General features: G+C 38.9%; 1 pseudogene across 1 annotated transcript; it reads right to left on the bottom strand.

Moving 5' to 3' along the window:
• Positions 1–54,995: 54,995 nt before the first annotated feature.
• Positions 54,996–59,017, bottom strand: LOC306660212 (zinc finger and BTB domain-containing protein 10-like; annotated as a pseudogene). The gene is made up of 2 exons: positions 58,910–59,017; positions 54,996–56,936 (listed from the first exon to the last, which is right to left on the bottom strand). The product of its transcript is annotated as a zinc finger and BTB domain-containing protein 10-like (transcript).
• Positions 59,018–144,179: the final 85,162 nt, after the last annotated feature.

Here is a 144,179-nt window from a genome sequence, read left to right as displayed (position 1 = left end):
TTGTGTTTTTTGATACACATTTCTTATTTGGATGGAATCTAATTATTTTTTATTTGTTTTTGGTGACCTATCTAAAAAATTATTATGAAATTCAATGTCATAAAGCACTCTCCCCTAGTTTTTTTGCAGCATGTTTTCTGCATTATTCTAGCTTTATTTTTTTTAATTTTGAGTTTATTTTTGCATGTGGGATAAAAGGTCCAACTTGATCTTTGCACATGAATATCGAGTTTTCCCAGCAACATTTTTTGTATCCTACCTAGTGTTGCTTTGACTGACAAATAAATAGTGGTTTTTTTGTTGTCGTTGTTCTGTATGTTCTGTATCAAAGAATTTAATACCTTACAGGAGGATTAGGTCACCCGGAGGGAGGACGATGTCAGAAACAGGAAGGGTCATCAATCCATCTTGTTTTCAGACATGTGCAAGCTTGTCACTCAGAAGCCGAGTATTGTGTAAAATTGATAGTGCACTCGTGGTGGGGCCTGGGGGTGCTTGCTTGTCATAGAGTGGATTTTGGAACCTAAGGCAGGAGAATCTTGAGTTTGAGGCAACGTTTGTAGGACTGTGTCTCCAAAGAATAACTAAAACAGGGCTTGGGGGAAGCTCTGTGGTAGAGCCAGAGGGAGAGCTGCTGGATCAACCCCACCCTTCTGCAAAATACCAAATACCCAAGCCAGTGGGAGGGAGAGGGAAGGGAAGGATGACAGAGGAGGGCCATTGCTGCCATTTTTCCTGTTGGTACGTCTTTCAGCTGAGTAGGTGTGTGGACACATCTCCCTCCTTTCTTCTTAGGTCTTGGCTTGGGTTTTTTTTTTGTTTGTTTGTTTTTGGCAGTGACATATTTCCTTATGTGTCAATTCTGTAGCTATTTTCCTTAAACAAAAGAAAATTTAGGTTTTAACTCTTCAGTGTTAATACTAATATAACTTCAATCTTATAATGTCTCTATTACTTACAGTTCTATCCCCATTTTAGGTGTTGATTTTATTTATTTATTCATTTATTATTTTGTTGTGCTAGGGATTGAACAAAGGCTCTTTTGTATGTGAGACAACCACTTTTCCAACTGAGCTATATCCCCAGCCCTATGTGCTAATATTTCATTATTACTGTGTTGTGCTGGGATTGAACCCAGGGGTACTTTGCTACTGAGTTACAAGCCCAGACATTGAGATTTTTCTACTTGAAGTGTGATTGAGTTGTAGAATGTTTTCCTAGCATGCCCGAGGCCCTGGTTTCAGTTCTCACTACCACCAAACTAGGCTTGACCATCTGAGTCAGTTTTACGTCTGCCTTCAAATTAAGGTGAGGTTAGAAAATGTTCACAGAAACATGGTTCAAAACCTTCAAGTATCTGTTATTTGACTACTGCAGTGAAGGGTAATTTCACTTTGTACTTCCTAGTACAGAACAAAAAGCCAAAGAAGTCATAATCAATACTTGTACCATCCCAATGCTTTCTGGCTATTTTACTTAATCTTATTCTTGCCCTAATCTTCCCCCAACCATTTAAACTGTTGGTTATGAAATGAATGTGAACTGGCTTATTTGTGCTTCCTCAATTTTTATTGTTTCTGAACATTTTTTACTGCTCTCTTCATATTTTTATTAATGTTTTTCTCTAGATGAACACAATACCTTTATTTCATTGTTACATGGTGCTGAGTGTTGAATCCAAGTGCCTCACAGGTGTGAGGTGAGAACTCTATCAGTAAGTCACAAGCCCAGCCCATATTTTTGAACTTTGGTTAGATTAAAATCCTTTTCTACCATGGAGATAATAATCTCACGGTATCCTCCTGTTGCTAAAGATTTGCTTTTAATCCATTGTAGGTTTTATTTTTATGAATAAGGTTGAGGTAGAGCTGCACTTTTTAAACCTCTTAGTCAACAAATAATCTTTTGTTTCTCTGGATGCTACTAGTCTTCCTCAATTCTTTTCTGTTTGTGTGTTTTCCAGCATCTTCTGTTGATCACAGTCCTAAGGGAGAAGGAGAAAGAAAACATGAAAGAGGAAAAGGAAAACCTCGGCACAAATTTACAAAACATGAGTTGGAGATACTTAATCAGTTATTTGAACAGAATCCCTACCCTGAGTTTTCAACCAGAGAGGAGTTGGCGAACCAAATGAATTGCCACCTCTGTGTCATAAATGTAAGTCAAAAGTCCAAACATTGCATGTATGTATCTTTCTGTAGATAATCCAGGAAACACAAAGAAGTTTTGGAAAAATTTCATGCCATTTCTTTACAGAGGAGAATGTTGATACTGGTCATGTATTCATTCCAGTGTTGGTGTGAATGTGTCATATAACCTTTATGGAGTAATGCACTATTGTGTGGAAAGTTTGCCAGTAGTAAACAATTAGCACACTCTTGTGCTTATGCTGTGTAGGAACTGTCACACTTTTGATGAGAGTGTTGCTGTGGAATTATAAGGAGCTTGTAAGATTGAATATTTTAAAAGGTGGAAGTGATAGTTTGCAGAGATATTGGATATTGAGGGAGAGGAGTTAAAGGTGGCTCTGAAATGTTGTCCTGATCAGTTTTATGCCCGAGACATTAGGAGTTTTCACTCCAGGTATGGTGTCATATGCCAATCAGACTTCTAGGAGAAGAATGGTGTAAAGTGCAGGAGAACGGATGTATTTGATTGTGTTCCACACGTGGCACTGCACAGCATTAGGGGGTACTTTGTAGCTATTTGGGACATGAAGCACTATTTTGTTTTTGGAACTTCTGATATGATTAATGTTGTAAATTATTGTTAAAGGTGCCTAAAATTTTACTCGTTTAGGATTGCCCGAATGCACACTGAAGAAGGTTTTCATATATCTCTGTTCTGTCATTATCCATAGGTCAATGAATATATTCATTGCTTGACCCTAGGAGGACAGTTTCTGAGTTGAAATAAGAAAGGAAATATCAGAATAGCATTGGAAAATAAAAGAATAGCATAGTGTGTATGCAATTAAGTTATAATGTTATAAAATTTGCATGAACTGGAAATATCAATGCAAATCAGTGGTGTTATGAAAATCAGTAGAGAATCTGAACAAGAAAATGACATGGAAAGCAATTTAAATTCAAATGATGTGCACATGCGTAGCGAAGTTGTGTGTGATCAGGAAGTAACCCTGGTTGGGAAGAAGGCACTGGGTGTTTTGAATGTGAGAAATGGAGCACCTCCTTTGGGTTTCATCTTTATGTAACCTACTTGCTAATTGGCTGTGTAAGTGCTGACATATTATGGGCTCTTGCAGCTCATGTTTTCTGTTTTCAATTATGTTCAAAGAGAAAATGAGAGCCTGCATTTAGAGGTGGCAGTTTTCTTAAGTATAGTTACAATTTTAACCATTGTAAGTGTGGATGAAAGATCATTCTAGCTATTAACGTAAAGCCATGTTGAACTTGGAGATGGGTTTCAGGAGTGATTAAATGTCAAAAGGCTTCAAGACCCTTTTGCCTGTACCCCACTCCAAGCCTAGCTATTGGGTTGTATAGTCTGAAAAGCATTTTATCATTGCCATACATCCTCCTGAATGCCTTGAGGCCTATGGCAGCCATTGCAGTTAACCTTAATTTATTGGGCAAAAAAACAAAGATTAGAGGTGTTCAATGGACTCATTAGGATCACATGCAAAATGCATGTCCATTGATGACAAACTCATGCTTGTTCTGTATGTGGCTTTTAAGTACAATAGATTGAAGAATATTCTTAGAATACATTGAGTCATGAATGTGTCCTGATGGGCCAGCTTGCGTGAAATCAAGAAGCTGTGGAACTGTGTTTAGAGCCAGCTGGGGGGTCTCTCCAGTCTTAATACAGAGATTGTAGAGAAGTTACTGGGAGACTTTGAAAACCCTGTGTTCATATGGACAGAGGGACTGCTGTAGACAGTGGGGACAGTTTGGAGTTTGGGATTATGCACCATTCATAACTTTCCTAATATGAATAGCCCAGGAAGGGTTTTCTTTTTGTGTCTAATCAATGTCAAGAGGAAAGTCAGAGAGCATGCTGAAACTCAGCTTAAGTATAAAATATTAGTTTGAAAATAATTTCTCTTTCTTTTTAGAACTGGTTCCAAAATAAGAGATCCAGACTACGACCTAGAGAGAAACAAAGAATGTTTGTCATCGGGAGGCAACAAGACTCCCTTGTCCACGCACATCCTGCTGTTGGCCACCATGATGCCCAAGCACAATCTCATAGCAGCACCACCGCACAGCACTCTTGGCCCCAGCAAGCTCCACTGGGAGGAGCTGGCTACTTTTCTAAGGAGACATGGGGACTTGCCAATAAAGAGGATCACTCTTGTGACTCTGCGGTTCCAGGCATTAGAATGGAACCAAGTTCTGCTTCAGAGTGGCAAATGGTCACAGGGAGTGCACCTTCTCCTAGCTTCACACCAGCAATGTATAGTCATCCTGCTTCATCGCTGCAGGGTTTTGAGAGGGCCACTTTCTCAACAGAAGAAAGCCAGCATGGCAGGCCCTTGCTTTTGCCCTATGTTGATAGAGTGCAGGGAAAGTTGCAGCCACAGGAGCTCCTCTATCAGAATTCACTCTATGAAGGACAGCAGGAGAATGACTGGGAATTTTATCTTCACCAGCTGCTGCAGCCCCAGTATTACCAAGAGATGCTATTTGAGGATCCATTTCTAGTGCCCCAAAAGCAGGGGGACATAGAGCAGCAGGTGCCCTCCCTCTTACAACAGCAGCATGCAGATTTTGAAGGCAATGGAGAGACCCCGAGCTCTCAGGAGCAGTGTACATCTCCTCCGCAAATGGTGGTCAGTTCTCTGCCTGAGTCTCCTGGGCAAGATGGACAGCAAAGTGCTCCAGAGCAGCCCAAGTTCCCAGTCCTAGATTTCTGGGAGGAGGTGTCTGCTGACGACCCTTACTGGCCCAGTATTATAACTGAAGGACAAGGCATTGCAATTTAGAAAACTGTAGTGATAGGTCATTCTACAGTCATCCTCACAGGCTCAGAGAAAAGTATTCTCTGGAATGTGTACGTAAAAATGCTCACTTCATGAAGCATCCTTGGAACTCTGCCCCCAAAAATAAACCCCCCCAAAAAAACAAAACAAAAAATACTACAAGAACACAACTTTCCAAACACTTCCTACAATCCCCACCCTGTGAACATAGACATAAACACACAGAGAGTTTAGAATTGTCAGTGTCCTCTGGTGGGCCAGCTCTAACCACCAGTGATATATCCCTGACTGTGCATCTTTTAGTGTCCTTGAGAAAGTGGTCTTATGCAGGAATACCAAACCCACCTGCACAAAGACAGCACTTGCCAAATACAAATTCAATGTTTGCTTCAGGTAGACACTTCCTGTACAGCCCTGCCTTAGCAATTTTTCCCCCTTGGAGGGAAGATCCTGTTAGATTCCTTTGTTTGGAGTGGACCATAAAATGCTGCTTTTGTCGTTCGACCAGGAGAGCATCTTCAGGCCACAGGATCACCTTCCAGGACATTCTAGACTCTGAAAATTGTCAGTATCTTTGGTGTCCACATGGATTTCATCCTTTGGCAACCCCAATGAAATATCAAACAAGCTAGGACATCATGAAGGAAACCATCTCCCCCAGGATTGCCTGACAAGAACTCACAAGATTCTGCCAGAATTCAGCCCTCTAAGAGAAGACTTCTGCAAGCGTGTCTGCTTAACAACTGTCTGTTATCTTTGGCTGGCATCACCCTTGTAATTGACCATTGTAGCCAAGACTTCCTATTTTGAAATATCTATTGTTATTGTTTTTACTTTTGGACTTAAAAGTCTTCCCCAGCCATAAACTCTGACTGTACTCACAGTGAATATGCCTGTGGTTTACTGGAGCAGGCATATGCCTATTGCATGTCACTCTATTTCCAATTAATTTTCTTGGGAGAATCTTTCTCTGACTATAATTTTGATTGACATCTCCATCCACCTAAAAGTTTCAGCGCTCCCTGAGTTTTCCCCCTGAAGGCAGTACTTCCAGTGGAGATCCAGCTCCAGCTACTGCGTCACATGAACCCTAGGAGGATTCCACACTGGGCTCAGAGCTTCCTTTTGGGTATTCAGAGTGTTTTGACAGTCATCTGGACATGTCAGTCAACAATATCTGAGGATGCCCAGGGGAGCATTCAGATACTGTTGATCAGAGATTTTGAGACAAACTTCAAAATGGGCAGTATCTGGGAACCTCCCACTTTGGAACCATTTTCATAATATGGAAGTTTAGGACCTTGCAGAGGATTTCCTGTCTCAGAGGTCTTGCCTGCATATCTCTGCAGGCTACATACTATGAACCACTAGGTGGCACCATTCACTTTTGCCAATGGAAGTGTGGAGCAACACTTCCTGAATTCCTACTTCTGGGTGTTTTGTGTGCAAGCAGGCCAAGACTATAGCACACTTTGTCAGATTTTTCCATTTAATGCATATGATATTTAATTAAAAAACATCGTAAACTGGTTGTGATTATTTAAGCAACAGCAGGACTTGTAGAGACAGCTTGCAGTTGTGGTTATTGAGCTTTGTCTAAACTCATGTAACCATTGGGAAGAGTCTGACCTGCTGTTTGTCATGTGTATCATGGTTACTTGATTGCAAAATGATGATATATTATACTTCTTTAATTGTAAATAAAGCACATTTTGTATGAATTTCCAAGGTGTGTAATATACCAATCTTCACTTAATAAATATCTTCCTTCCTAGACTAAGATTGAGAGCAGGTGGGGAAGTAGCAACTCTCCAAGAGGGGACATGTGTTCTTTGCACAATCACTTTGAACAGTCACTTGGAATGTTTATTGAAGTAGCAAAGGCCTAGCAATCCTGCTACTACATGTTTCCATTGTGTAAAGAAAAATGGAGTCTTGTTTAAGAGTTCTTCCAAGGTGAAATCAGGGCAAGGAGTATACAACTTGCATGGGAAACTTAGTGGTCTGGCAGTGCCCCTGTTCAAGAACAGATAAGCTCTCTGTCCAAGAACATTAAAAAACTTAGAGACATCTGGTTTCTCCTCTCAAAGCTTGGCTCATGGTCAGATCCAAGTCTGGAGACCAAACGTACTGATGTCACTGAGCCCATTGGCTCCAGACCTTAATTTTATATGTTTACTCCAGTGTATTTAAGAGAGATGAGAAGGACGCAAAGGTAACAAGACTGCTTTCTTTGGCTGAGTATGCTGCGAAATGCCCATGATGTTGAGTTGGTATGCTACATGGCATGGTTTTCCTTTTGTATATTCTTTATGTGTCTTAATAAATATTATTTTTTCCTTTATGGCTTGTGGTGGTATATTCAACATATCAACCCATATAAATTATAAGGTTGCACAGCAAGAGGAAATATGTTCCCGGGCACATGGATAAACTTAAGCTTTCTTACTGAATGCTGAATCCACAGATGAGAACCCTCACTAAATAATCAAGCTACCTGCTTTAGTCAGCTCTCCACCACTACAACTAATACCTGAAAGAAGGACTTTTTGATTTCTTTTTTCTTTTTCTTTTTTTTTTTTTTGGTGGTCTTGGGGTACATTCAATGGTCCTCTGCACTGAGCCTCCTTCCCTGCTCTTTTTATTTTCTGACACATTTTCACTATGTTGCCCAGGCTGGACTGAATGTGCAATCCTCATGCCTCAGCTTCCAACATTTCTAGGACTAGAGGTGTGTACCACCTTGCCAGGCTTGGTTCATCGTTTGGAGTTTTCAATCTCTGATCAATTGTCCCCATTTCTTATGTCCTTTGGGGAGACAACACATCATGGTAGAGTAAAACTGTCAACCATGTGGCCAGGAAGTCAGAGGGAAAAATAGTAGGAGCCCCAGTTCCATAATTCCCTTTGAGGGCCTGCCTCCAATGAAGTAAATTTCTCCCACTAGGCCCCACCATTTCGATGTCCCACCATGTCCAAGTGGCACCACAGTAGGTATTAAACCTTTACCATATGTAATTTGAAGGGACATTAAATATCTAAGTGATCAGCACAGTTTTCCATTGGGGGATCTCTCTGGGTCCAGATGGGGTTAAAATAATAGACTACTCCTATGTTATTTTGAGTGTTCTAGGATTCACTGTCCAGGGAAATGTCCGGTTTCCAAATTAGTTTTGTACTATGATGGCTATGAAAATAAAATGAGGGGAAAATGGTAATGATTATTCTTGAATTCACAAATATGCTATTATCCCACAAAAATACAAAACATGGACAGGACTTATATACACTAAATAGAGAAAGTTGCATTTAGACATAGAAGAAAAATATTGTTTTCTCCCATACTCTGAGAAATTCTTCACTTATATCTTCTCTCTCTGTAGATTTTGAATTTAAAAATGCTCTTTTCAGTGATTGTAAGAGTATATCCTAGACATATAGTGATTTGCAGAGATTTTTCCTAAAGAAACCCATGCAACTCATGGTATTGCTAGGTTAAAGTTCCTAACACTTTAATTAAAATTGTTGCACCTGTTTTCAAGAATTCTCTCATACTCGGGTTTTGCTGGCACTACCTTCAGGGGTTTGAGTCTTGTTAAGTTAGCCTTAGTATGAATCAGGTATGTCAACTCTCATTAATCTCCAAATTCTTGTGCAAAATTACATGTTTATGCTTATTAAATGTTTGGATTTTCCAGGGACTGCCTGAGTCCAACCTTTCCTTTAGTGATTCCATGTTTTTAAATGATTACAACTGATTCTCCTTGATTCATTTTTCATGTCAAATTTACTGTGATATATTTGATCCAAATATCCTAGTAATCCTCAAGCGTAGAGTATGTGTAGCGATGTATTATTTTCATGTTATAGGTTGGTAAGATGCATGTTCTGTTGCACAGATGGGTTTTCCAAGTCACTGTCATGGACACTTTCTGGGGTACTGCTGGGGGTGTGGTCCCTGGGGTGGAGTTGTTCCATCAGGGTGTCTCTGTGTCCAGATGAGGTTTTGTCAAAAGACCTCTGGATGCTTACAGGAGGCGGCTGTGGACACAGCCTTGGGTGTCAAAGCCAGAAGAGGTTGGTGGCCAGCACATGACCCATATCAGTGTCCAGGGGCTTGGGTCCTGTGCACATTCATCTGCACATACTGTGAATCTATTCATGACCTCAAGAGTAGTTCCCTGCCACCTCTTACACATGAAAACTGAGGACTTGTAGTGCCTCCATCCTGGTTGCAGTTCAGTTCCATCAAGTCCCTTCCTCATGAGTTTGGATACTAAGCACTGGCTGGTGATTTCCTAGTAAAATGGGGATGAAGTCTTAGCAGAAAGAAACTGGCCCCCTTCAGTTTCTGGGGCTTATATTCGGCTTCAAGTCAGAGAGGCACAATTGGGATGCACTTGTCCCCTCTCAGTGGGATTTGCCACACTGGAGAGCAAAGTCAGAGCATGTTTTTCTGGCAGCAGAGCTGAATTGAATCCCCAAAGGGGCAGTTGAAACTTCACACCTGCCCAGAGACAGTTGTTTTTGTCTGGTCCCAAACAATACGTGTGTACTCTGCCTGGTATTTCTGAGGGGTACATTCAGCCCCAAGATCCCCAGGGACAGGGAAGTGGCAGCATGAGGCTGACATGATACACAGAGATCTTGCCTTGGGGATTTCAACATTCCCTTGTCACTCCACAACCTCTTCGTGAAGGTTTCTGTGTACCTCATCTGGGCAGGAACCAGCCTAAGACCTGTTCTGTTCCAGAGGAATTTAGGTGAGTGTATGCAGAATTTTCAGGTGGATAAAGTATTTGGTGTCTTGAAATATGTGTCACTATTTGCTTCAGAAATTTCATAAGAAATTTCTCAGTTATACCCATCAATTTACAGTTGCTCCATGTAGATTTTATTTTATTTGGATTTTTTGTTTGTTTTGTTATTTTGTTGGTACCAGGAATTAAATCCACCGGTGCTTAGTCACTGAGCAACATCCCCAGCATTTTTTTGTTTTGTTTTGTTTTCTTGAGAAATGGTCTCTATATTTTGACAGCCTTGCTAAGTTGTTAAAGCTGACTTTGAACTTGTGATTCTCCTGCCTTACCTCTCAAGTCACTGGGTATAGAGACGTGTGCCAGCATGTCTGGCTTCATGTAGATTTTAGATCTTCTTTCACTTCGTGGTTGGTAGGTCATCAAAACAGTTCTTAAAATGCAGTCAAAGCAAAAGCCAGCTCTACCTTTCTGAGGAATATCATAACAACATGTCTCCTGAGTAAACCTGCCCATTTGCTTGTACACTGTGCAATTGTTGAAAAGTCAAACTGGGTTTGATAAAGTCTAGAAAGATACATGAAGAGAGAACACAGAGTTTCACAGTATAGTTTATATAACAGTTTATTTACTTCCTTAGACATATGTCAGATCTCTCTATCCATCTATCCATCATCTAGCTTCTTCATTCATTCATCTGTCAATGAACACTTGAATTGTGGATAGGGACCACACCTGACATCCTTGGAATGTCATTTTTTCATCATAAATAGAATCAGCTATAAAAGAACACATCTGCTCTTAAAAGAAGCTACTTGACACAAAAATGATGAGAAGAGTGTGTGACCCCTGTACAAATTCCACAGGGTCAACTGGGAATAAGACAGCAAAATGGCCTGGCCTTTGTAGTGATCCACAACACTTCCATGATTGGTACTGAGCACCATGGAATTATTGTTCACTCCCTGTGATTGTCTGTGCTTTTTCTATGAAAATTTTGTTGAAATTGCCGGGTTGTTCTCAAAGATCTGTGTGCAGAAGGGTTCCAGGTGTTGCACAGTGGCATTGATTTGGGTTTAGTGAAGCCTTCCTAATGAGCAGGGGTTGATCCACCTCTCTTAACACGTGCCAAGGAACATTCTAGTTCATATTGTTATCTTGTGTGTTTGAGTTACTGCCCTCCTCTTTCTCATTAAGAAAAATTCTAAGTAGTGATTTGATTTAAAAAAGTGATATTCATTTTTTTCTACAAGAATATCTAAATAGCTGGAAAGACATCTTACTTTAATCCAGGTAATAATCTTGACTTTTAATTTTCTGAAGAAGAAATGATGCTTTGGTCCTTTAAAAGAAAAACATCTTTGATAAGTTCAATTTAATCAATTTTATTTAAGGAACAACCAAATGTGATTTTCTAATCAGATAGTCATTAGAATCAAAATTGGTTATAAGAACTGTGTACCACAACATAATTTTGTGCATTTATAGAAAATAGAAATGAGGTATAGAGACAATTTAATTGTTTATAACTTAATTGGTTAAAAAGTTTTCCACTTGAACTGAAACTCAGTATTATCTTCCCACTGCTGTTACAGAATACCTGAGTTAAGCAAACTCAAAGGAGTTTCAGAGGTTTCAGTTCACGATCATTTGGTCTCATGACTTTGGCCTGTCATACGGCTAAACATTATGGTGGGGAGCATGTGGTGAAACTAAACTTCTGATATCATGGTGACCAGGAAGCAAAAGGAGGTCAAGATTTCAACATCCCCTTCAAGTACTTGTGCCCAAAGTCCTACTCTCATTCAATGGGCTCCTACCTCCTAAAGGTTCTACCACCTCCCAGTAGTACCACAGTCTGGCACCTGCAGACATGTGCCAATAGCACATGGACTTTAGGAACATTTGAGATCCATAGCACTCAATTACCTGATGCAACTCCATGTTCATTTGGTGGGTTGAATCTATGTAAGAACCCAGGCACAACCAGTGACTTTTCACACATTTTATTTAACAATCCCTAGATCAGGTTGTGTACATCATGTAAGCTCAGGGGCAAATGCCTTGCCATGATCCTTGATGTGGTGTGGCTCTTGTTCCTATCTCTTTATTTATGAGAGTAAAAGGAGCACAAGCCTACTGGAACATTTCATTTAGGAAATAATTTTGCTTCTAATTTTCACAGAAATGTTCCTTCAGTTCAAAAAAGTATTTCAAGTTGCAATTATAATAAGTACACTTCTGGAAATTCGAGTAATACTTTTAAAGACTTGATTCCTTGATAGAGTGTTAAGATACAATAGAAAATTGTAGATCTGTCATTTTTGTTTCAACAATGTCATGGTAATAAATTAATTCCAAACATTCCATTAATGTTCATCAATGCAATACAATAGTTATTTGTAAATTTAAAAGCAAAAAGTAAAAGAAACCCCAAATAGATGATAAATTTTTCTCATTTCTATACACAATATTATCTACTTTTTCAGTGGCTGATTAAGGAGGAGAAAACTTAAATTCACATATGTAAAGTCTACTGTTCTTGGAAAACATAACCTGGCCAGGCTGGTTCTCCGTAGATAGGCAAGAAACATTTAACCTTTATAAAAGAGATCATGGGTAGGATTATTAGTTTTTATCCCTGTCAGACAGCTTCCTGCCACTGTAACAAATACCTGAGAAAATCAATTTATAAAGAGAAAGGATTATTTTTTCTCATAGTTTTGGAGGTTTCACTCCATGATCAGTTAGCTCTATTTATTTGGGGCCTATAGAGAGGCAGCACTTCATGGTGACATCATGTGTAGAAGAAAAATCCCTCACCATTGAAAGCACAGTACCAATGACCCACAATTCACTTGGCTCCACCTCTGGAAGTTTTGTTCCCTCCCATTAGCACCACACTGGGGACCATGCCTAGAACAAATGGGCCTTTGGGGACTCTCAAGATCCAAACTATGAGAGTCACTTAGGTACAAAAAGCAATCTTCTACTTCTCTGGAAATGTATCAAAGACTTTCCATAATAGTTTGGGTTCACATTTCTATAACATTTTCAAGCTTCTTGAAGATTCACATAAATCTCTTTTTCTACTAGATGTCCAAGAACAAGATTACTAGTAAGGATACTAGTATTATATAGTAGGAAGAGGAACTGGGCCACTAAATGGAAGTTATCTTTTATGGCACAAAAGAGTAAGATACAGCACTCATCTAATACCAAGGCTTTGCTGGGGAGATGCTTTCAGCATTGAAATTTGTCAAGTGCTTTCCTCCCTGGATCAGCTGAAATAATCATGTGGTTTTTGTCCTTACTTCTATGAATGTTGTAGATTACATTGGTCTTTCACATGTTGAACCATCCTTGTATTCCAGGAATAAATGCCACTTGATCATGGAGTGTGATTCTTTAATTTGTTTTCACTTGTGTGTGTGTGTGTGTGTGTGTGTGTGTGTGTGTGTGTGTGAGTGTGTGATTTAGGATCAAATCCAGTGCCTCATGCAAATATGGCAGTGTGTTATATACTCAGCCCTATAATTTTTAAATGTATTTTTGAACTTAGCTTGTTAGAATTTTTGTGAAGTTTTCTTCACAATATTTATCAGAATTTGATGGTCTCTTCTTTGTAGCATCCTTGTCAGGCTCTGAACTGGGGGTAACTCTGACCTTATACAATGAGTATGGAAGTATTTCTTCCTGTCATATATTTTTGAAGATACAAGAAGAATTAATATTATTTTTAAAAAAGTCTGGTCTTATGCTTCAGTGAAGTGCTTTGATCCAGGGATCTTCTTTCTTTGGTGGTTACTGGGTATTCACTAAATCTCTTTACAAGTTAAGGGCCTGGTTAGATTTTTACTTCTTCATGAGTTAAGTCTTTGTATGCTGTGTTTCTCAGAGTGTATTAATTTCTGTGTTAACCATTTGGTTGGCATATAATTGCTCATAGTAATTCCTTTAATCTTTCTCATTTCTGTGGCATCAGTTGAAATGTATCCTCCTTCATTTCTGGCTTTAATTATTTGAGTTCTTCTTTTCTCTTAATCTAGCAAAGGGATTTTTAATTTTGTTTTTCTCTTTAAAAATTCAAATATTTCTTTTGTTGAGTTTTTTCATATTCTATTTCAAATTTCTACTTTATTTCTGCACTAATCTGTATGACTTTCTTCCTTTTCTTAATTTATGTTTAGGTTAGTCATGTTTTTCTAGTGCCCTGAAGTGTAAAATTAGTTTGCTGTGTTGCTCATTTCAGTCCTTTTTTCTTTTTAAATGTCCGCTAAAAGCCTCTGAGTTTGTACTGCTTTATCCCATGTGTTTTATTACATCTGATATGAAGTTTTTGGTTTTGTTTTTAGTGATTATGTTGATCGAACCCAGGGTATTGGGCTTGCTGTCAAGCTTTCTTCTGCTGAGCTACACCCCTAACTCAATCCATTTTATCTTGAGAAAAGGTATCACTAATTTGCCCAGGCTTGCCTTGAACTTGTGATCCTTCTGCCTCAGCTTCCCTAATTGTAATGGTTATAGGGCATGAACCCACCATGCCAGATCTAATTATCTTACTGGAAAAAAAAATGTAAGTTTTCTCTCCATCCTCAAACATAAATTCTCAGTGCAGTGTACCAAAATAAATTGTGCCCCTGGAGTACCCCTGGGGTTCTGATGAGATGGCGAGAGAGGAGATTTTTCATGTTGAAAATGTAGCAAACTTCTTTCTCCACACTTACTCAGGATTATGTTGGTGTGGCAATTTAAATAAATTTTTAAAAACATAAATCAAGCATTGTATGTCTAGAGAATGAGGAAGAGTTTGTTGTTAGTTTTATTTTACTTTGGTTTTTTTTTTATCAGCGTACAGAAATGAATGAGAAATTGAGTGAAGATAGATGAGGCTGGAAAAGCAGGAAGGGTCCCTGTCATGAATGTCTTGGTATCAAACTGTCTCAATTCTTCATCTGTGCTGGCAAAGCCAGTCCCAACTGAGAAATTAAGTTACAAAATATTATGGTAAGAAACCAATGCCTGGGGCAAGGGTCAATTCCACACCACTCTCAGTATTTCTCCAGGAAATCTGATTGACAACAGGTCCCTGACTTTTAAATTGTAGATACCTTTCCCTGGAAGTCTGCCTACTCCATCTTGAAGTGTAAACACACTTGTGGAGGCTCAGGGCCCAAGGCTAGAGATTGATCCAAGGCCTTGTTAGAGAAGCCAGTTCTTCCCCTTATCACACTGTGCTTCTCTAAACATGCTGCCAGCTAGAAACCCCGTGCACAATAGGGTAGACTAGGAAATTTATATGATAAAAGATGGCCTCTAAATATTGTGAGAAACTCTGAGTGGGGCCTCAGAATTTGGAGTTTTGTATTTCCCTTGGGACTTATGGCAGACAATAAAAAAATTGAAGGAGACAGAGCCACCTAATACTTTTGGGACCTCCTTCACCTGGGGGACCTGCACATCTGCAGCACCTGAAACCACCAGTTAAGTAACAGGAGCTGCATTTCACAGATGTGAATATTAAATACCAGAGATTGCCAAGGCAATCTTAGAAAGTAAGTTTTATTCAAAAAATACAAACATAGACTTTCCCTGGATGGTGGAGAGTAAATAGCTGATGTCCTGGTATCCAAAGCAATGAGAGGTTCCTTCCCTTTAACACATTTTAGGTTTTCTCTATTCTCCTGCTCTCTTCCCCCTCTTATTTCTCCCCATGCTGCTTACATGTCAAGGCCCAGGAGGTGCTGGTGGAATAGCTGAAAGGTGAGAAGCAGAGGGCAGGAAGGGGGCAGCCCAGGAGCATTAATTAAGAGCTCCCTGCCTGCTTAGGAAGTTCTTCATTAAAGCACCTTTAGGGAGGGGCAGTGGAGGCAGGTAATCTTGATAAGGGTGAAGGAAGGGCTCTAGAGGCAGGAACATTTCAATCCCCCAAAGGTGGTCTCCAACTTCACAGACTGAAACTGGTCTCCATTTTCTGAATTGAACCCAATCACCTATCTACACTAACTGCCGATCTTTCCACAGCTACTGCCACTGGACACTTGCAAAATCATTGGTGTAAGGAAAAATGCAGCTCAGCTCGGGACCCATGGTGGCTCCAGCTCTTAAATCTGACAGAGCTGGCGCTCCGACGCCCGGTCTGAGTTGCAGTCCAAAAATAGCACACAGAAATGCACAACGGACCCAGGACCTCAGGCAAGAGACTTTATTATGTAGAAGACTAGCGCTTTTCTCTGAGGTTGGAAAGAAGGGAAAGTGAAAGATGGCGAGGACACCTCTCCCACATATTGGAATCTCCCAGGCTGGAAGCAACCAATAGCGGAGGAGAATACTTGCAAGCTGATTGATGAACCAATAGCTAGCTAGGATGTTCAGACAGACAAGCTAAGATGTAACATGGGAAGCAGGAAATGGCTGTAGTGTAGGCCAGAAATTCGTGCAGTGGAAGGGGCGGGCAGAGCAGCTTTCAGACTGGCAAGTTAGGTTGTGGTGCAACAGAAGGGGCAGAAGATCAGCTTTGTATTACAATTGGAATAAAGGTAAACTCCCTGAACCTGAGACCTCAGGCAGGCCTGTCTTAGGACAGAAGAGAGGCTGGATAACCTTCCGTGGCCACTTGCAAGGGGGCCAGCAGTATCAGTGTCTCTCATAAGAAAGTCTGAGTGACTCCTAACCTGCAGTTCTGTGCTGACTACCTATAGCCTAAGGGTGATTCAGGTTCTATGATGGTGTAATAGTGGTCAACTTGCCCTTTTAAATATAGCCCTGAGGCCAAATTTTTAAAAGCGATAAGTTTTTTTTTTTTTTTTTCCCTTCTTCCTCTCCCCCTCTCTATCCCCGGGGGCAAAGAGCAAGATTACTCTGAGCCATCTGTGTTCTACAGGAAGGAGATTTCTGCTGAGGATCTGGGCGGTGACTGTCTCCCAAGTTAACAGGTTGTAAGGAGCAAAATTAAATGTGTGACATTTTGTGTGCTGAGTAATAAGCTGGAGGCATGTGGAACTGACCACGAGTAAGATAACTAACTTCCCCTGACCAAGACTGGCTGGCAGGGTCTGATAAAAAGGATTTAAAAGCACTCATGTTGAGCCTAGGCCAGTCTCCGTTTTACACCAATGATGCCAGTTCTGCACCAAGCCTGGAGGAGGCTCACTGACTTGCTTGATGTTTGCTTGAACATCCATCTTCCTGACCGTGACCGAGATGTTCCTGTGTAGGTGACCTCGGTGCTGCCTCATCTTTCACTGTTATGGGCACAACTTAAGAACAGACCAATCACCACTGAGAAGTCCAAATTTGAGAGTCTTTATTGAGCTGGCCAGCTGACTGTCTCACACAATGTCCAAAAAATGGCTATTGAGACAACAGCCCTGACCATGGGGTTGTAAGTGTTCTTATACCAAAAATCACATTAATCATAAGTCTGTTGCTATGATTCAAAATTACACTTTAACATCATGAGATCATGGACAGAGGGGAAGTTGGTCAGAATGACCCTTACCTAGGTACAAAATAAAGAATGGTCGCTAACATCTGCACAATCACTGTTCACATGGTACAATTTTTAGGAGCAATAGGGATCAAAAGAGAGCAATGTTGCTTTACATAGGAATTATCATTCTGTATTGTTAAACATGTCACACTAAGTAACTGATGATGGGCACACAGGTAGGGTGTTCCCATGGGAGAAGCTTATTTCCTGCATAACATGGAGTCTCAGAGCAAAATGGAGTCATTTCCCTTAGAATCTGGCCTATATCATTCTCATGGAGCCAGATCTGTCAGCCCGTCACACCACAACAGTGGAGCTGCCTGTGTGCATCCCACCTAAGACGTCTTTGCCTAGCCTGCCTGCCGTGACCTCACCCCTCCTTCGCCTTCCAAATATCCTCACCAATCAGGACTCTGGTCAGAGGGAGTTCCCCAGAGAGATCTTCCTGACTGATTCTGGGAGTCTCTGCACTTTGACTCAAGATACGTCACAAAGGAGTGGACCTTAGGAATGGGTCTCAGTAAGGAGTGAGTCTTGATTATTTGGGGCTTATAATAATTTAATGATTAAGTTGTGTGTGATATTGGTGTGACTAAAAGTTAGAATAACTACAAATAGTTGTGTGATCATCATCAAATAAAAACCAATTGATTTTGGAATAAATTTACTCTCATTGACTCCTCCTTGCCATTTGTGATATTTAGTGATTAAGTAATGTGTAATATTGGTGTGACTAGAGTTAAAATAACTATAATAATTGTGTGATTAGCATCAAATAAAAGCCAATTGATTTTGGACCAAGTTTATTCTCATTGACTCCTCCTTGCCACTCATGACAAAAGTGAATGTTAACACACCTTCAGGGCACCCTGGGACCCCTGTCAGGGCACACCTGAAATGGAGCCTCTGAAGAGCTCTTTTAAAATCTCCCTGTTGTCCTGAAAAATCACAGAAAATCAGACTTTGGGAGAGGAGTCCCCTGTGTTTCTCCTTGGCTACCAAAGCAAATGAACCTTCTTTTCCTTTTTTTCAAAACTGTGTCCTCATTATTGACTTGGCATCAGGGACAAGGATGGAGATTTCAGCAACAATTTTGCACCCCAGATGGGACCTGAGAGTAGCCCCAACTCATTTTCTTGGGCAGGCCTGGAACTCCAAGCAACTGCACTTCCATGCTGAGGATGTAAAGTGAACTTGACAGCTGAGTACTGGAAAGTTAGGACATGGGAGAGTGTGCCTCAGGTTGAACCAGAAGAGCTCTTCCTATAAGAAAAGAGAGGGACCAAGGGAATCCCTGCAGCTACTGACACCCCTTTGCTTTGAAGAACTCCATCCTTCCTTCCTTCCCTGCACTGTAAGGAGTGCTCCATCTTGGTCTACTTTGAGAGAAAGTAAACTGAATGCAGTAAATTCAAGACAACATGGCCACTTGGTGGGCTCCCCTGGTGTACCCACTGACACCCTTCATTCTATACATCTGGATCCCCTTTGTGGGAATACCTGATCCCTATTTGTGGGGACATCTGTGACCCTACTGGTGTAGAAGTCATGGTTAAGTGGGAGTTGGGAATTTGGGGAAAGTTTCCCCACCTCGTCTGTATGTTTTAAATGTTACCATCTGTTTGCAGTGGTTTGGGGTTTCTCTCTGTGTCTCTGTCTTTTGTTTGCATTTGTTTCTGGCCCCTTAAGACATGGGCAACAACTGGATTGATTCTATAGGTTGTTTCTTGGGAAAAATCTTGACTGAAGGGTCACCTATAGGTACAAACCTACATAACAAAAGACAATGTTTTACTGTAACAATCTAATCTTTGAATGGTTTTCTGAATTATTGTGATGTCCTGCAGTTGGGAGTTGATTTGTCAGAGAACCTTAAAAAAGTGAAAGATTCTCTATGTACAGGAATGTATGCATTACCTAATGAGTCTTTACACACAAGAACTAAGTTGGATGCAAAAATGTGCTGCCTCACATATGTGAGTATAGCAGGACAGCAAAGGAGGAGTTATTATTTTTTGTTTTGTTTTGTTTCTTTCCTCCTTTCAACCTGGTACTGACATCCTGAGTACTACTTCTCAGCCTAGCCCCAGGCACCTGCTAATCATCCTGCTGAGGGCCAGGGACATCAATCTTGAGATAATGCAGAAAAAAGTAAAGACCAGGAAAGCTGCCTGGTCTGTAGAGAAATGGCCAAACAGGATCTGGCCTCTACCTTGTTTTGCTCCCCAGCCACTCTTTGCCCATGGGAATCAAATTGGACTTTGAGAACAGGGCTAGGTTTACCACTTCTGTAGAAAAATAAAATCTATGCAAGCATTAGGCCTCATATATATATATATATATATATATATATATTTTTTTTTTTTTTTTTTTTGGTTACTTATCTCATGCATTGAAAGAATGAAATCCACAGATGTTGGCAGAGGACAAAAATAAAAGAAATTTAATTAGTTAAAAAGAAGAGGTACATAAGGTGGAACTCCCTGTGATGTATTTCCATTTGAGTTTCCTAGTTCAGGGACTTAGGCTTCTGGATAAAAGTACTGATCAGATTCCATGCTGAACAGACATTAAAAGCATTAAGACTAATTGTTGGAATCTATGCTATACAGATGTTGGGAAGCTATGAAGACTATTGAATTGGATCATAACTTTCTATTGAACTGTGTACCTTTAGTCCTTAAACATGAATATTTTTGTAAGCTCCATTTGGATACAGTTCCACTTCCATTTTCCCATCACTCTGGGACATAGAAGTTACTGGAATGCTTAACCTCACAGGGTTGCCTTTACATTTGGAATAAAACATATCAGGCTTCCATTACACTCACTGTCTGATGATTAACTAGCCTATCTTAATTTGGATGGAAGATGACAGCTGCCAACTGAAAGGAATAATACAATGGGTTCCAGTATTATTGAATTATATCCTGGGGACAATGGAGTCTCCCATTTTTTTTAAGACCTGCCCCATTTGGCCAGGAGATACTTCTGGGTACAACCCTGTCTGTTGCCCACATAACTAAAATACAAAGGCCTCCCTGAGTCCCCATAAATTCAAGCACCTGTGATTTCTGAAGAGAGGCCTCTAACAATCTCTGTGTGGTGGTCAATGTGAACTTCATTAGTCAGAGTGCCCTAGGTACGTAATTATATACAGAGAGAGTCTGTGGGTACAATTGACAGTGGGGAAGTCACTTAAAGTTGATGGTATAATGATGATGATAAGAAAGACTGGTCAAACAACAATAACCTGAATGTTTCAAGAACACTATCTCTGGAGTACAAACTGGAAGAAAAGAAAAAGATTTAAGAAACTTTTTTTTTTTAACATATGCCAGACTGTCTCAACCCTCTCCTGGGATAAAATTTGTTGTGTAAATTAAATGTAGAGATAACATACACAGCCCAAAATTAATACCTTCATTTGCATGTGCCTTCCAGGAAAAGAAAACAGAACTTGCTCTGCTAGAGAACTACTAGAAGTGAGTAAGGCTATCCGGGCAAAGGGACCCTGAGAAATGTGATCAACGTTATCTTAACCAGGATTATATTAGGAGGAAAAGACTCACCCCAGAGTCGGGGGGATTACCCCTTAAGAATGAGGCATTCATTCACTTCTGGACAGTTGTTTAAATTGTACAATGAGTCAGCTTTACCACATATCCTACTCTGCCTCTTCTACTTGTTAAAAAATCTCCCACTAATGAGCATCAAGTTGTCCAAGACTTGAGAGCTATAATATTAAAATGTGATGTCCATTATTTTATGATTATTCTTTGTCAGAGAAAAAGATGACTTAAGATCTTGACAGGTTTGATTTTCATGAATAATCTAAATATGTGTAACTAGAGATATGTATACATGTAAAATTAAATATGTTTGTCTAAGCCTCATCTACACATGTAACCGAGCTACATGTGTAGAAATTTATTTAAAAGGGTTAAGAGAAGAAATTCCTTTAGCTAAACAGGCAAAAACTTCTTCAATATTAGGAGTATATGCTTTTGCATGGGCCATGGCCAGAACCTGAGATTGTAATTTTAACACATCCAAAGAGGCATTATGAAAAGGATCAAGTTTCTGATCAATATGTACTCCAGTTTGTGAGGCTTCAGTAAAATTTTTGAAATTGTTGAAGGAAATGAGTTTCTGGTGCCTGCTGGTGCCTCACCACCACTGCAGTAGATGCACAGGTGGTTATCCCAGTGAAGATAACAATGTCAGCTATTAGTCCTCAGATAAAATGTTTAGCACTTTTTCAGGGACCCAGGTGGCTACTGGTCTTCTGGGAAACATAAAAATTTGCCCTGAACTCTGTCATAATCTGATTGGCACATTGTTGTAACATACAGCTTTTACATTTGACATAACATATGTCTTGTGAGGCATTATATTGTACTTGAATAAGTCCATATGATAAAACATACAGGTTTAATATACCTTCTGTGAGATACGACTCCTTAAGAAAGGAAATATTAAGATGGGTAATGTTGTAAACTTATTATATTGAAAATCACTGCTTGAGATTTGAAAAGACTCCTGAGCCAGACTTATTTTCCACATTTCAGGTGGTGCTAGAGCTGTTTAACCTTGTCTCATTACTCCTGATTGATTTACATAGAAACAACATTCTATCCCAATTGGTTATAGGATGACAGATATCAGGGAGTTCAATTGAGTTTGTAAAATCAGTACCAATCAGTGACTTGTTGGATAGCTGCAACATCCTGTGCTATTTTTATAGTGAATAGAAGTTCATAAGCCTGCTGATCCTTTGTTAATCCTAGTGGGTGTTTTTAGCCCTATGAGTAAGGGAGTAATTTTGATGAGTGCTTCTACATCTGGTTGTGTGCTGTTATCGGAATGACTCCATTGGAGGCATTCTATGTGCACTGAGGTGAGAGGCAGAGTCTTATCTCATCTGTCTTCACATATCTTAGATAAAGTGTTCTAATTCTGAAGTTGATCTTTCCATCTTTCTTAAATACAACCTTAGAAAGTTTACATATATTGTTTCCTTTATCAGCACACAAAACTTTCTTACCCAGAAACATCTTTTTCCTTCTACTGAATATATTTTCATATCTAGAATCTTCTATTTTCCATTTTCCATCTACTGACCCCTCTTTGTGTTCACATTTTTAAACAACCCTTATGAAATTTATGAAGTTAAATAAATTACTCCATTTTAACAAGATGAAATACTTTATGTTGTTTACAGTACTCTAATTGAAACAGTTGAAACTTTTGGATCCCTTGTACATAAAATCACATCTGTTTGTTGACCAATTTATGAAGACACAAGCAATATTCAAGTGTATCATGCAATGGAGTTCAAGAAGTTAAGAGTACTTTGTTATATTTGTTAGCATTTTAACTTTGTAAATTAATCAGATGTTTCTAACAAACACATTTATGAAGGTTGATCCCATACATGACAAATCTTATTTACTTATGAACTGTAAGAATTGTGGTATCAGACAAGTGTATTGGAGAGGACTCACCTCTTTCTTGTTGAAGAAAAATTCCAGAAATAATGGATTTATACCTTTACATGATCATCTGTGTATCCACTATAAACTGAACCTTTTAAACCATGTGAATTAAAGGTGCTTGGATCCATTTTTTTAAATTTTAATTCATGAGCTTGCAAAACATGAAATTTAAGAAGAAATAAGTGTTATAGAAAAAAATGACAGACCATTAATTATTTTGTGTAAAGAAGTATGAGAGAGAGAAAGGGAGAGAGAGAAAATCTTAAAACCATTTTTCATCTGTTGCAGCCCAGGAGAAGTATAAAATGGACACCTTTTTCCTTCAGCCTTAGGTTGGTCGCTTGCTGGCCCTCTGGATTTTGCAGGTCACATTCCAATGCAGAATTCAGCAAAGTTAGGCCAAGAAAATTGCTGCCTGGGGATTGTTAATACTTTTTTCCCCTGGTTGGTAATCAGGTCAGGTTAGGATGTCAAAGAAAATTATGAGACCTTAATTTCTGTTGCTTTGGAGAATGAAGCTACTATGCTGAGCTCCTTAATAAGGCATGCCATTGGCTGTTGGACTGATTAGACTTATTTTTTCACTCTCATTGACAAGCAGGTTAAATTTTTTGCTCCATAGGTAAGTGAGTGTTGGGGCTATAAATGAGGAAGAGAGTTATGAATCTATAAAAATTAACTGCAAAGTGGGACATGGTTTGCTTAATGGGGGCTTTGAGCTAAAGACAATAAAGGCTTCGAGGTATGGGCCTTCATTCTATTCTCCATCTTGAAATAAATGACTTTTTAAAAATTTTTGGAGAATTTCTTGATCAAAGTTCCTATATTTGGGCCATTGTTGCAGATTATCTAATTTGTATTGTGGCCAAATTTGAGTGCTGAGCTTTATGAGGCTTTTGATTTTGAGGTCAGTTTGGGAGTAAGGGTCTCAAAATTACTTATGAGACAACTAAAAAGGGAGTCCCATGGAACTCTCTGATTGATTATCATATTGGGAAGGGGTGAGCAAGGTTTCAGAATGATATCCAAGTGACCCCTGGATTCTTTTCAACACCAAACTGGACAGTGCCACCAGAAATGGGGGAATGTCTTCACCCCAATTTCAATGTGGAAGGATCTCTTGGTCTCCATGAGACCAAAGATGGGATCTCAGGGGAGGGTGCCTATCTGCTAGAGACCAGATGGACAGTTGGACAGACAACCTCTCTGGAGAATTTAAAGACCAGTGTTTGTTGCTGGAACAAAATGCAAAAGGGTCTCTGATCCAGAGGCCTGTGGGGTATTAGGAAGGAGGGAGTGGGGACAAGGTACCAAGGATTAGGGGAGGAAGTCAGAAAAAGAATGCCTCCAGTACCAATAAAGAACTTGCACTGTCCATGTAGCATAGGCCATGAAAACCTAGCCCAGGCTTGGGGTCAGTTAGAGGTCACATACCAACAACTGTTTTGCCAAAGTGGACTGGGAGGGTGTGGAGGATCTCTTTCTGTAGGCGGGGGAGGGAGGTGTAGGGAGACGTCAGTCTGGGGATCCAGCCCTTGCTGCATGAGTCATGGCCAGGTGTTCCCCCAACCTCAGAGATCCTTTGGGGTGTTGGACACATCAAAGATCACTTCCCAGATCTCAGAAGTCATTTAACTTAATTGCAGGGGAAGGAGAAGGGGATTAGGGAGAGTATCAATTTTTGCCTTACACCCATTTCCAGGTCAGGGAACAAAAATGTAAGTGAAAAAGGACAGAAAGCAGACCTCAATGGATTCAGAGAAGCCTTTATTCCTTTGCAGATTTGGTCATCATTGAGACCCACATTCCAAATGAAAAAATGGTTGTCAGTTACACAGGGAGTTTTCTTTTATAGAGTACAATGAGGATGAGGTAATCATTGGAAAACATGTACATAGTTTTGACCATCAGGGCTAGTTGTACAGATTAAAAGCAGACCCCAAGGGATGAGTACTGAAATTTTGCCCATTGTCATTTAGGACTAATTTGCCATGGGGGAAGGTCAGGGTTTAGGGCTCAGCATTCCCTGTCTGTCCCTTTCCTTTAGGCTCTGTTGTTATCAGGAAAGAATATACTGGGAGAGGTTTAATGTTTGGTCAATTTCCCCTCCCTCCTCCTGAGCCACACTGTCCCTCCATTTTTGGAGTTGACTTATAGGAATATTGCTTTCCATAAACCTTCAGAAATAATGTATTAAATTGGAAATTTGCATCATTTAATGTTCTGCAACTGGACCTATTATCAATAAGATGTATATAAAATTTTATATTACTTTTTATAGTAGAGTAGAAATTTTAAAATATATTTAAAAGATAATGAGAGGCTGACGTATTAAAAAGTGGAGATTATAGAACATGTAAATATTTTGCCACTCTCACACACAAAAAATAGGGCTAAAAGCTCTCTTGGCTTTTTCTTTGATTCATGTTTCAGATGTAATCTTGTATTGTTATTTGTAACACCTGCCTCCCACCTTACTCTGTTTGAATGACACCAAACTAGAGTAGACATAAGTTCAATTAAAGTTGTGTTCAAAAGAGTGATTTTTGTTAATTTCACTTTGTGTTTTCCTTATAAACTTTCACTGTTATCTGTTAGTGCCTTACAGAAATGTAACTTCTAATATAAAAACATGACTTCATAATGAGTTAATAATGAGTGATAATTGGCCATCATCTCCAGAGGACAGAAAGGATGTAAGACCATTTTCCAGTACTAATTCAGACCCCAATTAAATAGAAGGAGTAAATGACTGAGGAATTATTGATATTGAACTTTAACCTGTTACTCCCTCATTAAGACTGCTGAAACTGGCTTCCTGGGTGTTTAAGTCAAAAACATGGAGACCAAAGTCAAGAAAGTAAAATGTCCAAGGAAAAAGCAGCCAATATTTTGCCCTTGTCCTCAAAGTTCAGTGTGTACCTGCAGAAGGACAGGAGGGACCCCTCTAAGGGCTCTGAAACCTATGGTGAGTCAGCTGATCTGCCAGTCAGGGAGATGGAGTGGACTGTAGGGAACAGGAAGCCCACTGTTCAGTGAACATTCTGCAAAAAGGAGGGTCATTAGAGAGTGAAATGCCTGATGCTTCCAAGAGAAGCCATATGTGGATATCAAGACCCTGATCTGACCCATTCTGGCACATGATACCACTGACAGAGGAAATCTAAAGAAGCCAGTAGGCTTTGCACATGTCCCCAATATTGAACTCTGAAGAGTCTCAGCTGTCCCTTAAGAGTAGATATGACCAGCTAGGGATACAACTCTGTTGGTAGAGTGCTTGCCTCACAAGCACTATGGCCCTAGGTTCAAATCCCAGCACTGCAAAATAAAAAATACATAAACTTAGCATTTGGGCTGGGGAGATAGTTCAGTTGGTAGAGTACTTGCTTGTAAGTCAAGGCCCTGGGTTCAATGCCCAGCATCAAAAAAAAAAAAAAAAAAAAAAAAAAAAAAAAAGAAAAAAGAAAGAAAAAAGAAAAAAATAGAGACAAACAAGGTCAGTTTTGACTAGCTTCATCTCAAACACCTGGCATGAGAGTATTGCCTGAGTGCTGTCCTACGTGGCAACTAAGCGGGAAAATTGTTTCTCAAATTATGACTTATGATGTACACTTGTGTCAGCCATTGAAAATAAGTAAATCTGGAGGCTATAAGGAATAGTTCTTGTGGGAGTGCCTAATATTTAACTATCACAAAGAACTGTAGACACATGAATTTGTCCTGTTTAGAAACTGCTTGAAATACTATTTTGTATTAATATTTCACACACAAAAAAGTAATGCTAAACTGTTATTTTCCAAACAAATTGAATTTAAAAGTGACAGTGGGGAAATGTAACAGTGGTCCACTTCCCTTTTGAATATAACTCTGAGGCTTATTTTGGGGGGGGAATTTTTTCTTTTTCTCTTTTCCCTCTCCCACTACCTAACCTGGGGGCAAGATTACCCAGAGCTATCTGTGCTCTACAGGAAGGAGATGCCTGCTGAGGATCTGGGAGATAACTATCTCCCAAGTTAACAAGTGAATGTTAACCCAGCTTCATGGGGCTCTGGGACCCCCTCTTAGGGCACACCTGGAAGCAGCCTTTGAAGAACTTCTTTAAAATCACCCTATTTCTCCTGAAAATCACAGTCTTTCAGACAGGAGTTCCCTATGTTTCTCCTTTGCTACCAAAGCAATGGACCTCCTTTTTCCTTTTTCTCAAAACCATGTCCATGTTATTGAATTGGCATCAGGCACAAGGACCAAGCTTTTGGCAAAAATGGGACCTCTGAGCAGGCCTTCAAAGGATATGATAAAGTACCCTTGTCCTATTTAAAACTAAGAAGGCTTCAGTGTTCTGAATCAAACTTCAGCCCCCCCCCCCCCCCAGGGCCATCTCCCAGACTTCTGACTCCTGGAATGGTGCCAGCAATGAGGGAGAAGAGTTTGAAATAGCTAGAGTGGCTGCAATTTCTCTATCTGCCCTGTATCCTTCACTATCCAAGCTAAGGAAAACTTCACATGTGCAAGTTTGTGTGTTTTAAAAGTTCTTGCCTGTCAGTCCTGGTTTTTGGTGATCATTTCGTTATTTGTTTTTCCCATCTGTTTTTGGTCCTTTAGGATATGGGCCACATCACTTTGATCTTGCCAGTAATCTCTTAAAAAATCTTGTCTCAAGGGGCCACCTACAGACATGCACTTGTTTAAGAGAGTTTTCCCTGTAGTACTAGCTGGCCTTCAATGGTTTTCTGCATAATTTTCAATCTTAATGATGGAGTTGGTCTGTCAGGGGGTAACATAAAAATTAGATCCTCTATGTACATATAGTTATGTAGTTATATGATAAGAAGTCTGAAGAATCAGTTAGCATGTGAAAGGTGCCAAGAGGCACTGCCTCTGATATGCAAGGATAGCAGAGCATCAAAAGAAAAGGGTACAAGAACTAAACATATTCAATCCAGTGCTGACAGTCCCAGCACTCTTTCTCAGCCTGGCCTCAGGCAGCTGTAGATCACTTCACTGGAGCCTCCTCCCTTGAATGTCAACTTGCCTAGCAGAAAAAAAGGGTCCCAAAGAAGAATCTTGGCACAATTGACAGTGGGGAACTCACTTAAATTTGTTGTCAGTATGTAAAGATTAAAAAAAAATTGGTATATATACTAGATTGTCTGATCCCTTTCCTGGGATACATAAGGATATTTGCAGAACATAAATTCAAGAAACAGTCTAAAACTAGAAAAGATAAAGGAAAGTTTTAGTTATGGAAATCTACTTTTAGGGATGAAAATTAGAAGACAAAGAAATTTTCTTGATGAGAGGGTGTTTTGCCTCATAAAGTACTATACTTCATCTAAAGTCCAAGATGAAAGAGTAGAAAATTAAGGTTGTAAACTTCTAAGTCAAGGATGTGGAGAATGAATCTCAAAAAGTTATTGTTTGATTAAGTTGAATATGTTTATTACAATGAGTTGAAATTTTGTAAGGTCAAATATTAATATACTGATACAAAATTTATTTCTCTCTGTGTTAAAGTGAAAAGTTCTTTTATAACATTGGTCTTTTCTTACCCATTCAGACATTTTCTTTTATCTGTTGAGTTTTCTTGTTTTTGGGAACTGATTTTAAAGGGATTAAGGTGTGTACAAGTCTGATTAAAAAAAGCAACTCTCATTTTACATTTTTATACTATACTAAGCCTTCTTTCTTTTATTTTTTTCTTTTTTTATTATAAAGAAATGGGATGGATACATGTTGTTTCTGTATGTACATGGAGTAACAGCATACCATTTGCATAACCATACATTTACATAGGGTAATGAAGTTTGATTTATTCGGATATTTTTTCCTCCCCCCACCCCTCCCACCCCATTTTCCCTCTATACAGTCCCTCCTTCCTCCATTCTTGCCCCTACACTTCCCACTGTGTGTCATCATCCACTCATCAGCGAGATCATTCGTCCTTTGGTTTTTTGAGATTGGCTTATCTCACTTAGCATGATATTCTCCAATTTAATCCATTTGCCTGCAAATGCCATAATTTTATGATTCTTTATAGCTCAGTAATATTCCAATTTCTTTATCCATTCATCAATTGAAGGACATCTAGGTTGGTTCCACAGTCTGGCTATTTGGGGAACATTTTTAAAGGCAAAAATATAAAGAATGACAATAGATACTTCAAAATAGTAAGTCTTACCAAAAATGGTCAATAACAAGAGAGGTGCCAGACAAAGAAAACAGATAGTTGCTGTGCAGACATCATTGCAGAAGTCTTTTCATAGAAGGCTGAATTCTAGCTGAGTCTTGTGACTTCTTGTCAGGCAATCCTGAGAGAGAGGACTTCCTTTATAATGTCCTCACTTCATTTTGTGTTAGGATTTCCACACAACCAAATCCATTTTGACACGATGATACTGACAACTTTCACAGTCCAGGCTTCCTGGCAGGCAATGCTGTGTCCTGAAGTTGCTGTCCTGGTCCAAGGAAAAGAGTAGCAGCCTGAGGACCCCTCCATACGAAGGCACGTTAGGGTACCTTCTCTCAAAAGGGAAGATAATGTCTGAGGCAGGACCATGGAAGAAGTGTCTATCTGAAGCACACATTGGTTTGAATGTGGCAACTGCAGTTATTTGGGAGTTATCTTGCTGTCTTACTGCTTGGAGATTTGGTACTGCCCGCATCAGTCCAACTTTCTCCAGGGCACTAGAAGATGCATAGTCAGGGATCTACCACTCATAGACCTCTTCAGACGCCGCTCCCTAAGTTCCTGGATTGGGAACCTTGGCTGCTCTGGAGCACCTTGCTGTCCACTTTGTCCAAGAGGCTTTTGCAGAGAACTGACCACCATTTGTGGAGGAGATGTACACTGCCTCTGACAGCTCAGGGCCTCTCCATTGCCTTCACAACCTGCATCCTGCTGTTTTAAGAGGGAGAGCACCTACTGCTCTAAGTTCCCCTGCTGCTCTAAGTCCCCCTGCTTCTGGGGCACTAGAAATGGGTCCCAAAATAGCTTCTCTTGGTGATTCTGGGGCTGTGGCAGCTGGTGAAGATAATATCCCCAGTTGTTCTGTGCTGTCCTTCATCCAGCAATACTTACAAAGGGAGATCCTGCTCCTCCTGCTGGTTCATCTTTCCCTGCAAGTTATCAACATAGGGCAAAAGCAAGGACCTGCTATACTGGCTTTCCTGTCTCCAATTGGCCCTCTGAAAATAATGTAAAAATGAAGCAGGATGAAAATAGATGGTTGGACTGAAGCTAGGAGAAGGTCCATCCTTTGTCACCTGGACACTCTAAATAACAGCTTGCTTCCATTTCAATTCCTGGGAACACAGTATACATGACCCATCCTCTTCACTGGCAAGTCCCCATGTCACCTTAGAAAAGTAGCCAACTTTTCACGGTGGAGCCTGCTGGGCGGCAGAGGGCTGTGCACTGGTGCTCTTCTGAGGTTGCATCTGGGCATCCTGGTGGCCTAAAAAGGAGTGAACTTTGACAGTAGTCTCCTGCTGTGTCTTGGGAGAAGACATTTTTTCTGTCTAGTTCATAGTCTGTCTCTTTTGTTTTGAAACCAGTTCTAAAAAGACAGGGAAAATATTTTTAATCATATACTTCAGTTAAGCTTGTTTTCAGCAATATCACTAAGTTGTCCCTTGATCTTGAGTAGACAAAAAAGAAAAAAGAAAAAAAAAAAAAGAACCCTTCCTGGGCTTTCCATATTACTGAGGTTATGAAGGATGCACTTTTCCAAACTCCCAACTGTATGCAGGGTGTGCAGCACACCTTCTGTCCCTATAAACCCAGGCTTTTCAAAGGCTCCCAGACCCTATCTTCAACCTCTCTATTTAGACTGAACAGACCCCAGCTGGCACTACACACATTCCCATAATATCTATATTTTTCTTAAGCTCCCCATCATGGTACATTCATGATTCAATGTAATGTAGGGATACTCTTAAATATATTGCATTTAGAATCCACACTCAAAAAAAGCAAGAGTTTGTCATAGTGGATGGTGCATTTTACACGTGATCCTAATGAGTGCACTGAACACCTCTAGTCTTGATTTATTTCTCCTTCATAAGTTAAGGCTAATTCAATGCCAGCCATAATCCTCAAGCTTTGAGATGTGTGTATGGAAATGATAGAATGCTTCCCAGACTATGTGAACTGAATTAGCTAGGGTTGTAGAGGTGTACAGGCAAGAATGTCTGGAAGTCTTTTGATATTTGATCACTTTTGGAACCCATCTCCAAGTACAGCATGGCTTTAGGTTAATAGCTGGAAGGATCTTTGAATCACCCTTTGGATGGTTAAAATTTTAACTATACATAAGAAAACTGGCATCTCTAAATATGCTTTCATTTTCTATTCAAACATAATTATATACAGAAAAATGAGGTGTGAGAGTTCATAATTTGTCATCACTTACAGAGCCAGTTAGCAGGTAGGTTACAAAAAGATGAATACCAAAGACAGGTGCTCCCTTTCTCACATCCAGACCTCCCAGTATCCTCCCTGACCTTGCTGGTTTTCTGATCACATGGGCCTTCTCTAACCACGTGTACATTGTTTAATATGGATTTTTTTCCATCGATATCTTCTTCAGATATTCAACATTTCTATATCATCATTGCAGGACCTTTGAAATATTTCCAGTTCTTGAAACTTTTATAATACAATAACTTCATTGCTTACATACTATTTGCTGTTATTTTTTCTAATGCTGTTCTGATATTGCCTTTCTTATTTCCTCTCAGAAAATGTCCTCCTAATGTGAAGCAACCGATGCATTCAATGACCCATGGGTAATGAGAGCACAGAAATATGTGGAAACCTTTTTAAGTGTGTATTAGGGCAATCCTAATGGAGTAAAATTTTAGGCAGCTTTTACAATAATTTACAACAGTGTTCATATCAGAAATTCCCACAACAAAATATTGGCTCATGCAACAAAAGGCTACAAAATACCTAATGCTCTGAGGTGCCACCTGTGAGACACAATTGAATCACATCCTTTGTCCTATAGACCATCCTCCTTTTAGAGATTTGATTAGCATATGAAAAGTAATGTATCTAAAGTAAAATTCCAAATATTTTAAAAACTGATCAGACCAAAATCTCAGAGCTATCCTTAATTCCTCTCACTGAATATGCAACATCTCAGTCAACTCTCATTTCCACCTTCAAAATATTCAATTTTCCTACTTCTGTATAATTCCACAACTAGCACCCTCATCAAAAGCATCACTGTTCCTATCCTGGATAATGCAAGAGCACCTTCATTGGCCCCTGCTTCTAAACTTGCCTCACAATTAGTATTTTCCATAGAGCTCATAGGATACATTCACACCCACATTGAAATACATACTTGACAATATCACCAGTGTCCTGTGTGAAGAAATGGCATGAAAATTTTTCAAATGTCCTTTGTATTTCCTGTATCATTGACCAAAAGCTATGTTCATGCAATTTTTGGACCTTTGATTTATGTATATGACACACATATGGCAATGTATTTGGTTGGTCAGCTTCTCCCTGATTATAAATCAGGATAGGGATTCTGTTCAAGTGATCCATTAAATATCTCCAATTCATCTTTCATAGATTTGTGCCTTGGTTTTCCTTTCCCTCTTTCCTCTGATTCTTCAACTTCCTTATGATGATCTTCAACTGAAAATTCTGAAAAATGTAGAAACAGAAAAGAACTGAGGAGGACCAGCAGCATTCAGAGAAAGAAAAGATTATTTGTTGACTAAGAATTTTAAAGGTGGAGCTCTGGGTAACACCTATGTCATAATAATAAATCCAATAATCAATTCAAGGCCTATGTTTAAAAATATGAGGATAACATGAGATTATGACCTCCAGGGTACGAAAGACTTAGTGTAACAAAATTTCAAAATTATAAGGAAAGAGACTACTGAAAAATTCTGAGCCATAATAGTAATTGAGGAAGTACAAATAAACCATTTCACATCAATCTCATATCCAGCAATTTCAATGGTTGTGGTAGAGAAGGAGAGGAATAAAATTAAATGAAACAGTGGGTAAGCATTCGGATGGTACAAGTACTGGTTATTAGGATCACTTTGGTGCTTTGCTCTATACTATGAAGTTCAAAGTGAGCTTACCCTTCAACACAGGAATTAAATAAAGGATACTTGAAGTTTTTGGAGCATGTTTGCAGGACCCTTTCCTAACCCCTCTCCAATGTGATGGCATTCTTAAAATTCTTAAAATTAAAATGTAATTTTGATTTTATTCTCTGTAAAATAAATAGGCACAAAATTGACACAAAAGGAAATGAGAAGGGAGTTAAAACATGTCACTACCATGAAGAAAACCCAATCAAAGTAGACAGAACAAAGGAAATAGAAACACACACAGAAGCACACTCTCAAGTGAAAGACCTACCAAAGGAAATTTGGCAACAGTGACCCTCCCCTCTCCTTCTCCCCTTCCCTCTCTCTCCCACTGGCTTGGTGTTTTGGTATTCTGCAGAAGTGTGTGTGTTGAACCAGCAGCTCTCCCACTGGCTCTACCACAGAGCTTCATCCCAGTCCTGTTTTATTTTTCATTTCGGACAGGGTCCTACAAAGTTGCCCCAAACTTGAGATCCTCCTGACTTAGGTTCCAGAATTCACTCAATGACACATAATGCACCACCATGCCCCACAACTAATATACTATTAATTGTATAAAACAATGGTATTCTGGATGACAAGCTCATAAAGGTATAAAAATAGTTTCCATTGATACACTCTTCCTGTTTCTGTCCTTTCATCCTCTTTCAGTGATCTAATCCACTTATCAGACATCAATTTTTCCATAGAAAACAAAAATTGTAATGTTCACAAAGGGTGCTGGAGAAACTCAATATCCACATGCAAAGGATCAAGTTGGATCCTTAATATATAGCCAAAAATTAACTCAAAGTGGAAAAAATAAAAATAGAAAAATGTATAAACCTGCTGCCAGAAAACATAGGGGGAAAGTTTTATGACATAAAATTTGGCAGTGACTTCTTATATAGGTCGCCAAAAACACAAACAAAAATAATTAGACTACATCTAAATAAAGAAGTGTGCATCAAAGTACAAAATGAAAATGAAAGGAGAATCAAAGAATAGGAGGATCCCAGGGAAAATCAAGTCTGATAAAGTCTTTTTTTTTTTTTTTTTTTTAACTCACAGAGAACTTTTGATCTTGGCTAGAATTTTTGAAATTCATTAGAAGTGAGAGGAGAATACAATGATATGTATTTAAGTCTGCAGCATGAATAAACTTGATTGCCATATTTGTTCATTTTAGACTCCTCTTCGAATGTGAGGCAAATATAGTCCATATTTATCAGATAAACATGTTGAACAGAAATGTTTCTCAAAGGGATTTGCCTAGATAAGCTGTCACAATATTGTTACCCCCTCCAATATTGAGAATATTAACATTGAAATAAAATAAGTATGTTTATAATGACTTTTAAAAACCCCAGTGTTCAAGAACAAGAAAAGTTTGTCCAAAATGGACTCCACTGACATCCTCCAGTGTCAAGGGGTATTTTCTGATGCAGTGCTCTGCTGAAAAGATAGAGACCACAGAGATCACACAGAGCTTCCTCAGATGAGTCACTTGGACAACAGAGATTATTTACACCCTACACTTGCATTACAGCTCACTATCTATAATGCATATCAACTCAGATCTTCCTACATCTGATTTCATGTAAAACCTTCACATGCTGGCTTACTAAGTGTCCATGTTAATGCCAATTTAGTTTCACAGTGTCAATGTCTGTGTGTCTGTTTCAGCACTTTGGGTCTCAGCAGTTACACCCATTCCACAGCTGAGGAGGTTCCTCTTCTCTAGGTGCACCCTGCTCCCTGTGTCTTTGCCTCCTCAGCACAACAGTTCTCGCCTAGTCACATGTGTGTGGAGTGTGAGTCTCCCCTTCCATGGTGCATCTCACTCTCAGTCACTGTTCTCAGAGCAGCATGACACCTGATGATCTTCATAGCAGACAAACAGAGGCACATGGAAGCCCTGTCCCTTGGCCTTCTCCAAAATGGGAGGGCCCTTAGCAGGAAGAGTTTTCTTCACATGAGAATGGAAAGAGGCAACTGTGATGAACTGGGAGCCACACATGTCAGTGTCCAATCTCCTGGAGACCATTCTCGGGGTTTGTTTTGGAACATGGATGGTGGGTGATGGAAGTCGAAGGAGGATTGCCTGGAATTCAGGACCAGTCTTTAGCTTAAAGGGTGCAACGATTGCAGGCATCATGACTGGTATTGTCCACATGGCCCAGAATGACACTTTTGCTCCTAGTCCATGTACACCTGGCAGAGGCAGGAGAGACTGGAGACACCCCAATCCAAGACCCTGAGAGCTCTCCTGGGAAGTCTGGTTGTGACTGAGTCTAGGTTTCTTTTGGGCATTTTGACAAGTCTCAGTGGGGACCTGACATGTCCCTTTCCAAGGGCCTATGCTCACTTCGGTGTTCTGGTCCTCTCTACATGCTACAATCTGCAGGCATGTGGTTTGGGCACATTAGGGCTCCTGTAGGGTGCTTGAGAGTTAAGCATCTGGACCCCATCATGCCTTTTGAAGGCACAACATGACTCCAAATCTTTCAAAACTTGAAAGGAGACTCCCTCTGGCTTTGGGACTGCTGTCTTTACATGGAGGGCAGGATTTTGGCCAGAGTGTCCTAATGATGGCTGGCAGGTGCCAGTGAAAACCACTAACTTTCCTTTCCTGGCCTCAGGAGACAAAAGTTCAGGTGTGTGGACAGGAGACACAGCAGTACAGATGGTCTCATGTGACTGATGTTGACAGGGGGCTGACTCAAGCGGTCAGGGTCTAGGACAGATCTCCCCTGCATTGTTTCAATTGTCATTGGCCTGCTTTGATGCTTGGATTGCAGTGGAAGGGGGATTACTTTTGTTCCCATGCTCAACTTTGCATCTGGTTCTTTTGCCTCTCAGGCTGGTTAAAGCCTTCTGTGATCTGGAGATTCTCAGGTGGCCCTTGTGCCTCGTCCTCCTTCTCCTGCTGTGGGCCCGAGGCTTGGGGGGTCAGTGCCCCATCCCAGCACTTCACAGGCCATTTCTGCTCCTTCAAGAATTTGCAAAGCCCCACATTCCTTGCACTTCACCTGAAGTCCAACTGTGCTCTGCTCTGTCATAAGGTTTTCAGGCAGGTGGCTCCTGGACAAACAGCTCAGGAGTAGAGGCAGCTTCCTCCAGCTCACCACATCCACCCCTGAGCTGCAGCTCCCCATTTGCCAACACATTTTGAAGCCAGAGCACCGATCTTGAATAATGATAAAGTCTTATATTAAGACATAAAGAACTACAACTCACACCCAAATGTATTTAAAGTGGGCAAAGGACAGATTTTTCTACAAAGAAGATAATCAACAGTCATTAAGCATGTAAAAAGTGGTCAATATCACAAATGATCAGGGAAACCCAAATCAAATCCACATGGAGATAACACCTCACTCATTAGATGGGCTACTATCCAAACATCAAATAACCAAAACTAAACAAAGGCAGATAAGCAGCAGAGCAATTGGATCCCCTCCTGCCCTATTGGCAGGAAGGCAAACTGCAGCAACTACAGAAAACAATATAGTGGTTTCTCCAAAAATAATGAAAAATAAGTATATTATCTAGGAATTTTACTTCTGTGAAGAACCTACAGTACTCAAATTCAGGGAGACAAAATGTACAATGATAGTCCTCAGGGGTTGAGGAGGGGACTATGGGGAGTTCTGGTACAATGGTTACAAATGATCAGTTCTACAAGATAAAAAGTGCTTTGTGGACAGTTGGTGGTAATGGTTACAGGACAAAGTAATATAGGTGATGTCACTGAACTGCACATTTAAAAATCGTGGTGAGGGTAACACCACCCTTTTATAACACATGAGGGTACGTGTGTTATTAAACAATATCAATTCAAGGAAATTGTCCCAAAGAAGAAAACTTAATCTGTACACTTTAGACAAACACAGTTCACATTTATAGCAACGCCACTTCAGGGATAACTAACCTCCTCCACAAAACAGACTTAATTCACTCTGAGAGTGGTGCCCCCATGACCTTAAAAGCTACACCTTATACACTGTCACATTAGGTGTTAATATTTTCACACAGGAAAATCAGGGGGTTCAATTTTGCCTCCATTCTAGTGGGAATGAGCACAGAGCTATTTTACTCTCAGTCATGCACCAAATTACAATGTTTGGTCAAGGATAAATTGCATACAAGAGGCTGATGCCACAGGTGATATCATTGAGTGACTAGTGACATCAGAGTTATCTAGGTTGATGTAAGTGCACTCTATGATGGCCACACAACAAGGATCACCTAATACATTTCTCAGAACCAGTTTCCATAATTAAACAATGTTTGATTGGAATCATTTATGGTGATTTCTGACATGTTTTTAATATGAAGATACAATTCTACCTAAAATAAGGCATAGTGAGTTCTGTCTTACAGAGGAAGGGACAAATTCCTTTATGAAAAAGTTGGAAATGGGCATAAAGTAAAAATTGACTCTTTCCATTTACCCTTCCCCTTCCCCTGCAGCTATGTTAAATGACCACTGAGACCTGGGGAGTGACCTTTGATGTTGCCAGCACCTCCAAAAATATCTGAGATCCAGTGAACCCCCAGCCACAGCTCATGCAGCAGTGGCTGAAACCCCAGACTGAGTGCTCCCCCCACCCCCTCCCCACCCTACAGAAGGAGACCCTCCACACCCTCCCAGTCAATTTTGGCTGAACGGCTACTGGTATGCGACCTGTAACCAACACTAAACCTGGGCCAGGTGTTCATGGCCTATGCTACATGGACAGTGCAAGGATCTATATGAAGTCCTTTACTGGTGCAGAAGGCATCCTTTATCTGACCCCTCCCCTAATCCTATGTACCTTCTCCCCACTCCCTCCTTCCCAATACCCCACAGACATCCAGATCAAAGACTCCTTTGCCATTTTTTTGCTGCATTCAACATTAGTTTTAAATTCTCCAGAGAGGTAAACTGTCCAACTCTCCATCTGGTCTTTAGCAAATAGGCACCCTGCCCTTATACCCTTGCCTTTATGCACATTGGACCCCAGAGGTTTTCCCACCAATGGCATTGGGGAGAAAATTTCATCTATCTTGTCTGTAGCAGATAGGTACCCTACTATGAGGCCCCACCTTTAGGTTCATGGGATCCAGGGATCCCTCCACCATTGAAATTGGGGTGAAGATGTTCCCCCATTTCTTGAAGCACTGTCCAATATGGAGTTGGAAAGAATCCAGGAGACACTTTGGTTTTATTATGACACTTCACTATTGTTTTTTCATAAATTTCATATTTTTCAAGCTCATGAATTAAAATTTTAATAAATGGTTTCAAGCAACTTTAATTCACATGGTTTAAAATGTTCAGTTTATATTGGTATGCAGATGACCATGTGAAGGTATAAATCCATTATTTCAAGGATTTTTCTTTAACAAGGAGGAGGTGGTCTCTCCATGGGGCAATCTAGATGGCAGATTAGAGGATGACTGCATCTCCAGTCACTCCAGAACCCAGAATTTAAGAAGGGGAGGCATTGAGAGACTCGGACTAAAATAGAGTCATGGGGTGAGTCTCCAACACCAGGTGAAGCTTGGCCTGGGTGAGCTTTCATGGACAGCTTCTTGGAGAAGACTGCTCAGCGAGAGCCTTTCCACACAGAGCCAGCTCCAAGCCCTGGAACCAGTAGTGAGCTAGGGGCAGCTTTCTTCAGAAGCACTGCATTATCAAGTTACTCCAAGTCTTCAGGCTACTGAAGGCTGAAAGGTGATACACTGGAAATCTACAGGGACACTATAAGCCAATAGAGGAAGATTCAATGAAATAATATCAGAAATTTGCCCAAATCTGAAGAATGAAATGAAAAACCAAGTACAATAGACTTATAGGACTGCAAATTATACAAAATTACAACAGACCCACACCAAGGCACATTATTATGAAAATACCTAACATACAAAATAAAGACAGAATTTTAAAGGCCGCGAGAGAAAAGAATCAGATTACATTCAGGGGAAAACCAATAAGAATATCAGCAGATTTTTTAATCCAGACACTAAAAGCTAGAAGGGCCTGGAACAACATTTACCAAGCCCTGAATGAAAACAGATGCCAACCAGGAATCTTATATCCAGCAAAACTTACTTTCAGATTTGACGATGAAATAAGATCCTTCCATGATAAACAAGAGCTAAAGGAATTTACAAAAAGAAAGCCAGCATTGCAGAACATTCTCAGCAAAATATTCCATGAGGAAGAGATGAAAAACAACGATGCAAATCAGCAATGGGAGGAACTAGCCTAAAGGAATAGCCAAATAAAGGAGAAACCAAATCATGTCAAAAAACAAAAATGAGTCAAATGTCTGGGAATACAAATCATATCACAATAATAACCCTGAATGTTAATGGCCTGCACTCATCAATCAAAAGACATAGCCTGGCAGATTGGATTGAAAAGAAGAACCCAACAATTTACTGCCTGCAAGAGACTCATCTCATAGAAAGAGATACCCATAGACTATAGGTGAAAGGATGGGAAAAAACATACCATGCACATGGACACAGCAAAAAAGCTGGAGTATCCATCCTCATTTCAGATAATGTGGACTTCAAGCCAAAACTAGTCAGAAGGGATAAAGAAGGACATTACATACTGCTTAAGGGAAGCATAAATCAGCAAGACATAAGAATCATAAATATCTATGCCCCGAACATTGGCTCATCTATGTATGTCAAACAAATTCTTCTCAATGCCAGAAATCAAATAGACGACAGCACAATAATACTAGGCAATTTTAACACAGCTCTCTCACCACTGGACAGATCTTCCAAACAAAAATTGAATAAAGAAACCATATATATCAATAACACAATCAACACTTTAGACTTAACCGACATATAGAGAATATGCCATCCAACAAAGAATGAATACACTTTCTTCTCATCATAACATGGATCCTTCACTAAAATAGACCATATTTTATGCCACAAAGCTACTGTTATCAAATACAAGAAGATAGAGATACTACCTTGTACTCTATCAGATCATAATGGATTGAAATTAGAAATAAATGACAGAATAAAAAACAGAAACTTCTCCAATACCTGGAGATTAAAAAACACACGATTATATGATGAATAGATAATAGTAGACATCAGGAGGGAAATGAAATATTTCTTAGAAGTAAACAAGAACAAAGACACATCATATCAAAATTTCTGGGACACTATGAGAGCAGCACTTAGAGAAAGATTTATTTCATGGGGCGCATTCAACAAAAGAAGTAGAAATCAACAAATAAACAACAACACTACACCTCAAAGGGCTAGAAAAAGAAGAGCAAAACAAAACCAAAAGTAGTAGAAGACAGGAAATAGTTAAAATCAGAGCCAAAATCAACGAAATTGAAACAAAAATGACAATTGGAGAAATTAACAAAATAGTTTGTTCTTTGAAAATATAAAAAAAATTGATAAACCCTTAGCCACACTAACAAAGAGAAAGAGGGAGAAAACTCAAATTACTAAAATTTGGAATGAACAAAAAAATATCACAACAGACAGGAGTGAAATACAAAATATAATTAGAAGCTATTTTAAAAATCTATACTCCAACAAAAAAGAAAACCTCAAAGACATCAATAAGTTTCTAGAGACATATGAATTGCCTAAACTGAACAAGGAGGATATACACAACTTAAATAAATCAATTTCAAGCAATGAAATAGAAGAGGTCATCAAAAGCCTACCAACAAAGAAAAGTCCAGGACCAGATGTGTTCTCATCAAGTTCTACAAAACCTTTAAAGAAGAGCTCATTCCAATACTCCTCAAAGTATTCCATGAAATAGAAAAGGAGGGAACCCTCCCAAACTCATTCTATGAAGCCAATATCACCCTGATACCTAAACCAGACAGAGACATCAAGGAAAAAAATTTCAGATCAATATCCTTAATGAACATCGATGCAAAAATTCTCAACAAAATTTTAGCAAATCACATACAAAAACATATTAAAAAGATAGTGCACCACGATTGAGTGGGTTTTATCCCAGGGATGCAAGGTTGGTTCAACATCCCTAAATCAATAAATGTCATTCACCATATCAACAGACTTAAAGTTAAGAATCACATGATTATTTCCATAGATGCAAAAACAGCATTTGGTAAAATACAGCATTCGTTCATGCTCAAAACAATAGATAATATTGGGGCAGTGGGAACATACCTTAACATTGTAAAGGCCATCTATGCTAAGCCCATGACCAATATCATTCTAAATGGTAAAAAACTGAAAGCATTCCCCCTCAAAACTGGAACAAGGCAGGCATGTCCTCCTTCACCACTTCTATTCAACATCATCCTAGAAACTCTAACCAGAGCAATTAGACAAACCAAAGAAATTAAAGGGGTACGAATAGGAAAAGAAGAATTCAAACTCTCCCTGCTCTCTGATGACATGATTATATATTTAGAGGAACCTGGAAGTTCCACCAGAAAACTTAGAACTCATAAGTGAGTTCAGTAAAGTAGCAGGTTACAAGATCAATGCTCAAAAATCCAAAGCATTTTTATTCATAAGTGATGAATCTTCAGAAAGAGAATTTAGAAAAACTACCCCATTCACAATAGCATCGAAAAAAATACAATACTTGGGAATCAATCTCACAAAAGAGGTGAAAGACCTCTACAATGAGAACTACTGAATACTAAAGAAAGAAATTAAAGAAAACCTTAGAAGATGGAAAGATCTCCCATGTTCCTGGATAGGCAGAATTAATATTGTCAAAATGGCCATACTACCTAAAGTGCTATACAAATTCAATGCAATTCCAATTAGCATCCCAATAATGTACCCTACAGAAATAGAGCAAGCAATTATGAAATTCATCTGGAAGAATAAAAAACCCAGAATAGCTAAAGCAATCCTCAGTAGAAAGAACGAAGCAGGGGTATCACAATACCAGATCTTCAACTCCATTACAAAGCAATAGTAAGAAAAACGGCATGGTATTGGTAAAAAAAAAGATGTACAAGAAATCAACAGATACATGAAAAAATGTTCAACGCATCTAGTAATAAGAGAAATGCAAATCAAAACTACCCTAAGATTCCATCTCACCCCAATTAGAATGGCGATTATCAAGAACACAAGCAACAATAGGTGTTGTCGAGGATGTGGGGAAAATGGTACACTCATACATTGCTCGTGGCATTGGAAATTAGTGAAGCCACTCTAGAAAGCAATGTGGAGATCCCTCAGAAAGCTTGGAATGGAACCACCATTTGACTCAGCTATTCCACTCCTTGGCCTATACCCAAATGACTTAAAATCAGCATACTACAGAGATACAGCCACATCAATATTCACAGCTGCTCAATTCTCCATAGGCAGATTTTGGAACCAACCTAGATGCCCTTCAGTTGATGAATGGATAAAGAAACTGTAGCATATATATATACAATGGAATATTATTCCACCATGAAGAATGATAAAATTATAGAATTTGCAGGCAAATGGATGAAATGGGAGAATATCATGCTAAGTGAGATAAGCCAATCTCAAAAAACTAAAGGACGAATGATTTCGCTGATAAGCAGATGAGGACATATAATGGGGGGTGGGAGAGGTTAGCGTTAGTTTTATTTCTAGGGTTAGGGATAAGGAGGGTGGTAAGAATGGAGGAAAAAAGGACTCTATAGAGGGAAAAGAGAGGTGGGATGGGTGTGGGGGAAGGGAAAAATAATAGAATGAATCAAACAACATTACCCTATGTAAATTTATGATTACAAAAATGGTATGCCTTTACTCCATGTACAAATAGAGAAATAACCTGTATCCCATTTGTTTACAATAAAAAAAAGCAAAAAAAAAAAACAAAAAAACAAGGAAGAGGTGAATACTGTCCAATACGCTTGTGGGATACCTTGATTTTTAAGTTAATAAGTAAATTAGATTTGCCAAATATGGGATCAATCTTCATAAATGTGTTTTTTAGAAACACCTAATTAATTTACAAACTTAAAATGCTAACAAATATAACACAGTACTCTTAACTTCTTCAATTCTATGGCATTATATATTTGAATGTTGTTTGTGTTTTCATAAATTGGTGAACACACAGATGTGATTCTGTGTACAAGGGGACCAAAAGTTTCATTTGTTTCAATTAGAGTATTGTAAATAATGTAAAGCATATCTTCTTACAAAAATGGGGTAATTTATTCAAATTCAGAAATTTCATAAGGGTTGGTTTCAAATGTCAACTAAAATAGGGGAGTACAGATGGAACAGGGAAAATAGAAGGTTCTAGGTATGGAAATGTATTTGGTAGAAGGAAAAAAGAAGATATTTCTTGGTAAGAAATTCTTTGTGTGATGATCTTGTGTTAACCAATGTTTATATATAAAGAAACAATATATGTAAACTTTGGAAAATGACATTCAAAAAAGAGCCAAAGATCAGCTTCAGAATTAGAACATTTTACCTAAGATTTGTGAAGAGCTTCACCTTATCTGATATAAGACTGTGCCTCCCACCTCACTGCATGTTACAATAACTCCAAAGTAGGCCAGACTACAGCTCCTTTAAAGTTGTATTCCAAAGATTTATTTTGTTGTAATCTCAAATAGGGCTTATAGTGGATAACTCTATCAAACTGAAGATAGTTATTATGCAAGCTGAATGTTTTTACTCTTGCTAATTTCATTTTGTAAAACTTTTACCTGTCAATGTTTTGCTGAGGTACTACTTCAAGAACACACAATTTAGGTTAACTTGAGATAATAAGCCATCACCTACAGGACAGAGGGTACATAATGGTAACTTCCAGTACTAATACAGACCCCAACTAAATAAAAGGGTAAATGACTGTAAGGTTATAGACATTAAAGTTACAGAACAGTACTCTTACTTTAAGACTGGTGAGACTGCCTTGCTGGAGGCTGAAGATCACGTTTAAGATCAAGATAAACACAAAAGAGCCAAGAAAACCCTCTGAGTCAGCCTGAACCCAGGGAATGGGAGAAATTCTCTAAGGAGCTTTGCAACTCTGGTCCACATGAACTTCCAATCAGGGAGATTAATGAGATCACTGAAAAACAGAAAACCAATCAGTGCACCCTCTACAATGAGGAGGGTTGTTAGTAAAGGGAGAAATCACTAATGCTTCCAATGGAAGCCACCTCATCAAGGTGACCCTACCTAGTAGATGGCACTAAAAGAGCTATGGAGCTGCTCTTAAGTTTCTCAAGAGTGAGTCCTGTGGGAAAACAGCTGGCTCATAAAAGCAGATAGGAACAAGGTCCATTAGATCAGTGAGGTCTTGAACACCTAGCAAAAACAGTTATAACCAAAATACAGCCATAACTGGGTTTAAAAACAAAGACAATAGTTCCTTTATTGGAACTTAAAATCTACACTTGTGCTACTCCCACAGCCCGATTTGTCCCCAAATTCTGAGGCTTTTTTTCCTTTGGGAGAGTCATATTTATCCCTGCCTACCAAAATTACTCCTCAAACTGACACTTACCCCACAACCAAAGCCTACTAATTCCAATAACAGCACACACCAAATGTAGAAGCCCTCTCCCACAAATTACTCCCTTACTCATAGGGATAAAACATCCACCAGGATTAACACAGGAGCAGCAGTGTTATGAACCTGTATTCATTAAAAAAATAGCACAGGTTGTTGCAGATATCCAACAGGTCACTGATGTGGTACTGACTTTACAAACTCAATTGAGCTCCCTGACATCTGTCATCCTACAACCAATCAGGGTAGAATGCTGTTTCTGTTAAACCAGTGAGGAGTGATGAGACAAGGTTAAACAGCGCTCGGACCACATAGAATATGGAAAATAAGTCTGAGTCAGAAACCTTTTCAAATCTCAAATAGTGATTTTCAATATAATAAGTATACAATGTTACCCATCTTAATATTTCCTTTCTTAAGGAGTCCTATCTCACAGCAGGTGTATTAAACCTGTATGTTTTGCTGCCTGGACTTATTCATGTGCAATATAATGCCTCACAAAATATATGTTATGTTAAATATGAAAACTGTATGTTACAACAATGTGCCAATCACCTTATGATAGAGTTCAGGGCAAATATTTATGTTTCCCAGAAGACCAGTAGTCACCTGGGTCCCTGTGAAAGTGCTAAACATTTTATCTGAGGACTAATAGCTGGCATTGCTACCTTTGCTCAGATAATCACCTCTGCATCTACTGCAGGGTGGCAATGTACCAGCAGGAACCAGCAACTCATTTCTTTCAACAATTTAAATTTTACTGAGACCTCATATACTCAAGTACATATTGATCAGGAACTTGATCTTTTTCATAATGCCTCTTTGGATGTGTTAAAATTACAATCTCAAGTTCTGGCCATCACCCATGCAAAAGTGCCTACTCACAATAATGAAGAAGTTTGGGGAAGTTTAGCTGAAGGAATTTCTTCTCTGAACCCTTTTAAATACTTTCTACACATGTAACTGGGTTACTAGTTATAATTATACTGTTAATTTTATCCGTGTTCTTGTTTTGCATAGTTTGTCAAGCAGGATGGTCATGGTTAAAACATGAGGAAATTATGGTTCTGACATTAATCATGATGGCTATGCTCCAGAGGACACAAACTCCTGAAATCATGGAGAGTGTATCTTCAATTTAAATGGGGCACAAAAGGCCCTGACTAAGGACAATAGGGTCCCAACTGCACTACCACCTGAAATTATTCCCTGAGTACTAGGAAATCAATTAATAGTCACATTTCTTATAATCATGTGATTTCATTGAACTTGTAATAACGTTGTCTTTGCCCACTCTTAATTCCATACAGGAACAATTTCTTAATAAGTTTACCTCCTGGGACCCAGCTGTCTCCTGGAACACATGGACGCCATTCCCCTGCTCACCTCCTGACTCACTGAGACCACAACGGGGAACTCCACCTATGAGGACCTCAAGATACCCTCCCCCACAACTTTTCCCCCCAGGGTCTCCATGCTCTGTTCCACAACACTGAAAAAAGGGGTCTCCCTACTTTGCCCCTTCTCAGTTCAAAGTAGCCAGATCTGACACAACACCCCATTTTTTATTTCCAATTCAGAGTCTGGAATGAAGGGTTATGGAAAATTATATTCCTATAAGACAGCCTTCCAAGAAAAATGACGGGATGGTTTCGTTCAGAAATATGAATGGGAAATTGACTGAACATTAAACATCTCCCAGTGCATTCTTTCCAGAACACAATGGGCCCTAAAGGAAAGGGATTGATATGCGTGCTGTGCTCTAAACCTTGACTTTTCTCCATGGCATTTTAGTCCTAAATCACAATGGGTAAGATTTGAGTACTCATCCCTCATGGTCTGGCTTTAACCTGTACAACTAGCCCCTGACAGTCAAAATTGCATGGCCAAAATGCACATACATATATGGCTTCCAATGATTACATCATCTTCATCATACCCTTTAACACCAAAATCCCTCTGTAACTGAAAGCCATTTTTCCATCTGGATAATGGGCCCCAAACGTACTGAAATCCACAAAGGTATTAAGACATCTCTAAATCCATTGAGGTCTTCTTCCCATCCTTTCGTGCTTACAATTTCTATAAGCTTTTAAACAACTTTAGTTTTGAGAACGTCAGCTTGGTAAAGTGCTTTTCTAACATTTATATTTTAAAAACTTGTAAACTAGAAGAACATGAGTATACTTAACATTAAAAAATAAAAAAACACTAGAAATGGGGATATAGCTCAGTTTGTAGAGTGCTTGCCTTGCAAACACAAGGCCCTGGGTTCAATCCCCAACATCACAAACAAACAAACAAACAAACAAACAAACAAAAAAACACTAATAGAGTCACCATTACACAGAAGTCCTTATAATAACCAGGTTTAACTTTCACAGTAAAATTCATGATCCACAGATATTTAAAGGCTTGCAGAGTTTAGAAGTACTAGCACAAATCAAGGTTAGCCTTAAATCTCTTATAGAATGTTGTTAATAATCAGAATTAAATAGGATAGAACACCTGGAAGACGGAACCTCAGATATTGAAGACAAAATATTTAATCTTGAAAATAAAGTTGACCACACAGAAAAGATGGTAAGAAATCATGAACAGAATCTACAAGAATTACGGGACATCAGGAAAAGGCCAAATTTAAGAATTATTGGGTTTGAGGAAGGCTTACAGAAACAAAGCAAAGCAATGAACAATCTATTCAATGAAATAATATCAGAAAATTTCCCAAATCTGAAGAATGAAATGGAAAACCAAGTACAAGAGGCTTATAGGACTCCAAATATACAAAATTACAACAGACCCACACAAAGGCACATTATTATGAAAATACCTAACATACAATATAAAGACAGAATTTTAAAGGCCATGAGGGAAAAGAATTAAATTACATTCAGGGGAAACCAATAAGAATATCAGCAGATTTTTCAATCCAGACCCTAAAAGCTAGAAGGGCCTGGAACAACAATTACCAAGCCCTGAAAGAAAATGGATGCCAACCAAGAATCTTATACCCTGCAAAACTTATTTTCAGATTTGACGATGAAATAAGATCCTTCCATGATGAACAAAAGCTAAAGGAATATACAAAAAGAAATCCAGCATTGCAGAATATTCTCAGCAAAATATTCCATGAGGAAGAGATGAAAAACAATGATGCAAATCAGCAACGGGAGGAAGTAGCCTAAAGGAATAGCCAAATAAAGGAGAAACCAAATCATGTCAAAAAACAAAAATGAGTCAAATGACTGGGAATACAAATCATATCACAATAATAACCCTGAATGTTAATGGCCTGAACTCATCAATCAAAAGACATATACTGGCAGAATGGATTAAAAAGAAAAATCCATCAATATGCTGCCTGCAAGAGACTCATCTCATAGAAAGAGATACCAATAGACCAAAGGTGACAGGATGGGAAAAAACATACCATGCACACGGACACAGCAAAAAAGCTGGAGTATCCATCCTCATTTCAGATAATGTGGACTTCAAGACAAAACTAGTCAGAAGGGATAAAGAAGGACATTACATACTGCTTAAGGGAAGCATAAATCAGCAAGACACAACAATCATAAACATCTATGCCCCGAACATTGGCTTATCCATGTATGTCAAACAAATCTTTCTCAATTCCAGAAATCAAATAGATGACAGCACGATAATACTAGGCGATTTTAACACATCTCTCTCACCGCTGGATAGATCATCCAAACAAAAATTGAATAAAGAAACCATAGATCTCAATAACACAATTAACAATTTAGACTTAACCGACATATATAGAATATACCATCTAACAAAGTATGAATACACTTTCTTCTGAGCACCACATGGATCCTTCTCTAAAATAGACCATGTCTTATGCCACAAAGCTACTGTGAGCAAATACAAGAAGATAGAGATACTACCTGTACTCTATCAGATCATGATGAATTGAAATTAGAAATAAATGACAGAATAAAAAACAGAAACTTCTCCAATACCTGGAGATTAAATAATACACTATTATATGATGAATGGATAACAGAAGACATCAGGAGGGAAATAAAAATTTTTAGAAGTAAATGAGAACAAAGACACATCATACCAAAATCTCTGGGACACTATGAAAGCAGTACTTAGAGGAAGATTTATTTCATGGGGCACATTCAACAAAAGAAGTAGAAATCAACAAATAAATGACTTAACACTACAGCTCAAAGCCCTAGAAAAAGAAGAGCAGACCAACACCAAAAGTAGTAGAAGACAGGAAATAGTTAAAATCAGAGCAAAATAAACGGAATTGAAACAAAAGAAACAATTGGAAAAATTAACAAAATAAATAGTTGGTTCTTTGAAAAAAATAAACAAAATTGATAGACCTTACCCACACTAACAAAGAGAAAGAGGGAGAAAACTCAAATTAGTAAAATTTGGAAGGAACAAGGAAATATCACAACAGACACGAGTGAAATACAAAACATAATTAGAAGCTATTTTGAAAATCTATACTCCAACAAAACAGAAAATCTCGAAGACATCAACAAGTTTCTAGAGACATATGAATTACTTAACCTGAACGAGGAGGACATACACAACTTAAACAAATCAATTCCAAGCAATGAAATAGAAGAGGTCATCAAAAGCCTACTAACCAAGAAAAGTCCGGGACCAGATGGGTTCTCAGCCGAGTTCTACAAAACCTTTAAAGAAGAGCTCATTCCAATACTTCTCGAAGTATTCCATAAAATAGAAGAGGAGGGAACCCTCCCAAACTCATTCTGTGAAGCCAATATCACCCTGATACCTAAACCAGACAGAGACACATCGAGCAAAGAAAATTTCAGACCAATATCCTTAATGAACATCGATACAAAAATTCTCAACAAAATTTTAGCAAATCGCATACAGAAATATATTAAAAAGATAGTGCACCACGATCAAGTGGGTTTTATCCCAGAGATGTAAGGTTGGTTCAACATCCAGAAATCAATAAATGTCTTTCACCATATCAACAGACTAAAAGTTAAGTATCACATGATTATTTCAATAGATGCAGAAAAATCATTTGATGAAATACAGCATCCCTTCATGCTCAAAACACTAGAGAAACTTGGGGTAGTGGGAACATTTCTTAACATTGTAAAGGCCATCTACGCTAAGCCCATGGCCAATATCATTCTAAATGGTGAAAAACTGAAAGTATTCCCCCTAAAAACTGGAACAAGACAGGGATGCCCTCTTTCACCGCGTCTATTCAATATGGTTCTTGAGACTCTAGCCAGAGCAATTAGACAGACCAAAGAAATTAAAGGGATATGAATTGGAAAAGAGGAACTCAAACTATCCCTGTTCTCTGATGACATGATTATATATTTAGAGGATCCTGCAAATTCCACCAGAAAACTCTTAGAACTCATAAGTGAATTCAGTAAAGTAGCAGGTTACAAGATCAATGCTCATAAATCCAATGCATTTTATACATAAGTGATGAATCATCAGACAGAGAAATTAGGAAAACTATCCCATTCACAATAGCATCGAAAAAAATAAAATACTTGGGAATCAATCTCACAAAAGACCTCTACAATGAGAACTACAGAACACTAAAGAAAGAATTTAAAGAAAAACTTAGAAAATGGAAAAATCTCCCATGTTCCTGGATAGGCAGAATTAATATGGTCAAAATGGCCATACTACCAAAAGTGCTATACAGAGTCAATGCAATTCCAATTAAAATCCCAATGATGTATGTCACAGAAATAGAGGAAGCAACTATGAAATTCATCTGGAAGAATAAAAAACCCAGAATAGCTAAAGCAATCCTCAGTAGAAAGAGCCACGTAGGGGGCATCCCAATGCCAGATAGTCAACTGTATTACAAAGCAATAATAACAAAAACGGCATGGTATTGGTACCAAAATTGACAGGTAGATGAATGGTACAGAATAGAGGACACGGACACAAACCCAAAAAATACAATTTTCTCATACTAGACAAAGGTGCCAAAAATATGCAATGGAGAAAAGATAGCCTCTTCAACAAATGGTGCTGGGAAAACCTGAAATCCATATGCAACAGAATGAAATTAAACCCCTATCTCTCACCCTGCACAAAACTCAACTCAAAATGGATCATGGACCTGGGAATCAGACCAGAGAACCTGCATCTTATAGAAGAAAAAGTAGGTCCAAACCTTCAATTTGTTGACTTAGGATCAGACTTCCTTAACAGGACTACCACAGGACAAGAAATAAAAGCTAGAATCAACCACTGAGATAGATTCAAAGTAAAAATCTTTCTCTCAGCAAAGGAAACTATCAGTAATGTGAAGAGAGAGCCTACAGAGTGGGAGAATATCTTTGCCACTCATACTTCAGATAGAGCACTAATTTCCAGAATCTATAAAGAACTCAGAAAACTCTACACCAAGAATACAAATAATCCAATCACCAAATGGGCTAAGGAAATGAACAGACATTTCCCAGAAGAAGATGTACAAGAAATCAACAGATACATGAAAAAATGTTCAACGCATCTAGTAATAAGAGAAATGCAAATCAAAACTACCCTAAGATTCCATCTCACCCCAATTAGAATGGCGATTATCAAGCACACAAGCAACAATAGGTGTTGGCGAGGATGTGGGGAAAAAGGTACACTCATACATTGCTGGTGGTGTTGCAAATTAGTGCAGCCACTCTGGAAAGCAGTATGGAGATCCCTCAGAAAGCTTGGAATGGAACCACCATTTGACCCAGTTATCCCACTCCTTGGCCTATACCCAAATGACTTAAAATCAGCATACTACAGAGATACAGCCACATCAATGTTTATAGCTGCTCAATTCACTATAGCCAGATTGTGGAACCAACCTAGATGCTCTTCAGTTGATGAATGGATAAAGAAAATGTGGCATATATATACAATGGAATATTATTCCACCATGAAGAATGATAAAATTATGGATATTGCAGGCAAGTGGATGAAATTGGAGAATATGCTAAGTGAGATAAGCCAATCTCAAAAACTAAAGGACGAATGATCTCGCTGATAAGCAGATGAGGACATATAAGGGGGAGTAGGAGGGGTTAGTGTTAGGGTTAGGTTTAGGTTTAGGGTCAGAAGGGTGGTAAGAATGGAGGAAGAAAGGACTGTATAGAGGGAAAAGAGGGGTGGAAGGGTTGGGGGGTAGGGGAAAAAATAACAGAATGAATCAAACAACATTGCCCTATGTAAATTTATGATTTTTAATTAAAATGAATAAATAAATAAATGAATAAAAAGAAAAATAGGGACTGAGCAGGAAGAATCACTTCCTATTCATTACCTATTACCAACAGTGCTAAGAACAGCAGGATGGTGGTGGGTGTTCTCTAAAATGAGCATAGGTCGTACATGGAATTTTTTTTCTATTCAAGAAATTAGAAAGTCATATACTACATTTGTTTCAACTTCATAGTATGGAATAATTTATCAATGTAGAGACAGAAAGCTTTTGCTGTCCTATATTGTTTTAGCTAACTGTCTCACAGAATATGCTATTGGTTACTAAGGAGTTAGTGTATGAAGGTTTGGGGGTTGAGATAAATTCAGCCCCATGACTGACTTAAATTACTTTCCCACTCCCCATGCTCAAATATGCTGTGTATGAAAGAAAATTTTCATCTTGAATTATATGACTTGATAGCAGCACACCAGTCATACCATGAAAGTATTAATTTTATTCTGAATAATAGAGTATATGTTACCCAATAGAGGTTTCAAACTGGCAGTGCTTGAGCTGATTTTGGCGAACATGCACAGATGCATTGCTTGAACAAGAGGGTGTATACCCCAACGTGGCTTACAAGAGGTGAAAAGGTCTAGAAATTTCACCTAAAATCCAGGTTTATGACTTCTTTAAACTTGCAGTATCTTGACATATAAGTCTGTGTTCATACTGGCAGTAGTAAGCACCTGCCCAAAGACTCTTAATAGTACTACAATTTCCACCAATACCTATTTATTTATTTGCAGTGCTGGGTATTGAACCTACAGTTTCCTGCAGAGTAGACAAGCACTCTGCCACTAAGTTACACTAGCCCAATCTCTATTTTAAGCACCCAGTTCACTTTACATATTTATGTTAACAGACTGGACTCTGAGCAACTGTTTGATCCTCTTGCAAAACTACCTATCTGGATTAAACTCAGTCTGAATCAGTGAAAGATGAAAATTACAATAATTTTAAAAGAAAGACAGTTGTTCTCAAGAACGTAATTTATCATAGCACAAAACTAATCTTTGAATCATAGTTTGTGATATTGCTCCCAGAGTTCTTAGAAATTATCCAGCCAAAGAAAACCTGAGACCCACAAAGGAAAAACAAGTTGCCAAGATCTTTATAGTTATTATTTTAAAACAAGGTGTATCAGAAAATTTTTTTATATTTCTTTTAAAACAATCCATTTGCAGTTAATAGATATGATATTTTGAAATTAGATGTGATTCACATTCTTCTCTATTTTAATGACTCAGCTCATATTCCATTTCTTCTCAGAAGTCTTCCTTGACTATTCCAACTTACCATATTCCCCCCTCATATGAGCTGTTGCAGAATGTATGATCCATACCACTCACTTGGACACTTAATCATATATTGCCAATAAGGTTATAAGTTCTATAAGGGAAAGAACAGTATTGTGTATTTCTTTTCCCAACAATAGCATTGAACACCTTCCTCCATGCTTATTGAGTTCTTGATTAATAGTTGTTTTGTTTAAATTAGTTGAATTAAATAAACATGGCTGTAGCACAAATCAGGAAGTCTAGTTTACTTGTATGTGTGTAGAATAGCCAATCCCCTCCCTCCAGAAGAGTAGGGACAGTACTTTAGTTGAGATAACAAATTCATCTTTTGTTCTTTATTGTCTAACCTCTGGCCACATCAGGTTGTTGAAATATCAATTAAGAGATATTCCTTTAGCCAGAAGAATCACAGAAGGATCTTTGGGAAATACCTTTACAGTGAAGAAACCTAGAAGTTACTACCTTAACCTAGTTGTCTTTTTTTGAATTTAGATTTCCACAGTGTTTTTCACTGTATCATTCCACAACCTCTATCACTTTCTATCTTATGTTACAACTATTTTTGGTGATTGATTTGGATCTTCTAGAATTTTAAGAATTTAATCAGTCAAAGAGGATAGTATGTGGATATCCATAGCAAAGATAATAATACTGAATTTAGAAGTTCAAGAATGTCAAGAAAGAATAAATTCTCAGCATTTATGAGTCTATTCACTGAATATATCCATTATTTGTAGTTAAACACTTCTACCTCATAAATTCTTTTCACTGTTATTCTGGAACTACTGGACTGCTGTTACTTATTGAAGGTTGGGAGAAAACAGAATTACAGTCAAAAGTAGGTCATGCTTTCATTCATAGTTTTTTGTTTTGTTACATAAATGGTAGTTTCCATGGCATTGCTTGGGGACCAGGGAATCTCATTTCTGGAGATAAAGCTAGAAGAATCTTTTTTTTTTTTTTTCTGGTCCTCTTTACCACTCAAAATATCAAAATTTTGTTTGGAGACCTGGACATATTAATCATTTTACTGATCATTAGTATTTTATCACAGCCATTTTTTTCACAAGAAATGATAAAGTTAATCCTCTGAATTATGATGTATTCTAGTATTAACTAAATGCTTAGGTATTGTATCAGTTAATTCTAATCTGATTCAAATTTGGGATAGAAACTTCAGAAGATGATTAATATTATCTTTTTGTGTTAATTTTAATGATAAAGAGGGCACAGGAGTAAAAACCTGATATTTCACTTATATTGCATAACAAGCTATCCAAACTGGACATGGAGGATAAATTATAAAACAAATCATTTACTTATTGTTTCTATGACTTTTTTGATCAGATTTATGTCTTTCAAATAAGGCTGAGGTATAGTACACTGGCAAAAATAATAAGAGGCAAACAAGAATAGTGCCAAAGTAACAGATACCCAAAACCGAATACCATGTCAGAAAACATCATATAGTAACCATTTATCAGATTAGAGCAGCAGGAGAAAATTACTTCTAAATCATAATCATTTTAGTGGTACTGGTCAACTTCACCACAGTAACTTGGCAACATCATTCTTCATTTGTGAAGTAGTAAAATTCATGTCAAAAAAGGAAAGGGGGATTGGGGAAGTCAGTTAGTTCATTCCAATAAATTACCTCTCCAGTTCTTATAAACATGCCCATCAGCACAAAATTGAGAAATACCTAAGACTAGAAGAGACTTGGTTTAAGTTATGAAGCAAATTAAAATGGAAAAATACAAGAAAATAGAACCAATGGGGTTGAAAAAGCCCCTCACTGAAAATCTGTATTAAAAAAAATAAAATTAATAAAAATAAAAATAGAAACAAAACTCTACTAGTACAAACTAGCCTGAGTGGTTTGATGGACAAAGTGATGGGTCAATTGTCACTATACTTCCACATAAATGGATTTTCTTCATTCATGTTAAAGTAGCACATGAATGTAAGTTCTATTAAGGACAGGTACTATATTTTCATAGGACCCCAAAAGTTACTGTATATCCTATAAATAAAAAATATTTTACTTTGATAACTGACTGAATATGTGGGGACTCCATGTAATCCAACCACATGGTTGTTTGCTGTACAGTCCTGTGCAAATATAAAAATTTTCTCTTTTTTGCTATAAGGCTTTGACCCTACAGTTTTCACAGCAACATAACTACCATCCAGCATGTACCATACTTTGCAAGCCTTCAAGTTCAACAATCCAAATTGTCGATTCATATTATGTCCAAATGCAGCATCCTTGAGGAGTATAGTAGTAGGTCAGTTAATCATCCAGAGACATACAGATATCTCCTGTATGTCTACATACATGGATCATTCTGATCTTCTCCATCATCAACCAGCTCTTCATCAGCTTCTCCTACGTCATTCTCCTCATACTCTTAATCCCGAGGGAATTCTGTATCCTGTCCCTGATCTATACCTTCTTGCCCTCCTGATTGTGATTTATCTGCACAGTCTACACAAACACCATAGCATAGAGATCCATGTCTTATTCCAACACTGGCTGCTAACATGAAGATCTTCTTACACACCATACATTTGTATTTTTTATCCTTTTTATGCACCAGGGAATGTCTTTTTACATGTTCTCTTCGAGTAAACAGCTTTCCACAAATATCACAGCTAAATGATCTCACTCCCGTATGAATGAGCAAGTGCCTTTTTAGTGTTCGTTTGTATTTGGCTACATAGCTACAATGAGGGCATTTCAATTTGTTCATGATTAGAGATGATTCACCATTTTCCCAAGTTTCTTGTTTTGGCCACGATTCTGGCAATAATCCATATTTGAAATCATTTGAAGCACTTGGTAGCAATCCATACTTGAAATCACTTGAAGTACCTAGTATTAATCCATACTTGAAATCACTTGAAGGACCAGGCATCAGACCATACTTGAAATCATGTGAAGTACCAGCATCACCTCCATCTTGACCAGAACAGGCTTCAGCCAATAAATTTGCTTTCATATTCCTATCACCATCTGGCCCTGAGAGTAGAGCCCCATCCAAATCTGGTTCTTCCTTGATGATAAGGGTCTTATTTTCTTCTGGATAGGCAACAGGTGGCTGAATCGCTGAGCAATCTTCTAAATTTGTTTCATTATTAGGTGATATATTATAAATAAATCTCTTTGTAGTTTGGTTTTTCCTCCTTGTTTTGCCAGTGTCTTGAATTCCCTGGGAGCCCATATTATTCCAAATAAATACTTTCATTTGACCTTGAGACTCATTTTCAGCCAATTCAGGAGAACCATCCTGGACCCAATTACTGTCATTCATTTGGTAGTTTTCTATTTGGCCCTCGTCGACATTACAACGATCATTTTCAATTTTTATATTACTTGCCAAATTGCTAAGATTCCTTGCTGCCCAAAAGCTGGCAATTTTTTGATCCCTTGAAGACTGACGATCTCTATTAACTGGTTTTCTGTTATTATAGTCCACAACTACAGACTCTGGAGCTTCTGATTTAATGCTTATATTTACGGCATCTTTAATGAAATTTCGGCAAGTTTGAACAACTTCGCTCATTTGAAGGTAGCTGGCCACTGTCATCACTTCAATGGCATTTTGGCTTGTGAGCACCAGGTTACCAGAATACAAGAAGTCCAAGATGACTGAAAAACCTTGAACTGCAGCAATATCTAAATGGGTAGTATTGTTTTGGTTAGGGCTTTCTTTGTTTGAAATGCTATATAAAGTCTTAATGAAAGGGCTGCCTGCAACCAGGATGTTCTTATGAGCTTTAAAGATTTTCCCACTCACCACAATGCTGACATCACAAAGAATGTCTTTCTTTCTCTGCTCATGTAGTTGTTGAAGAAGTTAATAGCAATAAGAGTTCTCATTTAGCCTACTATTAAAGTCACAGTACCCCTCCTCTGATGGTATTTCTGACTCCTGGGCGTTGACTTCGTGGAGTTTGTGCTCGGTGGAGAAGTCGTGCCTCAGAAGCAGGGTTTTCTTGTAGCTACGGGTTCCGGAGAAAGCTCATCATGCCCCACTTGTGGAAGGTCCACGCTTCCCCCATCATCAGGGGTCTTTTTCAATATTATCTTTAGTTTGTGATTTCCAGTTTGCTATAGTACTGTCAACTACCTAATTTGATACTAACATCCTATATAATTATAACTAAAAATAAAGGGTGTAAAACCCTCACTGTCAATTTTGATTCCATCATGTTGAAATTAGGCCTGCCTTATCATGCTTATTGCAGGGACCCTGGAAAATTTTGGCCATGCTTATTAAAAATGACCTAATTTACTTCATTTCTTCCTGATTGGATGATTCATCTTTCTCCTAGAAATTTAAAATCTATGTTAAAATTTTAGACAGATCTTCTTGTTTTCTAGTGAAGAAGTTTATTAGAATCAGTGTAGTTATTTTTGAGTTTACTGAAATCTGAAGATGTGTTCATGTAGATCATCCATAAAAATAGTGTTAGATGTGTGAAATGATTTATAGAAAACTTGCACATAAGGACTTAACTATTTTGGGCTTATGTATGGCTAGTGAGGTAGAAACCTCTCTGCAACCTTTGTTAGTCCTCAAGCCTAGACACTCAAAGAGGGTAGAATGTGAATAGCCATGCCATTCAGAAGGCTTTTCTATAAAGTAAATAGAGAAATAATAGACTCTGGTGTAGAGGGGTAGCAAGTGTTAGCTTGATTGGGGCCTATATCCTTTTGCCCTCCCATCTTCAAGCATTAATCAGTTCTTAACATATTCCAGATGCTACTATATACTGTAGTCTAAGTCATCGTCTAGATATTGAGATGTGGAGATAAATGAGGTTTAGGTCTTTATTGAGACACAGTTGGGTAAGGAAAATAGAAATTTACTGTGACATAAACATTTACATTATAGGCACAGCATAGGTAAAGTGAGTGATTTGGTTTACTTGGATGGAGTTGAAGTGGAATTCTCTGTGTGTAGTACTTGGAACATAGTACTTGGTAGGAACAGCTGAAATACAGTGAGCACTTACTAGGTACCAGGTGCTGAACTAAGCTCATTACATATAAAACTTCCATAATTTTCAGAATAACCCAATGAAATAGGAGCATTACCCCCATTTTATATAAAATGAGGCACAGAGATGTTAAATAAGTTGCTCAAGCTAACACAGCCAGTAAACAACATAATGAATATTTGAGCCCACATAGTGTGGCTCCAAAGACTTGGTTTTTAATTACCATACTTCTCTGCTTCTCATTAAATGATAGTTGCTATACTAAATGTGGTTATTATTCAAAATTCTTTAATTGAGATGCCACTGTTGGTTGATATCAGAGTATGTAACTTTTCTTTGTTTTCTGTATTGATAGAAATTTTTAAATTTCTACGATATTGTGAAATAAAGATAATTATGAGTCATTTTATACTATGTTAAAAAAATAATCAGAATTAGACTAAGTCAACACAGACAGACTTAAGTCAGTTTTTTTAAATGGCAGTGTTCCATTTTATGCCAGATACAATGTATAAAAGATAGCAATTCTTGTTTAAATGGAAATAAACTTCCAATTTATTAACTTTTTCAGAACATTTAGATGAGGCTTAGACAAACATATTTAGTTTCAGATGTATATATATCTCTAGTTACATATGTTTAGATTATTTGTGAAAATCAAACCTGTCAAGATCTTAAGTCATTTCTTTGTCTGACAAAGAAAAATAATAAAAGTAATGGACATCACATTTTAATAATTTATAGCTCTCAAATCTTGGACAACTTGGTGCTCATCAGTGTGAGGTTTTTTAAATGGGTAGAAGAGTCAGAGTAGGATATCTAGCAAAGCTGACCCATTGTACAATTTAAACAACTGTACAGAAGTGAATGAATGCCTCTTTCTTAAGGGGTAATACCCCCAACTCTGGGGCGAGTTATTTCCTCCTAAAACAATCTTGGTAAAGATAATGTTGATCACTCAAACCATCTTTCTCTTTCCCTTCTTTCCATCCCCTGACCGGAAGCTCTAGTCGTCCGCATAATAATGTCCCTTGCATGAGGTCCTGTGTCCCTTGCGGATTTCTGGATGCTGTTGCTGTACTGCAACTCAGACTGGGCATATGGAGCTCCTGCTGTGTCAGATTTAAGAGCAGGAGCCACCGTGGGCCCCCAGCTGAGCTGCATTTTTCCTTACAGTGTTGTTTGACCAGTCTCCCTTATCATCATCATTATGCCATCAATTTTAAGTGACTTCCCCACTGTCAATTGTACCCAGAGACTCTCTCTTTATATACTTATGTATCTAGGGCACTCGAGCCAATGAAGAGATTTAGGGGCCTCTCTTCAGAAATCAGCAGGGCCAAGAGACAGTTGCTGGAATTTATGGGGACTCAGGGAAGCCTTTACTTTTCGCTCTCTGGGCAACAGGCAGGGCTGCACTCAGAAGTATCCCCTGACCAAATAGGGCAGATCTTAAAAAAATGGGAGACTATTTTGTCCCCAGGTTATAATTTAATAATACTGGAACCCATTGTTTTATTCCTATTGATTGGTAGCTGTCATCTTCCTTCCAAATCAAGATAGGCTAGTGAATCATTAGTGAGTGTAATGGGTTCCAGATAAGGTTTTTTTCAAATATAAAGGCAACCCTGTGAGGTTAAATAGTCCAGTGTATCCTTCATCCCAGATTGGTGCAAAAATGGAAATGGGATTGGACCCAAATGGAGGTGACAAGAAAATACATATTTAAGGACTAAAGGCACACAGCCAAATAGAAAGTTATGAGCCAGTCCAGTAGTCTTCATAGCATCCCAACATCTCTGTAGCATAGATTCCAACAATTAGTCTTAGTGCTTTTAATGTCTGTTCAGCATGGAATCTGAGCAATGCTTTTATCCAGAAACTCAAATGGAAAAGCTTTTTCTCCAGTTTCCCCCTCACATCACAGGGAGTTCCACCTTATGTTTCTCTCATTTCAAACCAATTTTATTTCTTTTATTTTTGTCCTCTTCCAGCATTTATGATTTCATTCATTGAACCCAGGTGATAAGAACCCAGAAACAAAATATGTGAGGCCTGTAGCTCACGTAGATTTCTTTATCTGCAGAAGAGATAAACCTAGCCCAGTTCTCAAAGTCCAATTTGATTCCCATGGGCAAAGAGTGACTGGAAAGCAAAACAAGATAGAGGTTGGGTCCTGTTTGTGCATTTCTCTACAGACTAGAGAGTCTTCTGGGATTTTTTTTCTCCTATATCTCAGTATTGGTGTCCCTGATCCACAGCAGGATGATTAGCAGCTGTCTTCAGCCAAGCTGAGAAGTAGTACTCAGACTGTCAGCACCAGGTTGAAAAGAGAAAAGAAAAAAAAAAAAAAAAAACTTTAACTCCTCCTTTGCTGTCCTGCTATACTCACACATTAGAGGCGGCACCTTTTTGCATCCAACTTAGTTTTTGTCTGTTAAGACTCATTAGGTAATGCATACATTCTTGTACATAGAAAATCTTTCACTTTTTAAAAGATCTCTGACAAATCAACTCCCAACTGCAAGACCACACATAATTCAGAAATCCATTCAAAGATCAGATAAAACATCATCTTTACAGTAAAACATCATCTTTTTCTTACACAGCTTTGTACCTATAGGTGACCCATTCAGTCAAGATCTTTCCCAAGAAACAACCTATAGGATCAATCCAGTTGTTGCCCAAGTCTTAAGGGGCCAGAAACAAATGTAAACAAAAGACATTGAGACAGAGAGAAACCCCAAACCACTGCAAACAGATGTTAACCTTTAAAACATACAGACCAGTGGGGGGAGGGTGACTTGCCCCCAGCTCCTGACTCCCACTTAAACATGACTTCTGTGCCAGCAGTGCCACTGATGTCCCCACAAGTTGGGATCAGGTATTCCCACAAAGGGGAACCAGATGTGTAGAATGAAGGGTGTCAGTGGGCACACCAGGGGAGCTTACCAAGTAGCCACATTGTCTGGAATTTACTGCATTCGGTTTACTTTTTCTCAAAGTAGACCAAGTTGGAGCAATCCTTACAGTGCAGAGAGGGCAGGCAGGAGTTGCCAGAGGCAAAGGGAGCTTCACCAGTTGCAGAGAGTCCCTCAGTCCCTCCCTTTACTTATAGGAATATCTCTTCTGGTTCAACCCAAGGTACACTCTCCTTGTCCTAACTTTACAGTGCTCAGCTCTCAAAAGTTCATTTACATCCTCAGCATGGAAGTGCAGTTGCTTGGAGTGCCAGGCCTGCCCAGGAAAACTGCAGTGGGGGCTACTCTCAGGTCCCATGTGGGGTGCAAAATTGTTGCTGAAATCTCAGTCCTTGTCCCTGATGCCAATTCAATAATGAGGACAGAGTATTGAGAAAAAGGAAAACAAGTCTCATTGCTTTGTTAGCAAAGGAGAAATACAGGGGACTTCTCTCCCAAAGTCTGTGATTTTCTGTGATTTTCAGAAGGAACAGGAAGATTTTAAAGCTCTTTAAAGGCACCATTTCAGGTGTTCCCTGAGGAGGTCCCAGGGCCCCTGAAGATGTGTTAACATTCACTTGTTTACTTGGGAGATAGTCATCTCCCAGATCCTAAGCAGGCATCTCCTTCCTCTAGAGCACAGATAGCTCAGGATAACCTTGTTGTGTGCCTCCAGGTTAGGGAGGGGAGAGGGAGAAGGGGAAAAGAAAAACTTATCCCTTTTAAAAATAAGTCTCAGGGCTTATTCAAAAGTGCAAGTTGACCACTATTACACCATCACAGAACCTAAATCACCCTTAGGCCATAGGTAGTCACCACAGAACTGCAGGTTAGGACTCACTCAGGCTTTTTGATACTGCTGACCTCCTTGTAAATGACCATGGGAGGTGATGGAGCTCCTCTTCTGCCCTAAGACAGGCCTGCCTGAGGTCTCAGGTTCAGGGAGTTTATCTTTATTCCAATGATTTTGCAGGTGTCCAGTGGCAGTAGCTGTGGAAAGATAGGCAGTTAGTGTAGATAGGTAATCGGGTTCGACTGAGAAAATGGAGACCAGTTTCAGTCTGTGAAGTTGGAGACCACCTTTGGGGGATTGAAATGTTCATGCCTCTGGAGCCCTTCTTTCCTCCACCCTTATCAAGATTACCTGCCTCCACTGCCCCTCCCTAAAGGTGGTTAATGAAGAACCTCCTGAGCAGGCAGGGAGCTGTTAATTAAGGCCTCCTGGGCTGCCCCCTTCCTGCCCTCTGCTTCTCACCTTTCAGCCATTCCACCAGCATCTCCTGAGCCTCGTCAGTAAGCAGCATGGGGAGAGATAAGAGGGGGAAGAGAGCAGGAGAATAGAGAAAACCTAAAATGTATAAAAGGAAAGGACCCTCCCATTGCTTTGGATACCAGGACATCAGCTATTTACCCTCCTCCATCCAGGGAAAGTCTATGTTTGTATTTTTTGAATAAAACTAGCTTTCTAAGCTTGCCTTGGCAATCTCTGGTATTTAATATTCACATCTGTGAAATGGAGCTCCTGTTACTTAACTGGTGGTTTCAGGTGCTGCAGATGTGCAGGTTCCCCAGGTGAAGGCGGTCCCAAAAGTATTAGGTGGCTCTGTGTCTTTTAATTTTTTTATTGTATGCCATAGGTCCCAAGGGAAATAGAAACTCCAAATTCTGAGGCCCTACTCAGAGATTCTCACAATATTTATGAGCCATTTTTCTGTCTTAAATTTCCTAGTCTACTCTACTCTGTGTGGAGTTTCTAGCTGGCAGCATGTTTAGAGAAGCACTGTGTGATAAGGGGAAGAACTGGCTTCTCTAACAAGGCCTTGGATCAATCTCTAGACTTGAACCATGAGCCTCCACAAGTGTGTTTACACTTCAAGAAGGAGTAGTCAGACTCCCAGGGAAAGGTGTCTACAATTTAAAAGTTAGGGACCTGTGGTCAATCAGGCTTCCTGGAGAAAGGCTGAGAGGGGTGGGGAACTGACCCTTGCCCCTGGCATTGGTTTCTTATCATAATATTTTTGTAACTTCATTTCTCAGTTGGGACTGGCTTTGCCAGCACAGATGAAGAATTGAGACAGTTTGATACCCAAGACCCCCATGACAAAGACCCTTCCTGCTTTTCCAATGTCATCTTACTTAACTCAATTTGGCATTCATTTCTTCAAGCTGATAAAAAAACAAACAAACAAAACAAAACTAACTACAAACTGTTTCTGATTCTCTAGACATACAATGCTTGATTTATATTTTTAAAAATATATTTAAATCTGCTCACCCATCATGATCCTGAATAAGTGAGGAGAAAGGAGTTTGCTATATCTTGGCACATGCATAATCTCCTCTCTAGCCATCTCATCAGAACACCTCAGGGATAGTATTTATTTCAGTACCGTCTGATACTGCATTGAGATATTCTGTTTTGGGATGGAGAGCAACCTTAAAAGAAATTTTCCCCAGTAAGATAATTGGTCAGGATTGTGGGTGAATGACCTATAACCACTACAATTTTAGAAGGTGTGCCAGAAGGATTACAAGTTCAAGGCCATCCGGGGTAATATAGTGATACCCTCTCTCAAGATAAAAAAGACTGGGTTAAGGGTGTAGCTAAGCAGAAGAGAGCTTACCTAGCAAGTAGAAAGTCCTGGGTTTGATCAACAGAATCACTAAAAACAAAACAAGACAAAACAAACTGTAATATAAGGCTGCTCCCCTGCCCTTTACACTGCATTTATTTTTCCTACCTCCCAACTTCTTGTTGCTCCCCTGCCCTTTCGGTTGAGGACATTTCCTTCCCTCCCAACTATTTGTCAGTCTGTGAACATCCTAGCTAGCTATTGGTTCATCAGTCAGCTTGCAAGTATCCTTCTCCATTATTGGTCCCCTATTAGTCTGGCAGAATTCAACTGCTTAAGTATAGCTTCCCCACCATCTTTTCTCATGCTTTCTCTCTCCTACTCACTTTCTTTCTTTCACTTCCTCACTTTTCACACTCTCTCTTGCACATGCCCTTTCTCTTTTCCTCTCATTTTCTCCCTGACCCTGCAGGGAAACACTCTGTTTTACTTAATAAACCCTCTTATGTCAATGCCCATGACCAGCATGGTTTTCTGGGTTCTTACACAAACAACAACAACAACAAAATCTTGAATCAAATAAAATTTAATAAAACATGAGACAGAGCAGTACAAACTGAGAAACTTTTAGAAGAAACACTGACATTTAAAAAGAAAAAAGGACTCAAATGAGCAACATAGCAAACTAATTTTACATTTCAAGGCACTAGAAAAATATGACCAAACAAAACATAAATTAAAAAAAGGAAGAAAATAATACAGATTAGTGCAGAAATAAAGTAGAAATTTGGAATAGAATATGAAAAAACTCAGCAAAACAAATAGTTGAATTTTTCAAGAAATAAAAAAAATTGGAAATACCTTTGCTAGATTAACCAAGAGAAAAGAACTCAAACAATTAGAGTCAGAAATGAAAGAGAATACATTACAACTGATGCCACAGAAATGAGAAATATTAAAGGGATTTCTATAAGCAATTATATACCAACCAAATGGATAACCCAGAAGTTAATGTACTCTGAGAAACATAGCATACAAAGGCTTAACACATGAACAAATGAAAATCTGAACAGGCCCTTAACTTGTAAAGAGATTTAGTCAATGCTCAGTAACCACCAAAAAAGAAAATCCCAGGATCAAAGAGCTTCACTGAAGCATTCTACTGACATTTTTAAAAAAATAATATTAATTCTTATATCTTCAAAAATATATGAGAGGAAGAAATACTTCCATACTCATTATAAGAGGTCAGAATTATCCCCATTTCAGAGCCTGACAAAGATGCTACAAAGAGACCATCAAATTCTGACAAATGTTGTGAAAAAAAACTTCACAAAAATTCTAACAAAACTAAGTTCAAAAATATATTTAAAAATAATAGGGCTGGGATATAACAACTAATTGCCAACTTGCATGAAGCCCTAGGTTTGATCCTAAATGTGACACACACATACACACATATACACGCACACAGAAACAAGTGAAATTTATTCCTGAAATGCAAGAATGGTTCACCATGTGACAAAATCAGTGCAATCGACCACATGCAAAGAAGGAAAGAAATCACATGATTCTTTCAGCTGATGCAGGAGGGGAAATCACGTGACAAGTTTCAACACTTATTCATGATAAAAACAATTCACAAACCCGGAATAGAAGGAAACAGTCTCAGCATATGAAAACCATATAAGAAAATCCCATAGCTCACCCCAATCAACAGTTAAAGACTGAAAGCCTCTCCTCTAGGATCAGGAAGGAAGCAAAGATGTCCATGCTTACCACTTCTATTCAACATAGTACTAGAAGTTCTATGAGAAAGTCCTCAAGAAAAAGAAATCACAAACTTTCAAATTAGAAGAGAAGGAGTAAAATTCTCTGTTCACAGAATACATGGTTCCACAGATTGAAAAAAAAAAATTCCACACGGCAGTTTCATAACTTATTTGAAACTACATCAAAACTTAGGAAAAATAATCAGTTGTGTCTCTCCAAACAATGAACTCTTTGAAAAAGAAATTTAAAAAAAACCTCATCACAAAAGAATCAAAAGAATAAAATATTTAACAACATTACCAAGAAGGTAAAACCTCAATTATTTACAAATTCAGAACATTGTTGAAAGAAATTGAATGAGACAAAATAAGTCAAACTTTTCTTGTGTTCAAGGACTGAAGATTTCAGATTGATAATATTTCCATATTTTCCACAGTATGTAAAACTTGAATGAACTGCTCATAATCTCGGTGGTCTTTTGTATAAATAGGACAAAAACAACTCAAAATTTATATGGAATCTCAAAAGATTCTGAAATACCAAAGCAATCTAGGAAGGGAAAAACTAAGTTAGAGATCACACAAATTCTAACTTCAAAACTTAATTTGACAAGAACTAAAATGATGCTGCTGACATAAAGACCAACACACAGACTAATGAAACAGACCAGTGACACAGGAATAAACCCATGTGTATGTGGAATAATGGTCTTCAACAGGGCTACCAGTACACAATGGAGAAAGGACAGGACCTACAATATAGCACAGGAAAAAAGGACAGGAACTTCAACATATAGCTCAGGAAAATACCTAAAAGAATGAAGTTAGAATCTTATGTCACACACATGTAAAAATTAATGTGAAATAGAGGAAAGACTTGAATGAAGATTGCAAGTTATTAAAACCTTATGAGAAAGGATAGCTTTATGACATCCAATTCTGTCATGGTCTCTTGGATTCAAAGAACAGGCAACAAAGGAAAAACAAAACAAATATGACCATATCAAGGATGAAATTTTTGGAGAGATGCAACCCATTGGTAAGTGTGTGCTGAGCATGACAAATAGTCCAGGTTCAAGCCCCACTTAATACACACACAATACTGACACTGCTTCTCTGGGTGAATCATGATTTATCCATATTTTACTACTACTTCTGCACAAGAATTTTTGGGTTAGTCACTGGATAGTTATACAATGTTAGGTTGTAGTATGACTGTGCTTTTGGCCTTGTTTGGAAAACTTGTGCTTATTGAAATTATTGCTTCACAAAATATGTATGGCTGCCAAGTTGACATGCCTGTCACACCTTTGGTTTAAAGCAATGGTTGAATTAAAACTTTTGCCAAAAAATAATTCCAGTTGTCTATACTGCTACAAGGAAAAGAATATGTGCTTTAGATATTTAAAAGGGCAGAAAAGCTAGAGAATGTGTCAGGGGATGACTCACATCATCTGCACCCAAACAGTTAATAGCTCTTATTGAGTATGTTACACATGTCTATGAATGGTCCATGTGTTGTTACCAGGAAAAACAAACAAACCAACAAAAAAACAAAAACAAAAACAAAACAGGACTGAACTAAAAGAAACCATATTTTCAAATGAAGAAAAAATACCCATGGACCCAAGGAATTCTACCCAGATGAGAAAATACCAAAGGATCCATGGCCTCTAATGCCCCTACAAAAGAGAACATGGAAGGAAAGGGAAAACCAAGGATCTAGATGGAGTACAGGATTTGGGGAGCAGAAATAAACCAAATCAGGGTAAAACACAATTGGAGCTAAAGAATGCTGAAGACATCTCAGAAAAATCTTGGAATTGCATTAGTGCAGTTACTTATCCTTGTTTTTGTACCATAAAAGATCATTTTCACTTTAGTTACCCAGTTTCTCTTTCTACTTTATAAAGCTAATGTATTTTACTGATAATTTTGTTCTTGTACAACTAGTAGAAAAAAAACTTTATGTGAAAATGCATGAAGCTTGAAAGTGTTATAGAAATGTGTGCCCAAACAATTAAGGAAAGTCATACTCATTTAGTCAAAGAAGCAGAAGATTATTTTTTGTACTTAAGGGACTGCCATAGTTTGGATCTTGAGTGTCCCCCAAACTCATATGTCTAGGCTTTGTCCCCAGTGTGGCACCAGTCCGAGAGTATGAAAGTTTCAGAGGCGGGGTCATGTGGAATGTGGGTCATTGAGGGTGTGCTGTCAATTGTGAGTGGTTTGCTTCAACACATGCCCTCAACTGAAGGTGCTGCCTCTCTACATGCCCAAAAGCAATGGGGCCAACTGATCATGGAGTGAAACCTCCCAAACCATAAGCCAAAATAAAACTTTCTCTTCATAATTTGATTATCTCAGGTACTTTTAACAGTGAGAGGAAGTTGAGGGATAAAAACTAATAATCCTGCCCACAATCTCTTTGATATGGTCCAATGTTTCTGGCCTATCATTCTGGTCAAGATATGTTTTCCAAGAATAGTAGACTTTACCTCTTTTAATTTAAGTTTTCTCTTGTGACATTAATCAGTCACTGAAATAGAAATAGATAGCATTGTGTGTAACAATGAGAAAAATCTACCATCAATTTGGAACATTTTCTTTTTTCTTATTCATTTACAAATAACTATTGTGTTGCATTGATGAACATTAGTGTAAGGTTTGGAATTAATTTATTACCATGGCATTGTTAAAACAATAATGACAGATCTATAATTTTCTATTGTATCTTAACACTCTATCATAGAATCAAGTCTTTAAAAGTTTTTCTTGAGTTTCCAGAAATACACTTTAAAATTGCATCTTGAAATCCTTTTTTTCAACTGAAGGAAAATTTCTTTGAAAATTAGATGAAAAACCGTTTCCTAACTCAAATGTTATGAGGCTTGTGCTCCTTTCAGTCTGAATAATAAACAAATGGGAGCCAAGTGCCACACCACATCAAGGATCATGGCAAGGCATTTGCCCCTGTGCTTACATGATGTACACAACCTGATTTAGGGATTGTTAAATAATATGTGTGGGAAGCCACTGATTTTGCCTAGGCTCCTGCATAGATTCAATACACCTAATGAACATGGAGTTGCATATGGTGGATGAGTGCTCCAGGTCTCAAATGGCCCTAAAGTTTATGTGCTACAGGCACATGTCTGCGGTTGCCACACTGTGGTCCTACGTGGAGGTTGTAAAACTTTTAAGAAGTAGGACTCCATTGAATGAAAGTAGGTCTTTGGGCACATGTACTTGAAAGGATTTTGGGATCTTGTCCTTTTTCCTCTGGTCTCCTTTTTCTTCCTTGTCACCATGATATCAGAAGTTTTTTAACCACATGCTCCCCACCATAATGTTTAGCTGTACCACAGGCCAAAGTGATGAGGCCAAATGATCATGGACTGAAACCTCTGAAACTCCTTTGAAGTTGCTTAACTCAGGTATTTTGTCACAACAGTGGAAAGGTAGCATCGAGTTTCAGTTCAAATGGAAAACTTTTAAGCCAATTAATTTATAACTCTAATACAAAGCTGCTGCCCCCACTTTCTGTTGCATCACAACCTAACTTGTCTGTCTGAAAGCTGCTCTCCTCACTCTTCCTGGTGCAGCCATTTTCCCCATCTCCCAACTACTTGTCAGTCTGTGAACATGCTAGCTAGCTATTGGTTCATCAGTCAGCTTGCAAGTATCCTGCTCCGTTATTAGTCCCCTGTTAGCCTGGCAGAATTCAGCTGCTTAAGGGTAGCTACCCTGCCATCTTTTCTCATGCTTTTCTCTCTCCTACTTACTTGCTTTCTCTCTCCTCCTAAATTTTCCACTCTCTCTAGTGCTCAAACTTTCTCTTTTCCTCTCATTTCCTCTCTTACTCTGCAGGGAGACACTCTGTTTGCTTAATAAACTCCCTTATATGATTTCCCATGTCTGGCATGGTTTTCTTACAATAACCAATTAAATTGTCTCTATAACTCACTTCCATTTTCTATAAATGCTACAAAATTATGTTGATTTCCACAGTTCTTATAACCTATTCTGATGCTAAGGACTACCTAATTTGAAAATAATATTTTGGGTTTTCCTTAAATAAACTCGATTAAATGGACCTTCTCTAACAATTTTTTAAAGGACCAAAGCACCAGCTGTTTCTCAAAATAAACAAAAAAACAAAAGCAAGATCATTATCTGGATTAAAGGAAGATGTCTTCCCATCTAGTCATATATTCTTGTAGGAAAAGAGTAAAATCACTGTATTATACCAAATCACTACATGGAATTTTTCTTAATGAGAAAGAGGATGACAGTAACTCACAATACACAAGATAACAATATGAACTAGAATGCTCCTTGGCACATGTAAAGAGAGGTGGATCAGCCTCTGCTCATTAAGTAGGCTTCACTAAACCCAAGTCAGAGACACTGTGTAGCACCTGGATCTCTTCTGCACACAGATCTTTGAGAATAACCCATCATTTTTAACAAAGATCTCACAGAAGATTACACAGACAGTCTCAGGGAGTGAGCAACAATTCCATGGTGCTCAGTCACAATCATGGAGGCAGTATGACACACTACAAAGGCCAGGCCATTTTGTTGTCTTCTTCCCAGCTTACCCTTTGATATTTTTACAGGGGTCACACATTCTCCACATTAGTTTGTGTTAAGTACCATCTATTGAGAACAGATGTGTTCTTTTATAGCTGAGTCTATTTATGATGAAAAAATGACATTCCAAGGATGTCAGGTGTCATCCTGAGGGGCATCCCTAACAACCATTCAAGAGTTCATTGATAGAAGATTGGATGAAGAAGCTAGATGATAGAGATATGGATAGAGATCTCACATATATCTGAGGAAGTAAATAATCTGTTATATAAACTACATTTTGCACCTCTGTGTTCCCTTTCCATGTGTCTGTCTAGACTTTATCAAACCCAGTTTGACTTTTTAACAATTGCACAGTGGACATGCAAATAGGCAGATTCCCTCATGAGACCCTTTGTTATAGCATATCTCAGAAATGTGGAGTTGGCTTTTCCTTGACTGCATTTTAAGCACTGTTTTGAAGACCTACCAACCATGAAGTGAAAGAATATCTAAAACCTACATGAAGCCAGGCATGCTGGCACACATCGCTATGCTCAGTGGCTTGAGAGGGTAAGGCAGGAGAATCACAAGTTCAAAGCCAGCTTCAGCAACTTAGCAAGGCTCTCAAAACATACAAATAATTTCTTAAAAAAAACAAAGAATGAAAAGAGAAACAAGCAAAAAAAAAAAAAAAAAAAAAAAAAAGCACTGAGTGTGTTGCTCATTGGTTAAGCACCAGTAGAATTGAAGTAGACTTGATTCCCAGTACCAACAATACAAAAATAAAATAAAATAAAATAAAAAACCAACAAACAGAAAAACACAAATAAAATAAAATCTATATGGAACAACTATAAATTGGTGGAAATAACTGTAAAATTTCTCATGGAAATTTATTTTGAACACAGCTTTTCTGAGCCAAACACTGACACATTTTTCAAGAAACTGAATACTTTATTCACCTGAAAATTCCATACACTCGCCTAAATTCCTCTTGGACATAAGAAGTCTTAAGCTGATTCCTGACCATCTGGAGTACACAGAGACCTTTATGGAGAGATTGTGGAGTGACCAGGGAATGTCTAATTCTCCAAGGAGAGACTCCTGTGTATCATGTCCACCTCATACTGCCACTTCCCTGTCCCTGGGGACCTTGGTCACCTGCTGAGGCTGAATATAGCCCCTCAGAAACATCAGGCAGGGTACACATATTTTGTTTGGGACCAGACAAAAACTCCTGACTCTGGGCAGTTGTGAAATTCCAGTTGCCCCTTTGGGGATTCAGTCCACCTCTTCTGCCAGAAAAAGATGCCCTGACTTTGCTTTCAGTGTTGCAAATCCTACCTGAGAGGGGACAAGTGCATTGCAATTGTGCCTCACTGACCTAAAGCCCAATATGAGCCCCAGAAACTGAAGGGGGCCAGGTTCTATCTGACAAGGCTTTTCCCTTCTTTACTAGGAAATCACCAGACAGTGCCTAGCATTCAAACAAACCAGGAAGGGACTTGAGGGGTCAGAACTGCAACCTGGATCAAGGCACTACAACTCCTCATTTTTCAGGTGTAAGAGGTGGTAGGGAACTACTCTTAAGGTCACTGATGGACTTCCAGTATGTGCAGATGATTGTGCACAGGCTCCAAACCCCTGGACACCAATCTGGGTCATGTGCTAGCCACCAACTTCTTCTGGCTTGGACACCCAAGACTGAGTCCAGAGCTACCTCCTATAAGCACCCAGATGTCTTTTGACAAAACTCCATCTGGACTCAGAGAGACGTCCTAATGGAAAGCTGCCATGATCCTTAGGAACAGCTCCACCCCAGGGACCACACCCCTAGCAGAACCCTAGAGCATGTCCCTGACAGTGACTTGGAAAATCCACCTGTGCAACAGAACATTCATCTTACAAACCTATAACATGAAAATAACACATCACTACAAATACTCTGTGAAGATTACCAGAATATTTGGAACAACTTTATCACAGTAAATTTGACATTTTTCATAAATAGGTTCTTGGAAAAAATCAACATACCAAAAATGACTCAAGGAGAATCAGTTGTAATCATTTAAAAACATGGAATCAAATCCTCTCCAAAAGAATGAAATTATTGCTAATCTATCCAGTGCCTGAGTCCTCCTCCTCTGCTCTTCCACCTCTTCCTCCTCCTCCTACTTCTCCTCCTCCTCCTCTGGTTTCAATCTCCCTTCCCCCTCCTCTGTGTCTTGGCCCACCCCCTTAATTCCTCCCTTCCTTCTCTGTCCCATCCATCCTCCTGGTCCTAAGGTCACTATCCATCGGTTTCCCAGCAATGGCAAGCTCCAAGGCAGAGAAGGTGCAGGTGATGCTGGTGCTGGGGAGGAAGGCAGGTTCCCGAGACTTGCACAGGCGTGCTCACTCAGAAACTCTGCTTGTGTGTCTTTTCCAGGTCAGCTGGCCTCCCTCCATTGCTCGCCTTGGCCACGAGGGCTGCAAGAAAGCATCAGTCCTTTCAGATCCAACTGGTGGCACAACCCTCCAGGAAATTTTCCTGTCAGCTGCCCAAGTTGGCCAGACAACCTACCCTCTGACTGGGGGTCACACATCATTGCAAGGGAATGTGTATTTTTTCTGAGGGCCATGGCAGTGTGGGAGAGAGTGGAGGCTTGAAATAAAGCACACAGAGACTCAGAGAAGACCAGTGTGTGCCAGGGCACACACAAACTTCAGGAGGAATTGATGGATGCTCTTGTCTCTGAAGTGACTCCCCAGGTGTTTGGGGACAGGCCAGGCCCACAGGCTGTGATGAGTGATAGCAGTTCATCCTGATGCCAGTCTGCTTTGCCTTTCTTTACTCCATCTAATGCAGAGAAAGGAAAGCACAAGGCACTGGCCACAGCCCCACCCACCCACGAAACCACAGGTCTGTGCACTGAAGGACCCCAATTAGTAGACTTCTAATGACTTGTTTAACTTCCATAGTGTTTTTTTTTTTAAATTGAGGCAAAATTTTACAGACAGTGAAATGGAATTATCTTTTCTTCTGATAAATGTATATGCCATGTCAACCAAGATACAGAACATTTCCATTGCCCCAGAAAGTTCTTTGGTGTCACTTCTAGTCATTTCCACTCAAGAAACAATGAACCTTTTGATCTCTCTCACTAGAGCTGAGTTCTGCCTGTTCTAAAATTCTGTATAAACGGAAGCATATAATATTTGTTGTTTCATGTGCTGCTCCTTTCACTCAGCCTAATGTCCGTGAGGTTCATTTGTGTTGTGTGTGAGTTCTGTTCCAGAGTGTGAAGATGACACAGTTGATTATTTTTTAAATTTATTTTTATTGTAAACAAACTGGATATATGTTGTTTCAGTTTGTACATGGAGCAACAGCATACCATTTGCATATTCATATATTTATATAGAGTAATGATGTTTGATTCATTCTGTTATTTTTTTCCTTCCCCCCACCCCTCCCACCTCTCTTTTCCCTCTATACAGTCCCTCCTTCCTCCATTCTTGTCCCCCTCCCACCCCCCATTAAGTGTCATCATTCGCTTATCAGTGAGATAATTCCTCTTTTGGATTTTTGAGATTGGCTTATCTCACTTAACATGATATTCTCCAATTTCATCCATTTGCCTGCAAATGCCATAATTTTATTATTCTTTATAGCTCAGTAATATTCCATTATATATATATATACCATAGTTTCTTTATCCATTCATCAATTGAAGGGCATCTAGGTTCGTTCCATAGTCTGGCTATTGTGTATTGAGCTGCTGTGAACATTGATGTGGCTGTATCTCTGTAGTGTGCTGATTTTAAGTCCTTTGGGTATAGGCCAAGGAGTGGGATAGCTGGATCAAATGGTGGGTCCATTTCAAGTTTTCTAAGGAATCTCCACACTGCTTTCCAGAGTGGCTGCACTAATTTGCAGTCCCACCAGCAATGTATGAGTGTATGTTTTTCCCCACATCCTCTCCAACACATATTGTTGCTTGTATTCTTGATAATCGCCATTCTAATTGGGGTGAGATGGAATCTTAGTGTAGTTTTGATTTGCATTTCTCTTATTACTAAAGATGTTGAACATTTTTTCATAAATCTGTTGATTGCTTGTACATCTTCTTCTGTGAAGTGTCTGTTCATTTCCTTAGCCCATTTGTTGATTGGGTTATTTGTATTCTTCGTGTAGAGTTTTTTGAGTTCTTTATATATTCTGGAAATTAGTGCTCTATCTGAAGTATGAGTGGCAAAGATATTCTCCCACTCTGTAGGCTCTCTCTTCACATTGCTGATAGTTTCCTTTGCTGAGTGAAAGCTATTTAGTTTGAATCTATCCTGGTTATTGATTCTTGCTTTTATGTCTTGTGCTATGGGAGTCCTGTTAAGGAACTCTGATCCTAAGCCAACAAGGTGAAGATTTGGACCTACTTTTTCTTCTATAAGATGCAGGGTCTCTGGTCTGATTTCAAGGTCCTTGATCCATTGTGAGTTGAGTTTTGTGCAGGGTGAGAGATAGGGGTTTAGTTTCATTCTGTTGCATATGGATTTCCAGTTTTCCCAGCGCCACTTGTTGAAGAGGCTATCTTTTCTCCATTGCATATTTTTGGCACCTTTGTCTAGTATTAGAAAATTGTATTGATTTGGGTTTGTGTCCATGTCCTCTATTCTGTACCATTGATCTACCTGTCTATTTTGGTGCCAATACCATGCTGTTTTTGTTACTATTGCTTTGTAGTATAGTTGAAGTTCTGGTATTGCTATACCCCCTGTTTCATTCTTCCTGCTAAGGATTACTTTAGCTATTCTGGGTGTTTTATTCTTCCAGATGAATTTCATGATTGCTTGCTCTATTTCTGTGAGGTACATCATTGGGATTTTAATTGGAATTGCATTGAATCTGTATAGCACTTTTGGTAGTATGGCCATTTTGACAATATTAATTCTGCCTATCCAAGAACATGGGAGATCTTTCCATCTTCTAAGGTCTTCCTTAATTTCTTTCTTCAGTGTTTTGTAGTTTTCATTGTAGAGATCTTTTACCTCTTTGGTTAGATTGATACCCAAGTATTTTAATTTTTTTTGAGGCTATTGCAAATGGAGTTGTTTTCCTCATTTCCCTTTCAGCTGTTTCATCGCTTGCATATAAAAATTCTGTAGATTTATGCATGTTGATTTTATAGCCTGCTATTTTGCTGAATTCATTGATGAGGTCTAGAAGTTTTCTGGAGGAGGTTTTTGGATCCTCTAAGTATAGATTCATGTCATCCACAAATAGTGACAGCTTAAGTTCCTCTTTTCCTATTCGTATCCCTTTAATTTCTTTAGTCTGCCTAATTGCTCTGGCTAGAGTTTCGAGGACAATGTTGAATAGAAGTGGTGAAAGAGGACATCCCTGTCTTGTTCCCATTTTTAAAGGGAATGGTTTCAGTCTTTCTCCATTAAGAATGATGTTGGCCATGGGCTTAGCATAAATAGCCTTTACAATGTTCAGGTATGTTCCTACTATTCCTATTTTTTCTAGTGTTTTCAGCATGAAGGGGTGTTGTATTTTGTCAAATGCTTTTTCTGAGTCAATTGAAATAACCATATGATTCTTATCCTTAAGTCTATTGATATGATGGATTACATTTATTGATTTACGAATGTTGAACCATCCTTGCATTCCAGGAATGAACCCCACTTGATCGTGGTGCACAATTTTCTTAATATGTTTTTGGATACAGTTTGCTAATATTTTGTTGAGGATCTTTGCATCTATATTCATCAAGGATATTGGTCTAAAATTTTCTTTCCTTGATGTGTCTTTTCCTGGTTTGGGTATGAGCGTGATATTAGTTTCATAGAATGAGTTCGGTAGGGTACCCTCCTTTTCTATTTCCTGGAATACTTTGAGAAGTATTGGAATGAGTTCTTCTTTGAAGGTCTTGTTGAACTTGGCTGAGAATCCGTCTGGTCCTGGGCTTTTCTTGGATGGTAGATTTTTAATGGCTTCTTCTATTTCATTGCTTGATATTTAAAACATGTATGTCCTCCTGGTTCAGTTTAGGAGGAGCATATGTCTCTAGAAATTTGTCAATGTCTTCGGTACTTTCTATTTTGTTGGAATACAGATTTTCAAAGTAGCTTCTCGTTATGTTCTGTATTTCAGTGGTGTCTGTCGTGGTATTTCCTTTTGCATCTTTTGCATCATGTATTTTAGTAATTTGAGTCTTCTCTCTCCTTCTCTTTGTTAGCAATAATTTCATTCTTTTGGAGAGGATTTGGTGTTTTTCAAAATGCTGAATCTTTCACCAAAGCTGGCCTTGCCAGAAATTCCCCAGCCAGCCCCTTAAAAGATAAGGAAGTGGAGAGTGTAGAGATCAGGGGACTTGCTCCTGTGTATACAGCTGGTAAAAGAGCAAAGTGGGAATTGAGCCAGATTCCCTGACCTCCAGCCCTCCTCCCTGTGGCCACATCTCCAGGGCCTCTCTTCCTCTTTGTTTGCACACAACACCCATTCAGCACAGCCACAAAGCCCAAGGGGACTGCTGCTGGGGTCCAGTGTTCTGTGTTGTGGCCAGGGAGCTTAGCTTCCAGACCCAGGCCTTTTTAGGAAATGTAGCTCTGCTTGAAACACTTGGCTTTGATGGGAAGGAAAGAAGTGGCTCTACTAATTAAAGGTCATTTAGAATTTTTTTTTTTTAGCTTTAAAAACAGAGTAGATATGTTTAATTCGGGTGACGACAGTCACTGGGCGCTTCCGTGAAGCTGAGCTCTTAAGCAGAGCCTCTTTGACTCTGAGAGATCACTGGATCCCCCCCCCCCCCCTCTGGTTTTGTTTTGATTTTTTTTGCTGTTGTTGTTTTAAAAATACACACCCCCTGGAGTTGAATACTTTGACATCTTTGAAGCAAAGGAAGCCAACCATGGGCTTCTAAAGTTAGACAGAAAGGAATTGACCTTGGCAGGAGCTAGACCACAGCCTCAGAGCCTCTGCACCACTGGGCCCTGGTCCACAGCCTGTGTGGTCAGCATCATGTCATTATGTTCTCTGGAGAAAACTAGAGACCCAGAGACCTGCTGGTTACACTGCTGTTGGCTTCCTGCCCCTGGGCTGGCAGGGTCTAAGTGCCAGTGAGGAGCTGAGATCATCCCTGCCTCCATGGGGGAGTGGAGGGGGTGGGGGCACTTGGCATGAAAATCCAGAGGGACTCCAGTGTGCATCCTAATGAATTTCCTAAAAGAGGAACCTGTACATACATCTTTGGTTACCTCCTCCAGCGACCCTTACCTGCAGCTTCTGAGGGTAGCACCTTTCCTTCAGGGTGGGAACTGTTTTCCTGAGGACCGGATGCAGCTGATTCTGCCTGTTCCCTGGCCACAAGGCCGGGTCCCATCCAATAAGAATACCCCCCCCCCAAAAAAAAAAAAACATGGAATCAGTACTAAAAAGCTTTCTATAAAAGAACAGTCTGACTCAGGCAGTCCCTGGAAAATCCAAACATTTAATACAGATACATATGTAATTTTGCACAAGAATTTGGAGATTACTAAGAGAGGTGTCATACCTGATTCATACTACAGCTAATTTAACATGACTAAAACACCTGAAGATAGAGCCAGCAAAAATCTGAGTATGAGGGAATTCCTGAAAACAGGTGCAACAATTTTAATTGAAACAGTTGGAACTTTAACAACACATAAATAGGATACATGTGTCACGAACTACGTGGGATTCTCTGAGAACATTGTTCTTTAAGAAAAAGTCTGTAGAAACAACTATATGACTAGGTTATACTCATGCAATCACTGAAAAGAGCATTTTAAATTCAAAATCTACAGAGAGGAAAGACATGGAGAAACTAAATGAAGAATTTCTCATAGTATGGGAGAAAAAAATACCTTTCCTCCACGTCCAAATGCAACTTTCACTAATTTAGTGTATATAAATCCCGTCCATGTTTTGTATTTTTGCTGGGTGATGGTATATGTGTGAATTCAAGAATAATCATTACCATTTTAGCCCTCACTTTATTTTCACAATCATATTACTACAAAACTAATTTGGGACCTTGACATTTTGCTGAACAGTGCAACCTAGAACATGCTCAAAATAACATAGAACTAGTCTACTATTTTTAACTGTGCTGTGCTAATATTAAATGTCCATTCAAACTAAAAATGGTAAAGGTTTAATACCTACTTTGGTGCCACTAGGACATGGTGGGACATTTAAATGGTGGGGCATAGTGTGAGAAATTTAGTGAGAACGAGTGTCAAAAATAAAAAGAGCCAGGAATTTAGCCCATTGTAGAAGACCTTTGAATGCACCCCCAGACCACCAAAATAAATGAAATAAAATAAAAATTTGAAAAACACTCCTTCTCTCAGGTATCAGTTATGTGGTGGAGAGCTGACTAACACAGGTAACTTAATTACTTCATATGAGGCTTCTTATCTGGGGATTCTGCATTCTGTAAGAAAGCATAAGTTTACCTGTGGAAACACATCATAGCAGAATTTCTAGGCCTCTACAACTTCAACAAACATTCCAAGTGACTGTCCAAAGTGATTGTGCAAAGAACACATGTCCCCTTTTGGAGAGTTGCTATTTCCCTACCTGCTCTCAAACTTATTATAGGAAGATATTATAAAAGTGAAAACAGGTATGTTACATACCTTGGAAATTCATACAAAACATGCTTTATTTACAATTTAATAAGTACAATATTTCATCATTTCACATCAAATAAACATGAGACACAGGACACACATAGCATATCAGACTCTTCCCAATGGTTCCAAGAGTGTAGGCAAAGTGCAGTAACCATAGTGCAAGTTGACTCTACAAGTCCTGCTGTCGCTTAAATAATCACAACCAGTTTAAAATGTTTTTAAATTAAATATCATAAGCATTAAATGGAAACATCTGACAAAGTGTGCTACAGTCGTGGCCTGCTTGCACACAAAACACCCAGAAGTAGGAATTCAGGAAGTGTTGCTCTACACTTCCATTGGCAAAAGAGAATGGTGCCACCTAGTGGTTTATAGTATGTAGCCTGCAGAGATGTGTAGGCAAGACCTCTGAGAGAGGAAATCCTCTGCAATGTCCTAAACTTCCATATTATGAAAATGGTTCCAATGTGGGAGGTTTCCAGATATTTCCCAGTTTGAAGTTTTGTCTCAAAATCTCAGATTAATCATATCTGCATGCTTCCCTGGACATCCTCAGATATTGTTGACCCACATGTCCAGGTGACTGTCAAGACATTCTGGATACCCAAAAAGAAGTTTTCAGGCCAGTGCAGAAAAACCCCCCACCCCCACCAGGGTTCATGCAATTTCAGTAGCTGGAGCTGGATATTCACTGGAAGTGCTGCCTTCAGGGGGAAAACACAGGGAGCGCTGAACCTTTAGGTAGATGAAGATGTCAATCTAAATTACAGTAAGAGAAAAATTTTCCCAAGAAAATTATTTGGAAATAGAGTGACCATGCAATGGTCATATGCCTTCCTCAGGGATATTCCTTGGAAACACAGTCAGAGAGTTTATGGTTGGGGAAGATTTTAAAGTCAAATGTTAAAAGAATATCAATAGATATTTCAAAATAGAAAGTCATGGAAACAATGGTCACTAACAAGGGAGATGCAGGTCAAAAGAAAAGAGACAGTTGTTAGCAGACATCCTTGCAGAAGTCTTTACTTAGAGGGCTGAATTCAGGCAGAATCTGGTGAGTTCTTTTCAGGCAATCCTGGGGCAGATGGCTTCCTTCGTGATGACCCATCTTGTTTTATTTTCTTGGGGTTGCCAACGGACGAAATCCATGTGGACACCAAAGATACTAAAAATTTTCAGAGTCCAGGCTATCCTGGCAGGTGATGCTGTGGCCTGAAGATGCTGTCCTGGTTCACGGAGTACACCAGTGGCCTGTGGACCACTCCAAACAAAGGCAACTCAGTGGATCTTCCCTCCAAGGGGGAGATAATGTCTGAGGCAGGACTGAGCAGGAAGTGTCTTTCTGAAGCACACATTGAATTTGTATTTGTCAAGTGTTGTCTTTGTGCATGTAGGTTTGGTACTTCCTGCATAAGTCCACCTTCTCAGGGACACTAAAAGACGCACAGTCAGGGATATACCACTGGTGGTTGGAGCTGGCGGAAAAGAGGACACTGACAATTCTAAACTCTCTGTGTGTTTATGCCTATGTTCACAGAGTAGGGATTGTAGGAAGGATATGGAAAGTTGTGTTCTTGTAGTTTTTTTCTATTTTTTGTTTTGGGGGTTTATTTTTTGGGGTGGAGTTCCATGGATGCGTCTTGAAGTGAGCATTTTTACGTACAGATTCCAGAGCATACTTTTCTCTGAGCCTGTGAGGATGATTGTAGAATGACCCATCACTACGGTTTTCTAAATTGCAATGCCTTGTCCTTCAGTTATAATACTGGGCCAGTAAGGGTCGTCAGCAGACACCTCCTCCCAGAAATCTATGGCTGGGAACTTGGGCTGCTCTGGAGCAATTTGCTGTCCATCTTGCCCAGGAGGCTCAGGCAGAGAACTGACCACCATTTGTGGAGGAGATGTACACTGCTCCTGAGAGCTCAGGGCCTCTCCATTGCCTTCACAATCTGCATGCTGCTGTTGTAAGAGGGAGGGCACCTGCTGCTCTAAGTCCCCCTGCTTCTGGGGCACTAGAAATGGATCCTCAAATAGCATCTCTTGGTAATATTGTGGCTGCAGCAGCTGGTGAAGAAAATATTCCCAGTCATTCTGCTGCTGTCCTTCATACTCTGAATTCTGATATAGGAGCTCCTGTGGATGCATCTTTCCCTGCACGCTGCTAATATAGGGCAAAAGCAAGGAGCTGCCATGCTGGCTTTCCTCTGTCGAGAAAGTGGCCCTCTCAAAACCCTGCAGCGATGAAGCAGGATGACTATGCATTGCTGGTGTGGAGCTGGGAGAAGGTGCACTCCCTGTGACCATTTGCCACTCTGAAGCAGAACTTGGTTCCATTCTAATGCCTGGAACCACAGAGTCACAAGAGTAATCCTCTTCACTGGCAAGTCCCCATGTCTCCTTAGAAAAGTAGCCAGCTCCTCCCAGTGGAGCCTGCTGGGGCCAAGAGGGCTGTGCGGTGGTGCTGCTCTGAGATTGCACTTGGGCATCATGGTGGCCAACAACAGGATGTGCCACTGGTGCTTGGACAAGGGAGTCTTGTTGTCTCCCAATGACAAACATTCTTTGTTTCTCTCTAGGTCGTAGTCTGGATCTCTTATTTTGGAACCAGTTCTAAAAAGAAAGAGAAATTATTTTCAACCTAATATTTTATACTTAAGCTGAGTTTCAGCATGATCACTGACTTTCCTCTTGGCCTTGAGTAGACCCAAAAGAGAAAACCCTTCCTGGGCTATTCATATTATGGGGGTCATGAATGGTTTACAATCCCAAACTCCAAACTGTCCCCACAGTCTACAGCAGTCCTTCTGTCCATATGAAAGTATTGTTTTCAAAGTCTCCCAGTAACTTGTCTACAACCTCTGTATTTAGACTGAAGAGACCCCCAGCTGGCCCTAAACACAGTTCCACAGCTTCTTGATTTCACGCAAGCTGGCCCATTAGGACACATTCATGACTCAAGTATTCTAAGAATATTCTTCAATCTATTGTATTTAAAAGCCACATACAGAACAAGAAAGAGTTTCTCATCACTGGACATGCATTTTACATGTGATCCTAATGAGTGCACTGAATACCTCTAATCTTCGTATATTCACATGATAAATTATGGCTACTGCAATGCCAGCCATAGGGCTCAAGGCTTTGAAGAGGATGTATGGCAATGATAAAATGCTTTTCAGACTGCACAACCCAATAGCTAGGCTTGGAGTGGGGTACAGGCAAAAGGGTCTTGAAGCTTTTTGACATTTAATCACTCTTGAAACCATCTCCAAGTTCAACATGGCTTTAATAGCTAGAATGATCTTTCATCCACACTTACAATGGTTAATCTTGTAAATATACATAAGAAAACTGGTACCTCTAAACACAGGCTTTCACTTTCTCTTTGAACAAAAATCAAAAACAGAAAAAATGAGGTGGAAGAGCCCATAATATGTCAGCGCTTACACAACCAATTAGCAAGTAGGTTACATAAAGATGAAACCCAAAGGAGGTGCTCCCTTTCTCACATTCAGACCCTCCAAGTTCCCTGTTTCCAACCAGGGTTACTTCCTGATCACACACAACTTCGCTACGCATGTGCACATCATTTGAATTTAAATTGCTTTCCATGTCATTTTCTTGTTCAGATTCTCTACTGCTTTTCATAACATCACTGACTTGCAGAGATATTCCCAGTTCATGGAAATTTTTTAATGTAATAACTTAATTGCTTACACACTATGCTATTTTTTATTTTCAATGATGTCTGATATTTCCTTTCTTATTTCAACTCAGAAACTGTCCTCCTAGGGTCAAACAATGAATATATTCATTGACCTATGGATAATGACAGAACAGAGATATATGGAAACCTTCTTCAGTGTGCATTAGGGCAATCCTAACTGAGTAAAATTTTAGGCAGCTTTAACAATAATGTACAACATTAATCACGACAGAAGTTCCCAAAACAAAATACTGGTTCATGTCCCACATAGCTACAAATTACCTCCTAATGCTTTGAAGTGCAATGTGTGGAACACAATCAAATACATCCGTTCTCCTGCACTTTACACCATTCCTCTCCTATAAGTCTGATTGGCATACGAAACTTAACATTCCTGAAATGAAAACTACTAATGTCTCAGGCATAAAACTGATCAGGACAAAATTTCAGAACCACCTTTAACTCCTCTCCCTCAATATCCAATATCTCTGCAAACTATCACTTCCACCTTTTAAAATATTCAATCTTAAAAGCTCCTTATAATTCCACAGCAACACTCTCATCAAAAGTGTGACAGTTCCTACACAGCATAAGCACAAGAGTGTGCTAATTGTTTACTACTGACAAACATTCTGCACAATAGTGGATTACTACGTAAAAGTCACATGACTCAATCACACCAACACTGGAATGAATACACGACCAGTATCAATATTCTCCTCTCTAAAGAAATGACATGAAAATTTTCCAAAACTTCTTTGTATTTCCTGGATCATCTACAAAAAGATACGTACATGCAACCTTTGGACTTTTGACTTACATTTATGACAGAGGTGGCAATTCATTTGGTTCGCCAACTCCTCTCTGGTTGAAAACTCAGGGTAGGGATTCTGTTCAAATAACTGATTAAGTATCTCCAACTCATGTTTTGTAAATTTGTGCCGAGGTTTTCCTTTTCCTCTTTCTTGTTTTCTTTCTCCTTCTCCCTTAGGACAGTAATCAACAGAAGATGCTGGAAAACACACAAACAGAAAAGAATTGAGGAAGACTAGTAGCATCCAGAGAAAGAACAGATTATTTGTTGACTAAGAGGTTTAAAAAGTGCAGCTCTGCCTCAAACTTATTCATAGTAATAAAACCTACAATGGATTAAAAGCCAATCTTTAGCAACAGGAGGACACCATGAGATTATTATCTCCATGGTAGAAAAGGATTTTAATCTAACCAAAGTTCCAAAATATGGGCTGAGCTTGTGGCTTAATGATAGAGTTCTCACCTCACACCTGTGAGGCACTTGGATTCAACACTCAGCACCATGTAAAAATGAAATAAAGGTATTGTGTTCATCTAGAAAAGAAAGTTAATAAAAGTATAAAGAGACCAGTAAAAAATGTTCAGAAACAATAGAAATTGAGGAAGTACAAAGAAAGCAGTTCACATTCATTTCATAACCAATAGTTTAAATGGTTGGGGGAAGAGTAGGGCAAGAATAAGATTAAATAAAATAGCCAGAAAGCATTGGGATGGTATAAGTATTGATTATGACTTCTTTGGCTTTTTGCTCTGTACTAGGAAGTATGAAGTGAAACTACCCTTCAATAGAGCAGTCAAATAATGGATACTTGTAGTTTTTGAACATGTTTACATGAACATTTCCTAACCCCTCCTTAATTTGAAGGCAGACATAAAACTGGACTCAGATGGTCAAGCTTAGTTTGGTGGTAGTGAGAACTGAAACCAGGGTCTCAGACATGCTAGAAAAACATTGTACAACTCAATCACACTCCAAATGGAAAAATTTCAATATTTGGGCATGTAGCTCAGTAGCAAAGTACCCCTGGGTTCAATCCCAACACAACACAAAAATAATGGAATATTAGCACATAGGGCTGGGGATATAGCTCAGTAGGAAAAGTGGTTGTCTCACATACATAAGACCCTTTGTTCAATCCCTAGCACAACAAAATAATAAATGAATAAATAAATAAAATCAACACCTAAAATGGGGGTAGAACTGTAAGTAATAGAGACATTATAAGATTGAAGTTATATTAGTATTAACTCTAAAGTGTTAAAACTTAAATTTTCTTTTGTATGAGGAAAATAGCTACAGAATTGACACATAAGGAAGTATGTCACTGCCAAAAACAAAAGAAAACCCAAGCCAAGACCTAAGAAGAAAGGAGGGAGATGTGTCCACACACCTACTCAGCTGAAAGACGTACCAACAGGAAAAATGGCAGCAATGGCCCTCCTCTGTCCTCCTTCCCTTCCCTCTCCCTCCCACTGGCTTGGGTATTTGGTATTTTGCAGAAGGGTGGGGTTGATCCAGCAGCTCTCCCACTGGCTCTACCACAGAGCTTCCCCCAAGCCCTGTTTTAGTTATCCTTTGGAGACACAGTCCTACAAACGTTGCCTCAAACTCAAGATTCTCCTGCCTTAGGTTCCAAAATCCACTCTATGACAAGTATGCACTACCAGGCCCCACCACAAGTGCACTATCAATTGTACAAAATACTCGGCTTCTGAGTGACAAGCTTGCACATGTCTGAAAACAAGTTTGTTTGATGACCCTTCCTGTTTCTGACAACGTCCCCCCTCTGGGTGACCTAATCCTCCTGTTACGTATTAATTTCTTTCATACACAACAACAACAAAAAAAAAAACACTATTTATTTGTGAGTCAAAGCAACACTAGGTAGAATTCAAAAAATGTTGCTGGGAAAACTCAATATTCATGTGCAAAGATCAAGTTGGACCTTTTATCCCACATGCAAAAATAAACACAAAATTAAAAAATAAATAAAGCTAGAATAATGCAGAAAACCTGCTGCAAAAAAACTTGGGAAGAGTGCTTTATGACATTGAATTTGACAATAATTTTTTACATAGGTAACCAAAGAAATAAAAAAATAGATTCCATCCAAATAAGAAGTGTGTATCAAAAAACACAATGAAGAAAATGAAACACAATCTATGGAATAGGAGAACCCTTTGGCAAATCATGTCTGATAAACTGTTGATATGAAGACATAATGACCCACAACTCACACCCAAAGGTAATTTAAAGTGGACGAAGGTTTTGAATAGAAATTTCAGCAAAGAAGATACTTGGTGGTCAATGAGCATATAAAAAGATGGTCAACATCACAAATTGTAGGGAACCCAAATCAAATCCACAGCTTGCTAACACTTCACCCATTAGGAAGGCTACTATCCACACACCAAATAACCCAAACAAAACTACTGCAGATAAGCAGGAACCACTAATGCACTGTTGGTGAGAATGAGAAATTTTGCAGTTACTATGGAAATCAATAAGGCAGTTTCTCAAAAAATCATAAAAAATGATTATGGTATCCACCAATTTCACTTATTGGAGGAGCCTACATGTTAAAGGGGCTTTGAAAAAGAAAAAAAACACTCTATTCCAAGCATAATCACACTTGGGGAGGCCAGAAGAATTCAGCCAGGATTCCAGGGGAGCTTCTGGGCTCTTTCATCCCACTCCCAACCACACTCAATATTAAAAGATCCCAGAGTTTCTGAAAAGCAAATATGTATGCTGAAAATGTTTTAAAGACATGAAGCTTTCCAAATAAAAGTTCAGGAGTGAAAAACAGCAACCAAGGGCACAAGTCCTTTGTGTTACTCTAGCTCCTGGTTAGAAGCAGTGTCTCTGGCACCTGCTTACTTGAGATCCATGGCAGATTTCTGAGGATTCACATTCCAAAGGGACTTCAGCAGAGTCATCACTGTTTGTGGGCCCTTGATGCACATTTGTGCCTTGAGAGCATGTGCCCAGTGGACTCCTGGGTCCACTATGTACTGTTGGGGAGGAGGAACGTGTATAAGTTGCAGGACAACTAGAGCTGACCTGACAAGGTCCTCCCCTGAAGTGGAGCTCCTCTAGAGGAAGAAATGAGAGCCAGGCCCAGGCTAGTGCAAGTCCACCTCCTCAAAACAATAACAACAACAACAACAAAAGAAATCAAAGAAAAGAAAAGAAAGCATACCAAAATCTCTTCCACTTTCCTAGGTATAAAAGTTCCAATTTATTTCTGAATTTCCTAGAATAGCATCAAATTCCTTTGTGAACTTGCAAACAAATCCTCAGAACCACTTATTAAATGATTCCTGTATTGTTTCTCATCCCTACCCCACTCTTGGAATTGGAGGCATCACTGAGGCCATGGGGCATGCGAGGCAGTAACCTACCATTAAGCTATATTCATGCACTTGTTTGCCTTCTGCTTACTTGTTCAGTGCGGAAGGGAACTGGATGGAACCCAGGGCTTCACACATGCAGGCTTTGTGCATGCAGGCCTCGTGCATGCAGGCCTCATGCATGGTGGGCTAGCACTCTAATTCTGAGCCACACCCCAGCCTATCCTGCCCATTCTTATTTATTTTTCTCCCCCCCAACCCCAACCCAGGCCTTTACCACATTTAAACACATTAACTTTGGAAATGCCTAGACCGGTAATGAATTCAGTATCTTCCTGCCTCAGCCTCAGAAGTAGCTAGAACTATAGGTACACTCCACTGTGCCCAGCCAACATTTTAACTCACAGGAAAGAAGAAAACTTACAAGAATCTAAAGGATTAATCACTCCATCTTAACACAGGTAGTTTTCTTTGATCCTCTCAACATTCTGCTCATCTCCTTGCCATGTCCCTGCATTTTTTGGATGGAAATCTCAGAAAACACCCCATACACCTCTAAAACACAAGGAATCTCTTTAAATGTCACCACAGGCTTATTTTTAAATATAAGGTCTTTAGGAGAAGGCCTGCTCCCCAATTACGCAGTGCAGCAGCCAGAGACGGTTCCGTGGGTAACAGGAGAGATCCCTGCCCCCACGTCTGCACTCTTAAGAGATGAAGCGGGAAACACCCCCACACCCAAACCCCAGTGTAAGGAATCCACAGCCTGCACAAAGATACACATCTCAGTCCTCTGCCCAGGACACTCACCTTTGGAAGCCATGTTGATCCTCTGCTCCTCAGTGGTTCTCAGTGGGAAACTGAGAAACTGTGGAGCAGCATCCATTAATATAGCCCACCGTGGACACGCCCTCTTACCCTGCCGCCCACGCACTGGCCTAGCAAGACCCCCCCAGGCAGGGGGCAGCAGACTTGGCCACACCCTAGCCAACAGCCCCAACCCAGGCACATCTACCTACCTACCTCTTCAAATCCAGGGTTCCCATCATTGAGAACCCACTGAAAATAATCTTATTTAAACCCTAAAATGTACTTATAATGTGGGCACTATTTCATCCTCACTTGGTCTGGAGGATGCCAGGAACACAGATGTTTAGGCTGCAGTGACCCCCTGACCCAAAACTTGGAACCTTGCTGCTCCTCTCTATCATATTCTCACAGGCCACACGCTCTGTAAGGACCATTGCATTGACTCAAACATGACCCACATGGCTTAATAGAGTTGTGATTAAGGAGGTCTGAGCTTGGAACAGGAGAGACCACAGATTGAAATTGAATAAGAACATTAGAAGACATAAGACTAATAATGTTTCATGAAATGTAGTTTTTCAAAGAAAAAACCTTTTTTTTTTCCCTTCTTTTCTGTACAGCAGATTGAATCTACAGACTCTACCACTGAGCTACATTCCACAGGTCTTCTTTTTTTTCTTCATACTTCTGATTGAACCTACAATTATATGAAGGCTAACTCTCCATCCAAAACAGATTCTCCTACATTATCTCCTAGCAGTCCTGGGGGCATATACACGATTATACAGATGAGTACTGATGCACCCAGAGATTAATTTACCTGAAGACAAACTCTGAAGAACCTGACTTCAAAACATAAAGCAGATGAAAATAAGTTTTGCCAGGCATGGTGGCACACACTTGTAATCACAGAAGCTTGGGAAGTGGTGACAGGAGGATCCCAAGTTCAAAGCCAACCTCAGTAACTCAGCAAGGCCTTAAGTGAGTGAGACCGTGTGTCTTAAGAAAATATAACAAAGTGCTAAGGAAATATCTCAGTGGTTGAGGTCCTCTCAGTTCAATCTCCATTAACTTAAATGTAAAAGGTAAAAATAAAAAAAAAAAAAGTTTCAACTGGGCAAGTTAATGAAAGCAGAGCAAAATTAAAAAAAAAAATCAACTTTTCTACATTGATTCCAGGAGAGCATGTATGTCTGCAAATAAAAATGAAGATAAGGCACAGGAACAGCCTTGATGGGAAGAGAAATTCATGGAGGTCATTTTATGTCCTATGACTGTAGATGGGTCCTCATCCTGTTTTTTGAGTCCAAAAGGGTATTTTGGTTCACATGGGGGAATACTGTGGGATCCAGAAGGGTTGGAGTAGATTAGAGAGTAAGAGACATGAGCAAATCAAAATTGGTTTGAGCCACTAGCAGCTCCAAAAGCCATCTGCATTGTTCCCAGATACAAACATCCCTAGACATAGTCCCCTCTGCTGATGGCCTTCTTCACCACCTGGACTCTGGCTGGACTAACTCTGAATCCAGATCTCATGCTTTCTTTTTTTACCCCCTGCATGGCATCAGGATTTATCCACCATGTGAAAGACGACCATGTGAGGATGCCACATAAGCAAGTAAAGAAAAAATATGGCAGGTGTGTTGGTGCAGGCCTGTATTAACAGCAACTGGGGAAGCTGAGGTAGGAGGATCACAAATTGGCATCAGCCTCAGCATTTTAGCAGGACTTGGCAGTTTATTGAGACCCTGTCTCAAAATCAGAAAAAAAAAAATTTAAAAACTGGCATGTTACTAAGTGGTGAAACACCACTGGGTTCAGTTCCCAGCAAAAAAAAATTTAAAATGTACATTACCTAATCATCAATCATTTCCTAGATCAATCTAAACTTGGTCACTTTTTAGTAAACAGGCTCTCCTGCCCTCCTTGGTCAGCACCGCTGGCAGATGGCATGTGCTCTCCCAACACTAAACCAAAATTACAATATGAATCTGCAACGCGGAATGGTCCAGACATGAAATAAAATAAAGCAGTGCCTGTACTGGCCCAAACCTGGAACCCATGCAACTCAGGTGGCACAGGCTGAGATCCAAAGTCTGCCTAGAAAATTAATCCAGACCTTCTCTCAAAATAAAAAGAGAAATAGAAAAACCAAAGGCTGGGACTGTAATTCAGTGTTGGCAGCCCTAGTTCACTCTTTGGGAGCAAAGGGGAAACAGATCTCTTAATCCCAAAATTCCAGTAACTTTTGTGTTTATGTACTTAGTTTCACTATAAGTAGATAGGTTGCATGAGATAATCTTTAATGCCAAAGATAAAAGCTTTCTTTTGATTTTCTCTTATTATCTATAAAGTTGCTGTATTTTATTGGTCCCTTTGTGTGAAATCATGCTGTCCAATATTATATCAAATTTTTAATTTTTTTCAGTTGTTCTAATAATCAAATAAAAAGGATGGCCTTAGATTGATTTCTCTGTCTTTTGCATTTACCTCAAAAATTGAAATTTCCCATCAGCTTTGCTTCATTCCTTTCTCAGTAGCCTGAATTCACAGTTGGTACTGACCTTTCCTGTCCCTCTACATCAAGTTACCTCCAAAACCACCTGGACACACCCCTTCTTGCCTGGATTCATTCTGTCCTCAAACCCAATCAGGTTCCACTCAGAGCTCACTGCATTATTTAGACCAACCAATCAGGTCCAAGTGGCCCAATCTCATGGCTACATTTCCTGAATCAAACATATTGGCCAAGCTCTTTTGTGTTGGTTTTCCCAGTTCAAATTCTTTACAAGAATCTTGGCTTCAGAGCATGTTCTCTGAGTCCTTCATCCTTGTTAAAATGCCCATAATGGTAAAGTCCAGCACACAGCATGTGTTGTAGATGGAGCCACTTGATAGAGCTGGGAACAGCACAGTGCAGTCTCAGGAACATCAATATTCAGGTGAACTTTTGAAAATACAGATTCCCTGGTGGGCATGCTGGTACACACCAAAAATCACAACTAATCAGGAGGCCAAAGCAGGAGGACTGCAAGTTCAAGGCCTGTATGGCAACTTAGTGAGACTCTCAGCAACTAAGCAAGAACCTGTCTCAAAATTCATAATTAAATCGAAAGACTGGAGATGTGGCTCAGTGGTAAAGTGCCCCCAGGTTCAATACTCAATACAAAAAAAAAAATGTAACATTTCTTTTCTCCATGACCCAAAGTGAACATGTTCAAGTAAGGTCATTTAACATTCCCACCCAAGTGTCAACACCACACACATGAATTGGGTGAATTTTGCAAAGTGATGACTCAGCAATTTGGCTTCTAGGACATTGAGTTTGTTCAGATGATTTGATATCAATTGACCATTTGCTGAATTTTTTCTTCTCCACAAAAATTTTATCTCCCTGCCTCATTCTCCCACATCACAGCATTTAGTTTACTCAAATGAAATAATGCAAACACAAATAGCTCACTTTAATTGGTCAATAATTTATTCCTCCTTTAAAAGCTTTTCAAGGATGTATATAAACCAGTATCCTTAGTTCAAATACCTGCACAAAATTGAATTATGAATATCATTAATCATCAGTATTAGATTTTATTTATTTATTTATTTTTAGTACTTAGACTTGCACAGAGGAGAACTTTGCCACTAACCTATGTTCCCAGTCTTTTCTAATTTTCTTTTCAGGCAGGGTCTCTCTAAACTGCTGTGCATGAACTTGAACTCAAAATCCTGTCTCCTACCAATAAGATCCTTTGAGTGTGTGCTTTACCACTCTTCCCACCAACTTGCTGGGTTCAGATGCTAGAAAACTAAAATCTAGCTCCCTATGGTCTTTTAACCCAAGTCATTTTGTTGAAGTCACCTTGTTTATTAATGAAGACCCAGAAGGAAGGCCATCTTGAAATCTTTCTCCCTACATCAACAACGGGAAAGAACACATTTTATTAAGAGACCCAAATATATTTTCTTCATGGGATTCAAGGAACCACAAGTGAAAGGGAAGTTATACTCCATGTATGTATAATATGTCAAAATCCATCCTACTGTCATGTACATCTAAACAGAACAAATGCAAAAATTTCAAAACAAGCCATGAGTACTAGGATTTATATTTACCTACTAATGTTTCAGCATTTTAACTTTCTTAGAAATAGTTCATATGCTTTATATTAGTCCCATGACATAACATTTTGACTGTACATAAAGAGCGCACACATAAACAACACATCTCAGATATATTTATCTTGCTTATTTACGTGTAATTGTTACTCCTAGACTACACGTAAACACCAAGACACCAGACAAGCATTGTCATTGTCAGTATTCAGTATTTTAAGTTTTTTTTTAAAGTCCTTTTATCCTGCTTTCCTTTTGTTTTTTTTTTTTTTTTGGTTTTTTTTTTTTTTTTTTTTTTTTTTTTTTTTTGACAATCAGAAGTGCTTCAGGGTTAATTCTCAGATATCTGGCTTCCAGCTAAGACGGCTGAAATAAAGAACCTCCAAATGACCATAAATTTTTAAAAATTATCATTTTCTACTTTTATTAGTGCATTGTAGTTGTTAAAATTATCTCAAAGGGGTTTACACTAAATTTTAATTTAGGCATGCCAATAACAAAATATTAACTTAGGTGTACAAATAAACAGTCAATTTGAATGTTTTTTATCAGTGCTTGAGAGGTATACATAATAGTGGGTTTATATTGAGATAATGATACATGCATGGAATAGAATTTGATCTTTTTGTAGTCTCAGTACTTCCTCTTTCCCTCCCCTTCTCCCTCCCCCATTCCCTTCCTCTACTCTTTGATCTTCCTTCTATTTATTGTATTTTTAAATTGGTGCTCTGTAGGCAAACATGCGAGTGGATTTCACTGTGGTGTGTTCTCCTGTGTTCAGAGCATCATTGGGTCATTTTCATTCCATGGTTCCTCCCTTTCTTGTATGTCCTCCCAGTCCTAATTCCCTTCCTCCTCTCCACTGAGCTCCCTTTTTCTTTCATGGTGTCCCTCTCTTTTCCCCCCTTTTTTTGCTCTCTGCATATGACAAATAACACTGGACCCTTGACCTTCTGAGTCTGGCTTCTTTGACTTAGTATAATGTTTTCCAATTCCAGTTATTTACTGGCAAATGCCATATGTTCATTCTTCTTAATGGCTCAGTAAAGCTGCATTGTGAATATATACCACATTTTCTTTATCTGTTGATAGGCACCTGGACTGGTGTCATACCTTGACTATTGTGAATGAGACTGCTATAAGCATTGAAGTCCCTGTATCACAGTGGTATGCTGAATTTAGTTCTTTGTGGATAAACACGAAGACATGAAATAGCTGGGTCATGGGGTGGTTCCATTGCTAGTCCTCTTGGTATTCTTTGTAGTGATTTTCAGAATAGTACTACTTCATAATCCACCAATATTGTACGAGAGTACGTTTCCCCACACATCCTCCTCAGCATTTAATAATATTTGTATTCTTTTTTATTTTTTTAATTTTTAATAAATTAAAAAAATTATTCTTGATGATTGCCGTTCTAACTGAAGTGAGATGAAATCTCCATGTAGTTTTGATTTGCATTTCGCCAATGGTTAGGAATATTGGACATGTTTTCTTTTTTTTATTGGTCATTTGTATGTTTTTCTTTTGAGAAGTGTCTGTTTAGATAGTTTTAATGTATTTCTAAACTTGTTTCATTGTAGGTGAATTCAATACCTTTATTTTATTTATTTATTTTTACATGGTTCTGAGGATCCATCCCAGTGCCTCACAGGAGATAGGCAAGTGCTCTGCCACTGAGCTAAAGTCCCATCCATCCATCCAATAGTTTTTCCTTTCTTCCTTTTTTTTAACTTTTTTTTTTTGGGGGGGGGCCCATTATGACATGTTTAAAGTTTGAAGAACTCAGGGGAGAATCCATCTGGTGTTGAGCTTTTCGTTGTTGGAAAACTTTTACTTGCTGCTTCACTCTCATTGCTCGACAGTGGTACATTTAGGTTTTCTACATCCTCATGGTTCAGTTGGAATAGTTCATATGTGTGTAGAAATTTGTCAATATCTTGTAGGTTTTCCTCTTTATTGGAGCATACATTTTCAAAATAATTTCTAATGAGCCTCTAGATTTCAGAAGTGTTTGTTGTGATGTCTTCAATTTCAATTTTGAGTTTGTTGTTTTGGTTTTCTCTCCTTTTCTTTTGGAAAGGGTTGATCACTCTTATCTTTTTAAGAACTAACCTTCACTTCATTGAGTTTTCTGTATCTTTTGCTTCCCAACTTGATAAACTTTGGCTCTGATCTTTATTATTTTCTGTCTTCTACTGATTTTGGAATTAGTTTGTTCTTCCTTTTCTGGAGATTTGAGGTGTAAATTATAATATTTATTTAGGATTCTTCTACTTTTTTAATACAGGCACTCAGTGATATACACTTGACTCTTAGAAATGCCATTATACTCTCTCAGATATTTGGATGTGCTTTACCTCAGATCTCATTTCTTTCTAAGAATTTTTATTTCTCCCTTCATTTCTTTAGTGACCCATTCCTCATTCAAATGTGCATTATTTAATCTTCAGGTGTTCAAATGATTTGTTTTTATCTTGTTATTAATTTATAACTTTATACTATTGAAACTGAAATGATACAAGGAATATCTCTCTATTTTTGTGATTGGGTGTCATAAAACATGGTCTATATTTTAGAAGGTTACCTATGGAGTGAAGGAAGTAAATTTAGTTGCTGATGGATGGAAAATTCTATAAATATCTGTTACATTTCCTTGATTAATAGAAGTTTTACGTTCCAAAATGTCTGCTTGGTTTGTGTCTAGATTCCCTAGCTATTTGTGAGTGAAGAATTAAGGAGTTGAAGATGAGGTGGAAATCACACTTCATTATTTTACTGGGGTCTATTATATTCTTTATATTGATTAATGTTTGTTTTAAGTATGTAGATGCACAAATATTTAGGGTTAAAACATTTACAACACTTACATCTCTGTGTTGGGTGATATAACAATTATGAAGTGACCTTTGTTGTGTCTTCTAATTTGAGTTTCAAGTTGATCTTCTCTGGAATAGCTACTCTGGCTTTATTTAATTTTTAATTGAAAATACACAATTTTTTCAAATGATACTGAGGGTTTACATCCTCCTGTTTTTTACTGTGCCTCTTACAAGGAGTGAGAACTGGGTGGGATTCAGCCCAACCTCCTCTTAGGATTTCTGCCCCTCCACCTGCTGGAGTAGGTTGGAAGTGCAGCCAGTTGAACTGGCTCTCAGCTTCTCTGCTCACCACTTAGGACAGGGGGAATGGAGCTGGAAGGACCTTCTATTGGGATTTTGATGAGAAGTCTTAAATTGCTGCTCTTCCCAGTTGGAAGTCATGCAGAGGTCTGCATGGGAAGTTGCAGCTAATGGATTTAGGTTCTAAACAGAACTTTGAACCTTTGTTAGGGGCATGTCCTCTGAGGAGATGAAATCCTTGCACTCCTAGGGCAGAGTAGATGTTGAGCTCACCTGGGCATCTGGGACTCTATTGTCTCCAGAGTTCTACTCAGGGTGGGTAGACAGACCTCTGAGTGGATGGTACAAGGCAGGGTTCCTGCAGCCAATCTGCCACCCAAATTCATGTTTCCAAGTCTCCATCCCAAATATAATCATGCACACCTGATCAATCTCCCCTGACACTTTTCAGTTGATCATTGGTCACAAAAAACTCAAAAGGAAGTTGGATCACATTCTCCTGCCCCCATTGAAATCACTCTTTTGTCACCAAGTGATAATGCCTGCACAATTTTCCAGGTAATGTCTAGACAGATACATTGAAAGAGAGCACAGAGGTGCAAAATACAGTTTATATAACACTTTATTCATTTCAGTAGACGTATATGAGATCTCTGTATTCATTTATCTATCTTGTATCTTCTTTATCCATTCATCTTTCAATGAGCACTTGAATGGTGGATAGGGCTGCCCCTCAGGATCCCAGTTGATATCCTTGGAATGTTGTCTATTTTTGTGATAAATGGATTGAGCTATAAAAGAACACTTCTGCTCTCAGCAGAAGGTACTTGACAGAAAAATTTCATGGAGAATGTGTGATGTCTGTACAAATTGGAAAGGATAAGTAAGCTGGAAATAAGACAGCAAAATGCCCTGGCTTTTGTAGTTTGCCACGATGCCTCCATGATTGTGATCGAGCACCCTGGAAGTGTTCACTCCCTGACACTGACTGTTGTTAAAGCTTTGTTGAAAGTGATGAATTTTTCTCAAAGATCTGTGTGCACAAGAGATCTTGGTGCTGCACGGTGGCACTGACTTGGGTTTACTGAAGCCTCCCTAATGAGCAGTGACTGATCCACCTCTCTTGATGTGTGCTCAGGAACATTCTAGTTCATACTGCTGTCTTGTGCATTGCAAGTTCCTGCCCTCCTCTTCCTCACTAAGAAAGATTCCAACTACTGATTTGGGGGCAAAACTCTGACATTCCCATTTTTGTAAAAGAATATCTGAATAGCTGGGAATACATCATCCTTTAATCCAGGTAATAAGCTTTTCTTTTTGAAGAACACCTGAAGCTTGGCTTCTATAAAAGGAAAAACCTCAGACAAGTTTGATTGAAACTGAGTTTATTTAAGAAACAAAAAGTGATTTGCAAATCAGTTAGTCCTCAGAATCAAAACAGGTTCTAAGAACTGTGGACAACAACATAATTTTATAGCATTTACAGAAATGGAAGTGAGGCACAGAGAATGTAATTGGTTACAATTTAATTTGTGTAAAAGAAACTCAAGGTCAGTTTTCCTTTGCTAGGACATGGCACCTGAGTTAAGCATTCAAAGGATATTCAGAGGTTTCAGTTCATGATCACTTGGATCCTGTGGCAAGGCTGAACATCCTGGTGGGGAGTATGTGGTGGGACAAAACATCTGATATCATGGTGATCAGGAAAGAAAAAAAAAAATACTAGAGGATGAAGTTCAGGATCTCAACATCCCAGTCAAGTACATGTGCTCAAAGACATAACTTTTTTCAATGAGCTGCTGCTACCTCCTATGTACCACCTCCCAGTAATACCACAGGCTGGCAACCCAGCCTGCAATACATCATTTTAAGGGTCATTTGAGATCCACATCTCTCTTCTGTGCTGCAACTCCATATTGATTTGGTCTCTTGACTCTATGCAGGAACCTGGGTCAAATCAATGAGTTCCCACACATTTTATTTAGCAATCCCTTCTGTACATCACGTAAGCATCTGAGCATATTCCTCGCCATGATCCCTGATATGGTGTGAATCTTGGGTCCTAAATCTTTACTTTTGAGACTGACAGGGGCACTCTTGGAACATTTCATATAGGAAATGGGTCTATTTCTAATTTTCACAATGATTTTTCTTCAGTTGAGAAAAAGGATTACAAGACGCAATTTTAATAAATGTATTTCTGGAAACTTGAGCAATACTTTCAAAGACTCCATTCTTTGAAAGAGCATTAAAATACAATAAAAATTTGTAGGTCTGTCATTTTTGTCTAAATAATGTCATTTTAAGAAATGAATCCCAAACATTAAATTAGTGTTCATCAATGCTACACAATTCTTATGTGTAAATTAAAAAGAAAATTTAAAATGTCCCTAATAGATGGTAATTTTTTCTCATTATTAGACACAATGCTATCTACTCCTCTTTGCATAGCTGATTAATATCACAGAAGAAAACTTAAATTTAAAGAGCTAAAGTCGACTATTCTTGGAAAACATAGCCTAACCAGGATAGTCTTCTAAAGATAGACTTGAAATATCTGGCCCTTATAAAAGAAATCATGGGCAAGGTAATTAGTTTTCTTCCATAACTGTTAGCTTCCTATCACTCTAACAAAAATCTGAAATAATCAAATTATAAAGAGAATGGGTTATTTTGGCTCACAGAATTTGAGGTTTCATTTCATGATGAGTTGTCCCCATTGCTCTTGGGCCTGCAGAGAGGCAGTACTTCATGTTGAGAGGGAGTGTTGAAGAAAATCCCCTAATCATTGACAGTATACCCCCAATGACCCACTTTCCACTTTTTCCTACCTCTGGAAACTTCATACCCTCCCACTAGTACCACACTGGGAACCATGCCTAGAACAAAAGGACCTTTGGAGGACTCTCAAGATCCAAACTATGGCAGTCCCTTAACTACAAAAAATAATCTTCTGCTTCTTTGTCTGGAAGAGTATGAAAGACTTTCCAAAATAGTTTGGGCTCAAATTTCTGTAACACTTTTAAGCTTCTTGCAGATTCACATAAGCTCTTTCTCTGGGAGATGTCCAAGAACAAGATTATGAGTAACACACACTAGCATTATATAGTAGGAAGAGGAATTGACTACTGAAATTGAAATGATCTCTTGTGGTACAAAAGGAAAGGGTAAGATTCAGCACTAATTTAATACAAAAATGTTGTTGGGGAGATGTTTTCAGCATCCTTTAGCTTCAAATATGCTTTCCCCTGATTTGTTTAATTTCTGCACCTCAAGTGAAGCACCCAGTCTAGATCCTTGGTTTTCCCTTATTTTCAGTGATCTCATTTGTAGGGTCCTTAGAGGTCACAGTCTTTTGGTATATTGTCATCTCAGAAGGATTCTGTGGGTCCAGAAAATATTATTTCTTTATTTAAAAATATGGTTTCTTTTAGTTCAATACTGTTTTTTCTCATAATAACATATGGACTCTACACAGACACATGTATGATACTCCGTAAAGGGTAATTAATGTAACTAATTATATTTAGCTGCAGATGACATTAGTTATCCCCTGACACATTCTCTAGTTTTCTCTGTCATCTTAAATATTTTAATGATACCAGCTGTACCAAAAGCACACACTCTTTTCCTTGTAGTAATACAGATAACTGTGATAAGCAGATCTGGCTAGACGAGAATGTTATAGGCCAGACTCTAAGGGAAATGCCTAAACAGATTCCATTTTCCTTTGAAACTCTATGTTATGTAGGAAATAAGCTTCTCCCATGGGAACACCCCGCCTCTGTACCCATCACCAGTTACTTAGTGTGACATGTTTAACAATACAAAATGACAATTCCTATGTAAAGAAACATGGCTCTCTTTTGATTCCTATTGCTCCTAAACAATATGCCATGTGAACAGTGATTGTGTGGATGTTAGCAACCATTCTTTAGTTTGTACCTAGGTAAGGGTCATTTTGACCCACTTCCCCCTCTGTTGATGATCTCATGATGTTAATGTGTAATCTTGAATCATAGCAACAGACACTTATGATTAATGTGATTTTTGGTATAAGAACCCCTACAACCCTGTGGTCAGGGCAATTATCACAATAGTCATTTTGGGGGGCATTGTGTGAGACAGTCAGCTGGCCTGCTTAATAAAGACTCTCAAATTTGAACTTCTCAGTGGTGATCAGTCTGTTCTTAAGTTGTGCCCATAACACAACTGAAATTATTTCTCAGTAGAAGATTTAATGCAATCATTGCTTCAAACCAAATGTGTGACAGGCATGTCAATTTGGTAGCCTTACTGGAAGCAGTACTTTGAATAAGCACAAGTTCTTCAAGTAAGGACAATAGCAAAGTCATACTTCCACCTTTTTATGACTCTCCTATGTCTAACCCCAATATTTTTATCCTAAAGAGGTAATAAAGTATGTATAAATCATGGTTCAACCAGAGAAACATTGTCAATAATGTGTGTGTGTGTATTTAGTAGGGCTTGTAGATTTGATCTTCAACACCACATGCACACCTACACAAAAAATGAAAATTAAAGAATTATACATCATAATCAAGTGGAATTTACCCCTGAAATGCAAGGATGGTTCGAAATGAGGAAAATCAATGCAATCTACTATGTTCATAGTAGAAAGGACAGTAAACACATGATCATTTCAGATGATGTAGAGGGGAAAAGCAGTTGATAAAACTCAATACTAATGGCTCTTCTACAAGCTCAGCACATACTCACCAATGGGCTGCATCTATTGTTCTACATTTTAATGTTTGATGTGGTCATATTTGTCATATTTATTTCCCGTGCTTTCAGTATCATTCCAAGAGACATCAAATCAGATGTCATGAAACTATCCTTTCATATAGGATTTTAGTAACTTCAGGCCTTAAATTCAAATCTTTCCTCTATTCACATTAATGTTTACATGTGAGGTAAGGTTCTGTCTTCATTCTTTGCATGTGAACATCAATTTTTCCTCTAATAGATGTTGAAGATTTTGTCCTTTCCCCATTGTGTACTGAGATCCTTGTTGAAGACCCTTTTCCCATATACACATGGGTTTATTTCTGCATCACCATTCTGTTTCATTGGTCTGTATATTGGTCTTTATGTCAATTCCATCATTTAGTTCCTGTCAAATTAAGTTTAGGTGTTAAAATTTGTGAGATCTCCTAGTTCTTCCTTGGCTATATTTCTTTGGAAATTCAAAATCTCTTGAAATTTCATACCAATTTTAAGTGTTTTTATTCCCATTTAGACAAAAATACCATTGAGATTTTGATAAGGATTGTATTGAATTTGTACAGCACTGAGGGTAATATGGAAACATCAATCTGAAGTCTTTCAATCCTTGAACACAAAAAAACTTTTACTCATTATTCCTTCATTTAATTTTTTCCACCTCATCCTAAAGTTGTAAATAATTGAGGTTTTGCCTCCCTGGTGAGTTTTTTAAGTATTTTATTCTTTTTGATGCTTTTTACATGAGATTTACTTCTTCATGCCTTTTTCGACTCTTCAATATATATGGAAACACACCTGATTTGTATCCTATAATTTTGATGAATTTTTAAGTGAGTTCTGAAAGTGTTATATGGTATATTTAGGTTTTTCTTCCTGTGAAACTATGTCATCTATGAACAGAGGATATTACCTCTTTTCTAATTTGGATGTCTATTATTTTCTTTACCTGTGAACTTGCTCATAGAACTTCAACTACTTTGTTGAATGGAAGTGGCAAGACTGGGCATGTTTCTTCCTTCCTCATCTTAGAGGAGAGGCTTCCAGGCTTTCACTGTTGGGTTTGATGTCAGTTGTGGGATTTTCTTTGTGTTGAGACTGTTTCCTTCCAATCCTGGTTTGTTGATTGTTTTCATCATGAATTAGTGTTGAATTTTGTCAAGTGCTTTTCCCCTCTACATCATCTTAAACAATCGTGTGCTTACTGTCCTTTCTTCTATGAATGTAGTAGATTGCATTGATTTTCCTCATTTTGAACCATCCTTGCATTTCAGGGGTAAATTGCACTTGATTATGGTGTATAATTCTTTAATTTTCACTTTTTGTGTAGGTGTGCATGTGGTGTTGAGGCTCAAATCCAGTGCCATATGAAAATTCAGGGAATATTCTCTCACTGAATTAAATCTTCAGTCATATATAATTTTAAAGTGTGTTGTTGAATTCAGTTTTTTTAATATTTTGGTGAGGATTTTTTCAAAATTTTTTCAGAATTTGTTATGGTGTCTTTTCTTTCTTTTTTTTTTTAAACACAAAGCTTTTATATTTTATTCACTGGAATACGAAGAATCAAACAGTTTAGAATTCTGACTAAAAAATCCCAGATAACTGCAATTGCTTAATGAAATACAAAAACTATTGTAAAAAGACCTTAAACCAGGGCTGGGGATATAGCTCAGTTGGTAGAGTACTTGCCTTGCAAGCACAAGGCCCTGGGGTTCAATTCCCAGCACCAAAAAAAAAAAAAAAAAAAAAAAAAAAAAAAAAAAAAAAAAACTTAAAACTGCCTTTTCATCTCAACATGTGAAATTTTACCAGCAACGTTTTCTCCAATCCCTTAAGCAAGAAGTCCCAGCCTTTATACCAATGTAACATTGTCTTTTTCTACTCATGAAACACTTGGATCACACCCCAGTATATAAAGACAAAAAATAAATGTATAATAAAAAGATTGGATAAATCAGGAGAGGCTTTTTGGTCTTGAATTCTTCACCCACTAACAATGAAGCAGCACTGTAGGCAGACCAAAACACAGCAAACAGCTTTATAAGTGTAGACACCACTTCAAATGATTCAACCACCAAAAGTACTGGAGCTATTACAATGAAAGGAAGAAATGAATATCCTATAACTCCAAGAACTTGGCCATATGCAACTTCACCACCAAGAACTCTGGCCAGCAAGAAAATTGTCAGTGAACCAAATATCCAAATGGTTATAATTCATTAGACCACCCTAAACTGTCCATACAATGATATCATGGAAAAGAAAAGAACAACAGCCAGAGGACCCCAAAAGTCAGGATTGTCTCTCACCACTTGTCTATTAAAACCAAGTGATGGCATTGGCATCAAAACACATCGGATTTTGTGGTAAATATCTTTTAGATTGATATCTAATTCTTCCAAGAGTGGCTTGTTATCTTCAGGATCATCATCTTGAACTTCCAAAAGTCAGCCATATCCTCTTAGTCTCAGAAATGTAGTTGCTGTAGATTCTTTGATAAAATCTCCACCGCGGGTTAATTTGACATCGTGGGTGCTTTGGAACCACTGAGGTCTCCCGCGTCTGCTGAGGAGACAAAGGTGAAGTCCCCGTTAGTGGGGGCATACTCAGGGAGGCTGCAGCTGGGCCCCGGTCCCAAGGCCTCAGCGACGCGGACCTGCATTCTCGAGCTAAGGTGCGGCCTGAGAGTCAATAGGTGCAGGTTGGAACAGAGGCCCAAGACGAGCGCAAGGGGCCGCTGGGCTGCCCCGAGACTACCCCACAAAAGTCCTACTGGTGGCAACCGCCCAAGCACCACGATGCCGGCGCCCTGACAGGACCATAACCAGTATCTTTTCTTATACTGTCTCTGTTTGGCACTGAAATCTGGGTAATTCTGGCTTGGTAGAATGAGTTTGTATGTATTCCTTCCCTTTACACACTTTTTTAAAAAGATTGAAAAGGATTTGTGCTAAAGTATATGTGTGTGTGTGTGTGTGTGTGTGTGTGTGTGTGTGTGTGTGTGTGTGTAACAATGCTCCAGTGAAGCTATATGATCCTGGGATGGTCTTTCTTTGCTGCTTAGTGACCATTGAATAAACCTCTTCACATGTAAAGAGCCCATTCAGATTTTTATTTCTTCATGTGTCAAGTCATTGTATGCTATTTTTCTTAGAATATATTAACTTCTGGGGTATTCATTTTTTGGCCTATCAGTGTTCATAGTAATCTTTTTAACCTTTCTCATCTCTGTGGCATTACTTTTACTGTATCCTCCTTCATTTCTTACTTAAACTATTTTTGAGTATTCTATTTTCTTATTCTAGCTGAGGCATTTTCAGTTTTATTTATCTTTTAAAAAATCCAACTTTTTTTTTTGTTTGTTTTGTTTTGCTCTAATCTTACTTTTGGTATATTAGGTTTAGGTTGCTCATCTTTTTCTAGAACCTTGAGGCACAAAATTAGTTTTGCTCTTTTTCTCATTTGAGTTCTTTTTCTTTATAAATGCCAGTGCTTATTCTGAAAGCATCATTGTTTATTTTGGTTTTCCCCATGATTTTCATTTAATTATGTTTGCTTTGAGTTGTTTTTTTTTTTTTTTTTAAGTGATTCTGGTGATCAAACCCAAGGGCATTATGCTGGCTAGGCAAGCTCTCTACCATTGACGTAGGTCCTGGTCCCTGTCCCTGTCCCTTTTATCTTGACACAAGGTGTCAGGACTAAGTTGCCCAGGCTGACCTTGAACTTATAATCCTCTTGCTTCAGCTTCCTGAGGCACATGTGCTGCCATACTTGGTTTATAGCATCATTGTGGAGATATCTCAGTCTCTAGCAGGTGGGCACCAAGATATTTCATTACACTTGAGAAGGTAAGCTCTGGTACATGGGTTGTGAATATTTTATCATGTTCCCAAGGTTACTGAGTCAATCCAACCTGGGAATCTAAGAAAACTGTGATCGTTCAGAAGTTTGTCATTTGAAGGTCTGTGCATGGTTTCTGCCATAGTCAGTCTTTGCTTTAAATTCATAACTACCTAATAATTGAAGCCTTTCCCATACCTTGGAAGTTAGTGGTGAACAGTGAAATGGCTAATGCTTTCACCTAGTTTTATAGTGACTCACTAAGATATGGAACAGAGTACAGGGAAAACAAATTTAGACTTGTAATTGAGAAAGCAAGCAGAAAGAAAAGAGCTTTGAATTCAGGTTGTGACTCCATTCCTACTGGCTTTAAGGTAGCTGGGTTCCCACTTACCTGAGTGTAGGAGCTCCTGAGCCAGACTCTTGGTGTCTCAGAAAGGGAATCTGTCCTGGTTTGGGGGACTTGATATGTCTATGGTGGGAAAGAGGGTCCAAGGCTTTCTAGTCACCAGGTTGCTGATAGTTTTTCCTACTAGCCACTGGGCAAAGCAGGGGTCTGTAGGGGCAAATACCTATACTTATGAGGGAGATAGTTTCTGTCTCTTTAAAGGATTAATAATCTACCTTCTTGGGGTTTTTTTTTTTTTTTTCTCTCTTTATTACATCTAAAACTCATCCATGAAACTTATGCGGAACCAATCAAACTCACCAAGTCACTCTGAATATTCTTTTAGATACCCTAGAGCAGAACTTCTCCCATTATAAAATTGACCTCATCATTGCCAGAAGTGTTTGTGTTTCAAATCTCTTATCTGTGATCCTGAACTGAGCAGCTTAGATATGTGTCCACCCCTGTTAGAAGTTGGATCTAGAATGTCCCCGCAAGGGTCTAATGTGTAGAAGGCTTTTCCCTTCAATGGTGGTGCTATTTGGAGGTGCAGGAAACTGTGAGATGTGGGCCTTAGATGGAGGATGTTGGTCAGTAGAGGCATGTTCTTGAAGGTCTAGCATGTCCCTGGCCCCTGCTATCTTTCTCTGCTTCCCAGCTGTCATGAGCCAAGCAGTTTTCCTCCACCACCACCCTGTCATGATGCCCTGCCTCACCTCAGAACCATAATTATGAGGAAACTGATGGAAGCTGACCAATAGAGCTGCTCCACATGGTTTCCCGTATGAATGTGTACAGGCTGTCCAAATTAAATCCTCCCTTTCCTTTTTTGAGGACAGCATTGTTTCACAAATAACCTTAGCGCTTTCCTTACTGTTTCACATAACAAATCTTTCTCCACTGTCTTATCTCCTGGCTAGGGTTTTTGGTTGGCATACACAAAGATTTGAACCCATTTTGTTGGATCATAAAACTAGCAAGTCAAAGGGGGCAATTCCCTCAGAGGCTCCTAGGCTTTTGCTCCTGGACTCAATGAGAGGGCAGAGAACAATGGCAACTTGTTGCAGGATGTCAGACCCTGAGATGATAAAGGAAAGTGCCATTTTGGATTCTGACTCAGTGGCCTTGCACAGCTGTCATTCTGGGACACCATAGTGGCCATGTGGAGCCATTTGCTTGGAAGTGTCCACAGATCAGTGAGTAGTGCTGGGCCCATGACTAGACTAATAGGATCATGACAATCTAGAGAAGTCCTGGAAAGAACAAAGAAGCATGCAGGTGTCGGCCACAGATATAGGAGATTGCACCTCTGTCCTGAGTTCTGGGAGGTGAAAGAAATGTCTGGGCAGTCTGACCACACTTGGGGATCTGGGAGATTGAAAGAAATACCCATCCTGAGGAGGAGGCTGCCAAGGAGTCCTGAACACAGGCAGTCTCTGAGAAGTTCTGATCAATTTTAAAAATTGTCGTGGTTACTGGATATTAAAAGTTTGGGAGGGTGGAAGACATTTTCGTCCTGCAGATCTGCATAAAAGTAAAGGAGCTCTAAAATAAGTGTGGGTTTTATTATATTTTAGAACCCTAATGTTTGTAGTTTTATGGCTTCTATGCTCTGAAATCATTTGACAATAGATTGGATTCAAAATTTATGCCAGGGTAAAGAATTCTGAAATTTGCACTTTTGACTAATAATCATTTTTCCAACTATTAGGTACCTAATCTTGGCAATGATAAAGGTGTTCTTGAGGACACAGAGTTTCCCTTGTCACTTGCAGATGTTTGAGCCTTCACCAATGACAAAAAAAAAAAAAAAAAAAAAAAAAAAGATTTAAAAAATGTAAAGCTGCACCTGGATTTCCTAGGAATATTTTTAAAAGGTTTAATTTTGGTGCCAAGGACACTTTACCACTGAGTCACATCTCCAGCCCTTTATATTTTTATTTTGAGACAGGATCTCCCTAAGTTTCTTAGGACCTTGTGTAAGAAACCCACAAAACCATGCCGGACATGGGAAATCATATAAGGAGTTTATTAAGCAAACAGAGTGTCTTCCTGCAAGTAAGAGAGAAAATGAGAGGAAAAGAGAAATGGTGCATGCTACAGAGAGTGGAAAAGCGAGGAGGAGAGAGAAAGCAAGTGATGAGGAGAGAGAAACACATGAGAAAATATGGCTGGGGCGCTATCCCTAAGTAGTTAAATTCCCCTGTGCTAACAGGGACCAATAACAGGGAAGGATGCTTGTAAGCTGACTGATGAACCAATAGCTAGCTAGGATGTTGACAGACTGACAAGTAGTTGGGAGGCAGGAAAAATGGCTGTAGTGGAAAGGGCGGGGAGAACAGGTTTCAGACTGACAAGCTAGCTTGTAATACACAGGGCAGGGGAGCAGCTTTCAGACTGTCAAGCTAGGTTGTGATACAATGGAAAGGATGGGGGAGCAGCTTTGTATTACACCTTGCACAGTTGTTAATGCTGGCTTCAAAGTTGCAATCCTCCTGCCTCAGCTTCCTGAGTGAATGGAGTTCCAATGATACACCAATATACCCTGCAACCTAGGAATAAATTTGATTGTGGTTTCAGGGACTGCTTCACTCCTTTTGGAAGAATTTTTCCCTTCTGTTTAACACAGTCAAGTCCATTATAACATTTAATGGCTTTTAATAAATTCACTTTTAGAGGAATAGGCAAGATGACTGAGTGGAGGAAGGAGGAACTTTCCACATACTCTGTTATTTGGAATTTGAATGGCAAGAATATGGCTTCATAATGAATTTAGTGTCTGAAGAAAAGAATTAGAAATCATTATTGGTCATCCAAGATGTGAAGAAACCAAGAGATTCTGGTGCAGTGAACAGAAAACTTAAAAAACTACACCAAAGTCTGGCAGCAACCTTGGTGCTATGTCACCACAAAGTGAGGAACAACAAAAAGGAAAAGAGAAACACAGTGGGCAAATTGGCACACAAGAAGTGCTCCATGTTTCTCACCTTCTAAGTGAAGAAGAGGTGGAGACCCTGCTTAGGTGTTTATACTGAGTTGTGTTCCTATGGGAACCTGAGAGTCCTTAACAAATGCTTCCACTCTATCTCATCCACTGTTTACTGCATGAACTAAACCACAGCTGGCAAATCATGATCCCAAGGCAGTCCCATACTGCATTCAGTGGGTTGGAGGCAGAGATACAGAAGAAAATGCATCCTGCTTGCCCTTTGAACCCTCTGGCACAAAGGACCAGTGGAAAAGTGAAGGGGAAATTGTGCAGGCATTATTACTTTGGGTAAGAGAAGATGGTTGTGCTGGGAGCAGAAGAATGTAATCCAACTTCCTTTTGAGTTTTTTGTGACCAATGATCAACTGAAAAGTGTCAGGGGAGATTGATCAGGTGTGCATGATTATATTTGGAATGGAGACTTGGAAACATGAATTTGGTTGGCAGATGGGCTGCAGGAACCCTGCCTTGTACCATCCACTCAGAGGTCTGTCAATCCACCCTGAGTAGAACTCTGGAGACATTAGAGTCCCAGATGCCCAGGTGAGCTCAACATCTACTCTGCCCTAGGAGTGCAAGGATTTCATCTCCTCAGAGGACATGCCCCTAACAAAGGTTCAAAGTTCTGTTTAGAACTCAATCCCATTAGCTGTAACTTCCCACGCAGACCTCTGCATGACTTCCAACTGGGAAGAGCAGCAACTTAAGACTTCTTGACAAAATCCCAATAGAAGGTCCTTCCAGCTCCATTCCCCCTGTCCTAAGTGGTGAGCAGAGAAGCTGAGAGCCAGTTCATCTGGCTGCACTTCCAATCGACTCCAGCAGATGGAGGGGCAGAAATCCTAAAAGGAGGTTGGACTGAATCCCACCAAGTTCTCACTCCCTGTGAGGGGCACAGTAAAGAACAGAAGGATAGTTTGCAATAGGATGTAAACACACTTATCATTGGGAAAAATTGAGTATTTTCAATTAAAAATTTAAGAAAGCAAGAGTCACTATTCTCATATCTGACAATATGGACTTCAAAGCCGAATTAAAAGACACAAAGAAGATCACTTCATAATTGTTAAGGGAATCACCCAAGAAGGAGATATAATTATTGTAAATATTTATGCCCCAAACACTTGTGCATCTACATATATAAAATAAACCTTACTTAATATAAAGAATATAATACACCCTAGTACAATAAAAAGGGTTTTTTTCACACACCTGTCTCAAAATTAGCTAGGGAATCCAGACACAAACCAAGTACACTTTTCAGAACATAGAAATTCTATTCATCAAATGCACGTAATGGATATTTATAGAGTTTTTCATCCAGCAACAACTAAATTTACTTTATTCACCACAAAGGCAACCTTCTCAAATTAGGCCATGTTTTTTGGCACCCAGTTACAAAAATACAGAGATATTGCTTGCATCCTCTCAGTTCATAATGGAATAAAATGATAAATTAATAAGATAAAAACAAATTATTCAAACACCTGGAGATTAAATAATACAATTTTAATGAGGAATGGGTCATTGAAGAAATTAAGGAAGAATAGAAAGAAATGAGAACAGAGGTAGAACATATCAAAGTATCTGAGAGAGTATGATGGCATTTCTAAGAGTCAAGTTTATAGCACTGAATGCCTACATTTAAAATATAGGAGTTGGTCAATTCTGGTTACTCAATTACCTACAAGTACCTTAAACTTTCAGTCTTACTACAATTGATGAGTGGTATGTACATTTCCTAAAAAGATATCCACAGCTGAATCTTTTGTAACCTTATAAAAGAAGTCATACTTAATACATACTGTAACTAGGATATACCTTATCCCCATAAAGATCAAAAAACAACTACTTAGAATGCGTGTTTTACTAAACAGCTCGCTTATGCTTCTAGTTGCTACTTACAAAAGTGATACCAGAAAAGACCTGTGTTGAGGATAGTGACCCCCAGAGAAGCTTATGTTTTGGGTCTGGTTGTCTCTTGATGGGAAACTGAAGCAGCTCAGAGATGGTTGGGTGCTGTGGCATACAAGTTATATTCAAGGGCCAATACTCATAAGGTCAAACTCAGGAGCTGGCATCAAACTATTAGTCCCTTAGGTCAGTGTTAACGATTGTTAACTGTTGGTAGGTAACTGTTGCTCGGTACCTCCCAGGGACTTCAATGGGAATGTCCTGATTGCCTGAATACAGAATGGAGGGGCAAGACCAAATCTTGAATTTCACAGTAATGTCTTGGTAAACCATGCTTTCTGTCCCATGAGTTAACTTTGTTTTTCCATATACTAATGTGGCACAAGTACCATATTTTAACACTTCTTATGTGCAGTGAAGGTAAGTGACAAGCACACATTTTTCTTGCTTCTCTGCTATTCTATGTTACACAGTTTTATTTTTTTCCCCTCAAAGAAATTAAGTGATAGTCTCTAATAATACAGTGTTTCAGGATACCATGGTGAATAATTGGAAATGTGATCAAGAATTATTTTAAAGCACTTATGCAGCTTTGTTTCAAAGTTGGTGTTTATTTAAAATAAGTGGTAATGTACTTGAATATACTTTTTTATAACAATGATTCAGTAATGGTAATTATACTATTGAAGAAAGTGAAATGTTTAAAAAAAATAGAAGGATCCTAAATAATATAATTTATACCTCAAATGTCCAGAAAAGGAAGAATGAACTAATTCCAAAATTAGTAGAGAACAGAAAATAATAAAGATCAGAGTCAAAATTAATGAAATTGAGAAGTAAAGTTTAATGAGTTGGTTTTTTGAAAAGGTAAATAAGATTGAGCAAACCTAACTAAAAGAAGAGAAATCCCAAATTAACAAACTAAAGGATGAAAGAGAAGACATCACAACAAACATTTTTGAAATGCAGAGGACCGTTAGAAATTATTTTGAAAACATACACTCCAAGAAACAGGAAAACCTACAAGATATTGACAAATTTCTGTTCACATAAAATCTATTGCAAATGAACCATGAGGACGTAGAAAATCTAACTACACCACTATCAAGCAGTGAGATTGAAGCAGCAAGTAAAGGTCTACCAGGAAAGAAAAGCTCAAGACCACATGGATTCTCACCTGAGTTCTTCAAACTTTAAAAATGTTCTAATGTTAAAAAAAAAAAAAAAAGGAAAAAGAACAAAACTGGGTGCATTGATGGGGCTGTGGCTCAGAGGCAGAGCATTTGCCTAGCATGTGTGAGGTACTGGGTTGTATCCTCAGCACCATGTAAAAATAAATAAAGTTATTGTGTTCATCTACAATGAAAAAAAATACTTTAAAACTATCTAAACAAACATTTCTCAAAAGAAAAGCACAAATGACCAATAAATACAAGAAAACATGTTCAATATTCCTAGCCATCAGGGAAATACAAATCAAAATTACATAGAGATTTCATTTCACTCCAGTTAGAATGGCAATCATCAACAAGAAAAAACATTTTTAAAATTTATGAAAAATTAAAGACAATAAAAAGAATATAAATATTAATAAATGCTGAGGATGATGTGCGGGGAAAATGCACAATCATACAATGTGGTGGATTATGAAGAGGTAGTATTCTGGAAAACACTATGGAGAATCTTGAAAGGACTAGCAATGGAATCACCCCATGACCCAGCTATTTCATGTCTCCGTGTTTATCCATAAAGAACTAAATTCAGCATACCACTGTGTTACAGGGACCTCAATGCTTATAGCAGTCCCATTCACAACAGTCAAGGTATGATACCAGTCCAGGTGCCTATCAACAGATAAAGAAAATGTAGTATGTATACACAATAAAGTTCTAATGAGCCATTAAGAAGAATGAACTTATGGCATTTGCCAGTAAATAGCTGGAACTGGAGAACATCATGCTAAGTCGAAGGAACCAGACTCAGAAGGTCAGGGGTCCAATGTTTTTTGTCATTTGCAGAGAGCAAAAGAAGGGGGATAAAAGAGAGGTTCACCATGAAAGAAAAAGGGAGCTCAGTGGAGAGGAGGAAGGGAATTGTGGCTGGGAGGAGATACAGGAAAGGGAGGAACCATGGAATGAAAATGACCCAATGATGCTCTGAACACAGGTCAATACACCACAGTGAATTCCACTCTCATGTTTTCCTACAAAACATTAATTTAAAATTACAATATATAGTAGGAAGATCAGTAGAGTAAAGGAAGGAAATGGAAGAGAGAGAAGGGGAGGGAAAGAGGAATTACTGAGACTGCGATGGGGCAAATTCTATTCCATGCATATACCATTATCTCAAAATAAACCCATCATTATGCATAGCTGTCAGGCACCCATAAAAACATTCAAATTGACTTTTCAATTATACACCTAAGTTAATATTTCATTTGATTGGCATGCCTAACTTAAAATTTATTTTAAACAACTTTAAGAGTAGTTTTATAACTACAATGCACTAATAAAAGATGAAAATGATAATTTTTAAAAATTCATGGTCATTTGGAGGTTTTAAAATTTCTTCCAGTCATAGCTGGAAGGCAGATATCTGAGATTTAACCCTGGAACTCATCTGAGTGTAGAAAGAAAATAAAAGAAGATAAAAGGACTGTAAAAAAAAAAAACTTAAAATACTAACGATGCTTGTCTGGTGTCTTGGTGTTTATGGGTAATCTAGGAGTAACAGTTAGAAGTAAATAAGCATATTTGAGATGTGTTTATGAGTGTTCTATTCATGTACAGTCAAAAAGTCATGTCATGTGACTAATATAAAACATGAGTAATTACATTTTTATGAAAAATTTTTTTTATTTTTACAGACATTTTGATTCATTGTATACAAATGGGGTACAATTTTTTATTTCTATGGTTTTACACAATGTATATTCACATCATTTATGTAATACATACATATAGGGTAATAGTGTCTGTTTCATTCTACTATTTTTCTATCCCCATTCCACACCCCTTTTTCCTCTACACTCTCCAAAGTTCCCTCATTCTTCTCTTCTCTCGGCCACCCCCCTTTATTACATATTGTCATGCAGTTATCAGGGAAAACATTTGACCTTTGGTTTTTTTGGGCTTGGCCTATCTCACTTAGCATGGTATTTTCCAATATCATCCATTTACCAGCAAATGCCATAATTTTATTCTCTTCATGGCTGAGTAATATTCCATTGTGTATATCATAATTTCTTTATCCATCAAAGGGCATCTAGGTTTTCCACAATCTAGTTATTGTGAATTGAGCAGCTATGAACTTTGATTTGGCTGTATCTCTATAGTATGCTGATTAAGTCCTTTGGGTATAGGCAGAGGAGTGTAAGAGCTGGGTCAAATGGTGGGTCCATTCCAAGTTTTCTAAGGAATCTCCACACTGCTTTCCAGAGTGGTTGGAACCACTAATTTGCAACCCCACCAGCAATGTATGAGTGTACCTTTTTCCTCACATCCTCTCGAACCCCTACTGTTTCTTGTATTCTTGATAATCGCCATTCTAATTGGGGTGAGATGGAATCTTAGTGTAGTTTTGATTTGCATTTCTCTTATTAATAAGATGGTGAACATTTTTTCATATGTTTGTTGATTGCTTGTAGAGCTTCTTCTGTGGGGTGTCTGTTCATTTCCTTAGCCCATTTGTTGATTGGGTTATTTGTATTCTTGGTGTAGAGTTTTTTGAGTTCTTTATATATTCTGGAAATTAGTGCTGTATCTGAAGTATGAGTGGCTAGGATATTCTCCCACTCTGTAGGCTCTCTCTTCACATTGCTGGTAGTTTCCTTTGCTGAGAGAAACCTATTTAGTTTGAATCTATCCCAGGTGTTGATTCTTGCTTTTATTTCTTGTGCTATGGGAGTCCTGTGAGGAAGTCTGACCCTAAGCCAACATGTTGAAGATTTGGTCCTACTTTTTCTTCTATAAGATGCAGGGTCTCTGTTCTGATTTCAAGGTCCTTGATCCAATGTGAGTTGAGTTTTGTGCAGGGTGAGAGATAGGGATTTACTTTCATTCTGTTGCACGTGGATTTCTAGTTTTCCCAGCACCATATGTTGAAGAGGCTATCTTTTCTCCATTGCATATTTTTGGCACCTTTTTCTAGTATGAGAAAATTGTATTGATTTGGGTTTGTGTCTATGTCCTCTATTCTGTACCATTGATCTACCTGTCTATTTTGGTACCAATACCATGCCATTTTTGTTACTGTTGCTTTGTACTGTAGTTGAAGTTCTGGTATTGCTATACCCCCTGTTTCATTCTTCCTGCTAAGGATTGCTTTAGCTATTCTGGGTTTTTTATTCTTCCAGATGAATTTCATGATTGCTTGCTCTATTTCTGTGAGGTACGACATTCGGATTTTAATTGGAATTACATTGAATCTGTATAGCACTTTTGGTAGTGTGGCCATTTTGACAATATTAATTCTGCCTATCCAAGAACATGGGAGATCTTTCCATCTTCTAAAGTCTTCCTCAATTTCTTTCTTCAGTGTTTTGTAGTTTTCGTTGTAGAGATCTTTTACCTCTTTGGTTAGATTGATTACCATGTTTTTTTTTTTTCCTCTTTCCCTTTCAGCTGTTTTGTCACTTGCCTATAAAAATGCTTTAGGTTTATGCGTGTTGATTTTATAGTCTGTTATTTTGCTGAATTCATTGATGAGGTCTAGAAGTTTTCTGGAGGAGGTTTTTGGATCCTTTAGAGAATCATGTCATCTACAAATAGTGATAGCTTAAGTTTCTCTTTTCCTATTTGTATCCCTTTAATTTCTTTGTTCTGCCTAATTGCTCTGGATAGAGTTTCAAGGACAATGTTGAATAGAAGTGGTGAAAGAGGACATACCTGTATTGTTCCCAAATTTAAAGAGGATGGCTTCAGTCTTTCTCCATTTAGAATGATGTTGGCCATGGGCTTAGCATAAATAACCTTTACAATGTTCAGGTATGTTCCTACTCTCCCTACATTTTCTAGTGTTTTGAGCATGAAGGGGTGCTGTATTTTGTTGAACACTTTTTCTGCATCAATTTATATAACCATATGATTCTTATCCTTAAGTCTATTGACAGGATGGATTATGTTTATTTATTTGCAGATGTTAAACCATCCTTGCATTCCATGGATGAACCCCACTTGATTGTGGTGCACAATTTTCTTAATATGTTTTTGGATACGATTTGGCAATATTTTGTTAAGGATCTTTGCATCTATATTTATCAAGGATATTGGTCTAAAATTTTTTTTCCTTGATGTCTCTTTGCCTGATTTGGTTATGAGGGTGATATTAGCTTCACAGAATGATTTTGGTAGGGTACCCTCTTTTTCTATTTCCTGGAATACTTTGAGAAGTATTGGAATGAGATCTTCCTTGAAGGTCTTATAGAACTCAGCTGAGAATTCGTCTGGTCCTGGGCTTTTCTTGGATGGTAGATTTTTAATGGCTTCTTGTATTTCATTGCTTGATATTGATCTGTTTAAATTGTGTATGTTCTCCTGGTTCAGTATGGGAGGAGCATATGTTTCTAGAAATTTGTCAATGTCTTTGGTAGTTTCTAATTTGTTGGACTACAGATTTTCAAAGTAGCTTCTCATTATGTTATGTATCTCAGTGGAGTCTGTCATGATATTTCCTTTTTTATCACAAATTTTCGTAATTTGAGTTTTCTCTCTCCTTCTCTTTGTTAGTGTGGCTAAGGGTTTGTCTATTTTGTTTACTTTCTCAAACAACCAACTTTTTGTTTTGTGAATTTTTTGATTTGTTTCTTTTGTTTCAATTTCATTGATTTCAGCTCTGATTTTAAGTATTTCCTGTCTTCTACTACTTTTGCTGTTATTCTGTTCTTCTTTTTCTAGGGCTTTGAGCTGTAATGTTAGGTCATTTAGTTGTTGACTTTTCATTCTTTTCTAGAATGTGATCCATGCAATGAATTTTCCTCTTAGTACCACTTTCATAGTGTCCCAGAGATTTTGATATGTTGTATCATCATTCTCATTGACCTCTAAGAACTTTTGTCTCCTCCCTGATGTTTTCTGTAATCCATGTTTCATTCAATAGCACATTATTTAGTCTCCAGGTGTTGGAGTAATTTCTGTTTTTTTATTTTGTTATTGATTTCTACTCAGTCCCTTATGACCTGATAGAATACAAGGCAGTATCTCTATTTTTTTGCATTTTGTAAGGGCTGCTTTGTGGCATAACATGTGGTCTATTTTGAGAAGGTTCCATGTGCTGCTGTGAAGAAAGTGAATTTGCTTGTTGATGGATTGAATATTCTATATATGTCTATTAAGTCTAGGTTATTGATTGTGTTATTGAGTTCTATGGTTTCTTTGGTTGGATTTTGTTTGCAGGATCTATTTAGTGGTGACAGTAGTGCATTAAAGTCACCCAGAGTTATTGTGCTGTAGTGTATGTGATTTCTGAAATTGAGAAGGATTTGTTTGATGTACAGGGATGCACCATTGTTTGGGACATAAATATTTACTATTGTTATGTCTTCCTGATTTCTGGTTCCCTTAAGCAGTATGAAATGTCCTTCTTTATCCCTTCTGACTAACTTTGGCTTGAAGTCCACTTTATCTGATATAAGGATGGAAACCCCCACTTTTTTACTGAGTCCATGTGCATGGTAGGTTTTTTCCCATCCTTTCACTTTAGTCTGTGGATGTCTTTCTGAGATGAGTCTCTTGCAGGCAGCATATTGTTGGGTCTTTCTTTTTAATCCATTCTGCCAGTCTATGTCTTTTGATTGATGAGTTTAGGCCATTAATGTTCAGGGTTATTACTGAGATATGATTTGTATTCCCAGTCATTTGGCTTATTTTTGGTTTTTAAGTTGACTTGGTTTCTCCTTTGAGTGGTTTTTCTCTAAGGTAGTTCCTCCCTTTCCTGACCGACATTGTTGTTTTTCATTTTCTACTCATGGAATATTTTGCTGAGAACATTCTGAAGTTCAGGCTTTCTATTTGTAAATTCTTTTAACTTTTGTTTATCATGGAAGGATTTTATTTCATCTTCAAATCTGAAGGTTTGTTTTGCTGGGTGTAGGATTCTTGGTTGGCAACCATGTTCTTTCAGAGCTTGAAATACGTTGTTCCAGGTCCTTCTAGCTTTTGAAGTCTGGGTTGAGAAGTCGGCTGCTATCCATTTTGGTCTCCCCCTATATGTAATCTGATGCTTTTCTCTCACAGCCTTCAAAATCCTATCTTTATTTTGAGTGTTAGGCATTTTCATTATAATGTGCCTTGGTGTGGGTCTGTTGTGATTTTGTGCATTTGGTGTTTTGTAAGCCTCTTGTATTTGATTTTCCATTTCATTTTTCAGGTTTGGGACACTTTCTGATATTATTTCATTGAATAAGTTGTTCATTCCTATGGTTTGTTTCTCTGTGCCTTCCTCAATCCCAATAATTCTTAAATTTTGTCTTTTCATGATGTCCCATAGTTCTTGGAGATTCTGTTCATGATTTCTTACCATCTTCTCTGTTTGGGCAACTTTATTTTCAAGTTTAAATATTTTGTGTTCATTGTCTGAGGTTCTGTCTTCCAAGTGGTCTAGTCTGTTGGTGATGCTTTCCATTGAGTTTTTTATTTGGTTTATTGTTTCCTGCATTTCAAGAATTTCCATTTGGTTTTTTTGAGAATCTCTATCTCTTTGTTGATATGATCTTCTGGTTCCTGCAGGTGCTCTTTCAACTTATTGGTATTTTCATTCATTGCCTGCATTTGTTCTCTAACCTCATCCTTTGTTTCGCGAATCATCTTAATCATGTATAATCTGAAGTCCTTTTCTGATATTTCTTCTAGCATACTGTCATTGGATTCTATTAATATAGAATCTAGATGTGTTTGGATCATTTTCTTCCCTTGTTTTTTCATGTTGTTCATGTATCTTCCCCTCTAGCAGTGCAGATCTGGGGTATTACAGATTTCCCCCTATAGTCTTATAGTGGCCCTATAGGTTTCCAAAACCCTTTTTTTAAGGGGAGTTCAATATTAGCAGTGCCCAATTCAGACACTATGCAATCCTAGACCAAATAGCCCCTATGAGGACAACAACAAAATTGTCATAATAAACAGAATGAGTTCAAATATTATCTTCGGTAAAACAAACAGAATTGCTTAAGGTCTGCAGTTTCTAATGGAGGACAAAGAGGATGCAGAGGGATGTAGAATGTGGCTGTTAATGGGATAAGAAAAGAATATACAGAAGTTCTAGGTAATAGAAAGTGTTAGAGTGTAATTAAAAGAAATTGGATATTAGCATGCAAAAAAGGGAGAAAGAGACTCTGAGGGAACAGGTAAACAAAAGGAAAAGAGAGCAAGAAAAGTAAAAAAAATAAAAATTTTAATTTTTTCAATAAGGAGAAAAAAGAAAATCTATGGTATGACAGTTATATAGTAATGAAACCTCCCAGTGTTCAGTAGCCTGATGCTTGAGAGGTACCTGACAATAAGCTTCAAGCCTCCAGCAGGTGTCTCAGGATGGGATTTGCCCCACCTAAAGATTGGATCTCTGGTTTCCAGGATTATCCAAGATGGCCGCTCTGGCTTCCAAATGTGTTGGCAAATGGGGAGCTGCACCTCAGGGTGTGAATATGGTCAGCTGCAGGTTCTGGAGGTGGGATGCGGTTGGTCAGGCAGGGATCCTGGATGTTCGGTGTGTCTGGTGTGTTTGTGGGATCCTGGATGCCGGGTGCAATCAGTCGCTCTGGGGTCCCGGTGATAGGGCACAGTCAGTTGGTCTTGGGGTCCTGGCAGCAGGGAGCCGTCAGTCGGTGTGAGGACCCTGGAGGCAGGGAGTTATCGGTCAGGCTGAGGGATCCTGGATACCGGGCTCAGTCAGTCCAGCCAGCAGTCCTACGGGGCCTGGCTGTTGTCTCAAAATGGCGGCAGCCACGTGTAATCAAACCTGCAGGTACTGGAGCACTGAAGGTCCAGGCAACAGCAGGCAGCTGGTGCTCCACTGGCAGTTGGCAATCAGTTTACTGACTGTTGTTGGATGATCGGGAGGTGAATCTCCTGCATTGAGTGATGGATAGGTGTAAGGCAGGTGTTGGACAAGTGAGAGGCAGGCAAATGGCCGATGCCTGACAGTGAGCAATCTGCACTCAAAAATGGTGTTGATATGTGGGCAGACTGCAGGTCATCACAGCAGACAAATGGGGTTTCAATAAGCAGCAAAAACTGCCTCGCTGAGAAACAGATATCCTCTGCTTCAATCCAGTTATGGAGTGACAAGGAACATAGCCTCCCTCTAGTCCACCATCTTGGATCGAGAGCCCATTATGGGCATTTTAATAAGGATGAAGGACTCAGAGAACATGCTCTGATGTCAAGCTTCATATAAAGAATGTGAACTTGGAAAAACTAACACAAAAGTGCTTGGCCAATATGTTTGATGATTCAGGAAATGTATCCATGAGATTGGGCCACTTGGAGCTGATTGGTTGGTCTAAATAATGCAGTGAGCTCTGAGGAGAGCCTGACTGGGGTTGAGAACAGAATGATTCCAGGCAAGGAGGGGTGTGACCAGGTGGATTTTGGAAGCAGCTTGATGGAGGAGGGGCAGGAAAGGTTATGACCACCTGTGAATTCAGGCTACTGAGAAATAAATGAAGTAAAGCTAAGGCAAATTTTCAATTGTTGAGGTAAATCCAAAAGACAGAGGAATCAATCTAAGGCTGTCCTTTTTATTTGATTTTTAGAACAACTGAGAAAATTAAAATTTTGATATAATATTGGACAGCATGGTTTCACACAAATGGACCAATAAAAAATAGCAACTTTATAGAATGTAGCTCAGTGGTAGAGAGTCTGTAGGTTCAATCCACTGTACAGGAAAGAAGAAAAAAGGGCTTTTTCTTTGACAAACTAACTAAGGTTCATAAAACATTATTAGTCTTATGTCTTCTAATGTTCTTATTCAATTTCAATCTGTGGTCTCTCCTGCTTCCTAGCTCAGACCTCCTTAATCATGACTCTATTAAGCAATGTGGATCATGTTTGAGTCAATACTAATGGTCCTTACAGAGTGTGTGGCCAGTGAGAATGTGATAGAAGCCACTAGGTTCCAGGTTATAGGTCAGGGGGTCACTACAGCCTAAACATCTGTGCTCCTGGCATCCTCCAGACCAAGTGAGGATGAAATAGTGCACACATTATGAGTATGTTTTAGGGTTTAAATAAGATTATTTTCAGTGGATTCTCAATGACAGGAACCCTGGATTTGAAGAGGTAGGTAGATAGATGTGCCTGGGTTGGGGCTGCTGGCTAGGGCAGGGCCAAGTCTGCTGCCCCCTGCAGGGAGGGGGTTCTTGCTGGGCCAGTGCATGGGTGGTAGGGTAAGAGGGCATGTCCACAGTGGGCTATATTAATGGATGCTGCTCCACAGTTTCTCAGTTTCCCACTGAGGAACAGAGGGTCAACATGGCTTGCAAAAGTGAGTGTCCTGTGCAGAGGACTGAGATGTGTACTTTCATGCAGACTGTGGGCTCCTTGCATTGAGGTTTGGGAGTGGGGGTGTTTCTGGCCTCCTCTCTTAAGAGTGCAAACTTGGGGGAGGGACCTCTCCTGTCATTCACGAAACTGTCTATGGCTGCTGCACAGTGCAATTGGGGAGAAGGGTTTCTCCAAAAGATCTTATATTAAAAAAGGAGCCTGTGGTGATATTCAAAGAGATTCCTAGGGTTTTAGAGACATATGGGAATATTCTTTGGGATTTCCATCAGGAAAATGCAGGGACATGGCAAGGAGATGAGCAGAATGTTGAGTGGATCAAATAAAACTTGCTGTGTTAAGATGGAGTGATTAATTCTTTATGTTCTTGTACGTTTTCTTCTTTCTTGTGAGTTAAAATGTTGGCTGGGCTCAGTGGTGTGTGTCCATAATTCTAGCTACTACTGAGGCTGAGGCAGGAAGATTCTGAATTCATTAACAGTATAGGTATTTCAAAAGTTAAATGGGTTCAGATGTGGTAAAGGCCTGGGGCAGGGGGGAGGGGGAGTAAATAAAAATGAGCAGGATTGGCTGGGGTGTGGCTCAGTAGTAGAGAGCTTGCCTACCATGCATGAGGCCCTGGGTTCCATCCAGCTAACTCCCCCACCAAACAAACAAGCAGAAAGCAAACAAATGCATGAATATAGCTTCATGGTAAGGTACTTGCGTAGCATGTCCCAGGTCCTCAGTGAGGTCTCCAATCCCAAGAGTGGGGGAGGGGTAAGAAACTATAGAGAAAGCATTTAATAAGTGATCCTCAGGATTTGTTTGCAAGTTCGCAAAGGAATTTGTTGATATTCTGAGAAATTCAGAAATAGATTGTAAATTTTCAAACCTAGGACAGTGGAAGAGATCTTGGCATATTTTTATTTATTTATTTATTTTTTAGGAGGTGGACTTGCACAAGTCTTGGATATGGCTCTGAATTGTTTCTCTAGAGGAGCTTTAGTTCAGAGGAGGATGTTGTGTGGTCAGCTCTAGCTGTCCTTGTAACTTATACATGATCCTCTTCCCCAACTGTACATATTGGACCCAGGAGTCCACTGGGCACAAATGCGCATCAAAGGGCTTACAAACAGTGATGACTCAGCTGAAGTCCCCCTAGAATGTGAAATCCTCCACAAAACTGCTGTGAATCTCAGGTAAGCAGGTGCCAGAGGCCCTGTTCCTAACTAGGGGCTAGAGTAATACAAAGGACTTGTGCCTTTGGTGGCTGTTTTTTACTTCTGAGATTTTATTTGAAAAGCCTCATTTCTTTAATACATTTTCAGCATGCACATTTGCTTTTAGAAACTCTGGGACCTTTTTATATTGAGTTATGGGGTGGGGAGTGGGATGAAAGAGACCAGAAGCTCCTCTGAAATTTTGGCTGTGTTCATCTGGCCTTCCCAAGTGTAATTATGCTGGGAATAGAGTGTTTTCTCTTTTTCAAATCCTCTTTAACATGTAGGTTCCTCATACAATTGAAATTGGTGGATACTCTCATCATTTTTTATTATTCTTTGAGACTGCCATATTGATTTCCATAGTAACTGCACCATTTTTCATTCTCACCAACAGTGCATCAGTGATCCAATTGCTCTGCTGCTTATCTGCATTTGTTTTGTTATGGTTATTTGGTGTTTGGATAGTAGTTCTCCTAATGGGAGTGAGAGGTTAAAAGCTGTGGATTTTTTTTTTTAAACAAATGGGATACATGTTGTTTCTCTATTTGTACATGGAGTCAAGGCATACCATTTGTGTAATCATACTTTACATAGGGCAATGTTGTTTGATTCATTCTGTTATTTTTTCCCTTCCCCCCACCTCTCCCACCCCTCTTTTCCCTCTATACCATCTTTCCTTCCTCCATTCTTACAACCCTCCTTATACCTAACCCTAACCCTAACCCTAACCGTAACGCTAAACCCTCCTACCACCCATTATATGTACTTATCCACTTATCAGCGAGATCATTCATCCTTTGGTTTTCTGAGATTGGCTTATCTCACTTAGCATGATATTCTCCAATTTCATCCATTTGCCTGCAAATGCCATAATTTTATCATTCTTCATGTTGGAGTAATATTCCGTTGTACATATATGCCACAGTTTCTTTATCCATTCATCAACTGAAGGGCATCTAGGTTGGTTCCAAAATCTGACTATGGTGAATTGAGCACCTATGAACATTGATGTGGCTGTATCTCTGTAGTATGCTGATTTTAAGTCCTTTGGATATAGGCCAAGGAGTGGGATAGCTGGGTCAAATGGTGGTTTCATTCCAAGCTTTCTGAGGAATCTCCATACTGCTTTCCAGAGTGGCTGCACTAATTTGCAATCCCACCAGCAATTTATGAGTGTATCTTTTACCCCACATCCTCGCCAACACCTATAGTTGCTTGTGTTCTTGATAATCGCCATTCTGATTGGGGTGAAATGAAATCTTAGTGTAGTTTTGATTTGCATTTCTCTTATTACTAAAGATGTTGAACATTTTTTCATATATCTGTTGATTGCTTGTACATCTTCTTCTGTGAAGTGTCTGTTCATTTCCTTAGCCCATTTGGTGATTGGATTATTTGTATTCTTGGTGTAGAGTTTTTTGAGTTCTTTATACATTCTGGAAATTAGCACTCTATCTGAAGTTTGAGTGGCAAAGATATTCTCCCACTCTGTAGGCTCTCTCTTCACATTACTGATAGTTTCCTTTGCTGAGAGAAAACTTTTTAATCCCAGTTGTTGATTCTTGCTTTTATTTCTTGTGCTATGGGAGTCCTGTTAAGGAAGTCTGATCCTAAGTCAACAAGTTGAAGGTTTGGACCTACTTTTTCTTCTATAAGATGCAGGGTCTCTGGTCTGATTCTGAGGTCCATGATCCATTTTGAGTTGAGTTTTTTTCAGGGTGAGAGATAGGGGTTTAATTTCATTCTGTTGCATATGGATTTCCAGTTTTCCCACCACCATTTGTTGAAGAGGCTATATTATTGCATATTATTGGCACCTTTGTCTAGTATGAGAAAACTGTATTTATTTGGGTTTGTGTCTGTGTCCTCTATTCTGTACCATTGATCTACCTGTATATTTTGGTACCAATACCATGCCATTTTTGATACTATTGCTTTGTAATAGAGTTGAAGATCTGGTATTGGGATGCCCCCTGCTCGGCTCTTTCTACTGAAGATTGCTTTAGCTATTCTGGATTTTTTTATTCTTCCAGATGAATTTCACAGTTGCTTGCTCTATTTCTGTAAGGTACATCAATGGAATTTTAATTGGAATTGCATTGAATCTGTTTAGCACTTTAGGTAGTATGACCATTTTGACCATATTAATTCTGCCTATCCAAGAACATGGGAGACCTTTCCATCTTCTAAGTTTTTCTTTAATTTCTTTCTTTAGTGTTCTGTAGTTCTAATTGTAGAGGTCTTTTGTGAGATTGATTCCCAAGTATTTTATTTTATTTTTTTTTTTGATGCTATTGTGAATGGGGTAGTTTTCCTAATTTCTCTTTCTGATAATTCATCACTTATGTATAAAAATGCATTGGATTTATGAGCATTGATCTTGTAACCTGCTACTTTACTGAATTCACTTATGAGTTCTAAGAGTTTTCTAGTGGAATTTCCAGATTCCTCTAAATATATAATCATGTCCTCAGTGAACAGGGATAGTTTGAGTTCCTCTTTTCCAATTTGTATCCCTTTAATTTCTTCGGTTTGTCTAATTGCTCTGGCTAGAGTCTCAAGAATGATGTTGAATAGAAGTGGTAAAAAAGGGCATCCCTGCCTTGCTCCAGTTTTTAGGGGGAATGCTTTCAGTTTTTCACTGTTTAGAATGATATTGGCCATGGGCTTAGCGTAGATGGCATTTACAATGTTAAGGAATGTTCCCACTGCCCCAAATTTTTCTAGTGTTTGGAGCATGAATGAATGCTGTATTTTATCAAACGCTTTTTCTGCATCTATTGAAATAATCATGTGATTCTTAACTTTTAGTCTGTTGATATGGTGAATGACATTTTTTGATTTCCGGATGTTAAAACAATCTTGCATCCCTGGGATAAAACCCACTTGATCGTGGTACACTATCTATTAATATATTTTTGTATGCGATTTGCTAAAATTTTGTTGAGAATATTTGCGTCGATGTTCATTAAGGATATTGATCTAAAATTTTCTTTCCTCGATGTGTCTCTGTCTGGTTTAGGTATCAGGGTGATATTGGCTTCATAGAATGAGTTTGGGAGGGTTCCCTCCTCTTCTATTTCATGGAATACTTTCAGAAGTATTGGAATGAGCTCTTCTTTAAAGGTTTTGTAGAACTCAGCTGAGAACCCATCTGGTCCCAGACTTTTCCTTGTTGGTAGGCTTTTGATAACCTCTTGTATTTCATTGCTTCAAATTGATTTATTTAAGTTGTGTATGTCCTCCTCGTTCAGTTTAGGTAATTCATATGTCTCTAGAAACTTGTTGATGTCTTCAAGGTTTTCTGTTTCTTTGGAGTATAGATTTTCAAAATAGCTTCTAATTATGTTTTGTATTTCATTGGTGTCTGTTGTGATATTTCCTTGTTCATTCCGAATTTTAATAATTTGAGTTTTCTTCCTCTTCCTCTTTGTTAGTGTGGCTAAGGGTTTATCAATTTTGTTTATTTTTTCAAAGAACCAACTATTTATTTTGTTAATTTTTCCAATTGTTATTTTTGTTTCAATTTCATTGATTTCAGCTCTGATTTTAACTATTTCCTGTCTTCTACTACTTTTGGTTTTGGTTTGCTCGTCTTTTTCTAGGGCTTTGAGGTGTAGTGTTGAGTCATTTATTTGTTGATTTCTACTTCTTTTGTTGAATGTGCCCCATGAAATAAATCTTCCTCTAAGTACTGCTTTCATAGTGTCCCAGAGATTTTGATATGATGTGTCTTTTTTCTCTTTTACTTCTAAGAATTTTTTTATTTCCCCCCTGATGTCTTGTGTTATCCATTCATCATATAATAGTGTATTATTTAATCTCCAGGTATTGGAGAAGTTTCTGTTTTTTATTCTGTCATTTATTTCTAATTTCAATCCATTATGATCTGATAGAGTACAAGGTAGTATCTCTATCTTCTTGTATTTGCTAACAGTAGCTTTGTGGCATAAAATATGGTCTTTTTAGAGGAGGATCCATGTGCTGCTGAGAAGTAAGTGTATTCATTCTTTGTTGGATGGTATATTCTATATATGTTAGTTAAGTCTAAATTGTTGATTGTGTTATTGAGATCTATGGTTTCTTTATTCAAATTTGTTTGGAAGATCTATCCAGCGGTGAGAGAGGTGTGTTAAAATCACCTAGTATTATTGTGTTGTGGTCTATTTGGTTTCTGGAATTGGGAAGGATTTGTTTGACATACATGGATGAGCCAATGTTTGGGGCAAAGATATTTATGATTGTTATGTCTTGCTGATTTATGCTTCCCTTAAGCAGTATGTAATGTCCTTCTTTATCCCTTCTGACTAGTTATGGCTTGAAGTCCACATTATCTGAAATGAGGATGGATACTCCAGCTTTTTTGCTGTGTCCATGTGCATGGTATATTTTTCCCATCCTTTCACCTTTAGTCTATGAGTATCTCTTTCTATGAGATGAGTCTCTTGCAGGCAGCATATTGTTGGATTTTTCTTTTTAATCCAATCTGCCAGTCTGTGTCTTTTGATTGATGAGTCCAGGCCATTAACATTCAGGGTTATTATTGTGATATGATTTGTATTCCCAGTAATTTGACTCATTTTTGTTTTTTGACATGCTTTGATTTCTTCTTTATTTGGCTATTCCTTTAGGCTAGTTCCTCCCGTTGCTGATTTGCATTGTTGTTTTTCATCTCTTCCTTATGGAATATTTTGCTGAGAATGTTCTGTAATGCTGGCTTTCTTTTTGTAAATTCCTTTAGCTTTTGTTTATCATGGAAGGATCTTATTTTGTCGTCAAATTTGAAAGTAAGTTTTGTAGGGTATACGATTCTCAGTTGGCATCCGTTTTCTTTCAGGGCTTGGTAAATGTTGTTCCAGGCCCTTCTAGCTTTTAGGGTCTGGATTGAAAAGTCTGTTGATATTCTTATTATGTTCCCCCAGAATGTAATTTGATTCTTTTCTCTCGCAGCCTTTAAAATTCTGTCTTTATTTTGTACGTTAGGTATTTTCATAATAATGTGCCTTGGTGTGGGTCTGTTGTAATTTTGTATATTTGGAGTCCTATAAACCTCTTGTACTTGGTTTTCCATTTCATGCTTCAGATTTGGGGAATTTTCTGATATTATTTCATTGAATAAATTGTTCATTCCTTTGGCTTGTTTCTCTAGGCCTTCCTCAATCCCAATAATTCTTAAATTTGGCCTTTTCATGATTTCCCTTAATTCTTGTAGATTCTGTTCATGACTTCTTACCATCTTCTCTGTTTGGTCAACTTTGTTTTCAAGATTAAATATTTTGTCTTCAATATCTGAGGTTCTGTCTTCCAGGTGTTCTATCCTATTGGATATGCTTTCTATGGAGTTTTTAACTTGGTTTATTGTTTCCTTCATATCAAGGATTTCTGTTTGTTTTTTTCAGTATCTCTAACTCTTTATTGAAATGATCTCTTGCTTCCTGTATTTGCTCTTTTAACTGTTGATTGGTGCAATCATTTAATGCCTGCATTTGCTCTTTCATCTCCTCCTTCAATGCCTACATTTGCTCTTCCATCTCCTCATTTGCTTCCCTGATTGTTTTAATTTTGTACATTCTGAACTCCCTTTCTGACATTTCTTCTGCTGTGCTGTCATTGGGTTTTATTGATATAGTGTCTAGGTTTGTTTGGGACATTTTCTTCCCTTGTTTTCTCATATTGGTCAGATGTCAGTGGGACTTTGTGGTATTGCAGATTTCCTCTATTGGCTTATAGTGTCCCTGTAGATTTCCAGTGTATCACCTCCCAGCCTTCAGTAGCCTGAAGTCTTGGAGTAACTTGATAATGCAGTGCTTCCAAAGAAAGCTGCCCCTAGCCCGCTACTTTTTCTAGGGCTTGGAGCTGGCTCTGTGTGGAACAGCTCTCACTGGGGGGCCTGCTCTGTAAAGCTGACCATGTGGGAGAAGCCCACTGCCGGTGTGCTCACGGCTGCCTGGGAAAGACTCTAGCTGCTCTGCCCTACTTTGATAAGCTGCCCTTATCCGGGTCTGCTACCCAGGCCGAGATATTCCGGGTGATGGAGACTCACCCCATGGCTCTATTTTAGTCCAAGTCTCTCAATGCCTCTCCTTCTTGAATCCTGGGTTCTGGAGCGACTGGAGATGCAGTCACCCTCTAGTATGCCATCTTGGATCACCCCATGGAAAAAGCTTGCAGCTGGAGGGGACTGGGCTGCCTGGAGAGGTCTCTGGCTGCCCAGCCCTGGTCCCAGAGGCTGCTTGCGGGTTGGAGGTCTCCGCTGGCTTGGGGACTTGTGGCTGGCTCTGTGTAGAAAGGCTCTCACTGGGTGGTCTGCTCCGAGAAGCTAGCCTGGAAAGGCACTTCCCACCGGAGGGAACCGGGCTGCTTGGGAAATTCCCTGGCTGCCCTGTCCTGGTCCCTGAAGCAACCTGCGAGCCCAAGCTCACTGCACTGGCTCAGGGACTTGGAGCTGGTTCTGTGCATAAAGCGCAAGCTGTGGATTTGATTTGGGTTCCCTAACAATTTGTGATGTTGACCATCTTTTCACATGCTTAATGACCATTGAGTATCTTCTTTGCTGAAAATTCTATTCAAATCCTTTGTCCACTTTAAATTACATCTGGGTGTGAGTTATGGATCTTTATGTCTTGATATCAACACTTTATCAGAGATGATTTGCCAAGGGATTCTCCTATTCTTTAGATTGTCCTTTCATTGTCTTCATTGTGTTTTTTGATGAACACTTCTTTATTTGGATGGAATCTAATGTTTTTGTCTTTGGCAACCTATCTAAGAAATCATTGCCAGATTCAATGTCATGAAACTTTCCCCTGAAGTTTTCTTGCAGCAGGTTTTCTGCATTTTTCTAACTTCATTTTTTTTCATTTTGAGTTTATTTTTGCATATGGGGTAAAAGCTCCAACTTGATCATTTGCATGTGAATATCCACTTTTCTCAGCACCATTTGTTGAATTCTGCCTAGTGTGTTTCTTTTAACTCACAAATAAATGCTTTTGTTTTGTATGAAAGAAATCAATGCCTTCCAGGAGAATTAGGTCACCCAGAGTGAGGGCGATGACAGAAACTGGGAGGGTGCATCAATCAAACATGTTTTTAGACATGTAGGAGATTGTCACTCAGAAGCCAAATACTACGTACAATTGATAGTGCACTCATAGTGGGGCCTGGTGGTGCATGCTTGTCATTGAATGGTTTTTGGATCCTGAAGAAGGAAGATTACAATTTTGAGGCACATTTTGTAGGACCGTGTCTCAAAATGAAAACTAAAACAGGGCAGGGATGAAGCTCTGTAGTAGAGCCAGTGGGAGAGCTGCTGGTTCAACCCCCACCCTTGTGCAAAATACCAAAAATCCAAGCCAGTGGGAGGGAGAGGGAAGGAGAAGAGGAGAGAGGAGGGCCACTGCTGCCATTTTTCCTGTTGGTACTTCTTTCAGCTGAGTAGGTGTGTGGACACATCTCCCTCCTTTCTTTTACGTCCTTGGCTTGGGTTTTCTTTTCTTTGGGCAGTGACATATTTCCTTATGTGTCACTTTTTGTAACTATTTTCCTTACAGAAAATAAAATTTAAGTTGCAGCATTTTAGTGTTAATAGTAATATAGCTTCAATCTTATAATGTCTCTATTCCTTACAATTCTACCCCCACTTTAGGTTTTAATTTAATTAATTAATCAATTTATTTATTTATTTATATTTTATTATTTTGTTGTGCTAGGGATTGATCAAAGGGCCTTGTGCATGTGAGGAAACCACTTTCCCAACAGATCTGTATCCCAGCCCTAGGTTCTTATTTTTCTTTCTTTATATTTGTGTTGTGCTGGGATTAAACCCAGGGGTACTCTACTACTGAGGTATATCCCCAGCCTTGATATTTTTCTATTTTGTGTGTAATTCAGTTGTAGAATGTTTGCCTAGCATGCCTGAGGCCCTGGTTTCAGTTCTCACTACCACCAAACAAATGCTTGACATTCTGACACCAGAGTTTTAATTCTGCCTTCAATCTAAGGAGGGGTTAGAAAAGGTTCATGGAAACATGTTCCAAATACTTCAAGTATCCATTATTTAATGGCTACATTGAAGGGTAATTTCACTTTGAACTTCATGGTGTAGACCAAAAAACCAAAGTGGTCATATTCAATACTTGTACCATCTCAATGCTTCTTGTTTTTTTATTTAATCTTATTTTTGTCCTACCCTACTTCCAACCATTTAAACTGTTGATTATGAAATCGATGTGAGCTGGTTTATTTGTGTTTCCTCAATTGCTACTGTGGCTAGCCATTTTTTTTATTAATCTCTTTATATTTTTATTTATTTTTTTTTGTAGATGAACACAATGCTTTTATTTTACTTTACTTGGTGCTGAGTGTTGAACCCAAGTGCCTCACATGTGGTAGGCAAGCACACTACATTGAGCCACAACCACAGCCCATATTTTTGAATTTTTGTTAGATTAAACTCTTTTTCTACCATGGAGATAATAATCTCATGGTACCCTCCTATTGCTAAAGATTGGCTTTTAATCCATTGTTGGTTTTATCTTTATGAATAAGGGTGAGCAGATCTCCAATAATCTTTTCTCTGGATGCTACTAGTCTTCCTCAATTCTTTTCTGTTTGTGTGTTTTCCAGCATCTTCCATTGATCACAGTCCTAAGGGAGAAGGAGAAAGAAAACATGAAAGAGGAGAAGGAAAACCTTGGCACAAATTTACAAAACATGAGTTGGAGATACTTAATCAGTTATTTGAACAGAATCCCTACCCTGAGTTTTCAATCACAGAGGAGCTGGCCAACCAAATGCATTGCCATCTCTGTGTCATAAATGTAAGTCAAAAGTCCAAATATTGCATGTACATATCTTTTTGTAGATGATCCAGGAAATAGAAAGAACTTTTGAAAAACTTCATGCCATTTATTCACAGAGGAGAGTGTTCATACTAGTCAAGTATTCATTCCAGTGCGGTGTGAATGTGTCATGTGACTTTTATGGAGTAACACACTATTGTGAGGAAAGTTTGGAAGCAGGAAACAGCGCACTCTTGTACTTATGTTGTGTAGGTCCTTTATACTTTTGATGAGGGTGCTTGCTGTGGAATTGTAAGGAGCTTGTAATATTGAATATGTTCAAAGATGGAACTGATAGTTTGCAGAGGTTTTGGATATTCAGTGAGAGTAGTTATGGGTGACTCTGAAATTTTGTCCTGATGAGTTTTATGCCAGAGACATTAGGACTTTTTACTTCAGATATGTTAAGTTTGGCATGCCAATCAGACTTCTAAGAGGAGAAGGATGTAAAGTGCAGGAGAAAGGACATAGTTTGATTGTTTTCCACATGTGCCACTTCACAACATTAGTAGGTACTTTGTAGGCATTTGTGACCTGAGCCAATATTTTGTTTGGGGAATTTCTGATATGATTCATACTGTCAATTATTATTAAAGCTGCCTAAAATATTACTGCATTAGGATTGCCCTAATACAAACTGAAGAATGTTTCCATATATCTATATTTTGTCATTACCCATGCATGGGTCATTGAATATACTGGTTGCTTGGTACTAGGAGGTCATTTTCTGAGATGGCATAAGAGAGACAATATCAGAACAGCATTGGAAAATAAAAGAGTAGCAAATATTATGTAAGCAATAAAGTTATTATATTATAAAAGTTTCATGAACTGGACATATTGCAAAGGTCCTGCAAATCACCAGTGTTATACAAGTAAGTAGAGAACTCTGAATGAAAAAATGACTTGTAATGAACTTTAAATTGAAGTGATGTGCTCATGCTTAGAGAATGTTCATGTGATCAGGAAGTAACCCTGGTTGGGGAGAGGATCCAAATGGGTCTGGATGTGAGAAAGGGAGCACCTGACCTTTGGTGTCATCTTTCTGTAACCCACCTGCTAACTGGCTCTGTAAGTACTGACATGTTATGGGCTCTTGCACCTCATTGTTCTGTCTTTAATTATGTTCAAAAGGAAATGGGAGCCTGTGTTTAGAGGTGTCATTTTTGTTTTTATAGTTACAATTTTAACCATTGTAAGTGTGGATGAAAGATCCTTCTACCTATTAACTTAAAGCCATGCTGAACTTGGAGATTGGTTTCAGGAGTGATCAAAAATAGAAAGCTTCAAGACGCTTTTGTCTGTACCCCACTCCAAGGTTGTGTAGCTATTGGGTTGTGTAGTCTGAAAAGCATTTTATCATTGCCATACATCCTCCTGAAATCCTTGAGGTCTATAGCTGGCATTGCAGTTGGCCTTAATTTATGCAGGAGAAAAAAAATAAAGACTAGAGGTGTTCAGTGCACTCATTAGGATCACATGTAAAATGCTCTGTACAGTGATGATGAACTCTTGCTTCTTCTGTATGTGGCTCTTAAATACAACAAATTGAAGAATATTCTTTGAATACATTGAGTCATGAATGTGTCTTAATGGGCCAGTTTGAGTGAAATCAAGAAACTATGGTAATGGGTGTAGGGCCAGTTGGGGGTCTGTTCAATCACATTACAGAGGTTGAAGAGAGATTGCTGGAAGACTTTGAAAAGTCTTCTTTCACAGGGACAGAAGGGCTGCTGGAGACTATGGGGACAGTTGGGAGTTTGGAATTGTGCACCATTCATAACCTCCATAATATGGACAGCCCAGGAAAGGTTTCCTTGTTGTGTCTACTCAAAGTCAAGGGGTAAGTCAGTGATAATGTGGGAATTCAGCTTAAGTATAAAATATTGGAACTGAAGAAATAGCTCATTTTGGAAGGCACTCGCCTAGCATGCGCAAGGACCACAGTTCGAATTCCCAGACCCTCGGATGGGGGGGGATATATTGATTGAAAATATTTCTCTTTCTTTTTAGAACTGATTCCAAAATAAAAGAGTCAGATGATGACCCAGAGAGAAATGAAGAATGTTTGTCACCAGGAGATGACAGAACTCGCCTACCAAACTCATCCTGTGGTTGACCATCGTGATGCCCAAGTGCAATCTCACAACAGCACCACCGCACAGCCCTCTTGGCCCCAGCAGGCTCCACTGGGAGGAGCTGGCTACTTTTCTAAGGAGACATGGGGACTTTGAAATAAAGAGAATCACTCATGTGACTCTGTGGTTCCAGGCATTAGAGTTGAACCAAGTTTTGCTTCAGAGTTGCAAGGGGACACAGGAAGAGGACCTTCTCCCAACCTCAGACCCGTGATGTATAGTAATTCTTTTTTGATGCTGCAGTGTTTTGAGAAGGCCACTTTCTTTGCAGAGGAAATCCAGCATAGCAGGCCCTTTCTTTTGCCCTATGTTGACAGCATACAGGGAAAGATGCAGCAGCAAGAGGAGCAGGAGCTCCCCTGTCAGTATTGACTGGATGAAGGACAGCAGCAGAACAACTGGGGATATTATCTTCACCAGCTGCCACAACCCCAGTATTACCAAGATTTGCTATTTCAGGATTCATTTCTGGTGTCCCAGGAGCAGGGGTACTTAGAGTAGCAGGTGCCCTCCCTCTTACAATAGCAGGAAGCAGGTTGTGAAGGCAATGGAGAGGCCCCAAGCTGTCAGAGGCAGTGTACATCTCCTCCACAAATGGTGATCAGTTCTCTGCCTGAGCCTCCTGGGTTAGATGGTCAGCAAGGTGTTCCAGAGCAGCTCAGGTCCCTGTCCTCTCAGATCTGGCAGGAGGGGTCTGTTGAGGACCCTGACTGGGCCAATATTATAACTGAAGTACATGGCATTACATTTTAGAGAACTGTAGTGATAGATCATTCTACAATCACCCTTACAGTCTCAGCAAAAAGGGCTCTCTGCATGTGCACATAAAAATTCTCACTTCAGGAAGTGACCATGAAATCATGCCCCCCCTCAAAAATAAAAGGAAACAGCTAAAAAAAAAAAAAAAAAACCAAAAATTTCCAAAGTCTTCCTACCACCCCTATGAAGGCACACATACACACAGAAAGAGTTCAGAATTGTCAGTGTCTTTTGGTGGACTAGACCTACCCATCAGTAGTATACCCTGACTTTGCATCTTCTAGTGTCCCTGAAAATGGTGACTTATGCAGGAAGTTCCAAACCAATAAGCACAAAGACAGCCCTTGCCAAAGTTAAACCTATATGTGCTTCAGATGGAAACTGCCTGCACAGAGCTGCCTCAGACATTATCTCCCACTTGAAGACCTCTAAGATACCTTTTGTTTGGAGTGGTCCACAGGCTGCTGCTCTCCTCAGACCAGGACAGCATCTTCAGGCCACAGCATCACCTGCCGGGACAGCCAGGACTATGAAAGTTGTCAGTATCTTCAGTTTCCAAGTGGATTTGCTTCTGTGGCAACCTTAAAAAAAAAAAAAAAAAAAAAAAAAAAAAAAAAAAAAAAAAAAACAAGTTAGGACATCAGAAAAGAGGCCATCTTACCCAGAATTGCCTGAGGAGAAGTCACAAGATTCTGCCAGAATTCAGTCTTCTAAGAAAAGACTTCTTCAGGGATGTCTGCTTTCTTTGAATTGGCACCTCCCTTGTTATTGACCATCGTTGCCAAGACTTCCTATTTTGAAATATCTATCATTATTCTTTCTACATTTGACTTTAAAAATCTTCCCTCATCCTAAACTCTCTGACTATGCTCACAGTGAACATACCTGGGGGTTTGCTGTGGCTGCCATATGCCTATTGCATGGTCCAATTAACTTTCTTTGGAGAATCTTTCTCTGACTGTAATTTAGATTGACATCTCCATCTCTCTAAAAGTTTCAGCGCTCCCTGAGTTTTCCCCCTGAAGGCAGCACTTCCAGTGGATCTCCAGCTTCAGCTACTGAAATTGCAAGAACCGTAGGGGGTGTCCTACACTGGGCTAAAAACTTTTTGGGTATCCAGAATGTTTTGACCATCACGTGGACATGTGGGTCAACAATATCTGAGGATGTCCAGGGAAGCATGCAGATATGAATAATCTGAGATTTTGAGACAAAACTTCAAACTGAGAAATATCTGGAAACCTCCCACAGTGGAACCATTTTCATAATTTGGAAATTTAGGACATTGCAGAGGATTTCCTGTCTCAGAGGTCTTGCCTATGCATCTCTGCAGGCTACATACTATGAACCCCTAGGTGGCCCATTCACTTTTGCCAATGGAAGTGTGGAGCAACACTTCTTGAATCCTGCTTGCCTCCTGGGGTGTTTTGTGTGCAAGCAGGCCAAGGCTATAGCACAATTTGTCAGACATTTCCATTTAGCTCTCACAATATTTAATTACAAAATATTGTAAACTGGTTATGATCATTTAAGTCACAGAAGGACTTTGTAGAGACAACTTGCACTGTGGTTACTGCACTTTGCCTACACTCTTGAAACCATTGGGAAGAGTCTGATATGCTACATGTATCCTGTGTCTCATGTTTATTTGATGTGAAATGATGAAATATTATACTTATTAAATTCTAAATAAACCATGTTTTGTATGAATTTCCAAGGTATGTAACATACCTGTCTTCACTTTAAAAATATCTTTCTTCCTATAATAAGTTTGAGAGCAGAAAGGGAAATAGCAACTCTCCAAGAGGGGACATGTGTTCTTTGCACAATCACTTTGGACAGTCACTTGGAATGTTTGTTGAAGTTGTAGAGATCTAGCAATTCTGCTACAATGTGTTTCCACAGGTAAACTTATGCTTTCTTACAGAATGCAGAATCCCCAGATAAGAAACCTCATATGAAGTAATTAAGCTAGCTGTGTTAGTCAGTTCTCTATCACATAACTGATACCTGAGAGAACTTTTTTCAAATTTTTATTTTATTTCATTTATTTTGGTGGTCTGTGGGGTGCATTCAGAGATTCTATACACTGGGCTACATTCCCAGCAATTTTTATTTTTGACACTTGTTCTCATTAAATTTCTCCCACTAAGCCCCACCTTTTAAATGTCCCATCATGTCGTAGGGACACCACAGTTGGTATTAATCCTTTACCATTTGTAGTTTGAAGGGACATTTAATATCTAAGCTATTAACACAGCACAGTTAAAAATAGTAGACTAGTTCTTTGTTATTTTGAGTGTGCTCTAGGTTGCACTATTCAGTGAAATGTCAAGTTTCCAAATTAGTTTTGTAGTAATATGATTGTGAAAATAAAGTGAGGGGTGAAATGGTAATGATTATTCTTGAATTCACACATATGCCATCATCCAGCAAAAACACAAAACATGGACAGGATTCATGTACACTAAGTTAGTGAAAGTTGCATTTGGACAGGGAGGAAAGGTATTTTTTTTTCTCCATACTAAGAGAAATTCTTCATTTAGTTTCTCTATATCTTCTCTGTTGATTTTCAATTTAAAATTCTCTTTTCAGTAATTGCATGAATATAACCTAGTCATATAGTTGTTTCCACAGATTTTTTTTTTAAAGAACAATGTTCTCAGAGAATCCCACACAGCTCATGATACATGTGTCCTATTTATGTGTTGTTAAAGTTCCAAACATTTCAATTAAAATTGTTGCACCTGTTTTCAGGAATTCCCTCATACTCAGATTTTTGCTGGCTCTATCTTCAAGTGTTTGAGTCATTTTAAATTAGCCTTAGTATGAGTCAGGTATGTCACCTCTCTTAGTAATCTCCAAATTCTTGTACAAAATTACACGAATATCTTTATTAAATGTTTGGATTTCCCAGGGACTCCCTGAGTCAGACTGTTACTTTAAAGAAAGTTTTTAGTACTGATTCCATGTTTTTAAATGATTACAACAGATTCTCCTTGAGTCATTTTTGGTATGTTGAATTTTTCCAAGTACATATTTATGAAAAATGTCAAATTTACTGTGATAAAGTTGTTCCAAATATTCTGGTAATCTTCACAGAGTATTTATAGTGGTATGTTATTTTCATGTTATAGGTTTGTAAGATGCATGTTCTGTTGCATAGGTAGATTTTCCAAGTCACTGTCAGGGACATGCTCTGGGGTTCTGCTAGGGGTATGGTCCCTGGGATGGAGTTGTTCCTAAGGATCAAGGCAGTTTTCCATTAGGACATCTCTCTGAGTCCAGATGGAGTTTTGTCAAACGACATCTGGGCTCTTATAGGAGGTGGCTCTGGACTCAGCCTTGGGTATCCATGCCCAAACAGGTTGGTGGCTAGCACATGACCTAGATTGGTGTCCAGGGGTTTGGAACCTGTGCACAATCATCTGTACATACTGGGAGTCCAAAAGTGACCTTAAGAGTAGTTCCCTGCCACCTCTTACACCTGAAAAATGGGGAGTTGCAGTGCCTTGATCCAGGTTGCAGTTCTGACCCCTCAAGTCCCTTCCTGGTTTGTTTGGATGCTAGGCACTCTCTGGTGACTTCCTAGTAAAGAAGGGAAAAGCCTTGGCAGATAGAACCTGACCCCCTTCAATTTCTGGGGCTCATATCGTGCTTTAGGTCAGTGAGGCACAATTGCGATGCACTTGTCCCCTCTCAGGTAGGATTTGCAACACTGGAAGCAAAGTCAGGGCATCTTTTTCTGGCAGAAGAGGTGGACTGAATCCCCAAAGGGGCAACTGGAATTTCACAACTGCCCAGAGTCAGGAGTTTTTGTCTGGTCCCAAACAAAATATGTGTACCCTGCCTGATGTTTCTGAGGGGCTATATTCAGCCTCAGCAGGTGACCAAGGTCCCCAGGGACAGGAAAGTGGCAGTATGAGGTGGACATGATACACAGGGAGTCTCTCCTTGGAGAATTAGACATTCCCTGGTCACTCCACAATCTCTTCATAAAGGCCTCTGTGTACTCCAGATAATCAGGAATCAGCTTAAGACTTCCTCTGTCCAAGAGGAATTTAGGTGAGTGTATGTGGAATTTTCAGATGAATAAAGTATTCACATTCTTGAAAAATGTGTCAGTATTTGGCTCAGATAAGCTGTGTTCAAAATAAATTTCCATGAGAAATTTCAGTTATTTTCACCAATTCATAGTTGCTCCATGTAGATTTTATTTTATTTGTGTTTTTTCTTTGTTTGTTTGTTTGTTTTTTGTATTGTTGGTACTGGGAATTAAATCTACTGGTGCTTAACCACTGAGCAATACACTCAGCACTTTTTTTTTTCTGCTTGTTACCTTTCTAGTTCTTTGTTTTTTTTTTTTGTTTTTTTTTTTTTTTTTTTTTTTTTTTTTTTTTTAAAGAAATTATCTATATGTTTTGAGAGCCTTGCTAAGTTGCTGAAGCTGGCTTTGAACTTGTGATTCTCCTGCCTTAGCCTCTCAAGCCACTGGGCATAGAGATGTGTGCCAGCATGCCTGACTTCATGTAGATTTTAGATCTTCTTTCACTTCATAGTTGGTAGGTCATCAAAACAAAGCTTAAAATGCAGTCAAAGGAAAAACCAACTCCACATTTCTGAAATATGCCATATTTCAGGCCTCATGAAGAAAGGGTCTCATGAGGGAATCTGCCCATTTGCATGTCCACTGTGCAATTGTTAAAAAGTCAAACTGGGTTTGATAAAGTCTAGACAAATACATGGAAAGGGAACACAGAGGTGCAAAATGTAGTTTATATAACAGATTATTTACTTTCTTAGACATATGTGAGATCTCTCTTATCTATTCATCTCTCTATCACTTATCTTCTTCTTCCAATCTTCTATCAATGAACTCTTGAATGGTTGTTAGGAATGCCCCTTAGGATGACACCTGACATCCTTGGAATGTCATCTTTTTCATCATAAATAGACTCAGCTATAAAAGAACACATCTGTTCTCAATAGATGGTACTTAACAGAAAACTAATGTGGAGAATGTGTGACCCCTGTACAAATATCAAAGGGTAAGCTGGGAAGAAGACAACAAAATGGCCTGGCCTTTGTAGTGTGCCAAGCTGCCTCCATGATTCTGACTGAGCACCATGGAATTGTTGCTCACTCCCTTAGACTGTGCAAACTTCTGTGAGAGCTTTGTTAAAAACGATGGGTTGTTCTCAAAGATCTGTGTGCAGAAGAGATCCAGGTGCTGCACAGTGTCTCTGACTTGGGTTTAGTGAAGCCTACTTAATGAGCAGAAGCTGATTCACCTCTCTTTACATATGCCAAGGAGCATTCTAGTTTATATTGCTATCTTGTGTATTGTGAGTTACTGTCCTCCTCTTTCTCATTAAGAAAAATTCCATGTAGTGATTTGGTATAATACAGTGATGTTACTCTTTTCCTACAAGAATATATGAATAGCTGGGAAGACATCTTCCTTTAATCCAGGTAATGATCTTGCTTTTGTTTGTTTGTTTGTTTGTTTTGAGAAACAACTGGTGCTTTGGTCCTTTAAAAAAAGTTAGAGAAGTTCAATTTAATCAAGTTTATTTAAGGAAAGCACAAAATATTATTTTCACATTAGGTAGTCCTTATCATCAGAATAGGTTATAAGAACTGTGGAAATCAACATAATTTTGTAGCATTTATAGAAAATGGAAGTGAGGTATAGAGACAATTTAATTATTTATTGTAAGAAAACCCACAGAAACCATGCCAGACATGGGAAATCACATAAGGGAGTTCATTAAGCAAACAGAGTGTCTTTCTGCAGGGTAAGAGAGAAAATGAGAGGAAAAGAGAAAGAGCATCTCTTTCTCTTTGAGAAAGTGGAAAAGTGAAAGAGGAGAGAGTGGAAAAGTGAAGAGGAGAGAGAAACCAAGTGAATAGGAGAGAGAAAAGCATGAGAATAGATGGTAGTGTAGCTTAAGCAGTTAAATTCTTCCAGGCTAAAAGGGGACCAATAACGGAGGATACTTGCAACTTGACTGATGAACCAATAGCTAGCTAGCATGTTCACAGACTGACAAGAAGTTGGGAGGTGGGAAAAATGGTTCCACTGAAAAGGGTGAGGAGAGCAGCTTTCAGACTGACAAGCTAGCTTGTGATGCAACAGAAAGTGGGGGGAGCAGCTTTGTATTAGAGTTATAAATTAATTGGCTTAAAAGTTTTCCATTTGAACTGAAATTCCATGCTGCCTTTCCACTGCTGTGACAAAATACCTGAGTTGAGCAACTTCAAAGGAGGTTCAGAGGTTTCAGTCCATGATCATTTGGCCTCATCACTTTGGCCTGTGGTACAGCTAAACATTATGGTGGGGAGCATGTGGTTAAAAAACTTCTGATATCATGGTGACAAGGAAGAAAAAGGAGACCAGAGGGAAAGGTCAGGATCCCAACATCCCTTTCAAGTACATGTGCCCAAAGACCTACTTTCATTCAATGGAGTCCTACTTCTTAAAAGTTTTACAACCTCCACGTAGGACCACAGTGTGGCAACCGCAGACATGTGCCTGTAGCACATAAACTTTAGGGCCATTTGAGACCTGGAGCACTCATCCACCATATGCAACTCCATGTTCATTAGGTGTATTGAATCTATGCAGGAGCCTAGGCAAAATCAGTGGCTTCCCACACATATTATTTAACAATCCCTAAATCAGGTTGTGTACATCATGTAAGCACAGGGGCAAATGCCTTGCCATGATCCTTGATGTGGTGTGGCTCATGGTTCCCATCTGTTTATTTTTGAGACTGAAAGGAGCACAAGCCTCTTGTAACATTTGAGTTGGGAAATGGTTTTACTTCTAATTTTCAAAGAAATTTTCCTTCAGTTGAAAAAAAGGATTTCAAGATGCAATTTTAAAGTGTATTTCTGGAAACTCAAGAAAAACTTTTAAAGACTTGATTCTATGATAGAGTGTTAAGATACAATAGAAAATTGTATACCTGTCATTATTGTTTCAACAATGCCATGGTAATAAATTAATTCCAAACCTTACACTAATGTTCATCAATGCAACACAATAGTTATTTGTAAATGAATAAGAAAAAAGAAAATGTCCCAAATAGATGGTAAATTTTTCTTCTATTTTGGTGACTGATTAACATCACAAGAGAAAACTCAAATTCAAAGAGGTGAAGTCTACTGTCTACTATTCTTGGAAAACTTATCCTGACCAGAATGATAGGCCAGAAACATTGGACCATATCAAAGAGATTGTGGGCAGGATTATTAGTCTTTATCCCTGTGAGTCAACTTCTTCTCACTGTAAAAAATACCTGAGATAATCAAATTATAAAGAGAAAGGTCTATTTTGGCTCATAGTTTGGGAGGTTTCACTCTATGATCAGTTGGCCCCATTGCTTTTGGGCCTGTAGAGAGGCAGCACCTTAAGGTGAGGGCATGTGTTGAAGCAAACCCCTCACAATTGACAGCACACCCTCATTGACCCACATTCCACATGACCCCGCCTCTGAAACTTTCATACCCTCCGACTAGTGCCACACTGGGGACAAAGCCTAGAACACATGAGTTTGGGGGACACTGAAGATCCAAACTATAGCAGTCCCTTAAGTACAAAAAACAATCTTCTGCTTCTTTGACTAAAAAAGTATGACTTTCCTTAATTGTTTGGGCACACATTTGTATAACAATTTCAAGCTTCATGCAGATTCACATAAAGTTTTTTTTCTACTAGTTGTACAAGGACAAAATTTTCAGTAACACACATTAGCTTTATAAAGTAGAAATGGAAACTGGGTCACTAAAATAAACATGATCCTTTATGGTACACAAAGCAAGGGTAAGAAACTGCACTAATGCAATTCCAAGATTTATCTGAGGAGATGTCTTCAGCTTTCTTTAGCTTCAATTGTGTTTTACCCTCATTTGGTTAATTTCTGCTCCCTAATTGAAGTACTCCATATAGATCCTTGGTTTTCCCTTTCCTTCCATGTTCTCATTTGTAGGGGCATTAGAGGCCATGGATCCTTTGGTATTTTCTCATCTGGGTAGAATTCCTTGGGTCGAGAGAGTATTTTTTCTTCATTTCTTCATTTAAAAATATGGTTTCTTTTTGTTTGATCCTTTTTTTGTTTGTTTGTTTGCTTGTTTGTTCCTGTTAACAACACATCAACAATTCATAGACACATGCAACATACTCAATAAAAGCTTAATAAATGTTTGGGTGCTGATTATGTGAGTCATCCCCTGACACATTCTCTAGCTTTTCTGCCCTTTTAGATATCTAAAGCACATACTCTTTTCCTTGTAGCAGTATAGACAATTGAAATTATTTCTTGGCAAAAGTTTTAATTCAACCATTGCTTTAAACCAAAGGTGTGACAGGCATGTCAACTTGGCAGCCATACATATTTTGTGAAGCAATAATTTCAATAAGCACAAGTTTTCCAAACAAGGCCAAAAGCACAGTCATACTACAACCTAACATTGTATAACTATCCAGTGACTAACCCCAAAATTCTTGTCCAGAAGAGGTAGTAAAATATGTATAAAGCATGATTGACCCAGAGAAGCAGTGTCAGTATTGTGTGTGTATTTAGTGGGACTTGAACCTGGACTCTTCTTCATTCTCGCACATACTTATCAATGGGTTGCATCTCTCCAACAATTTAATCCTTGATATGGTCATATTTGTTTTGTTTTTCCTTTGTTGCCTGTTCTTTGAATCCAAGAGACCATGACAGAATTGGATGTCATAAAGCTATCCTTTCTCATAAGGTTTTAATAACTTGCAACCTTCATTCAAGTCTTTCCTCTATTTCATGTTAATTTTTACATGTGTGTGACATTTTCAAAGAATATGTTCAATATGTTGAAGTTCCTGTCCTTTTTTCCTATGCTATATATTGTAGGTCCTGCCCTTTCCCCATTGTGTACTGATAGCCTTGTTGAACACCATTTTTCCACATACACATGGGTTTATACCTGTGTCACTGTTCTGTTTCATGAGTCTGTGTGTTGGTCTTTATGCCAGTACCATCATTTTAGTTCTTGTCGAATTAAGTTTTGAAGTTGGAATTTGTGTGATCTCTAACTTAGTTTTTCCCTTCCTAGATAGCTTTGGTATTTCAGAATCCTTTGAGATTCCATATAAATTTTGAGTTGTTTTTGTCCTATTTATACAAAAGGCCACTGAGACTATGAGGAGTTCAATTTTTACATACTGTGGAAAATATGGAAATATTATCAATCTGAAATCTTCAGTCCTTGAACACAAGAAAAGTTTGACTTATTTTGTCTCATTCAATTTCTTTCAACAATATTCTGCAGTTGTAAATCATTGAGGTTTTACCTTCTTGGTAATGTTAAGTATTTTATTCTTTTTGATTCTTTTGTGATGAGGTTTTTTTTTTTTTTTTTTAATTTCTTTTTTGAAGTGTACATTGTTTGGAGAGACACAACTGATTTTTTCCTTAGTTTTGATGTAGTTCTGAATAAATAAGTTAAATAAATAAATAAATAAGTTCTGAAATTGTTGTGTGGAATATTTTTTTCAACTTGTGAAACCATGTAATCTGTGAACAGAGAATTTTACTTCTCTTCTAATTTGGAAGTTTGTGATTTCTTTTTCTTGAGTACTTCCTCATAGAACTTCTAGTACTATATTGAATAGATGGTAAGCCTGGACATCTGTGCTTCCTTCCTGATCTTACAGGAGAGGTTTCCAGTCTCTCACTGTAGAGTTTGTGGTCAGCTATGGGATTTTCTTATATGGTTTTCATATGCTGAGACTGGAAGGGGAGGGAGATTAGCTTTGTATTACATTCCCCCATTTTTGATTTTATAAGAAAATCTCTTTTGGGTACATGGGCGAAGGTCCATTTCTGTAATTGCTTCCTGCTGAGTGTGGATGTAGAGCTAATTCAGGGGAGAGATATCTTCATGGCAGGAAGGAGTTGGGGACTCGATAGTACCTCTGGGGAGCACACCTGTAGCCAGGCTCCAATTCCTGTAAGATCCTGATATTCCTGTAATACAAGCTGATTTGTTGACATAGAAGTAGCACTCCTCCTACAGAAATGACAGGGGTCCCCCCCCACCTGTTTTTTTGGCTGGCATTTTATTGGGAAAAAGAATCCAGTGGTGAGGAAAATAACAAACAGAAGTCCAGTCCTCATGGCTGGGTGTGGTTATCTGGTACCTCAATTGTCTGGTCCTGAGTCTCTGGAATGTGAGAAAGGGTAGAGGGCTTGATGGTCTTCAGTCTGAGATGGAGGGATCCCAAAGGATTGCCCAAGTATTGCTTGGGAGAAGCCTGTGGATTAGGAGCAGTGTTAGTGGATTGAGAATAGAGCTTAACCTGAGAAATGTGTAGCCTTCCTGGTAGATCTTGTACCTTGACAGCCATTGGCATGGCCAGGATCACCATATAGTGTCCCTGCCACTTGGAAGACAGAGGGACTGTAGCCTCCTGGAGAGAAGAAATAAGAACTTGGTCTCCTATTTGAAAAGGTTGGGCAAGGAGGCCAGATAAAGGTTTAGGCAGGGTGGAGTCAGCATAACCCCATAGAAATGTTCGAATGTGATCTAGGAGAGGAACAAATATCTGAGAAGGAAGAAGGGAAGGAAGAGGCATTATTCCAGGAGCAGGATAGGACAACCATACATTAGCTCGAAAGAGGAAATATTAGCCAGTTTCTTTGGGTGTGAGGGAAGATGCAGAAGAGCAAGGGGCAGGAGTTTAACCCAGCCAAGGTGAAGTTCTAAAGAGAGCTTGGTTAAGACATTTTTTAAGTTTGGTTTGCTCTTTCTACTTTGCCTGATGACTTTGGGTGAAAGGGAATGTGGAAATGCCAAGGGATCCCCAACAGATTTGGCAAGTTGTTGGGTAACTTGGGAAATGAATTCAGGTCCATTATCTGACTGGAAGGAAGTAGGCACTCCAAAGCGAGGAATGATTTCATGAAGGATGAAGGTGGAAACAGTTATTGCCCTTTTGTTGGAGGTGGGGATGGCTTTGACCCATCCCGAGAAGGTGTCTACCATAACCAATAGGTGACTTTCTTACTGTGGGCATGTGAGTGAAGTCAAGTTGCCAGTCTATCCCTGGAATGGTGCCACAGGCTTGGTGAGACGCAAAAGTGGGAGGTCTGACAGCTGTAGGATTTGTTTGAAGGCAAACTTCACATGTGGAGGAGAGTTCCTTCAGAAATGAGATGTCAGAGGAGGACAGTTGCAGATAAGTCTTAGTGAATTGTGAGAGTGAGGAAAGGTTGGGGTGAAACAAATGATGGAGGTAGGAAAATATTTCCTTTTTGGGGGGTGGTGGAGGTAAGGGATCATGGAGAGCCATAATGGGGTCTGACATGGACAACAGGGCAGCCCTTTTAGCCTCCTCATCTGCCTTGTTATTGCCTGAAGAGATGAATGATTGATCTGTCTGATGGCCTCTGCAATGTACAAGGCCTATAGTCGCTGGGAAGTGAATAGCCTCAAAGAGGTTTAGGATGTAACTAGAGTTGGCGATGGAGTTTCCTTTTGTAGTAAGAAGGCCCCTTTCTTTCCAAATAGCAGTATGGGAGAGGATAATGTGAAAAGCATATTTGGAGTCAGTGTAAATTGTGAGGGATTCTCCCTTTGCGAGGGTGAATGCATGGGTGAGGGCAATTAGTTATGCCTGTTTGTTGGTGATGGTGTTAGGTAGTGGTCCTGACTCTTCCACCTTTTCAAGAGAGAGAATGGCATATCCAGCTGGTCGGATCCCTTCATGGAGAAAAGAGCTTCCATCAGTGAACCACATGAATGTAGGCTTGTGTAGGGTCCCTTCCTGGACATTGGAGGGAGAGGGGAGTAACTTCTCCAGAGTTTCAAGGCAGCTATGTGTTGCAGAAAACAGGGGTAAGAGGGTGGCTTGATTTAAAGGAGAGCATTTCTTAAAGGAAATGGAAGAGTCCTCAATAAGAGCATTTTGCAAGGCTAACACCCAACAGGGTGGTAGAGTTTGCAGACCCTTATAAGTAAGAAGCTCGGATAGATGATGAGGTGAGAGCACTTCAGTGGAAACCCCAAAGGAAAGTTTCTTTGATTCCTGGATCAAGAGAAATGCTGCAGCTAACATTCTAAAACATGGCACCCAGCCTCTTATGGTGGGGTCTAACCTCTTTAACAGGTATGCTACTGGTACAAAGGTGGGACCAAACATGTGTCCTAAGACCCCCAGGGCAAACCCACTTTTCTCAGAGACAAACAGGTAGAATGGTCTGGTTAAGTCAGGGAGGTGTAGGACTGGGGCTTGAAGAAGGGCTTTCCTTAGGGTCTGGAAAGTGGCTTTCACTGTGTTGAGAAGAGGTTCAGTGGGAGCACCCTTTGAAGCCTCATATAAGGGAGCTGCCAGGATGGAAAAATTTGGGATCTAGGATCATAAATATCCTGCTAACCCCAGAAAGGAAAGGATTTCTTCTTGGTGGATGGAGTGGGCATGTCCTGCAGCAATGCTTTTATCTCTACAGTGATGCCCTTAAATCCAGGTGAGAGACTAACTCCTTAGTAAATAACCTGAGGCTGGGAAAG

The sequence above is a fragment of the Sciurus vulgaris genome (assembly GCF_902686455.1).
Source record: "Sciurus vulgaris genome assembly, chromosome: 4".
NCBI classification, from domain to species: Eukaryota; Metazoa; Chordata; class Mammalia; order Rodentia; family Sciuridae; genus Sciurus; species Sciurus vulgaris.
This window is presented reverse-complemented; position numbering and strand designations above follow the sequence as displayed.